This window comes from Caretta caretta, chromosome 1, assembly GCF_965140235.1.
Source record: "Caretta caretta isolate rCarCar2 chromosome 1, rCarCar1.hap1, whole genome shotgun sequence".
In the NCBI taxonomy this organism is placed as follows: domain Eukaryota; kingdom Metazoa; phylum Chordata; order Testudines; family Cheloniidae; genus Caretta; species Caretta caretta.
Window position 1 is genome coordinate 144252032 of NC_134206.1, and position 128084 is coordinate 144380115.

The 128084-nt window shown below is 42.4% G+C and overlaps 1 protein-coding gene across 1 annotated transcript; it reads left to right on the forward strand.

Moving 5' to 3' along the window:
- Window positions 1-22182: 22182 nt before the first annotated feature.
- Window positions 22183-107731, forward strand: PDK3 (pyruvate dehydrogenase kinase 3). The gene is made up of 11 exons (XM_048863264.2): window positions 22183-22418; window positions 58839-58980; window positions 69212-69283; window positions 77842-78026; window positions 81748-81837; window positions 94090-94167; window positions 94763-94839; window positions 96549-96650; window positions 96905-97015; window positions 104431-104544; window positions 106777-107731. The coding sequence occupies exons 1-11, from the start codon at window positions 22313-22315 to the stop codon at window positions 106918-106920; spliced, it is 1221 nt and encodes a 406-aa protein (XP_048719221.2). The 5' UTR covers window positions 22183-22312; the 3' UTR covers window positions 106921-107731.
- Window positions 107732-128084: the final 20353 nt, after the last annotated feature.

Below are 128084 nucleotides of genomic sequence, written 5' to 3' on the forward strand. Positions count from 1 at the left end.
ACCAGTCGGAGAACACTTCAATCTCTCTGGTCACGCAATCACAGACATGAAGGTCGCTATCTTAAAACAAAAAAACTTCAAATCCAGACTCCAGCGAGAAACTGCTGAATTGGAATTCATTTGCAAATTGGATACTATTAATTTAGGCTTAAATAGAGACTGGGAGTGGCTAAGTCATTATGCAAGGTAGCCTGTTTCCTCTTGTTTTTTCCTAACCCCCCCCCCCCCCCAGATGTTCTGGTTTAACTTGGATTTAAACTTGGAGAGTGGTCAGTTTAGATGAGCTATTACTAGCAGGAGAGTGAGTTTGTGTGTGTATGGGGGTGGGGGGGGATGTGAGAAAACCTGGATTTATGCAGGAAATAGCCCGACTTGATTATGTAAAGAGTTGTCACTTTGGATGGGCTAGCACCAGCAGGAGAGTGAATTTGTGTGGGGGGGTGGAGGGTGAGAAAACCTGGATTTGTGCTGGTAATGGCCCACCTGATGATCACTTTAGATAAGCTATTACCAGCAGGACAGTGGGGTGGGAGGAGGTATTGTTTCATATTCTCTGTGTATATATAAAGTCTGCTGCAGTTTCCATGGTATGCACCTGATGAAGTGAGCTGTAGCTCACGAAAGCTCATGCTCAAATAAATTGGTTAGTCTCTAAGGTGCCACAAGTACTCCTTTTCTTTTTGTTCTAATACTGTGACTTTTTGTACTAAAGATCATGGGCTATTCATCGTCCTCCCTGCACTTGGAAGGGGTGGCCTCTAGGACGCTGAAACATGTGGCCATGGGTCTGTAAGCTCTGGAATCTTTCCTTGTAATAATGTACAAACTTAGAAAAAGAAAGAAAAAGCTACAGCTTTGCTTTTAAATTCCACTTTGAGCTTGCAAGGTTGGCAGTTAGCAAAAAAAACCTTGAAAACTGAGACTTTGTTCTGGAGACAATAATCATGGACCTCCTCTATACTTATTTTTTTTTCAAAAGGGACTGTACCTTTTTCCTAAGGTCAAACTTACGAAGATGAATGTCAGCTTCAATTTGGCAGGTGCGTATTGCTGAGTGAGCTACTTTGCTGACATCGCACAAGAGAGGGCCTGCTGAGGGGAAAAGAGTTGTTTAGGTGCAAATTTAAGGAAAAATCTTGGCACAAGCAGCTGTTAGTAGTTGCATATAATGTGCACATAAAGACTAGGGTCTTCAGAAAGATTTGAGCTACTGATTCTAATACGTCAAACAGCTCTCAGTGGAGATGAAGGCAGCCTTCGGTCACTTGGGATGAAGCTCCTGGGAGTCTTTACAGTGAATGTAACTCTATGACAGACAGCATTTCTTTTATCTCTCCTTTACAATTTTGATTCCCCCCCCCACTTCCATTGTTCCTCTGGATTGGCCATAACAATCTGACCAAATGGGCTAATGCGTTTATAATAGCTGCTTACAATTGCTCCATGGTGTGTGTATTGTTTGCTTTTCTTCTTTGTATTTTATTAGCAGTTTATTAGAAATAGAAAAAGCCATTTAACAAAAGCAGCTACTATATGTGGGTAAGTGCTTCCTGCAACAAAAAGAAAAGAATTGGCAGCAAATCTGCTTTTGTGGCACTGATGTGTCTGACCCCTGAGTATAAGACTTGGGCCCCTTCTTTGTCGGAAGTACAGATTATGGTACTCCGCTAGAGCTGGAAGTGGGAGCCCTGTAAATACACCATCTCTCCATGCAGGCTGCTTTGATCTGTTAACCATTGCCATTATTTTTCAAAATAAAGAAGCGTTTGAATATGGCTTTGAGATTTTTCAGTGTTAATCCTCTCCTTTATTTGGGATAAATCTACTGAGCTCCATTTTTCCTATGAAAAAAACTGTTTCAAGCTTCATATCAGCTGCATGTTCCATGAACAGAGCACAGTGATTAAAGAACTCTTACTTTGTGCTACCAGTTGGGAAAATGGCAGGAGATGCATTTAAATTATACTGTCTAAAGGTTGTAAAGTTCTTCTATTTCATGGTAATGCTAATATTTGCCTATCTATTGATTAATTTGTTGATGCTATAGCAGCTCTGTTCTTAAAGGGAGATGCAAGTCACTCAACTAAATGAGTGTTTACAGTTAAGAGAGTGCAATACAAGGTTATTTTTGTTTGTAATTGAGTCGGATGCTTGCCTTCAATATTGCCCCATTGGGCTGGAAAACTGCTCTAACCAGTATGGAGGAATCCTAAATTGCATGGACTCAGCATTCCGCCCCTCTCTCTTGCAGCCCGCTCTGTCGGAGGCATGTTATATTGCAGCCAGCTAGGGGAGGCATGCCAGAATGCTGCTGCACTCTGGCTAATCTCCAATTGGGGGAATGGCTCCTTGAGAGCAGTTAGTAGCCACTGTAATTTAGAACGGACCTAAAACTGCTCTAAATTGTGCTAGGGCTTGAATTAGGTCCCAGCTGACTTTAGGATTGGGGGAAGCGGAAAGATAGTGTCACGGTTACAGGGTGAGTTGTGCTTTAGGCCCCCTTTGCAGCCCCTTGCAAGTATGCACCCCCAGTGCCAGACTGTGCTACCTTCACGCTTCCCTGGGTGGAACCAAGAGATCCTACCATCCTCAGACTGGATCTCTGGGCAGCAGCCCCATTTACCAACCATGTTCACACACCTGCAACTATATTCGGCAGCTGCAAGAAATTTCCCTCTGGGAGCTTGTGACCAGCAGTTAATTAAAGTGTTGCAAAACAACTTCTTCAAAACAAACATTGTTTATTCACCCAAATATACATAGCAATCAGAGAACAGGGATATAACCTCTATGCCTTGCCCTTACCTAAAAGCTTATAATTTTCCTCCAAGCTCTGGTAAGCCTAGCTGCTCCAGACCCATCCTGCAGGGCCTGTGTCTCAGTCCATTGGCTGTTCATGAACTGCTTCCAGACAACTGAACTCTCCTCCCTCTCTAGAGAGACTTGCTAACTGTTTAGGATTCTAGAATTTCCTATGTTAGTTTGCTCCAGTGTTCCTACTTGCTGTTAGGCTCTCAATATGTCTACTCTGCGTGGCTGCCTCCTATTCTGTGCAGTAGCTTATTTTGGGAGCTGTAGCTTAACTGGCAAAAATGGGACCTGTAATTTACCACTTATGCTCCGCCAATGGTAGCTGCTGCAGAGTAGACAGAACTCAGGCAATTTAGCAACATATTTTCACTGGACTCTTAATCCTCTTTTGCTACAGCTTCTACTAATGAAGCTGTACGGATGTTTCCATTTTTGCCAGTATAGACAAGACCTGGGACTACTTATATGCTCTTTCCTATCCAAAATGCACACTGAACACTACCTCAGAAGTTAACACTTTACTGCTCTATCTTAATTTTTAATGATATTTTCTGTAGGGGAAATTATATGGTACAAATCTCTCTGCCAATTACTCCATCCACCTTCCTACAACCCATTTTGGCATTTCCTAGACTCCTCCTGCACAGAGCAGGTTCCTCACTTGCTAATACCAAACAACGTTTCTTCATTTGTGGGCATCATATGGGCCCCTAGCTTCTCTGATTAAATCTATTGGGAAATGTGACTTAATTTGTTTTCTCTCATCTAAGACTAATTTTCTCTCTGTTCTGCAATAAATACTGTAATTTCTGAAGGATAAGGTCAAACATCAGTAAAATTGCAAGATATAAGAGGCGTTCTTGTCAGTGTTGTATATTAAAATAAAAAATGTTTTATGACTTCTCTAGTTACTGAGCCCTTGTTTGAGATAGTTGCATTGGGCTCATGGTTAAGAGACCTGCTATGCTACTCTTCATCTTAGCCTCTTATAACTGTTAGAGTCATCTTAACACTATGGTAATTGCCTTCGAACAATTAAAAACACCAATGTACCAAGGGACGTGGATCTGTTCAGCAGTAGATCACTAACATTAATGCAATCCACATTCAGGTTAAAAGTGATCAAAACTTTCTAATAATAGTGACTGCTCAGCACAGGAATACACCAAACCCCTAGAGCAGTGGTTCTCAAACTGTAGGTCGAGATCCCAGGGCTGGCTTAGACTTGCTGGGGCTTGGGGCTAAACCCCACACCCCTGGGCAGCGGGGCTCAGGTTACAGGCCCCCGGGCTGGAGCTGAAGTCCTTGGGCTTGGGCTTTGACCCCTTCCCTGCCCGGGGCAGTGATGCTCAGGCTTTGGCTCCCGACCCAGGGAGGTGAGACTCTGGCGGACTCAGGCTTCGGTCCCCCCTCCTGGGATCGTGTAGTAATTTGTGTTGTCAAAAAGGGGTCACGGTGCAATGAAGTTTGAAAACTCCTGCCCTAGGGTGCCAGTAGCAAGCCAGGTGTAACATATCTCAGAGGCAACCTTTGTAGATGCTTCAGCAGCTAGACCTTGTAGGCACCAGGTCTGTGAGTCCCAATAATCACAAGGGGAAAGGTTGCAAAGACCCTAGGGTACAGAGGCTTAAACAGTTCCTGTTCAGCATGAACAATAGCACTTCTTGTTTGGGTCCCCGCAACAGTGCAACTGAAAGTTAGGGCTCTCCAGGCTTAGTGCTTGGAGTGCCCTCTACAGCTCAGCCTCTGTTCAAACAAATGGGGGCTTGCAGGTTTCCAGGCTGGGCTCAGTTAGTATCTCTCACTGGGCCTCTTCTGCACTGACTATGTGCTCAGCTGCTGTTGCTCCCCAAAAAGTCCCACACGGACCTGCGACCAGTTGTATCATCCAGCAAACTCTGCCTGTTCCTCATGTGGATCTGCATATGGTTCCTGGGGATTCTACTCTGCATGCAGCTTCTCTCCAGTTCCTGGCTTGCATGCAGCTGTTGCTTTTCCAAGAGAACTGTTCAGAACCTTCTTACATGGTGAGGGGACCGGGAAGTGCAGTGGGGTCTGGAAAACTTAGTCTCTGCTTTGCCAGGAACAAGGTCTATCCAGTGGGGACAGGGCTGAATTGCTTAGCAGAGCCATTAGAACTTACTGCCAATTGATGGTTATATTACACATAAAAAAACGATAAAAGGACATCATTAAGATTCCAAATCAACTGCTCAAAGATTGGGACAGGTCAGAATTCCACTTGCCAATACAAGCTTAATTTGACCCCTTTGATAAAATCTTTAGATACATGATCATTTCATTTTTTCCAGAGGACCCCCTACCTCATTCAGTGCACAGGTTGGAGGGTTCTCTGTTAATGAGCAGCTGTTTCATAATTTGTTTTCTCCTCATATTTCATCATGTGGCCCAATGAATTATTTACTGTACACTATTCTAACCTGGCTCTGAAGACAGAATTATTAATTTCCTCATTTTAGCAGCTGAATGCTTCACAAACATTAAATTAATTTAATTGCACAGACAACCTTAATTCTGGCATTTCCTAACTTCTGAATGCTTGACTTGCAACCCTAATAATGTTATTTTAACACAATAGTGTGTGTGTGTGTGTGTGTAATTTCTTAGATTTTTAAAAAAGCAAACTGAAAAAAAACAGAAATTCCACCATGTAGCATCATATTGACATCGGTGTGGTTCATCAGCAGGGTTAGAACCTTTAAGTCCATCACACAGACCTCTGCCACGTGAGCTAATGGAGTAACTGTCAGCAATAGTGGGTTGTAATTGTCTGTGTGGCCCAGCATTAGAGGGGGAAGCAACACACACTTTGCCGGTGAGTTTCACAGATATTTGCTGATAGCCGAGGAATGCTGAAATTCAGGAATCTTGGGTTCCTTTCCAGGCTCTGGAGGGGAGCGTGCTCTAGTGAGCACAGACATTTTTGCTCCATCCTTGACCCACTATGGTCTCTTTATCACTTCTGGCTCCTTCTCCTTGTCCCAGTCTCCCCATCCCAGTCCTAGTCTCCCTCGCTGAGCTTGCTTCCCAATGTCCTCCCTGACTTCCAGTTTCTCCTCCTCCCCATACCCTGTCTCAGTCTCCTTTCCCAGCTGTTCCAATTCCTCTCTTCTGGTTCATCATCCAATCTGTCTCCCCTTCTTCCCCCACTGGTTCCGAGTCCTAGTTTCTCTCCCCAGGTGCCTCATCCAGTTTCAGTCTCCCCTTCCATCTCCTCCTCAGCTCCTCACCCTTGTCTCCCCACTCTCTGGCTCATTGTTCCATATCTTTTCCTAGCTGATCCCAGTTCTTTCCCTGCACCCCAGCTCCTCATCAGATGTTTCTCCTCCCTGCACCCTCATTCCTGTCCTCACTGGCTCCTAGGCCCAGTCTTCTTGTACAGCCAGTCCTACTTTTCCACTACCCCCCAGCTCCTTAGCTGATCTGAGTTGTCCCAGTGTCCTCCTTTTCCCCCATCAGCCCCTATTCTCCTTGTCCCAGTCGCCTCATCCAGACAGTCCCAATCCCACTTTCTCTCCTCATCCAGTCCCCATATCACAAGACTCCTTGTCACAATCTATTCTTTTCCCGTCACCTTGGTCTGGCTTATGCACTGTCTGCATTCAGATCAGGTGGCTTCCTCTTCCACACTGCCTGATTGTCAGCATGGGGTTTACCCAGAGCAGAGGAGAGGGAGGCTTCCTGCTCAGTACCAGTGACTGGCTCCACCTCAGTCCATAGCAGTTGGGAATAGCCATTACAGGGAAAGTCTGACTTCACCCCTGTAGCCATGGGCTTGAGAGAGCATGCTCAATTGATCTTATGGGGATAGAATATGCACAGTTTAATCATCAATAGGAGGCGTGAGGGGATGCAGCATGCACCGTTTGGTCAGCAGGAACAGCTGAGAGGGGCTCAACATGCTCAGTGAAGACAGAATGTTCAGAGATTTTGGCTGTTAAAATTGAAAGTCTCAGATTATGCACAAATTTTGATTTTTTTTTCCAGAGGCTTACAATTTGGCCAGATTTGGGGGGATTTTCCTGGGGACAGCAAAAGGCACATCTCTGACACAAAGGCCACAATATCAAGTTTGTGTTGCAGGGCATGAGGGAGGGTGTGGTTGTTCAAAGAAAAGGTCTCCAGAATTAAACATGTGCTAAATAACATATTTTTTTCACTAGGCTCATTGTCAGAAAAAGCTGAACTGTTTTGGCTGAAATTGTCCAAAACTGTTCAGCCTGAGGCAGACACCCAGCATGGAAAATTTCAGCCCACATAGTTAATTTGACACAGATATAAGAAACTGAAAACAGGGTCTTCTATTGGGAAGTGTCAGATAACCTTAATAAGAGGTGGTGCTAGCACTCTGCCTATAATAATGGTCTAAGTCTCAGTCCAATTTCCAATAGGTAGGTATCCAAATCACAAAAACACACTATTCACAGAGAAGTGAAGTATTCTAGGTGTAGGGAAAATGGAAAATTTTTGAACCACCTGATTGTAGAACTTTCTAGGTTGGTTGTTAACTATTAATGTGGTGTAGATGAACTTGAACCCTGGCTCCCAATCCACTCAAACAGCGGTGCTGTTCCGAGCAATAACAAATCTGCCAGAGAAATCTACTCCACCCTATAATTAGCTACCAAACAGTACAATGGTTTGCATAGGGGCAGGAATGTCTTGCATATAGGTATATATTATCACTTTATGTCCTGAAGCATAGCATTTAATTACTTTTATTATCATGAGGCAGGTGCAGCTTGCAGATAAATGCGAGGAAATTGCATTTGTGCTGTTTGTGCTGTACTTATTCTTTGGAAGGAGGATCAAGTTCCAGTGTTTGTGATTTTACATGCAGAATAAATCCACTTAAATGTCTCCAATCTAAAAAGCAAACAACCAAGTAAAGGTTTTCTTCCCAGGTGTGGCGTGCTTTGGGCACTGTCTTGCTTACTGCTCACTGGAATATCTAGCAAGATAAGATTTTGTGTGTTGCTCAGTGGGTATGTTCACTTGTCTGATGAATGGCAGGATGTTCCTTGCAGGAGAAAGGCTTTTGGATGTACTGTAGTTATGTTAAAATAATGTAATCTTAAAAAAATTAAATACGTTAAACAGCAGAACATGTATAGAACTTACGTCATGAAAATGTTATTTCTGTAGAAGGGGGAAATGATTTTTAAAAATTTGTTTTGAAATTTGGGATTTTTGTGTGTCTCAGTTGAGGCATTCTTGCCCTTAGTGCTTTTAGGAAACTCTTTTTTTTAGAGACCCATGAGGATTACATGAAAGATAACGTTGGAATAACTGTCTTCTAACCAAATTAGAGACGGACCTCAGCCTTCGAATTCAGATCCAGATTCAAACTCTCCCAAGATCAGGTACTTGAAATATTATCATAATGAGAGTGGTATACATAGCTGGAGGGGCAGGTAGAAAAATATGGGTGAATAGAAATTTCTGAAGGTTTTGATTTGGGGTTCATCTTGAGTTCCATTACAGACATAGGTCTGAGCTGTGACATTTGTGCCCTCATCTGAACTTGCCACTGTTTGTTTGAGTGGATTAGGAGCCAAGATTCTGCACTAGACAAGGAGACAGGTTTGTAGAACTGTTTTAAAATGATGGGCACAAAGCTTCAGTTTGTGAAACGTTACAGAAAACCAAACAAAATCTGTATTAAAATACACTGCGTATTGCACACTTCAGTATGGAGAAATATTCAGGACTTTCAGAATCTGGCAGAAAGCATTACATGCATGCCAAAGTATCACCAGAAGGTACAAGAGTAAATTTGAAGGTCATGATATCACAGAAAGGTTAAAGATAATATTTAACTTGTGTTCCAATGCAGGCAGTTTTTCTGTGATGAATTTGCAAATCAGCAACATAGAATGAACAAGTGAAACTCAGTGGTTTGAGCATTGCCCTGCTAAACTCAGGGTTGTGAGTTCAATCCTTGAGGGGCCATTTAGGGATCTGGGGCAAAAATTGGGGGCTGGTCCTGAGGTCCCTTCCAACTCCGACATTCTATGATTTGGAAATGTAATTCTCTGTGGGAATTTCCTCAAAATAACGGTTTCTGTTACTGTTAGGTTTTCAATTTTATTATACCCATTCTCAATGCTTGTGCTTGTGAACTTTGATATAGGGGTTACAATAATTTCAGAATGGATTTTTGCAGTAAAATAAAAATTCTACAATGAAAGTCGCATCAAGAATAAAGTAATGACCATGTTATTCTTGTTTCATGTCTTAACATGCAATCTGTTGCCCCTCTGACATCCATTTGAAATTAATTACACTGAATCCCACCTGTTAGTGAAAAAGGCTACCAAATGCTCTATGATGATGAAAAATAAACTTTCTTAGAGAGATTATAGCAACAGTGATGTAATATTCTGAATGGTTCATTAAGAATTGAATTAACCAATCCCAGTCAGACAAAATAGTCACTGTAAAAACTTTTGCTTCCTAGACACTGAAGAGCAGAAACTGAAGTATGTACAGTATGGAAGTTTTGGAATACAGGACATGGAATAGAAATAGGACTTGTCTACACTTAAAATGCTACAGCGGCACATTTCAGTGTAGATACTACTTATACCACCGGCACAGGTTCTCTCATCAGTGTAGGTAATTCACCTCCTGAAGAGGAGGTAGCTGGGTTAATGGAAGAATTCTTTCATCGACCTAGTGCTGTTCACATGGGGACTTAGGTTGGCTTAACTGTGCTATTTAGGGGTGTGGATTTTTCACACCCGACTGACATAGTTAAACCGACCAATTTCTAGTATATAGCAGGCCACAAAAGATTATAAAAAATGAGCATGTGTGGCCAAATCTGACTTGTTTTGTGGGACTACTCACATGAGTAAAGACTAGTCACATGTGTGAGGGTCTGGCAGCTAACTTTATCTATTAACTGCACAGTAGCCTATTAAAAATATAAAAACATCATAAATATCTAAAGCACAAAAGCTAGAAATAAAGTGGCCAGATTTTCAAAAGTGGCCATTGAAGTCAATGGGAACAGTAGATCCTCCAAACCTGTTAAAAATCAGGCCTTTGGTGATTCAAATTGGGCACCCAAAACTTCAGGCATCTTTGATCAGTAGCCACTTCTAAACATTTTGGCCCTAGTTGTCTATGAAAAACAGGCAAAGAACAATCTTTACAAACTAAGTGAGCTTAGGTTTCAGAGTAGCAGCCATGTTAGTTTGTATTCGCAAAAAGAAAAGGAGGACTTGTGGCCCTTAGAGACTAACTAATTTATTTGAGCATAAGCTTTCGTGAGTGAGCTGTAGCCACACTCTAAGGTGCCACAAGTCTTCCTTTTCTTTAAGTGAGCTTAGACATCTACAAAGGGTTCTATACTCCCATCAGTGTGTAATGGATGCACTGAACCCCCACTGTGAGGTAAATCCACCTGAATCCTCTCCTCCATAGCTGTGGGAGCCTTTTTTACAGTAAGACTGATGTGGTTCTGCTGCACGGAGAATGAGGGGAGGCGGTTGCACAGTGAGTTGTAGAGAACAGCTCCATGAGAGCTATGCATTGGTACACAAGCAGGTGGGAATGAGTTATGGGAAGTCCAGACCTGGGTGAGGACCAGAAGAATCACTCATACCTAGGGTGACCGGCTGTCCTGATTTTATAGGGACAGTCCTGATATTTGGGCTTTTTCTTATATAGGTACCTATTACCCCATACCCCTTGTCCTGATTTTTCACACTTTCTATGTGGTCACCCTACTCATACCAGAGTTGGATTTTGTGGGCCCTTGAATGCCTTGAAAATGAAAATATAGAGAAGAATGTGATGGGGTTTACACACTCCATACTAATGAGGAAGGTGGCAGAGAGGCTAGACCTGCCCCTCTGACCTTGTTAGTCATGTATGATAGACAGGAGGCCTTTAAAAGGGGGGAGACTGCAGTCAGCTGGAATGGGAGGAGAAGTAGCAGGATTGCTAATCAGGTGACTGCTGATGTGACACCTGGGGCCACAGGAGGACCTCCCAGCCAGAAGACCTTCACCCCGAACCTATGTGGAGTGCAGCAAACTCCCAGGGAGAGACTTAAGAAGGCCTGCAAGAGGTAAGGGCCAATGTAAGAAGTAAGGAACTAGGGGCTGTGTAGGAGCCTCCCAGTGCAAGTAACTGCATGTGGTCAGCTTCTCCCACCATCTGGGAGACAAACCTCAGGGGACCTCAGAGATACAAAGAATCTCAGCTTTTATTTTTTAAAAGTACATTTCAGGCCCTCTTTCTTCCCAAGATAGCCATGGGCTCCCTGCATCCAGATCACTTTCCTCATCTGAGCTGTGTAACGAGAGGGCAGGAGAGCATCAGTTCCTGACGCTCACTTCACAGCACAGCCCAGGTGGGGAAAGTGACATGGATGCATGGAGCGCTTGGTGTCGCTCCTTGCTCCCCACTCACAGACCCCTGGTGGGGGGCACAGAAGAACATGGGGGTGGGGGGGAAGCAGTATCTGTGAGTTCCTGCTCATGACCCCACATTCCTCTGCTGGAAGGAAGCACCTTCTGTGAGTTTGTGGAGCTCCTCCGCCTGCTGGCAGTGCACAACTCTGTGCTGCCGCATGGCACCCCACCAACCATGGTGCCCTGAGTGGTTGCCCAGATGGGCCACCCCAAAGCCTAGTCCTGCCTTTGGAGGCTGGAAAACCAATAGCAATAGCTCTGTTGATTTTTGAGAAGAGCCCCAGTCATTTCACAGTGCTGCCTGGACTACTGTAAATGACACTAATCCTAACAACCCCCTCTCCCCGCAGCTGCCTCTTGCCTTCCTTTCCCCCCTCTAACTGGAGGGGTGTTAACAGGCCACTTCACCATGAATTATCCCTTGAAATATGTATTAAATACTTATGCTAAGCACTTGTATTTAGCTGTGACACTAAAATGTTTCCCAGACCTGAAGAAGAGCTCTGTGTAAGCTTGAGAGCTTGTCTGTCTCAGCAATAGAAATTGGTCTAATAAAAGAAATTACCTCACCCACCTCATGGGACCAAAATGGCTACAACATTAGTATTATTGAAAAGTCATTATCAGACAGCTGTCTGTGACTGAGCCAGGTCCTCTGCTGCATAGCTAGCATGACGGAAGCATGCACAGGCCCTCTGCTGCACTTAGGACGGAAGAACCCAATGCACAGCTACAGACTAGGGACCGAATGGCTAGGCAGCAGTTCTGCGGAAAAGGACCTAGGGGTGACAGTGGACGAGAAGCTGGATATGAGTCAGCAGTGTGCCCTTGTTGCCAAGAAGGCCAATGGCATTTTGGGATGTATAAGTAGGGGCATAGCGAGCAGATCGAGGGACGTGATCGTTCCCCTCTATTCGACATTGGTGAGGCCTCATCTGGAGTACTGTGTCCAGTTTTGGGCCCCACACTTCAAGAAGGATGTGGATAAATTGGAGAGAGTCCAGCGAAGGGCAACAAAAATGATTAGGGGACTGGAACACATGAGTTATGAGGAGAGGCTGAGGGAGCTGGGATTGTTTAGCCTGCAGAAGAGAAGAATGAGGGGGGATTTGATAGCTGCTTTCAACTACCTGAAAGGGGGTTCCAAAGAGGATGGCTCTAGACTGTTCTCAGTGGTAGCAGATGACAGAACGAGGAGTAATGGTCTCAAGTTGCAGTGGGGGAGGTTTAGATTGGATATTAGGAAAAACTTTTTCACTAAGAGGGTGGTGAAACACTGGAACGCGTTACCTAGGGAGGTGGTAGAATCTCCTTCCTTAGAGGTTTTTAAGGTCAGGCTTGACAAAGCCCTGGCTGGGATGATTTAACTGGGAATTGGTCCTGCTTTGAGCAGGGGGTTGGACTAGATGACCTTCTGGGGTCCCTTCCAACCCTGATATTCTATGATTCTATGACCTATGTATAAAAGGAGATTGAGCTCAACAGTGCAAGAGGACTGAGGAGGGGAGTAACTAACACCTTCTGGGGCCTTCTGTCAAATCACATAGGACAAAATTTTCAAACCTGGATATTTAAACGTAGGTACCTAAATCTAAAGCTGCTGATGAGTCAAAGCTTCCAATGACTTCAGTCTGAACTGAGTGCTCAGCACCTCTAAAAATAAGGTCACTTTTGTTTAGATGCTTAAATATAGTCAGGTGCTTAACTTCATTTACTCAAGTTTGAAAATGTTGGCCTTAACCTCTCTGTGCCCCATTTCCCCCCTTTGTAAAATTGGATAATACCTACCTACATTACAAATGTTAACAATTATCACAACTCCTCTATAAAGTGCTGTGTAGGTTCTAAAACTCACCAGTTCGAAATAATGGGACTATATGGATAAGATAAGCAAGATTTGGCCCTATCTGTCAAGATCCTACATAAAAAGATAGACAAATAATGAGAAAAAGATTAGGCCAAGAAAATAGGCCAAAAATATACTAGAGAAGATGCCTATTTGGTATTAAAAATGCCCAATGAGGTATTGCTGGAGAAAATTAGCTGCCCAATGAGATGAGACTGATCATTAGCATTTTAACTGATGTCATCTATCCCTGCTCAGAGAACTGGACAACACATTGGTTGAAAAGCTAATAGACTATGCACACTTGCATTATGTTGTAATCATGGGGCCTACACATTTACCCTCATTATGAGCTCAATTGTGAGAAACAAGTGAAAGTTCAAAAATGTGTCAATAACCTATAACAATAAATGTTGATAGGAAAAGATGCAAAAGGGCTGCAGAAAGACTGCATTCGTCCAGACAAAAAGGCTGACTGATATAATAAAGGACTGTGTTAAGATCATGCATGGTAAACAAGAGAAGAGTGGCTCCAGTGTAGGCCTGGGACCTAATCACCCCTTTCCCTCGCACCATATTAAACCAGCCTCGGGTGAAATTCAGGGAGTTCACCACTAAAATTGAAGAAAAGAATGCTCTGCTGCTGCGGCTGATAAAGCATGCCCGCAGCAGGAATGTCCCTAACAAGAGTTATTACTGCCATGCTGTGACGAAGTGGGACTGTTCTTAATGTTTCCTCTGAATAGTGTGGGGGTGCCTCAGTTTCCCCTAGGCAGTTCTTAAGTATCTAGGGGGTGGGGTAAGCATGTATGATCATTGCAGAGCCCTAGAGGGCAGGTGTGTGCAGGGGTCTGGACACAGAGAATGGCCGACACCCTGTTTCCTGGCAACTGATGGCCTGGGCCCTTCCCCCCTGCAAGGTGAGAGCTAAAGGGTTGGAGAACAAAGGAATCAGGTGACCACCTGGCCCGGGAAAGGAACAAAGCCCAGAGGAGGAGGGGCTGGAGGGGGTTTTCAGTTTGGGGCTGGCTGGGACATGGAGTGAAGTGCAGACGTGGTTGTCTGGCTCACTGCCCCCCAAAATGGACCCAGCTGAGGGGTCCCGTTCTCTGCACCTGCAAGCTCTGTTTTAGACCATGTTCCTGTCGTCTAATAAACCTTCTGTTTTACTGGCTGGCTGAGAGTCACGTCTGACTGCGAAGTTGGGGTGCAGGACCCTCTGGCTTCCCCAGGAGCCCCGCCTGAGCGGACTCGCTGGGGGAAGCACACGGAGAGGCAGAGGATGCTGAATGCTCCGAGGTCAGACCCAGGAAGGTGGAAGCCGGGTGAGCTGTGTGTCCTGAAGACAGGCTGCTCACAGAAAGGCGACTACCCCAGAGTCCTGACTGACTTCATGGGGAGCAGTTCCAGCATCGCCCAGGGACTCCGTGACAACTGGTGGCAGCGGTGGGATGTACTGCACCCCGTGGATGGCGCTTCCTGCAGTAAGTGACTGGGGAGCAGTACCACGAAGGGGGATTGCCGAGGACCAGGCCTGCTGAAGGCTCAGAAAGGAGCGGTTTCGGGGGGCGGTTAACCCCTGGGAGTGTGTGACCAGCGAGAAGGACTGTGCAGTAATGGGATCCTCCTGGGGACTGCAGTGAGCAGTCTTAGGGGCGGAGGAGTCTGCAGCTCGACCCTGGCAAAGAGGTGGTGACCTCGAGAAGGGCTGGCACACTAGGGGTTCTCCCTGGAAACCGTGGGGAGCTGAGAACACACGGGCCTGTGAGTCCACAACAACTTGGGAGGAGCGGAGTGATGGCCTGTCACCTTCTCCTTAAGAAGGACATTGTAACCCTGTGCAAAAAGAGAGGGTTGAGCGTTGGAAAGTTCACCAAAGCAGAGTTAATCGTGCAGCTGGAGGAGGATGACTGCTCTAAGGAACAGATTCCTGACCCCAACTGGGGCTATAGCAGGATCTGGGAGCAGCTGGAGTAGTAGCCAGGCATCGCCAAGACTCCTGTCCCCGACCAGACGAGGGTCTTCACGATCGGGTTCCCCATCGGGGGATCGAGACGGACGGGATTGGAGCTGAGTCTGAGAGAGCAAGAGGACCGTGGGAGACAGCGAGAGCCCGAGAAAGAGCTGCAGAAGCAGCAGCAGCATGAACTGGCGGTGGTGGGGCGGAGAGGCCTAGGGGACCTCCCCGGGGTGAGTGGGGATAGATCCCGGGGGGCCAGTTCCGCAGGGAACCTCGAGACTAAATTGCTGCCCCTGGTTAAGGAGGGGGGGGGGTGTGGATGCCCACCTCACTGCCTTTGAGCAGGCTGACGATTTGAACCAAGGGGACCCTGCGGAAAAGCCCCGGTGTCTAGCTCCCTTGCTGGGTCCCAAGGCCATAGACTCCGTCAGCCAGATGGTTGGGGATGTGGACAGGCTCCCACTCCTGACCCCAACCTATATGTCTGTGTGGAGTTTCCTGGGGCCAGGCCCCTCGGACCTCCAGTGGGAGCAGAAGGTGATGGTCAATGGGGAGACATTCTTGGGGTGGCCAAAGGGCATGGGCTGCATAAACCTTCCCACATGCGGCCTGCGAGTGCTATCGACCACCCCTGACCTAAGGGAGGGTGTGAAACTGGAAGGGCCTGGTGTAACTCCTACCAAGGAATGGGAGAGATGCTGGGGCATCCATGGGAACGTTGGTGGCTTCGAACTTCCCCAGGTCACCGGCTAAAGTGACCCTGCTCAGTTCGATCTCGAAGGGGGGAGAGATGTGACGAAGTGGGACTGTTCTTAATGTTTCCTCTGAATAGTGTGGGGGTGCCTCAGTTTCCCCTAGGCAGTTCTTAAGTATCTAGGGGGTGGGGTAAGCATGTATGATCATTGCAGAGCCCTAGAGGGCAGGTGTGTGCAGGGGTCTGGACACAGAGAATGGCCGACACCCTGTTTCCTGGCAACTGATGGCCTGGGCCCTTCCCCCCTGCAAGGTGAGAGCTAAAGGGTTGGAGAACAAAGGAATCAGGTGACCACCTGGCCCGGGAAAGGAACAAAGCCCAGAGGAGGAGGGGCTGGAGGGGGTTTTCAGTTTGGGGCTGGCTGGGACATGGAGTGAAGTGCAGACGTGGTTGTCTGGCTCACTGCCCCCCAAAATGGACCCAGCTGAGGGGTCCCGTTCTCTGCACCTGCAAGCTCTGTTTTAGACCATGTTCCTGTCGTCTAATAAACCTTCTGTTTTACTGGCTGGCTGAGAGTCACGTCTGACTGCGAAGTTGGGGTGCAGGACCCTCTGGCTTCCCCAGGAGCCCCGCCTGAGCGGACTCGCTGGGGGAAGCACACGGAGAGGCAGAGGATGCTGAATGCTCCGAGGTCAGACCCAGGAAGGTGGAAGCCGGGTGAGCTGTGTGTCCTGAAGACAGGCTGCTCACAGAAAGGCGACTACCCCAGAGTCCTGACTGACTTCATGGGGAGCAGTTCCAGCATCGCCCAGGGACTCCGTGACACATGCACAGGTGCTGACTTTCAGCTTTCTCCAGGAGTGCTCCGCCCCCAAGGCCTCGCCCCCCCGTGCCTTCCCCCAAGACCCCACCCTTGCTCCGTCCCTTCCTGCCTCTGCTCTGCCCCCTCTCCTGAGGCTCAAGCCCTTCCCTGCCCCTGCTCCTTGCCCCCCCTCCTTACCCCCCCCCCCGAACAGCTGATCGGTGGTGGGTGGGAGGCCCCGGGGGAGGGGAAGGGGCTGATCGGCAGGTGGCTGGTGGGTGCTGAGCACCACTATTGTTGTTGTAAAGGATTGTAAAGTAAAGACACCCAGGTGCTGGGAAATTTTAGGGAGGATACAGAGAGACTCGGCAAATGGTAAGATAGGCTCTGACCATCAGCAACAACAGAGAAGGTCACAAATAAGTGACAATTTGGGCATGAAAGATAAATTGTAAAAAAACTTGGGCAGGAAGGAGGACACATAGGTACCAGTGTGATTGGTTAAATTTTTTTTGTTCCTTAAGGGGGTGGGATAATGTGATAGGTTTAGTATATTTGAAGGAGGTAATTAGTTTTGCCTATTTAATATAAATGAAAAGTAATGCTCTTTGGGAATTGACTCCAGACTGCAGTACAACAACAAGTTGCAAGACATCATACCCTACACAACCATGACGTGTAAGGGCATCGGGAACCCCCAGAGGAGTGAATCCTGACTGGCCATCTGATGAAATTTGTCTGTATATTGGGAGCGGTGAGCATAAGAGATCTGCTTGGCATCTGTATACTGTGTGTGTTGCTAATAAATAGATGTTTAGAGCACAGCTGTGTAAGGCTCTTTCATTGGGAAGAGGTCCCGCAGGCGTGTAGAGCCCTGAGCCCCGTGAGTAAGGGCAGGTACTTAAATTGACCAGGTTGCTCCCTGAGCCCTGGGAGTAAGGGTAGGTGCCTTATGCCCCTAGCCCTTGGAAGGGAAAGGGTGGGGGGTGTATAAATTGACTGAGTCACGCCTTGAGCCATTGGTCGGGAATAGGTAGGGTGCCCCCAATTATGTGGGTAATACCAGAAATCAAAGGACCAAAATTGGTATGATGGAAATTAGACTTAATTGGTGGACAAATTAATGTGGGGATGAGCTATTCCAGCCATCGCTCCCTTTTGTGGTCCTTAAAAAAAAAAAAAAAAGATTTTGGGAGGAAAAGGAAGCTGTCTGACAACTGCTGGCTGGGAGATGAGTGGACAAAAAGAACATAAGAGCTGCCAGACTGTTTTCCACCTATGTATTGGTCGGAGTTCCGTTGAGGCCTAGGGGCTTTGGCATGAGCTGGCACCTGATCTGCTAGCATCACACGAATATACTCTCTTTTGAACACACTGTATCTACATATCAATTTACTTGCTGGAGAGAATAGGATATCTTATTTCTATGAATAGTTTAAATGACCATTCAGTCCAGCCACTATATTCTGGAGGTGCCTTAGATAAAAACAAATTATGGAGCAGGGTGGGAGAAAGAAATCAGACCATGTTGCTGGGGATGAGGAACAGATGAAAAGGGTAATAGACCAGAGGTCATAAACAAGGCTATTCAAACATTCCAAAGTACTTGGAAGCTGTGTAATTATTTATAGTATTTATTGAGCACCTGTCAACATGTGTGGCCCTGCCTAAGCATAGAGGAAGATATGGTCCCTTGATTAAGGATCTTTTCATCTTGGAAATTAGTTCTACTTTCATGAATTCTTGGACAAATATTTGTGCCAATAAATTTGTCAGAGCTAAAGGCACACATTTCTAGGTTAAACGTAAACTATAAAACCTAGTAGAGCCAAGGAAGATACAGCAAGAATTTATAGAATAAATAATAATGAATATTTAGTTTAAAAAAACCCCAACAGATTGATATTTGTATTGTTGTAATCCTTCCTGAAGGAGGCAGCATGGTTTGGAGGACAGAGCATATAACTGCATCAAACTGCCTTAGTTCTAATCACATCTATGACACTGAATCATTGTGCGGCCCATGACAACTTACAAATTCTCTGAGTGGATTCTGCTATGGGGTGGACAATTCATTATCTCATACCATATATAGCCATTTACACATGTACAAAGGGGATGTAAAAACTACCAAATTAGAACAGTACCATTTTATAACTACTATGACTACATACGATGAAAGACTGGAGAGAATGAGGCTCTGTTTCCAGTGAATAAAATGGGGTGATACTATTTCCCTTATTATGAGCATTAATGAATGATGCTTTGAAGATATAAAATATGTATTGGTGTAAGTAATAAAGTATTAAGAAACACTGGAAGAAAATTATATCAACACCTTGACCTCTCAACACACAATGTTAACTTTTCTTTCTGTTCTAAATATATAAATAACATATACTAAATGCAGGTGTGATTTTCTCCGAGGGTAAGACAACTGAGGGTCATATTATAAAATAAAGGAATAAAGCTTATGGCGCTGTCTGTTCTAATTTCTTGGCTTTCCTTGAGGGGTCAGTTTTCTGAAGAATTCATGCAGAAAGATAGAACTATCTGTGATATTTATGTTAGTGAGACACAGTCAGCCTAAAGAACACATTTAATCACTTGGACTTGGAAAAATAATACATTCTATGACTTCCAGAGTGAGATCCAGAACTGCTAGTTTAGTATTGCTGAATCTTCAGAAAATGGTTGCAGAATTCTGACTTAAATCACTGCAGAATTCTGGACCCTGATTTAGGAAGGCCTCCCTGCTCAGAAAAACACATGCATTTGTGTTTAAGGATGATTGAAGTCAATAGGATTAAGTATATACTTTGGTGCTTTCCTGAATTGGATAAAGATTTGCCTTTGAAATTCTTAAAATGAAGCAAAAAGCAAACACGTTCTTGGACTATACATGGACTTGTATTTTCCATGTGAGGTAGACAGAGAAGGTAACATTTTAGAAATTTGAATACCCACTAGCATACAATGAATCTGTTTTTGAGCAGTGGCAAAATTGTAATTACCTCATCTGGAGCAGTATCAAGTCCCCATTCTCTGCAAAACTGTTTATCTGGTATACCCAGAGGTGCAATATGACCTTGATCCTGCAAACATGCACATGCTTACTGTTAATCACATGGGTGTTTACAGGATTGGAGTCCAAGTTCAGTGCACAAGACATACCTGGTCTGAGTAGAAGCCTGTCCCTATCTTACATCTGTTATTATGACATCTCCCCATCACTAACTATATGGATTGCAGTTTAAGATGCTTGGTGACACCTATCCATTTTCCTTGCCTTTTTGTTCTCCTGCCAGTCCCACAGTCTAAGTCTCTCTCAATATTGCTTTCAGACATGAAAAGTGGAAAATATAGTATATTCAGTATTTTCCACTACATGCATCCAATGAAGTGAGCTGTAGCTCACGAAAGCTTATGCTCAAATAAATTTGTTAGTCTCTAAGGTGCCACAAGTACTTCTTTTCTTTTTGCGGATACAGACTAACACGGCTGCTACTCTGAAACTAGCTATGGAGCAGCCCTCTCCCTGCATATCAATAAATTATGCTTTATTGTGAAGGACCAGATTGCACCATAAATTCCAGATACAGGTTCCAACATTTCGTTTAATAAGTGAGTACTATATACTGGTGTGTCCAACCTCTTCTCTCTATATAGCATCAGCTGGCCCAAATCCTCTCTCTCTCTCTCTCTTTTGCACTACATCAGGCTGTTCCCTTTCCTCCTCATAACATTGCCTCGAGCTTTTTGCTCGCTAACTTCTCGCCCTAAAGTTAATGCTTACTTTGATACTAAATTTAGCCCCTAATTGCCCTGTCCATTCTAATACACCCACCTACATTAATAATTTCCCACCCCCACAAAAGAGCACTGCTCCTTCTTGCCCAACTCATTACTACCCACTGAGATAAAATGCCCCCCAACGGTGTAACAACTAATTCATCAACTCCCACCATTATCTATGCAGTTGCTGTTAATAGTGTCACTCTAGGCTAGGTCACCTGCCAGTATTCAGAAGTCTTTTTGCTATGTATGGCGAATAAAGACAGTAACAGTTGTCACCTTTCTACACTTGATAATCCTAACCTTTTATGCATATGGAGAGATTGCCTTACCATGGACAAATGTGAGAGCTGCCTGTGTGCTCCTCACTGTTCCTCAGATTAGAAGATTTTGCTGTATTATATTCTCTGAGATGGATATTACTGTATGTGTTAGTGTCCCCACCTGTGTGGAGACTGGCAGTATTACTGGGTGAGTTAGGCTGTGACTTCATTAGGGAAAAGGGTATTTAAGCCATATTTACATCCTAATGAAGCAGTTATAGTTTTAATCTATCTACGCTAGTCTAGGGGCGTATGCCTGGGGAGGGGGGATGTGAAGGTTTTCCTTGACCAGCTAATATGGGTTGAAACTACAATTTGCCTTATCTACATTAAAATTCGAACATGAGTTACCTTAACATGTGTTAAAAATACACCATTACTCCCAGATCACAAGACCTTACAGTCTCTGGCTTTTTCACTGCAAAAGAGGTTAGTTTTACATTGAGATACCTAACTCCAGAAACAAGATCAATGGAGATAAATCATAAGTAGTTTTTACCTGGATGTAGCTAGTTGAGGTGAACCTACACCGCCACCAGGCTACCTTAGATAAAACTATCAATGCTTTGTCTCCACTGGGATTTTACACCATTCAACATCTTTATGTAAAAATACACTTTTTTTTTTTCGGCAGTGAACATGTTACCTATTTCCCTGTGTGGGGGCGAAGGGTGTGCTACAGGCTGTTCTCCTGTGTGATGGAGGGAGGGAGAGAAGAGAGTTTTCCTGGGTGTCTTTTCATTCAGTGGTTCCCCTGCTGTGGACGTGAGAGTGGTTGCTGGGCCTGTGACAGTGTTTTCTCTTCTGTGGGGGCAGCAAGGAAGGGGGCATGTGACAGTCTCTCCCTCTGTGTAAGGAGGAACATGCAGGTAGTTGCTCTGCATGTGTGTGACAGTCTCTCCCTGTGCCAGGAGGGACATGGAAGATGTTGCTGTTTGTGTGTGTGTGTGTGTGACAGTCTCTCCCCCTGTGCCAGGAGCGACATGGAGGATGTTGCTCTGTGTGTGTATGTGTGTGTGTGTGACAGTCTCTCCCCCCTATGCCAGGAAGGACATGGAGGATGTTGCTGTTTGTGTGTGTGACAGTCTCTCCCCGTGCCAGGAGGGACATGGAGGATGTTGCTCTGTGTGTGTGTGTGTGTGTGTGACAGTCTCTCCCCCCTGTGCCAGGAAAGAGATGGATGTTGCTGTGTGTGTGTGTGTGTGTGTGTGTGAGACAGTCTCTCCCCCTGCGACAGGAGGGACATGGAGGATGTTGCTCTGTGTGTGTGAGAGAGAGACAGTCTCTCCCCCGTCTGTCTCGCTGTCACACCCCTCTCCTGCCAACCTCACTCCCCCAGACCCGAACCCCCGCCAGCCCGGGCCCGCGGCCAGGGCCAGTTGGCGCACGCGCCCAGCAGCGGGTGGGGCTGCGTGCGAGCGGCTGCCGGGGTGCGCGCGCGTCAGGTGCTGGCGTCGGGCGGGGAGCTCTCTCCCTCCCGCCCGCCCGCCCTCTCAGCCGCCGGCCCCCGTTGGCTGCCGGTGACAGGCGGAGCCGGCCTCGCGGCTGCCCGGCATGACGGGGGGCGGCTGCGCCCCGGCCCCCGCTCACTAGCCCGGCCGAGCCGCGCAGGCGGGCCCGGGGAGCGGCGCGCCATGCGGCTGTGCGGGGCGCTGCTGAAGAGCCCCATCCCCAAGCAGATCGAGCACTACTCGCGCTTCTCCCCCTCGCCGCTCTCCATCAAGCAGTTCCTGGACTTCGGTGAGTGGCGCCCCGCGGGGGTGTCAGCCCCAGCTGCCCTCGCAGCGGGACCCCCCCGGGCCGCTCGGTCTCTCTGGGGGGGGGGGGGGGAATGCGCAGCCGCCCGGTTGGGGGGCGGGGTGGCACCGGCACCGCCTGGCTGGTAGGGTGGGGGCGGCTGAGCGGGGTGATGCGTGTCGGGCACGTGCCTCGCCACGGGGCGGTGATGGGCCCAGCCCCGCTGTGGGTGCGGGGGCCCGTCTGCCTCTAGCCTCCGCTGGGCAGGGTGCGCCGCCCGCCCAGGTTGGAGGCGCCCGCGCCGCCGCCGCCGCGCACGGCTGAGCCGTCGCCTCCTTGCTACGCGGGCTCCTGCGTCCCCCGTGGCAACGGCCGCTCTCCTGCGCCTCCTCCGCCTGGAAAACTTCTCCTGGGTTGTTCCGGGTGCTCCCCGGAGCCGGCCCCGACAGCTGCACGCCCCGGCTTGGCCTCCGAGCGGCGCCTCTGCGGGTGTGGCCGGAGCTAGGAGTCGCCGGAGTACTCGGCGGAGGAGGGTTGCAGAGGCCTGGCGGAGGGTTCCTGTTGTTACTGCAGCTGAGGAACCTTGAGAGCTGGAGGGGGTCAGGGGGACAGAGAAACTGGCTGCGGGGAGATGTCCTACATGAGACAGGGAAGAGATGGGGGCTACTTTTTCTGTGACTGTATGGGCTGTCTTCACTGCAGTGCTCTCTCGAGTTACCTGCACTCCAGTTCGCTCCTCGGGAGTTAGCCTAGCTCAAGTGAGAGCAATCACACAGCAAGCTGTACAGAGTGACTGTATTATCTGCACGGAGTGCTGCATCCTCATTGCATTACTGACTCAAGCATCAGCACTTGAGTGTTTTTTAATCCATGCTCCCTGAGTGGCCAGCTAGCTTGGGTTTAAAGCACCACTTAAATTGGGCTGGAGATTTGTGTGTGTGAACAAGAATTGGGTGAGGGTCACACTTGAGTTGTGTCTCATGCTAACGCTGCGGTGAGGACAAGCCTTATGTCTGTGCAGGTGGTTGGTAGCAAATATCCTCTTCTCTTCAATTCCTTGAGACCTGTGAGTGGAGTTGTGCCTTTGACTCTAACTCAGTGTGTAGGGTAATGGGCTTTCGTTCCTCTTGGTACTGCTTTAAAAAGATCTCTGCTTAACTTAAAGATGATCTGCAAAGAATTTTTTAAAATTGGGCTTGTGCTCTCAAACTTCTTCATTTTGTACAATAAAGATCATTTGAAAGGATTTTTCTCTGTTTGCTGTTTGTATTAGATATATCAGGAATGTTGAGTTAGTTCTTCCTTGCTTTTGATGATGGACTTCTGGGGCCTTCAGTATGTTCGTTGAAGGTATTTGAATCCTTAGCAAAGGCTTCCTTTTTCCAAACAATTTATTCATGATTGAAGTTATGTACAAAAAGACAGTTTTAAATAGTCTCATTTAAAATTTCTTCGCCTCTTAGACAACTTTCACTCCCTTGGCTCTTCTGATGTTCCCCAAGTAATTATAGTCTTTCAGGCATTTTCTAGGCTTGATTTCCAATATAAAAAAAAATAAGGGGAGGATGAGGAAAAATGTTTCGGTCCCTTATACACAGTAAAGAAGTAAAATAAAGCACAAAACATATTTTTTTGTTGCTGTTTATCTTTAAAATATCCCCTCTATTAGCAGTTGAAATTTCCTGTGACAGAAATATTAATTATTTGAAGGGAAACTGTCAGGTATCCATAATAACCCCAGAATTAGGTCTGTGTAAATGGGGTTGGGAACAGAATGAAACAACCTAAAATCAATAATGTTTTGTTGGGACTTAAATATTTCGATATTGTGCATTTGCAACCCAAACAATGAGGTATAGTTCCAATACAATGGTTCTTCAGCTACTACTTTTAGATCTTTCCCTGATTCCCCTCTGCGGACAACCCAGAAAGTCACACAGGCTAACAATGAAAACTGACTGGTCAGTCTGAGTGCAAAATATCTTTTATTGGACTAGCTTCTGTTGGTGAGAGAAAAAAGCTTTCGGGCTTATGCAGAGCTCTTCTTCAGGTCTGGAAAACTAACTCAGGCTATGTCTACACTACAGATTACTTTGGCATAACATATGTCGCTCGGAGCAGAGTTTGAATAATCCACACCCCTGACCGACGTAAATCATACTGACCCAAGCGCCAGTGTGGACAGCACTATGTCGGCGGGAGAACTTCTCCCGCCGACATAGCTAGTGCCTCTCTTGGAGGGAGGATTTATTAAGCTGAAGGGAGCAGGGCTTTGGAGCTGTGCTCCGGCTCCTCTCCAGCTCCAGGCAAAAACCTGCTGCTCCGTGGGCTCCGCTCCAAAGTCCTGGAAGGGAGAGCTCTTTCCTGTCAGCTTAGGCCATGTCTACAGTAGCGATTTTACAGCAACACAGCTATACTGATGCAGATGTGCTGCTGTAAGATCGCTTGTGTAGCTGCTCTATGCCAACGGGAGAGTCTTCCTGTCGAGCGGTAGCTATATAGGCAGGAGAGCATCTCCTGTCAACATAGTGCTGTCCACACTGGCGCTTCTGTAGGTGTAACTTATGTTGCTCAGAGAGGTGTTTTTTCACACCCCTGAGTGACATAAGTTATACTGACAAAAGGGCTAATGTAGATATAGCCTTAGAGCAGGGGTGGCCAACCTGGAGCTCTGGAGCCACATGGGGCTCTTCAGAGGTTAATATGCAGCTCCTTGCATAGGTGCCAACTCTGGGACTGGAGCTACAGGCGCCAACTTTCCAATGTGCTACAGGGTGCTCACTGCTCAACCTCTGGCTCTGCCTCAGGCCCCAGCCACACTCCACTCCTTCCTCCAATGCCTCCGTCCCTTCCCTTGAGTCTGCCGTGCCCTTGCTCCTCCTCCCTCCCCTGTGCCTCCTGCACGCCACAGAACAGCTGATGGCAGCGGACGGGAGGTGCAGGGATGGAGGGTCAGGTGCTGATCGGCAGTGCTGATGGCGGATGAGAAACACTGGGGGCAGGGAGGCAGCTGACGGGGGGGCTGCTGTACTGTGGCTCTTTGGCAATGCACATTGTTAAATTCTGGCTCCTTCTCAGATGCAGGTTGACCAGCCTGTGGCTCCGGAGCCACATGCAACACTTCAGAGGTTAATATGCGGCTCCTTGTATAGGCACCAACTCCGGGACTGGAGCTACAGGCACCAACTTTCCAGTGTGCCAGGGGGTGCTCACTGCTCAACCCTGGCACTGCCACAGGCCCCGCCCACACTCCATCCCTTCCCACCTCCTCCCCTAAGCCTGCCGTGCCATCCACCCTCCTCTCCAGAGCCTCCTGCACACCACGAAACAGCTGATTGGGAGGTGCAGAGAGGGAGGGAGAGGCACTGACCGGTAGGGCTGCCGGTAGGCGCTGGGAGCGGTGGTGGGGAGCTAATGGGGGGGCTGCTGACTTATTACTGTGGCTCTTTGGCAATGTACATTGGTAAATTCTGTTCCTTCTCAGGCTCAGGTTGGCCACCCCTGCCTCAGAGCGTCTTCACCAGAAGTGCTACAGCGGTGCAGCTGCTGTTGTGTAGACATAGGGCTTGGCTACATTTTCAAGTTAGGGCGCATTAAATCGGCCCCGGGTGTCCTGACTCCTGACGTGTCCACAGTGGCAAGGCACTTACAGCGCCTGGACTCTGCAGCTGAAGCGCTCCTGGTAATCCACCTCCACTAGAAGCATAAAGCTTGCTGCGCCCCAGCTGAAACGGCTGGGAGTCAGTGTGGACAACGTGTTGCATTACTGCGCTGTTTGGCCTCCGGAAACATCCCATAATGCCCTGAAGTCAAGTGGCCACTCTTGTCATTGTTTTGAAGGGCATGGCTACACTAGAAACTTCAAAGCGCTTTTGTGGGAACGCTCCCACGGCTGAGTGAGAGCTCTCCCAGCGCTCCTGGTAATCCACCTCCATGAGGGGATTAGCTCCGAGTGCTGGGAGCCTGGCTACACTAGCGCTTTAAAGCGCTCAGACTTGCTGCACTCAGGGGGGTTATTTTTCACCTCCCTGAGCCAATAAGTTAGAGTGCTATAAAATGTAAATGTAGGCAAGCCCGAACTTGGCTGCAGGTATTCGGATATCCCCTTTCAAAGCTCTGTTTCTGACCGCTGGCATGCGTATCTGCTCCAGGACAAAGCAAACCATTACTGTGGAATGCTGCTGCTGTGTGCGTGTGTGTGTGTGAGGCGGGGGTCTGTCGCTTTCTGAACTTACAGGACAGCATGCTGACACACTTTCTGCCCCCCAAAACACACAGTCTCTCCCCCCACATACACACAACCCCCCCCATTTGAAAAGCACACTGCAGCCACTTGCACACTGGGATAGCTACCACAATGCACTGCTCTCTGTGGCATTGCAAGAGCTGCTAATGTGGCCACGCCAGTGCGCTTGCAGCTGACGGTGTAAACACACAGCAGTGTTTTCTCTGCTGCGGACTCTGAAGGCTGGTTTAACTCCCAGCGCTCTACATCTGCAAGTGTAGCCAAGCCCATAGTCTGGGTGTTGTTGCTAAATACAAAGTGACCTGAAGAAGAGCTCTGTGTAAGATTGGAAAGCTTGTCTTTCTTACCAACTGTAGTTGGTCCTTTAAAAGATATTACCTCACTCACCTTGTCTCTCAAATACAAGGTGAAACAGATTGTTTAGTATAAATAGTTCACCTTGAAATGTGTGGTAAGTGGCCCATTAACACCTGTCTAGTCATAGGGAAGAAAGGGTGAGGGAGCAGTTGTGGGGGAGGTTGTGAGCGGGTTACAGATTGTAGTAAACCATAAATCCACTGGTTAGTCTCTAAGGTGCTACTAGTACTCGTTTTCTTTTTGTTTCTATTCAGTCCATGATTTTTAGTATCTAGCAAAGTTATAAATTTAAGCTCCCAGGCTTGTCTTTTGAAAGTGTTGTGCAGATTTCCTTTGAGGATGAAGACTTGTAGGTCAGATGCAGTGATTGCTATGTGAAAAGTGTTTACCCACCACTGATGTGGTGTTTTTATCTTTTATCATTTTCCTGTGAGAGTTCATTTGTACCTCACCCACCTTGTCTCTCTAAGGTCTTGTCTACACTGCCACTTTACAGCATTGCAACTTTCTCGCTCAGAACCCACCCCCCCACCCCCCCCCCCTGGCAAGTTTCAGCACTGTAAAGTGGCAGTGTAGATAGTGCTACAGTGCTGGGAGTGACTCCACTCATGGGGGTGGTTTTTTTTTATAGCATTGGGAGAGCTTTCTTCCAGTGCTGGTGCTGCGACTACGCAACCACAGAGCTTTAACATTGCCAGTTAAGAGATACCCTAATATCCTGGGACCAACACAGCTACAACAACACTGCATGCAAAAATATAGACTTTGAAAGTACTACCCTTTCTAATGTATAACATAACTTTTTGGTTAAAATAACAGTTTTTAACCTGAAGCTGTCCTTTGTCCCTTCGTGAATTTCACAAGAGTTAAATGTATTCTCACCAGTGTTTTTTTTTAAAATGTTCTTCTTTGAGTGCTTGTCTTTGCCTGGGTCTACTCTATAAACTTGTGTTGGCATAACTGTGTTGCTCAGGGGTGTACACTCCTCTGAGCAATGCAGTTATATCGACCTAACTCCCAGTGTAAACAGCTATATCAGTGGGAAGGCTTCTCTTGTTGACATAGCTACTGCCTCTCCAGGAGGTGGAGTACCTACGATGAAGTTTAAGGATAGAAGTTCTTGTCAGTGTAGGTAGCATCCTCACTAAGTGCCACTGCAGTTCTGTAAGTGCAGACAAGTTCACTGTTGTGTTCCACTTCTGGTGTGCATGAACCGAGTGTGCTGGCGATCACAACACTTTAGCCAGCACTATCCACCTGTGCTCTTCATGCCCTTGTGGGGACCCCTCAATTGAGAGTATAAAGGGGGCTGAGCGACCAACCAACCCTCAGTTCCTCCTTGTCTCCTGTGGAGCCAGGTAACTGTCACTTGCACTTGTGCTCCTTTTTACTCTTTTAGTAACTTTTATTGTAAATAGTTAATAGTGTGATGTGCAGCTATTAGTATTCAAGGTTATACAGTGTTCTCTCAGCCTTCAGTGATTAAGTTTTTTAGAGGATTTATTAGGGCATTCCTTCTAGCATTGGAAATCTAGCATTGGAAGCCCTCACTTGGATGGGTCCTCCATTTAATCCTTTAGCTTCATGTTTGTTAATTCTCTAGTCTATGAAGACTGCTTTCCTTGTGACAATCACTTCAGTACACAGAATGGATGAATTACAAACCCTTGTGACTGGCACAGTTTTCTACAGAGACAACCTTATACTCAAACTATACCCTAAATTCCTCCCAAAAGTAGTTTTGGGCTTTCATTTAAATCAATCTATGCACTTAGATGTTTTTTCTTAAACAACATTCATCCAAAGAGGTGCCCCTTTTTTCCTACTTCACGCCTTAACTTTTTTTTTTTTTTGAATGGCTCGCATAGTAACTTCCCAAATTTTAAATACAATCATGGCTATTGTAGAGCTCAGTCAAGAAAAATAGATTGAGTTGTCAGAAACCCATAATTTAAGTGTTTTGGAGCTATTAGGCTAGCAATAGAACTGGGTTGGCCAGTTACCCTAATTTTTCCTTCATTAGGGCTATAGTTCAGCATTAACACATTTGTGAGATGGATTCTGCAGTAATAAGGTTAAATTTAAATGTAGCTTAAAAAGTAGGGATGAGACTTCCCCTCCTTTTTAAAATTACAATGTATAAAAATTCAAATATCAAATAGTCACTACTTGCATTGGGGGGGTGGGAAGGAACTCATCCAAATAATTAATGTCCTATGACTAAAGGCTATGGCTACACTACAGCTTGTTGACATAAATTATATCACTCAGGGGTATGAATTAGCCAACCTCTTAAGCGACATAACTTATGGCAACTTAAGTGCTGGCGTGGACTGTGCTATGTTGGTGGGAGAGCTTCTTCCGCCAACATAGCTACCACCGCTCGCGGGGGCTGGAGTAATTAAGCTGATGGGGGAGCTCTCTCCTGTTGGCTTAGAGTGGTTACACTAGAGAGCTTACAGTGCCCCAGCTGCAGCGATGCAACTGCGCCACTGTAAGCTCTCTAGTGAAGCCATAGCCTTAATTATTTGATTTTGAAGTTAGCAATGTGTGCAGTGTTGTGGTTCTGGGAACAAGACATCCATGAATCAGAACCTATGTTTGTAATGTGCAGAAGAACTAGCAACGAATGGGAAGGCAGACTGTAGATTTGTAGCAGTCCGTTAAGATATAACGCCTTGGGGGTTGGATTTTCAGACTTCTTCAAATGTCTTAATAGATGAGATTTCCATGTCTTAACATGAGAGGATTTTATGGACCTTCTTCCCTTTCCGTTTCTGTGGCAATTACAGCAATTGCTGTCACAGAAAAGTAATATTCATAGATTCAAGGCCAGAAGTGATCATTGTGATCATCTAGTGTGACCTCCTATATAACACAAGCCACAGAACCTCCCCAAAACAATACAGAGAACATCTTCTAGAAAAACATGCATTCTTTATTTAAAAATGGTCAGTTATAGATAAGGCTACATTTTAGTCATGGGTATTTTTAGTAAAAGTCGGTCATGGCCCTGTGACCTGTCCATGACTTTTACTAAAAATACTTGTGACTGAATCTTACCTGCTGGGAGACGAGCGCTCCTGAAGACTGCTGCTCCTGGCGGGGGGCAGCACAGGGCCCCGCACCTCTGCTGGGGGACTGGCCCGGGCCCTGCAGCCACTCTGGGCGGGGGGCCGGCCCAGGACACTGCTGCTGGTCCTGGACCACTGGTCCAGGGCAGCGCCGGGGACCAGCTGCCTGGGGCTGCCAGAGCAGTGGCCAGTGCGGCTGGTTCTGGGGCTTCCTCACTGCTGGTATGGCCCTGGGGTCAGCCGCACCTTCTGCAGAAAAATTCACGGAGGTCATGGAAAGTCACGGAAGCTGTGACATCCGTGAATGATTTGCAGCCTTAGTTATAGAGAATCCAACATGACCCTTGGTAAACTGTTCCAGTGGTTAATTACTCTCACTTACAAATGTATGCCTTATTTCCAGTTTGAATTTGTTTAGCTTCAATTTCCAGCCATTGGATCATGTTATACCTTTGTCTGTTAGACTGAAGAGCCCATTATTAAATATGTGTTCCCCATTTAGGTACTTTCAGAGTATAAAAACCCCTTCACCTTCTCTTCGGTACATTCAATAGACTGAGCCCCCTGAGTCTGTCACTACAAGGCAGGTTTTCTAATCCTCTAATCGTTTTTGGGTCTCCTCTCTGAACCCTGTCCAATTTTTCAACATCTTTCTTGATTTGTGGAACCAGAACTGGACACAGTGTTCCAGCAGAAATGCCAAGTATAGAGGTACAGTACCCTCTCTACTCCTACTTGAGATTCCTGTATTTGTACATCCAAGGATTGCATTAGCCCTTTTGGCCACAGCATTACGCTGGGAGCTCATGTTCAGCTGCTTATCCACTACAACCCTCAAACCTTTTTAGAATCACTGCTTCCAAGTATAGAGTCCCTATACTGTAAGTATAGCCTATGTTCTTTGTTCTTAGATGTATACATTTACATTGTCATATTAAAACGTGAGTTGCTTGCTTGTGCCTAGCTTACAAAACGGTCCAGATTGCTCTATATCAATACCTCTTCTTTTCATTGTTTATCACGCCTCCTAATTTTTGTGTCATCTGCAGACTTTATCAGTGATGATTCTAGGTCACTGATAAAAATGCTAAATAAAGTAGGACAAAGAATTAATCCTTGTGGGACCCTTCTAGAAACACACCCGTTCCGTGATGATTCTTATTTACAGTTAATTTTTGAGATCTATCAATTAGCCCGTTCTTAATCCATTTAGTGTGTGCCATGTTAACTTGTTCTAGTTTTTTAATCAAAATGTCATGGTGTACGAAGTCAAATGCCTTACAGAAGTTTAAGTATATTACATCAACATTATTGCCTTTATCAACCAAATTTATAATCTCATAAAAAAGATAGTTTGGCAGGATCTACTTTCCATAAAACCATGTTGATAGGCATTCATTATATTGTTAATCAAGTCCTGTATCAGGCGTTTCATTATCTTGCCTGAGATTGATGTTGGACTGACAGGTCTGTAATTACCTGGGTCATCCCATTTACCTTTTTTAAAAATTGTCGTAACATAGCTTTCTTCCAGTGTTTTGGAACTTCTCCAGTGTGCCAAGACTTACTGAAAATCATCATGAATGGTTCAGCAAGCTCCTTAGCCAGCTCTTTTAGAACTCTTGGGTGTACGTTATCTGGACCTGCTTATTTAAAAATGTCTAATTTTGATAGCTGATGTTTAACAACCTCCTGAGATACCAGTGGAATGGGATTGTTATCATGAGATGACTACATTATCTACTTTTTTCCAAAATACAGAACATAAATGTTTGTTGAATACTTTTGCCTTTTCTGCATTACTATTGATAATTCTTCCATTTCCCTCTAGTAGTGGACCAATACCACTGTTAAGATTCTTTTTTGTATCTAATATACATTAAAAAACTCCTTCATATTGTCCTTAACTCTGCTGGCCATAGTTGTTCCCTTTTGTCCCTTTGCTTCCCTTATCAATTTTCCACATTTCCTAGCTTCTGACTTATCTTTATTACTGTCAGCTTCCTCTCTTTTCCATTTATTAATTTTTTTTGTTTGTTTTATAGCTGCCTTTGCTTCCCCTCTAAACCAGATCGGTTTTTTGACCTTCTTCCCCAATTGTGGCTTTTTGGGTATCTAATAAAGTATTCTTAAACATTCCTAATTATCTTTCACATTTCTCTAACTAAATTCTTCCTCCCAGCTGAAAGGTCATCTTTGTTTTCAACTATGTGAAATTGGCCCTTTGAAAGCACCAAGTATGTTGGAAATAATTTTCCTAATAAGTTTTTAAGGTATATCATGACTCAGTTTCCACACAAGCATTCCTTTATTAGTCCAAAGGCCACTTGTTGCTTACATCCAAAATGTAAATCTAAGCATATACATGCCTATATTCCATATCCTTGCAACATTACAGTTATAAGCACTGGCCAAAATATTTACAACAGGATCAGGTGTGGGAGGTACCTTTCCATTGTGGTGTGACTCAAGGAGGAGGGGGGGCAGTTAAGGAATGTTCTGACAAAAAAAATGTAAGAAACCTTGAGTTTTTCCTTCACTGTAACAAACAACTGATATCATTGCTGGTAATTGAACCTTAGCTAAGGCCAGATGAAGTCGTGTTCTTTACCCTGATCAAGACAAGATTAATGACTGGGCCTCTTTCTTCAAGGCTTTCTTATCTCATTTTACCATATTTTTTCCTAACTAGAGAGCTAAGCATTTCTTTATAATAACCTAAACAAACCAAATATTTACTGCACCAGTTACCTAATAAACCATATTTCCTGTAGTTCTGTGACCTCATCCCTAACTTAAATAATATAATACTGGTATTTCAAGAGTCACTACAAGTTTAACACAAACAATCCCCCCCAAAAGAAGGAAATCATAAGAAAGGTCACATGCTTTTGGCCTGTTACTCATGCTAATATCTAAACCTCCCCATCCAGGGCTTAATTTGTCTCTGCGCTTGCCGGGGCTGAGTAAATCTGTGAAAAGTGATATTTGTATGTTTGTTAATATCACTTTTTACAGCAGATTTAGTAGGTAGCTGGGAGGCTGTGAAAAGTGATATTAACATACAGGTATCAGGTTTCATAGCAGCAGACTTAACAGCTAGTAAGTCTTTTATAAAAAGCGACCAAAGAAGCAAAAGAAACAACAAAAAATACAAGAACGTGCAAAACACCTTATTTGTGTTTCTATTCTGTTTAGGTCCAGTAAAGAATAGAGACCACTGTACATTATTTTTATTGAGTGTGCAAAAAAAAATAAACCCTACGTAAGTAAATTACAATGATTCGGACATGTGTATGTTCATATTTATTTGTTTTTCCTAAAATTAAGTATGCCCTTGACCTGTCCATGACTTTTACTAAAAATACCTGTGACTAAAATACAGCCTTACCCATGACTAATGAAGTATTCTGTGATGGGGCACTCTTTCTGAGTGGAATAGAATAGCCATAAGAAAGCAGAATGGAACTTGGACTGAAGCTGAGACTTGCTCTATATGATTTTAAGAACCAAAGATGGGAGCTCTGGGAGTAGGAAGGATTGGGTCTTACTCCCAACATCTGCTTCCTCCCATCCTCTGCTTGTGTTGTGGAGCATCTCTAGCAGAAATCGCATGACCAATCTGACTTCCTTCACAATGAATTTATTCTCTCTTTCTCCACTTTTGCCATCTTCCTAGGTAACCAATTCTGCTTTTCCAACTTATTGAATCCCATGTCCACAAGCCCAACTGCCTTTTTGCCCACTTTAACTCACTCCTCAACCCCCTACCCTCTTCCTTTATCTCTGCACAGAGTCTCTTGCCAGTTTCTTCCAAGAGTAAATTGACAAAATACAACATGATCCCTCTTCCCTTTCCCTCTTACAATTTTTCTCCACCTCTCATCACAAACACAGAAGTTTGTCATCTGCTACTCCTGGTGTAATCCCTCCTTGTGCCCCACTGACCCCATCCCATTTCCTGATCTCCCCTTTCCCCATTCTCATCCCCTTGCTTACTCTTTTCCTTAATTTGTCAGTCTCCTCTGGCTCCTCTCTACAAAATACAAGAATGCTTAATTCTCTCCCATTTTTAAAAAAAACACCCTTAAACCCACTTCCCTCCCAGTAACCAACCTATCCACCTTATCATTCTTATCTTTAAGATCATGAATGCTCTGTTTACAATCACTGTTTGGAATTCCTCTACTCCAGTTCTATTCTAGTGTGTGTCTAATCTGACTCCCACCCCTTCTGCTTCACTGAAATCACTTTAGCCAAAGTCTCTGTCTTCTAACCCAGTGCTTCTCAAGCTATCTGATGTGGGGGACCGGCAATTTTTTTTCCCAATGTGTGCACAGACTGGCAGCCTATGGCTCGCGAACCGGCACCGGTCCGCAGACGACCACTTTGAGTAGCACTGTTCTAACCAAATCTCAGAATCTGTACTCCATCCTCATTGTCCTTGACCTGTTAACTACTGTTGATGCAGTCAGCCATGTTTTCTTAATAAAATTTCATCCTCCCATGGCTTCCATGACTCTTTCCTCTCCTGGTTGTTCTGCCTCTCTGATGACTTCTTTAACAAGTCCTTCAGAGGATCATCTTCATCCCCCTCTCCAACTTTCTCTTAAGTTTCCTCAGATCTCTGTCTTGGTCACCTTCTCTCTTCCCTCTAAACCTTATCTCTGACTAATCTCACCTGTCAACATAAATTCTGTGACAAAGACACAGATCTACCTCTGTACTCCTGTCTTCTTTCCTGTACAGACCAAACTCTGACATCTCCACATGGATGTCTAGCCATCAATTCAAGCTCAGCATGGCTAAAATGGAACTCGTAGTCCTCCCCTCCAACCCCCCCACCTCCTTTTTCGGTCATTGTGGACACCATCACCATCCTACCTGTCGTTCATGCCCATAACCTGGAGATCATTTTCAACTTGGACCCCTCTCTAGGACCTCCTATCCAGGCTATGTCTAAATCTTGCATATTCTTTCTGCATAATATCTTTGAGATACAGCCTTTCCTATCCATCTACACTGCCAAACTCTAATCTAAGTTCTCATTGTCTTGTGTCTCGATTACTTCTGTTTGCCTTTGACAAATGCAATCATGCTGTGCTCATGTGCATTTAGCTGCTGCAAAGATCATTTTCCTAGCACATCACTTTCACCATGTCATCCCTGTCTCTGCATCCCTCTGCTATCTCTCCCTTTATTCCATCAAACATAAGCTACTTGACTTCACTTTTAAGGCCATTCACAATTTATCCCCACCTTACTTTTCTCTCATGTGCTATTGAAAGGTCAGCTCTTGCGTCTTAGCCCTGGATGCCAGCCTCCATCTCCCACTTCTTAAATTTTCAAACAAGTATTTTTGTGCTTTCTCCCATACTGCACTTCATGCTTGAGAGAAGCTCCCCCTAAACATCTGCAAATCTAATGTATTCTCTTTCTTCATATCCCTCCTTAACTCTCCTTTTCCGTGATGCCTACAAAAAACTTGATAACAGTTAGGCTGCTGATATGCTGAGACCTCTACCTATCATGCTGACCAGTATTACCTTATTGTTTCCTTGTATTCCCCTGTCTATCTGTATCCATCTATTGTCTCATCTTATACTTAGGTTGTAATCTCTCTTGGGCTGAGACCATCCTTTTGGTCTATATTCGTACAGTGCCTAGCTCATTGGGGTACAGGTCTCTGACTGGAACTCCTAGGCACTATGGCAATACAAATAATTAATAATGATAATGTATTAATCCCCAACTCCTAGATAGGAAGTGTGTTCTTAATTCACACTGATATCTTGTCTATAATCAAACTGTAACTCTTTCACTGAACTTGGTTTAAAAGGTAGCTTTTTGCTTGGTGGCTGGATAATATATAAGTGCAGAGGAAATAAATATTTATGCACACAAACAGCTAGCATTGCTTGTTGCATTTTTTAATGATCCTTGGCATATGTGGCACTGGAAGGTAAATAAAAAGGCAAGCCTCTTTGCCCTGAAGACTGGATATTCTAATCCTATTATAGGGCCTGACTTTTCTCTTTACCGTCCCACCTTCTTTATCCATTTATGAAGTAGTTGTCATTTGGGGAGATTCATACATTCTTTTATTGGATACAATATGATCTCCAATTTTTTGTGTGAACCAAGACTCTTGAAACCTGGTATTTTTTCCTTTGTGATGTAGTCTGCAATAAAGACACTAAATTTTAAACTAATTTAATTGTGATCAAAATAAAGTGTTGTATTTTGAATGCCTACAGTCTCTAGAGGAAGTAGTGATGTATGAGCAGGGTTCAAAAACCTGCCAAGGCAACTGAGTTAATTTGGGATGAAGAAAAGGAGTACTTGTGGCACCTTAGAGACTAACCAATTTATCTGAGCTCAAATAAATTGGTTAGTCTCTAAGGTGCCGCAAGTACTCCTTTTCTTTTTGCGAATACAGACTAACACGGCTGTTACTCTGAAATTTGGGATGAGGAGCTGTTGCATTTCTCAGGGTAAGGGGAGAGCTGGCAATCAGTGCAACTGGAACTGGTGCTGAGAGCGACCAGAGCCACTTCTCTTTTTATTGGAAGAGATAGGACACTGGGGATCAGAACCAGGTGCAGTAGAATAGCTATGTGGTAGAGAGTCCCTTAATGTTTTGGAGCTTGCGGCAGCAACCTTCACACGCCTCCTTCCTCTTCTCCCTGCCTCAAAGCAGGGTGGGAAGAGGAGTGAGGTTGGAGGGAGGGGTGTGTGGTGTAAGGGAAGAGATGTGGCAGTGTAAATTAAATACATACGGCTTTTGGGGACCACTGCATTGAGTGGGTGGAATAGGTACCATTCACCCAGGCTCGTAAGTCATCCTCAAGCTAATATCTGTTAGGAAAAAATTTCAAATTATGTATCAGAGAGAACAACTCCAATTGCGTTCTCCCTCCAATAGCACAGTGGGTTAAGACCACCTGTAGACTACACGTCAGCAGCAGCTGTCTATAGACTATACATTAAAGGCTGCCTAGCAATGTTCCCTCTAATTTTTCCATCCATGTGTGGAATGAATTCTGTTACGTGCAGCACCAATACTGAGGTAATGTGTGGATGTGCGGCACCAGTACAAACAAACAAAACCTAGATTTAATATATATTTTTTAAAAGTTCTTAGGTATGGAAGAAGAGGAGAATATTAAAACAAGGGATAATTAACAAGGTACACTACTTAAGATGTTTAATATGAAATCAAATAAAAAGAAAATTAACACTGCCCTTAGAGTACATGTATTTTATCTTCCTTTCTAACTACTCAAGCTAGTAAACACACCAAAATGTGCCATACTGAAAACAGCTATATAAATAAAAAAGACATGGCCATTAAGTGAAAGCATAAAAAATATGCACCAGAGGCCCAATTTAATAACCTACTATCACAGACCACTACATCTTCAGGGAAAGCTGCTCTAAAAAAGCATAAAAGCATCTGCCGAAACACTAGCATGCTACAGATTTTTGCAGTCCACAAAACTATCCCTCTTGCACGCATATTATCTGCACACATAGCTCAGCTTTAAAATGCTAAACAAATGAGTCAACTAGAAATAGTTATGCTCTATTTGCAAATATTAATACAATATTTTCTGATACTGGAAAGGAGAGTAAAACTCATTCACTCAGGCTTATACTTTTTCTGTGGGATGTCAACTCTTAATTTAATACTTCACACACACACAACAGTATAAATAAATAATAAAGCAACACAGAGAGCAAACAAAACCATAAATAAAGAAATGACAACACTGAAAATATGAAGGGAAGTAAAACATCAGGTGGTTGGTTATGGATATTTTAAATTAGTGTTTAGAACCAAAGCTGTGCAAATGCAACAGAGCCCTGTAGAAACAGCTAAAGTTTTCCTGGTTTCACATGGTGTGTCACCAACTTGAAAACTCAGAGTAGGCTTATTAAGTTTTTACAAGCCCCTTAAGAAAATGGAGCACCTTAACACATGGCTTCGGAGTTTGCAGACAGATCCCTGCTTCAAAGAGCTTGCAAATAAGGTCTTCATCCTACAAAGAACCTAACACCAAACCTAGTGCTTGCTACTTATGAGTTAATGGGAGTACTCTGAAGAGCTAGAACTATACTAGATAGCAAAGATCTGGCCTTAATGATTTCCAGTACCTCTCCCCAAACAAATTCTAAAACTTAATGGAAATCACTTGTCTGGAATCCAAGTGCTTTCCATTAAGTTTTAGAAATTGTTTGGGGAGAGGCATTTCTCCTGGCCGCTGCAGCCCCTGAGCTGAGGCTGGAACATGACAGATTAGAACAGTGATTCCCAACCTTTATGTGAGAATAGCACATTCCTATTCCCACAAGACTGTGGCAGGCACCAGACACCTTGCCGCCGAAATGCCGCTGAGAAGCGGCAGCAGAACAAAGTGTTGCCGCCAAAATGCTGCCGAGAAACGGCAACGCTTCTTGGCAGCATTTCGGCTGGCGGTTTTCCATCGGGCGCGCTCAGTGGTGGCATTTCGGAAGCGCGGTGTCCTGTGGGCGCACACAACTGACCCGGTGGGTGCCATTGCGCCCATGGGCACCACGTTGGGGACCCCTGGGTTAGAAAATAGAAGAGTGATACTGCAAATCAAACTTTAAATCTGTATTACATGTTCCCAGACAAAGCTAAATCCAAACATTTTAAGCATTCATTTTAGAACTAGATTAATTAACCTATGTACCGCTTAAGCAATTATGAAATGCCATTCAATGCAAAAGCTAGGTATAAATAAGACATTGTCACTTTTGTGATTATAAAAAAGTTACTAAATGTGATTTGTAATGACAGTTTTGGGGAGGAGAAGAGATTGTTTGTTTGTTTTTTTTAAGGGAATCCAAATAAATAATCCACAGTTACTGGAGTTATTCTCCAGCCAGAAGTCTCTCCCCTCCCAGCCTCCACAGTGCAGCTGGAGCTGGGAGATCTGAGAGTGGGACTCAGTCTCTGGCAGCCCCCACAGCCCAGCTGGGGCTGAAACAGACCAAGTTGGACTCCTGTGCCTGCTTACTTTGTCCCAAACTTAGTCCCCACCTGACCCCCATCCGCTATTTCCTCCACCACTTCACCTTCCACGCCCTCTCCAAGGTCCAGGAGGCACTAATTAGTGGAGCCACAGCCACTCCTGAACGGCTGCACTATTTAGGTCCATGGCACTTTTGTTTCCTTGTGCACAGTCACCCAGACACGCACTTTATAGGGAATGTAGCTGCCTAGTAAGTCCACTTTCTTCCTTCTCCCAGTTAGGAATATTATGTAGTACTTTTCTTCTGCCCATCATGGTGATTAAGACTCCTTGTTGTAGAATGTTGTTCCACTGGAAAAAGTCCTTTAACTTGTTGTCTTGAACATCTTTACAATAAAGAAGGAAAAATGTGGGTAATACAAGTATGACTTTCCCAGGTTGATGAGGTTGACCTGTGCATGATTGACTCCCAAAACATCTGCAAAATTGATATATGTATTTTGTCATGACAAATTTGTCTAGTAGAAAAAATGTAGAAGTGGAAACACTAGAACCTAAAAAACCCTCTTGCATTATTGTCTGTGCATTGTTTTGTATAGATGTGGTTGTCTTGATGCTCTCATGTGAAGGGCTAATTTAGTGGTTTATCAAACTTTTTCGTTTTGTTAGCCATTTTATGAGAAATGAACAAGCTCCCATCATAACATTTCAGTCCCCAACTACTTGTTTTCCTAAACGTTTCACTCTTTAGACAGCCAGGGAAGAATTCTGCAGACCACAATTATATTCATTCTGGATACCACTATTGTCTCTTTAATTGTGGTGAGATTTTTCCATTGCCAAATACAGGTTAAGTTGGTTATAACTTTCTCAGGTTACCTTTTGAACTGAAACTGCTCATATATTCCCTGAAACTGGAAGAGATTTTGTGTGTATGTGCGCCAAGAAGTTTAAAATATCCATTTGGCCACTGAATTATCTTAATAGGAATAAAAATAATTTCCCAGCTGTTTTTATTAATTATCTTTCGTACTTTAACAACTAAGCTTGGTTTCAAACTTTGCATGGGTATATATTCCTGAACTAAGGTCATATTCTTTGATTTGAAGAAATTTTGCTCTGAAGTAGTTAAGGATGTTTTAAAAACACATGAAGACATGTTGTTTTGAATGTTTGCAGGTGTGCAGACTGTTCTAAGGGTTGCAAGTGTGTTTTTTTTTTTTTTTTTTCACTCCTTCCCCTCAACTTCTTTATTCTCAACTAATTCCGGATAAAGGCATAAGCCCCATAAGCCTGTGCCCAGAGATTGAGTTCCTGGAGTCACTTGATAGCTCAAAATCTGAGCTTACATTTTTTTTCTAAAAAGTGTCTGCTCTCATGGGATCATGGATATGCATGAAGGGTTGTCAGGAAGGATCCTCACCACCCCTGACTCCAGGTTCTAGGAGGAGGTGGTGGTTGGACGTCTCACATAGTGAATACCAGTGAAAATGAGGTAGGATCAGAAGAGGCTAAAATAGGGAAAGAACAAGTTAAAAATTACGTAGACAAATTAGATGTCTTCAAGTCAGCAGGGGCTGATGAAATGCATCCTAGAATACTCAAGGAGCTGACTGAGGAGATACCTAAGCCATTAGTGATTCTTTGAAAAGTCATGGAAGACGGGAGAGATTCCAGAAGACTAGAAAAGGGCAAATATAGTGCCCATCTATAAAAGGGGAAATAAGGACAAGCCAGGGAATTACAGACCAGTCAGCTTAACTTCTGTACCCGGAAAGATAATGGAGCAAATAATTAAGCAATCTATTGGCAAACATCTAGAAGATAAGTTGATAAGTAACAGTCAGCATGGATTTGTCAAGAACTATTTGTGTTAAACCAGCCTGATAGCTTTCTTTGACAGGGTAACAAGCCTTGTGTTAGGGGGGAAGCGGTAGACGTGGTATATCTTAACTTTAGTAAAGCTTTTGATACTATCTTGGATGACCTTCTGATAAACAAACTAGGGAAATGCAGCCTAGATGGAGCTACTATAAGATGGGTGCAAAACTGGTTGGAAAACCATTCACTGGGAGTAGTTATTAGTGGTTCATAGTCATGCTGGAAGGATCTAACGAGTGGGGTCTCGCAGGGATCAGTTCTGGGTCCGGTTCTGTTCAGTATCTTCATTAATGATTTAGATAATGGCATAGAGAGTACACTTATAAAGTTTGCAGACGTTACCAAGCTGGGAGGGGTTGTAAGTGCTTTGGAGGATAGGCTTAAAACTCAAAATGATCTGGACAAACTGGAGAAATGGTCTGAAATAAATAGGATGAAATTCAATAAGGGCAAATGCAAAGTACTCTATTTAGGACGGAACAATCAGTTGCACACACACAAAATGGGCAATGACTACCTAGGAATGAGTACTGTGGAAAGGGATCTGGAGGTCATAGTGGATCACAATCTAAATATGAGGCAACAGTGTAATGCTGTTGCAAAAAAAACCCCCATCATTCTGGGATGTATTAGCAGGAGTGTTGTAAGCAAGACACAAGAAGTAATTCTTCCGCTCTACTCTGCTCTGATTAGGCCTCAACTGGAGTATTGTGTCCTGTTCTGGGCGCCACATTTCAGGAAGGACATGAACAAATTGAAGAGAGTCCAGAGAAGAGCGACAAAAATGATTAAAGGTGTAGAAGACATGACCTATGAGGGAAGATTGAAAAAATAGGGTTTGTTTAGTCTGGAAAAGAGAAGACTGAAGGGGGACATAACAGTTTTCAAGTACGTAAAAGATTGTTACAAGGAGGAGGGAGAAGAATTGTTTTTCTTAACCTCTGAGGATAGGACAAGAAGCAATGGGCTTAAATTGCAGCAAGGGAGGTTTAGGTTGGACATAAGGAAAAAATTTCTAACTGTCAGGGTGATTAAATACTGGAATAAATTGCCTAGGGAGGTTGTGGAATTTCCATCATTGGAGATATTTAAGAGCAGGATAGACAACACCTGGTAGGAATGGTCTAGATCGGAGTCGGAAACCTTTCAGAAGTGATGTGCCAAGTCTTCATTTATTGACTCTAATTTAAGGTTTCACGCGCCAGTAATACATTTTAATGTTTTTAGAAGGTCTCTGTCTATAAGTCTATAATTTGTAACTGAACTATTGTTGTATGTAAAGTAAATAAAGTTTTAAAAATATTTAAGAAACTTCATTTAAAATTAAATTAAAATGCAGATCTTATTAGTTTAGTGTGATCCTTGCCCTTGCTTTTCCTTGCTGAGTTATCCAGTGTCTGGCACGTATATGGATACTTTAAGCTGCACACAGGCTTCTGAGTGATCAGGTAACTTCTGGCTCCGAGAGGGACAGAGGACAGATTTAATGTGTGAAAATACCTGGTGGCCGGGACTTGGGGCTGGCAGTGGGCTGAGCGGGACTGGCAGATGGAACCCTGACTGGCAGGGGGCCGGTGGCTGGTACCCTAGGCCGGCAGCGGAGCCTCCAGGACCTGTGGCCAAGACCCGGGGCCGGCGGCCGGGACCCTGGCTGGCAGGGGGCCGGCGGCCGGGACCCTGGCTGGCAGGGGGCCGGCGGCCGGGACCCTGGCTGGCAGGGGGCCGGCGGCCGGGACCCTGGCTGGCAGGGGGCCGGCGGCCGGGACCCTGGCTGGCAGGGGGCCGGCGGCCGGGACCCTGGCTGGCAGGGGGCCGGCGGCCGGGACCCTGGCTGGCAGGGGGCCGGCGGCCGGGACCCTGGCTGGCAGGGGGCCGGCGGCCGGGACCCTGGCTGGCAGGGGGCCGGCGGCCGGGACGCGTGCCATAGGTTGCTGACCCCTGGTCTAGATAATACTTAGTCCTGCCATGAGTGCAGGGAATTGGTCTAGATCAGTTGTTCTCAAATCTGGTCCGCCACTTGTTCAGGGAAAGCCCCTGGTGGGCTTGGCCAGTTTGTTTACTTGCCGCGTCCGCAGGTTCAGCTGATTGCGGCTCCCACTGGCTGCAGTTCGCCACTCCAGGCCAATGGGGGCTGCAGGAAGTGGCGCGGGCCGAGGGATGTGCTGGCCGCCCTTTGAGCGCTTTTGACTGGCTTTGAGAACCACTGGTCTAGATGACCTCTCAAGGTCCCTTCCAGCGCTGTGGTTCTATGACTCTTTGTTCATTTGAGTGGGAACAGTGTTGTCCAATCTCCAAGGGAGTCCCAGTCTGCTCAAAGAGGAATGTTGCTGGTCTCCCTACCAGCTCAGCAAACTGCTCTGGTTTTGATAGTCCCTGCCAGTGTCACCTAGAAGAGGTTCAGGGCCATGCTGCTGGGGTGGGATCATGTGGAACATGGTTAGGATTTTATATTGCCTTAATCTATCCTTGTTCTGAACAAACATGGAAGCCTGTTCCAAGGTCTGAACTAAAAAAGCTTGTCCACAAAGAATTTTTCTGGATAAAGTACTATTTGGTCTTATTGTTCTTTCTTTCAAATGGAATTAAATAAAAGTTTGTTGCTTCACGAAGAGCACTTGGGCATAATCCGAGAAGATGAATGTATGTAATTCGGACATCAGCACATTCCGTTTATCTGGAGCTCCAACAAACACTTGAATTTTGTTATGGCGCCATAGATTTGCTCAGGAAATAAAACTTTTGGAGGGTAAAATGTTTCTGTAAACATTGTAGGTAGAGGTATCTTGACCACTTGAGAAAACTGAGTAATTAGCTAGTGAAGTGCTAAGTAGATCTGCCATTTGGAAGTAAATTACCAAGGTTCCAGTGAAACTGGGTATACACCCAAGTTCTCAGGTTTCTAATTCTTGTTGTGTTTTCTAACTTTTTTCTGAAAGTGTTTTTAAAATAATTTTTAATTACTATTGTAAATGTCATTTTAGCTAGAAGTGAGCAGGCTGAAGTCAGTTCTACGACATAGACCCATTTCACACAGATGCCAGTGTACCTTTTTACACCGGAACTGAATTTGGCACAGATTGTTTATAGCCATTACATTTTGTAGCTAGCTAGTATTAATCTTTGTTTTACTTTCAGTTGTGCCTGATGCACCTAATAAAGTGTATAATCTTATATAAAAATCCAGACTCTTTGTTATAGTATCTTTCAGTGCCTGAGGCTGAGGCCTATTAAACTGGCTGCAGTAGTTCTAGCTTTCCTTTTTGGCTGCATGGTTTTAAGAGTCACTGTTCTTTAGGAGATTGCTTTCTTTTTAGCAGATTTTCTTCAGGTGGTTTTTTCCAATAGTTTTTCTACAGGAAATGCATTGTGTTTTTTGTTGCCAAGTGTGATGAAGAGAATCCAAAACATAGCCAAAACAAATGGCCCTGCTTATCATGTGCATGTATAAAATCTAGGACCCCCCCCCCATGCCTGTTTCAAATCCCCTCTGTAAATGTGTTTATCAAGCTGCTCAGTAGGAATTTTGATTGGGACACTATAAGTACTTAGAATGAGGGGACGTTTTAAGAACAGAAGTGCTGAATTCACAACACTGTTATCTCACCGCTCTACATTCTCTACAGGAGCTGCAACCGTCATACAATGCATTTACTAATTCCTCAGTAGGGATCTCTGCACGTGTTTTATTTTCAGACTCTTAATTAAACATGCAGGGATCTGTAAAAACACGTTTAATACATTGCATTTCCGATGTACGATCCTGAAGCCTTTTTTTCTGAAGCAGATTCTTGAATATCTTAGCAGCTTGACTACATCTGAAATGGTATTTTAAAATCTTTATAAAACTGACACTTCCGGACTAAAAAACTGCTGAAAGAATGTTCTCCCTCCCAACAATATTTATTTATTTATTTATTTTTAGTGGACTCTTAATTTTTGTCTGGTATACATAAAATCTGGCCTTTTATTAAGAGTTTTGAGGATAACTCACTAGTAGTATTCACTTGCATACCAACTAGTTGCGCTCCTACAAAATAACAGGTTTCAGAGTAACAGCCGTGTTAGTCTGTATTCGCAAAAAGAAAAGGAGTACTTGTGGCACCTTAGAGACTAACCAATTTATTTGAGCTACAGCTCACTTCATCGGATGCATGCCGTGGAAACTGCAGCAGACTTTATTTATACACAGAGAATATGAAAAAATACCTCCTCCCACCCCACTGTCCTGCTGGTAATAGCTTATCTAAAGTGATCATCAGGTGGGCCATTTCCAGCACAAATCATGTGAGAAATCCTGGATTTGTGCTGGAAATGGCCCACCTTAATTATGCACATTGTAGGGAGAATGGTCACTTTGGATGAGCTATTACCAGCAGGATAGTGAGTTTGTGTGTGTGGTTTTTGGGAGGGGGGTGAGGGGGTGAGAGAACCTGGATTTGTGCAGGAAATGGCCCAACTTTATTATCATGCACATTGTGTAAAGAGTTGTCACTTTGGATGGGCTAGCACCAGCAGGAGAGTGAATTTGTGTGGGGGGGTGGAGGGTGAGAAAACCTGGATTTGTGCTGGAAATGGCCCACCTGATGATCACTTTAGATAAGCTATTACCAGCAGGACAGTGGGGTGGGAGGAGGTATTTTTTCATATTCTCTGTGTATAAATAAAGTCTGCTGCAGTTTCCACGGTATGCATCCGATGAAGTGAGCTGTAGCTCACGAAAGCTCATGCTCAAATAAATTGGTTAGTCTCTAAGGTGCCACAAGTACTCCTTTTCTTCCTACAAAATAGACATAGATGAAAAAGGTGAAAGCTAAAAATAATATAAAAAAAAGTAGTTGAATTGTCTAACTGAATAATGTCTTGGCCTCTGACAACGTCAGAAGTCTTAGGACTTTTCATACTGAGCTATAGCTGGTGAAGTGAGGCACAGACGCTGGGTGGGGAGCAAATGTGGTTTTATACCACTTATCTGACCCTCAGATTTTGGGCAGCTGAATGGGCCAAAATGTGCCCAGTGTAAGTTAAAGTAGCCATGGGGGTTCCGTGTTTTTAAAGAGTGAGTAACTTTAAAAGAAAAGTCTTGAACCAACAATTTTAGATGTTACAGTTCCATTGTGCTTAATCAATAAACATGTGACTAAAACATGGGAGGTTCTCCGTACTTAACTATTCGTCACCAAAAAAAACCCACCACCGGGATGAAAGAGAGTTATCACCATGCAGAACCAGAATCAGTCAGTCAGTATGAGAAAGATGTATGCTTCCTTAGCAGACCGAATTCCTCTGATGAGGAGATTGATTAATAGAAATACATTATTCAATACATTGGAGTCTGTTTGTTGTTCTGTGGAAAAAGCACTTTACTTGTGCTTGTTAAGTTAGAAATATGTATATATGTACATATAACATAACTCAGCTTTTGACTATAAATTCTGTACAAAAGTTCTTTCTCATTAAGGAACATATTAAATAATAATTCAAAGAAGGTACATCCATCACTTAGAGAAAGTAAAATCTGATTAAGAGTTTGAGGATAACTCACTTGTATTCACTTGAATATAAACTAGTTAAGCTTCTACAAAAATAAACATAGATGAAAAGGTGACAGCTAAAAATAATTTAAAAAATACAGACAAGAACAAAAAATGAAAGGGGAAGAGTTTAATTTATAAATCTTAAAAAAAATCTAAAAATGAAAATACCAAACAAGAAATGTGAGGCTAGGATTAATAACCTATAGCTGAGGCAATGGTGGATTTAATACCAAAGTAAGAATTTGATACAGATCACGGTATTACCTTTTAAATTTATTTTGTTAAAAAGCACTAACAATCCATGTACCAGCTGTCATAACTCCCTACTTGAATATTTGTGTACTCTTTCCCCTCCCTTAGTATCAGATTCATCACTTATCTGTGCACAAGCATGAGGCTGTGTGGATCCCATAGCTTTTGGGATCCTAAATCTGAGGCTTTTTTCCTTTTAGGTCCCATTTCTTCAAACAGTTAAGCTCTTTACTCATCTGAGTTAGAGCTGAATGGGAAACAGTTCTTCTGTGCTGCACAACTTTCAGATTTCAAAAATCTTTCCCATTCTGCACTGAGAGGTTGAGGGGAGGGATAGAGAGAGATCTACCCATCCAGTAGCCTTGTGATAAGAATACTCACCTGGGATGTGGGAAGCCCAGGTTCAAGTCTGTGCTTTGCCATTCTTCCACAGCCCAGGTATGTGCCCTAATCACCAGGCTATAGAGTAATTCTCTCTTTTGCCCAATGAATGACCGCTATCTCTGATAGCCAGTAACCTGGTAGTTTGAGTATTTATCTGGGATGAGGTAGAATTGCAGAGCTGGAACTTGAACGTGGGCCTGATGGCTATTCTAAAGACAATTTCACATCAGAATTTCCTTCCTGGACCTCAGAAACTTTTTCTGTAAAATGTTTGTGTTGATGAATTTGTATTGTCCAATGCAAAAACCGGTTTGAAAAATTCCCAACCAGCTACTTACATTGTGGGAACTACTCAAGTGAATAAAGTTACTCACTAATATATTTTTAGGATGCAATCTTTCTTTTATCCCTAATAGTGACTTTCAGATTCTGTTGTTTTTCTTCAAACACAGTTCTACTTATCACACTTCAGCAGAATTTGATATCTTGTAATTTAGCATCTTCTAGGCAGGAATTCATGACTCCTCAAAGCTATATATGCTTTTTAATTTCATATAATTTAACAAGACAACATAAATATGTATTTGTGATATATTACTTCAAGTATGAAAACAGCAGGCTGTTGAGTAGTAATTTTATAACAAGAGCTATGTTTATGGTAAAGTGGTTTACCTTTCTATACCATTGTAATTTGTTCCTCCTTGAAATCTACCAAGTCTTCAACTCTTCTACACAATTCAATTAAAAAATGTTAAACACATTTTGGGAAAATATGAAATATGATCACTGTTCGTCTTCATGTTTAAAATCTCCCCTCCCAATGCCTGGCTTTTTCTTTGTTGGACATCCTTTTCCTCTGCTATTTATTCCTTTCATGCGAAGTCTTAAAAGCATGGTGGTATGTCTTTATTATATTTTATAACTCTATATGATAGTGTAGTGCCTTAGAAGAGGCTGCTTTATAAATTTAGGATCAGATTCCAATCTCAACCACACCAATGTAATTTCAAAGTTACTCTGTTGGTGCTAATAGAGTTAATCCATATTTATACCAGAATACTAAATACTGGTACTAAAATCTGACCTGAAGTATGTGAATTGGCTAAACTGTAGTGATAAAAATAAAACCATGACAACACTTAATACTTGTAGGAGACAGGAGATGAGATACTTTTTTAAAGAAAAAATGGATCAGTATAACAAAAAGTTTGAAGAACACTACAATAAGTTCCGAAATTTCATTTTCAAAGGTTGGTTTTAGTTTGAACATGTTAAAAAGGTTGTGAAATTTAATAAATGATGGTTCCTGGGGAGCATCTTGGTCAATCTTGATTGTGAAAAGTGTTTTATATCTGTATTAAGAAGTAATTCCCTAAAATAATGACAGGTTTCAGAGTAGCAGCTGTGTTAGTCTGTATCCGCAAAAAAACCAGGAGTACTTGTGGCACCTTAGAGACTAAGGGTATGTCTACACTACGGAATAAGGTCGAATTTATAGAAGTCGGTTTTTTAGAAATCGGTTTTATATATTCGAGTGTGTGTGTCCCCACAGAAAATGCTCTAAGTGCATTAAGTGCATTAACTCGGCGGAGCGCTTCCACAGTACCGAGGCTAGAGTCGACTTCCAGAGCGTTGCACTGAGGGTAGCTATCCCACAGTTCCCGCAGTCTCCGCTGCCCATTGGAATTCTGGGTTGAGATCCCAATGCCTGATGGGGCTAAAACATTGTCGCGGGTGGTTCTCGGTACATATCGTCAGGCCCCCGTTCCCTCCCTCCCTCTGTGAAAGCAAGGGCAGACAATCGTTTCGCGCCTTTTTTCCTGAGTTACCTGTGCAGACGCCATACCATGGCAAGCATGGAGCCCGCTCAGGTAACCGTCACCCTATGTCTCCTGGGTGCTGGCAGACGCGGTACGGCATTGCTACACAGTAGCAGCAACCCCTTGCCTTGTGGTAGCAGATGGTACAGTATGACTAGTAGCCGTCATTGTCATGTCCGAGGTGCTCCTGGTCGCCTCTGTGAGGTCGATCAGGAGCGCCTGGGCAGACATGGGCGCAGGGACTAAATTTGGAGTGACTTGACCAGGTCATTCTCTTTAGTCCTGCAGTCAGTCCTATTGAACCGTCTTATGGTGAGCGGGCAGGCGATACGGACTGCTAGCAGTCGTACTGTACCATCTTCTGCCGAGCAGCCATGAGATGTGGATGGCATGAAGTCCTTCTGCACCGTCTGCTGCCAGCCAAAGATGTAAAAGATAGATGGAGTGGATCAAAACAAGAAATAGACCAGATTTGTTCTGTACTCATTTGCTTCCCCCCCTCCCCCATCTAGGGGACTCATTCTTCTAGGTCACACTGCAGTCACTCACAGAGAAGGTGCAGCGAGGTAAATCTAGCCATGTATCAATCAGAGGCCAGGCTAACCTTCTTGTTCCAATAAGAACGATAACGTAGGTGCACCATTTCTTATTGGAACCCTCCGTGAACTCCTGCCTGAAATACTCCTTGATGTAAAGACACCCCCTTTGTTGATTTTAGCTCCCTGAAGCCAACCCTGTAAGCCGTGTCGTCAGTCGCCCCTCCCTCCGTCAGAGCAACGGCAGACAATCGTTCCGCGCCTTTTTTCTGTGCGGACGCCATACCAAGGCAAGCATGGAGGCCGCTCAGCTCACTTTGGCAATTAGGAGCACATTAAACACCACACGCATTATCCAGCAGTATATGCAGCACCAGAACCTGGCAAAGCGATACCGGGCGAGGAGGCGACGTCAGCGCGGTCACGTGAGTGATCAGGACATGGACACAGATTTCTCTGAAAGCATGGGCCCTGCCAATGCATGCATCATGGTGCTAATGGGGCAGGTTCATGCTGTGGAACGCCGATTCTGGGCTCGGGAAACAAGCACAGACTGGTGGGACCGCATAGTGTTGCAGGTCTGGGACGATTCCCAGTGGCTGCGAAACTTTCGCATGCGTAAGGGCACTTTCATGGAACTTTGTGACTTGCTTTCCCCTGCCCTGAAGCGCATGAATACCAAGATGAGAGCAGCCCTCACAGTTGAGAAGCGAGTGGCGATAGCCCTGTGGAAGCTTGCAACGCCAGACAGCTACCGGTCAGTTGGGAATCAATTTGGAGTGGGCAAATCTACTGTTGGGGCTGCTGTGATGCAAGTAGCCCACGCAATCAAAGATCTGCTGATATCAAGGGTAGTGACCCTGGGAAATGTGCAGGTCATAGTGGATGGCTTTGCTGCAATGGGATTCCCTAACTGTGGTGGGGCCAAAGACGGAACCCATATCCCTATCTTGGCACCGGAGCACCAAGCCGGCTAGTACATAAACCGCAAGGGGTACTTTTCGATAGTGCTGCAAGCTCTGGTGGATCACAAGGGACGTTTCACCAACATCAACGTGGGATGGCCGGGAAAGGTACATGATGCTCGCATCTTCAGGAGCTCTGGTCTGTTTCAAAAGCTGCAGGAAGGGACTTTATTCCCAGACCAGAAAATAACTGTTGGGGATGTTGAAATGCCTATATGTATCCTTGGGGACCCAGCCTACCCCTTAATGCCATGGCTCATGAAGCCGTACACAGGCAGCCTGGACAGTAGTCAAGAGCTGTTCAACTACAGGCTGAGCAAGTGCAGAATGGTGGTAGAATGTGCATTTGGACGTTTAAAGGCGCGCTGGCGCAGTTTACTGACTCGCTTAGACCTCAGCGAAACCAATATTCCCACTGTTATTACTGCTTGCTGTGTGCTCCACAATATCTGTGAGAGTAAGGGGGAGACGTTTATGGCGGGGTGGGAGGTTGAGGCAAATCGCCTGGCTGCTGGTTATGCGCAGCCAGACACCAGGGCGGTTAGAAGAGCACAGGAGGGCGCGGTACGCATCAGAGAAGCTTTGAAAACCAGTTTCATGACTGGCCAGGCTACGGTGTGAAAGTTCTGTTTGTTTCTCCTTGATGAAGCCCTCCGCCCCTTGGTTCACTCTACTTCCCTGTAAGCTAACCACTCTCCCCTCCTCCCTTCAATCACCGCTTGCAGAGGCAATAAAGTCATTGTTGCTTCACATTCATGCATTCTTTATTCATTCATCACACAAATAGGGGGATGACTACCAAGGTAGCCGAGGAGGGGTGGTGGAGGAGGGAAGGAAAATGCCACACAGCACTTTAAGCACAGCACTTTAAAAGTTTACAACTTTAAAATTTATTGAATGACAGCCTTCTTTTTTTTGGGCAATCCTCTGTGGTGGAGTGGCTGGTTGGCCGGAGGCCCCCCCACCGCGTTCTTGGGCGTCTGGGTGTGGAGGCTATGGAACTTGGGGAGGAGGGCGGTTGGTTACAGAGGGGCTGCAGTGGCAGTCTGTGCTCCAGCTGCCTTTGCTGCAGCTCAACCATACACTGGAGCATACTGGTTTGGTCCTCCAGCAGCCTCAGCATTGAATCCTGCCTCCTCTCATCACGCTGCCACCACATTTGAGCTTCAGCCCTGTCTTCAGCCCGCCACCTCTCCTCCCGGTCATTTTGTGCTTTCCTGCACTCTGACATTATTTGCCTCCACGCATTCGTCTGTGCTCTGTCAGTGTGGGAGGACAGCATGAGCTCGGAGAACATTTCATCGCGAGTGCGTTTTTTTTTTTCTTTCTAAGCTTCACTAGCCTCTGGGAAGGAGAAGATCCTGTGATCATTTGAACACATGCAGCTGGTGGAGAAAAAAAAAGGGACAGCGGTATTTAAAAAGACACAGTTTATAAAACAGTGGCTACACTCTTTCAGGGTAAACCTTGCTGTTAACATTACATACATAGCACATGTGCTTTCGTTACAAGGTCGCATTTTGCCTCCTCCCACCGCGTGACTACCCCCTCAACCTTCCCCCCTCTCTGTGGCTAACAGCGGGGAACATTTCTGTTTAGCCACAGGCAAACAGCCCAGCAGGAATGGGCTCCTCTGAGTGTCCCCTGAAGAAAAGCACTCTATTTCAACTAGGTGACCATGAATTAGATCTCACTCTCCTGAGGATAACACAGAGAGATAAAGAACGGATGTTGTTTGAATGCCAGCAAACATACACTGCAATGCTTTGTTCTACAAAGATTCCCGAGTACGTGTTACTGGCCTGGAGTGGTAAAGTGTCCTACCATGAAGGACGCAATAAGGCTGCCCTCCCCAGAAACCTTTTGCAAAGGCTTTAGGACTACATCTAGGAGAACCGCAAATGCCAGGGCAAAGTAATCCTTTCACATGCTTGCTTTTAAACCATGTATAGTATTTTAAAAGGTACACTCACCAGAGGTCCCTTCTCCGCCTGCTGGGTCCAGGAGGCAGCCTTGGGTGGGTTCGGGGGGTACTGGCTCCAGGTCTAGGGTGAGAAACAGTTCCTGGCTGTCGGGAAAACCGGTTTCTCCACTTGCTTGCTGTGAGCTATCTACAACCTCCTCCTCCTCATCATCTTCTTCATCCCCAAAACCTGCTTCCGTATTGCCTCCATCTCCATTGAAGGAGTCAAACAACACGGCTGGGGTAGTGGTGGCTGAACCCCCTAAAATGGCATGCAGCTCATCATAGAAGCGGCATGTTTGGGGCTCTGACCCAGAGCGGCTGTTTGCCTCTCTGGTTTTCTGGTAGGCTTGCCTCAGCTCCTTCAGTTTCACGCGGCACTGCTTCGGGTCCCTGTTATGGCCTCTGTCCTTCATGCCCTGGGAGATTTTGACAAAGGTTTTGGCATTTCGAAAACTGGAACGGAGTTCTGATAGCACGGATTCCTCTCCCCAAACAGCGATCAGATCCCGTACCTCCCGTTCGGTCCATGCTGGAGCTCTTTTGCGATTCTGGGACTCCATCATGGTCACCTGTGCTGATGAGCTCTGCATGGTCACCTGCAGCTTGCCACGCTGGCCAAAGAGGAAATGAGATTCAAAAGTTCGCGGTTCTTTTCCTGTCTACCTGGCCAGTGCATCTGAGTTGAGAGTGCTGTCCAGAGCGGTCAGAATGGAGCACTCTGGGATAGCTCCCGGAGGCCAATACCATCGAATTGTGTCCACAGTACCCCAAATTCGAGCCGGCAACGTCGATTTAAGCGCTAATCCACTTGTCAGGGGTGGAGTAAGGAAATCGATTTTAAGAGCCCTTTAAGTCGAAATAAAGGGCTTCATTGTGTGGACGGGTGCAGGTTTACATCGATTTAACGCTGCTAAATTCGACCTAAAGTCCTAGTGTAGACCAGGGCTAACAGATTTATTAGAGCATAAGCTTTCGTGGGCTACAGCCCACTTCATCGGATACATAGAATGGAACATATAGTAAGAAGATTATATCCATACAGAGAAGGTGGAAGTTGCCATACAAAGTGTGAGAGGCTAATTAGTTAAGATGAGCTATTATCAGCAGGAGAAAAAAACTTCAGTAGTGATAATTAAGATGGTTATGAATAAAATAATGGACCATATCCTACCCTCTGCTTCACAGAGTTTAAGGGGATTTCAGTCTGGAAAAACATCCACAATTAGTGCTGCTCAGATGAGCAATAATCCCTCTTTTCTCTTTCCCTACCTCCCCATTCCTTTTTGAGGATGGCTTTTGATGCATGGCAGCCCAACTGCTGAGACTGTAGCTGGGAGTCAAGGAAACTCTGCAGAGGTCCTGGGACTACATGAAAATTGTTCTGTCCCCTTAGGGTGGCCAGAAATCTATGGGTTGGGGGCCAAATCTGCCACTTCATTGACAAATAAAACTCCTGTCCCTTACCTGAGTTTCCTTCCCATTTTCTTCAGGAATTTTTTCAAGTAGCTACACAGAGAAAACCAATACCAGGTTGTTACATGGGGGGCCAAAATGCTAAGATTTTTTTAATCTAATAAGTTACATGACAAAATAGGATTCCTATTGTATATCATCAGTAAGGATACGATTTAATCATGGGTATGCTGCTGCTCTGGGGGAGGGTCACTCCCATGGATGCTGCTTCTCTGTGGGGGTGGGGCGCTCTGGGGCCCCGGGGCTGCTGCCACTCTGGGTGCGGGGTGTGCTCCGGGCGCCCCCCCTGCTGCTGGGGAGGGAGGAGTGGCAGCACCGACTGCTGCTGCTCCAGGTGGGAGGTTGGTTCGGGATGCTACTGTTGCTCCGCCGCAATGCCCGGGACCAGTTACTGCGGGGCAACGGCCAAGCAGCAGCAGGTGCGGCTGGCCCCGAAGTCAGCTGCACCGGCTGCTGAAGAAGTCACACAGGCCCCAGAAAGTCACGGAATCCGTGACTTCCATGACTGACACGCAGCCTTAATCATCAGTGTATCTTATTGAAAGCAACGATACAGTTTCATAATTAGTTACTTTGGTGGCTAAGAGTTGCTGACTAATACAACATTTACAGAATTTACTTATGTGTAACTGAAGGGACAGATCCTGCAAAAACATATGTGAGTAAAATAATTGAGAATTTGCAGGATTAAATCAATAATTACTGATGCCAATAGAGCATAACAGTCCATTGACTGACATGCCTTAAATGAGCACACAAAAAAAGCCTCAAATGCTTGTTTTAAAGCCCAATTGGGGGCTGACTTGCCAGTGTACCCATCAGTGAACAGATGTTGAATGCTGTGCTGTTCAACTGATTATAATGGGACTGCCTTAAAGTGTGACCTTGATTGTGCCAGTTGCAATGTGCTTGAGGGGTTTTCAAATTGCAAACCTTAGTTATTATATGCATAGCAATGCTTTTAACCCTTTTTGGGCTGCCTGAACATATCTTAATCAGTACCTTGTATTTTTGGTTCATTTTGCAGGCAGGTGTGTTGGTCGTAGTCACAAAAGACACTTTCAATTTCTCTTTTGCTTATAGTGGAATACTTATAGCCCATGACAAGTAAAACACAGGTGTCTGAGCCTACCCAGTCTGTTTGCATATTGCCATAGATTTTTATACTCCTGGGGAAAGGTGGGAAATCTGAAAATAGGCATAGTCACTGACCTAATCACTCAGTTAAGCTCTGCAGTGAAGGATAGTGTCTGTAAGCATCACCATTGCTTTCAAATACCTGTGTATATATTTTGACACAGATGTCTCCAATGAATGCTTCTGTTTATTCACACAATGGGAATCCAGTAAAGTGATACATTTTAAGATTAAAGTGGAAACTCAAATGAAATTTCAGTTTTCTTAGGCCAAGTTTATACTAGAAAGTTTACAGTGGCACAGCTGTACCGATGCAGCTGGGCTGCTGTAAGATCGCTCGTGTAGCCGCTCTATGCTGACAGAACTCTCCTGTCGCATAATAAAACTGCCTCCATGACTGGCGGTAGCTCTGTCGGTGGGAGAAGCTCTCCCGCTGACATAGCATTGTCCACACTGGCGTTTCTGTTGGTCTGACTTATGTCACGCAGGGATGTATGTTTTTTCACATCCCTGAGCGACATAAATTATACCAACAAAAGTGGTAGAGTAGTCATGGCCTGAGAGCAGCAGTGGGCAGTCTGCGGCCCGGGACAGCTGGAAAGAACATGTTAGCTCACTCCCCCTTCTGCCCTCTTCACAAGTTAACAGGCTGTGTTGACTATGCCTTCTCTTTGGATATTCTTGGAAAAGCCCTTTGAGAACCAGGTTGCGATATACTGGTATGGCAGTCTGGCTGTTCACAACTTCCATTGTATGTAAGTATAGGGAGAAGGATGCACCGAGTGCTGCCATTCAGAAATAATTTGCTCATAGGTTTCTCCAGCTATGGCACAAAGCTTTTGTAGCCCAATAACTACAGAGTTAACTTTTTTGGTGGACCAGGGCCTAATTTTATTTTGCTTTCCCTATTTAGTACTGCTATTAGAATGCAAAAGGCAGTTTTTATAGCAATGTTAACTAAACTTTGACTTTGGAAGCACAGAATATAAATAGTTTCCAAAGCAAAGTCTTGAAGTATGACAGTTTTAAAAATTCACCTTAGAAATGAAACGAAATTGAAAGGAATATTTTGATCATGAAACATTTTTAAGCTATGGAGCTAAACCAGGAAACTTAGTTCCACAGATTCACTGCTGTGAAATTAGTTTTCCTTCTGCATCTTTTACCCTGGGTATTGCAAATATTAACAGTCAAAAAGTTGCTGTCTTTACAGTAATATTGTAACTGAGTTTGCCAGAAGTTTTCAATATTTCTGCTAATACTAAACACAATTGACTTTATAGGAATGTAAAGGTTTAATAATTTAACTGGACAAAGGCAGACTTAGGCTCATAAAGTACAGTTTAAAAAGTGCTTATAGTTGAAAAAGTGATTATAAAAATGGCATTGTATGGTTCTACTCAATTAAATTTGCTTGATGATATTACAATTTAAGTTTTTTTTTTTTCCTAACCACCACTCTGGAAACATCATGTGTATGTGAATTTACAAGATGTGGGTTGGTAAAAAGGAGTCCAGTTCTGCTTTTATGACTGCAACTGAAATTGAGCTTCACTTGTGTAGCTGAGGGCAGAAGTGGGCCTCATGTTTGTGTTGATTATATCTGTGTTTGTTTTAGGTCTTTGAAATGTTTAATTGAACTCTGATTATGGGCAAGATTTTTATGTATAATGGCAACCAAAGCTTTCCAGCTTGCATAAAATATGAAAAGTGTAAAAGTAAAGCTAGCATATAAATTGGTTAGGTTACTGGAACCACTGGTTATCTATAAAACTTATATTTTATGTTAGAAAAAATATAGGAGAGGATATGCAGGTAGATCAAGGTATTAGTTGAGAATAAAAAACAGACTTGTTTAAAGAGGTTCTGTTACGTACTGACAAATCGTTAAGCAGTAGAACTAGCCTAGTGGATCTGCCAATTCATCAGTGTGAGACTTGGCAAAGGAAACTTAAGGAATATATATATATATATACACATACACAAAAACTATGTTATACAACTCAACTTTGATAAATAAGAACGGCCATACTGGGTCAGACCAAAGATCCATCCAGCTCAGTATCCTGTCTTCCAACAGTGGCCAATGCCAGGTGCCCCAGAGGGAATGAATAAAACAGGTAATCATCAAGTGATCCATTCCCTGTCGCTCATTCCCAGCTTCTGGCAAACAGAGTCTAGGGACACCATCTCTGCCCATCCTGGCAAATAGCCATTGATGGACCTATCCTCCATGAATTTATATAGTTCTTTTTTGAACCCTGTTATAGTCGTGGATTTCACAACATCCTCTGGGAAAGAGTTCCACAGGTTGACTGTGTTGTGTGAAGAAATATTTCCTTTTGTTTGTTTTTAAACCTGCTGCTTATTAATTTCATTTGGTGACCCCCTAGTTCTTGTGTTATGAGAAGGAGTAATAGCACTTCCTTATTTACTTTCTCCACACCAGTCATGATTTTATACACCTCAGTCATATCCCCCCTTAATCATCTCTGTACCAAGCTGAAAAGTCCAAGTCTTATTGATCTCTCTTCATATGGAAGCCGTTCCATATCCCTAATCATTTTTGGTTCCCTTTTCTGAACTTTTTCCAGTTCCAATATATCTTTTTTGAGATGGGGTGACCACATCTGCACACAGTATTCAAGTTGTGGGCGTACCATGGATTTATATAGAGGCAATATGATATTTTCTGTCTTATCTATCCTTTTTTTAATGATTCCCAGCAGTCTGTTAGCTTTTTTGACTGCCGCTGCACATCGAGTGGATGTTTTCAGAGAACTATCCACAATGACTCCAGGATCTCTTTCTTGAGTGGTAACAGCTAATTTAGACCCCATCATTTTATATGTATAGATGATTATGTTTTCCAATGTGCATTTCTTTGCGTTTATCAACATTGAATTTTGTCTGCCGTTTTGTTGCCCAGTAACCCAGTTTTGAGAGATCCTTTTGTAGCTGTCTGCCTGGGACTTAACTATCTCGAGTAGTTTTGTGTACAGATTTCAGAGTAGCAGCTGTGTTAGTCTGTATTCGCAAAAAGAAAAGGAGTACTTATGGCACCTTAGGGACTAACCAGTTTATCGGAGCATAAGCTTTCGTGAGCTACAGCTCGCTTCATTGGATGCATAAAGTGGAAAGTACAGTGAGGAGATTTTATACATACACACAGATCTGTCGTAGTACTTAGAAGAGTAGGTAGGCATTTTATCCTGTATAGGCTAGTTTATTTAATGCTTATTTAAAGGGAATCTAAGTAATCCTTGTATCAAATGATTCTACAATAATAGTAGCTTTTCTAGAGCAGAAGTGCTAGCATTGTAGTAAAGAGCATTGAAGAAGTACAATTATTATGGAATTGCTTCTACAACAAAAGCAATAGAAAAAAGCCTCCTTGTATTGGAGAAAATTACTGTAAATTGTTTTTCTTTTACAATAAGTTTTTTTCAATCACGTGAGTGTGGCTGGGATAGAGGTTTTGAGCACTAGAGACAAATTGTGATTGGGTAAAGCTTGGAAGAATGATTCGGGGCGGGACCTTCTCAGACAGGTGGAACCTGAAGATATGAGGGAAAGAGGGCTTTGGAAGGGGTACTGACAGATGGACATGGGAAAGGAGCTAAAGAGGTAAAGATAAATGTGGTGTCCTGAAAAAGGGAACTGGAGGGATCAAAGGGGGACGAGACTTAAGGGTACTTTAATTGATCTTTGTTTTCAAAGATAAACATTTATTTCATTCTAGAGTTGCAAATTCTAAACCATAGTCTATTGCAATAGAATTCTTTATTTTTTCTAACAGGACGTGATAATGCATGTGAGAAAACATCATATATGTTCCTACGGAAAGAACTTCCTGTGCGGCTAGCTAATACCATGAGAGAAGTCAATTTGCTGCCTGATAACTTGCTAAACAGGCCTTCAGTTGGGCTAGTTCAGAGTTGGTAAGTATGGAGAGTGGATTAAGAAATCAGTATATTTCTGCTACTGTAAATGTATTTAAAAGTTGTACTTGTGAAAATGGATCTTATTATCCAGTTGTGTAATTTGAATAATTTATTTTTATAACATTTTCCCCCTGTTGAACTAGTATACCTATACAAATGAGGCCTCATTTCTGCTGTTTGATACTAAACAAATAGTCTAATACAATTTTCAGAGATAGAATGGGGACTTATAAATTGGTTTTTTGAGTCGGAGCCCAGAAATTCTGTGCACGAGTGATTTCAGTGGAAGAGTTTAGAGTGCTAAATCAGTAGCTGTTACAAGGCCTGCTTCATTTTTAAAGGAAAGATTAAACATCAACCTAATTTAATTGTAGCTGTCATGGATTCTTGCATCAGAAGAAATAAGGCCCTGCATATATTTTAAATGTTTGCTCTTTCTCCAGCTATCCCCTCATCACAAAAATTGAAAACTGACTTAAGCTTTTCCTGGTCTCATAGCTTGTGTTTTTAAAGGTTTAAAATGGCAGCTTTGATTCAGTTGGTACCGTGGAACTGCAAAACTCTGTAGTTTGTCCAGTTGGCTGAGACAAACTATTCGTCTTATCTTCTCAGCTGATTTGTATTAGTGTTAATACCAAATTCTGGCATCTACTCAATACCATTTATCTCTGCTTTACTTGTAAGTTGAGCAAAGGTCTGTAAACTTCTTCCTTGGCTACATTCATTGGGCTCTGAACAAGTTCTGCCACAAGGCACAGCTCTTCATGCTGTTCATGTCTGAGAAGAATTAATCCACAAAAATTTATGTAAAAATATCTTTGCATACTCTGCAGAGTTTTGCGAGTGAATTTGACCACAATTTTTGTATTCATAAGTTGCATTTTACCTTGATGGGAATTCAGTAACGTTAGTCTTTTCAGGTGGTAAAGTAATAGGTTAATTATTTAATGTTCGGTCGTATCTCAAACTTCAGACCTAAAAAAAATCCTAGATTAGTGTTAGAATTTGTGCAATATTTGGTTTAAAATTGTCTTATTCATGTAAAAACATCATGCAATGCCAGCTGTTTTCTTACAGATCATTTCAAACTTCATTACCTACAAATCAGTAAGTCTATATGCCAAATACACCTCTACCCCGATATAACGCAGTCTTCGGGAGACAAAAAATCTCACCGCGTTATAGGTTCCCTGACTGCTCTGACCCCATCCGCACACCCCGCCCCGTGACAGGTACTCACTGGCATCGGCGGGAAGCGGAGCAATGCAGCCCCAACCCACTCCACTCCGCCACCTCCCAGCCATGGCTCTCCGCTTCCAGCCGATGCTGAGTGCGGGGAGGTTGGGGAAAGGACGCCTCCCACACTCATCTGTGGTGGGAATTGGAGTGATGCGGCCCCAGACCGTTCCGCTTTTCTTGCCTCGGCCCCAGCTGTGTTTCTGGGGGGAGGGTTGGGGAAAGGTCCCGCACTCACCTGCGGCGGCAAACGGAGTCCTGCGGCTGGGAGCTGGCGGAGTGGAGCAGGCTGGGGCCGGGCTGCTCCGCTTCTGCTGCTGCCAGTGCGTGCAGGGGGGATCCCTTCCCCTAAGCCCCCTCCCCTGAGCAACACAGCTGGGGCTGGGGTGAGGGAAGCGGAGCGGGCTGTTCCCGGCCCCCAGGTAATTCCCCAGGCCGCTCTGGAACTGCGGGACCCCCCAAAATGCCACCCCAGAGCTCCTGCCTCCCAGACCCTGGGGATGGGGGAGCCCCTGACCTCTGCCGAGACCCTCTGCCCCTTATCCAGCCCTTTGGTCCTGGCCCGGCCTGGCACCTTTGACACGCTGCTCAGAGCAGCGTGTCGAAGCTTTATCACATTGTATGCAAACCCATGTTATATCGGGGTAGTGGTATACATGAAATTTGAAAGTGAATTAATGTGTGAAAAATACAGTAGAGCTATGGAAGTTAGGAATATTCGCATTCCGAGTTAAGATCTTGCTTTAAACTGAGCTATCCTTGCCTCTCTATATTGTAATACGCAAATGTGTATAGTTAGTTTTTCTTTGAGTGCTTGTTCATGTCGATTCCATTCTAGGTTTGTGCATGCCCATGTGCACAGTCACCGGAGATTTTTGCCTTAGCGGTACCCGTAGGATTGGCTGTAGTGCCTTCTTGAATGCCACGCTCATGTGCTGGTATATTAGGCACTGCTTAACCCTACATCCTCTCAGTTCCTTCTTAGGAGCGTTAGCGGTTCTTACAATCCATTATTCTGTCACCCTTTGTTGTTCGTTGTTAACTTAAAGGTCTAACTAAGTCTAAATGTTAGTTGTTTAGGAGTTAGAGTCTAGAGTTTAGGAGTTAGGAGTTGGGACTTCGCCTCGGAGCTGGGCATGCCCTGTTCTCCAGGCTTTGAGCCATGTTCATTGTGCAGCCGGCCAATTGCCATTAGTGACCCCCCACAAGAGCAGTTTAAAGTGTTTGGGGGAGTCCCACAGAAAGGATAAGTGCAGGATCTGCAAAAACTTTCATCCTTGAACTCAGAAGGAGCGGGATATCTGCCTGAGGACTCTCCTGTGGAATCTGTGCTTTGTCCCTCTTGATTGGACTCCACGCCTGGCATCCTGGATTGGTGCGCAGCTCAATACTGGCACCGGAACCCTCCTGGCACCATTCTCCCTCCCCGGTGCCTAAGAAGCAGTTGAAGTTGATGGGCCTCCAGCAGTGCAGGAAAAGGGGACTTCGGGCAAAAGACCTGTCAGGCCACATGGCCACCCCAGAGCTGCTTGTGGGTACTGCTGCGGTCGGACCCCCTAGTCCAGCCAGAGACCCGCCTCCTGCTCCTGGGAGCAACAACGGGTCCCGGCCCCTAGTATGGTCATCTGTGCCTGAAGTCGGCCCCGTGGGAAAAGAGCAAGCAGGCTGACCAGCACAACAGAGGCCAAGCCAGGTGACGGACCCAGCCAAGGCCCTGGCATCTATGGGCAAGCCAGTTATGGGACCACCCCCTAAAGCAGCAGAGCGTCCCTGATCCCCAGACCACAGGTGTCAGTCCACGTTGCTCTGGCCTTGGATCCCAGCACTGTAGCCTCAGTCCCCATCTGTGTAGGAGCCGGAGGGGGGACATGCCTCTGCTTCTGGGAGCTGATTGCGGTAAGCGTTGCCCAGAGCCTGCACCCCGACCTCCTTCTGTGTCCCGATCCCTTGCCCCAGCCCTGATCCCCCTCCTGCCCTCCGAACCCCTCAGTCCCAGCCTGGAGCACCCTCCTGCACCTCCAACTCCTCATCCTCAGCCCCACCGCAAAGCACACACCCCCAGCTGGAGCTCTTACCCCCTCCCACACCCCAACCCTGTGCCCCAGCCTGGAGCCCCCTCCCACACCCTGAACTCCTAATTTCTGGCCCATTCCAGAGCCCGCCCCCCCCCGTTGGAGCCCTCCCCCCCTCCTGCATCTGAACCCCAATTTTATGAGCATTCGTGGCCCACCATACAATTTCCATATCCAGATGTGGCACTTGGGCAAAAAAGTTTGCCCACCTCTGGCCTAGGCAGTCTCCCAGCATCAATCCCCCTGCATGCGGGATCGTTCCCAGTCATGGCAACAATCTCTGGCTCCCTGGTACCGCTCCTTGGACAGGCACCGATCTTCACTCTCTCCTTACCGGTCACCGACTAGGTTCAATCAGCAGATGCAGGCATCTATGGCTCCACCCTGGTCACCGGAAGGGCAAAGTTAACACGGGAAGGGTCCAAGCCTCAAGGGGAGTTCAGCCCCTCACCTATAAAAGGCAAATCACCACTGACCCGTGAGACCAGCGTGGCTCCTGTGGCAGTGGTGTGGAGGCAGGGGCAATGGCCTGTCCAGTGGCAGTACTGGAACCCGTGGGGTGTACCTCTTGTACCGGTTCCGTACTCCCATTGTTCCTCCCAGGCTGCATCAGACAACCTGCCCCCGGCACAGCCGGCACCCGAGAAGGAGCAACACATCTCAAAGAACAACAGTTACAAAAAAGTAGGTAACCATCTTTTATTGTCAGCATATTAGTGGCTCACCAATGTCTTCAAGATGATGCAGATGTCCGATTGCTAAACTCACAGATGGAGTTTTTTCTGATAGTTCAGGAAATGACATTTGAAGTCCATGATTAGAGGAATATATTATGTTTATTGTTGTAATGGGTTCCTTTTTGGAAGATTAAATTCTTTATCTTCTGTGATTTCCATGTGTGAAATAATAGATCAGAAAGAGAGCTGTTTTTTGAGAAAATAGAAATACATGTGGTTTTGGACCTGTAACAGATAAGATTTTTATTGTGAGAAATTGCAACAAATATTTTCAGCTTTGTATTTCCATATCCAAGTGTTGACTCTAAACAGTTGTTAAAAGGTATTGATGTTTGTATTTCCTCAAATGATGTTTATGTTTCTCTCTCAAATATTTTGTTTTGAACATCAAATGTTTTTGAAAAAGAAAAATATTTACCTGTATTAGGACCAAATTTACTAACTCATTAATATTGTCAGAAGTATAAATCTTTTTTTTTTTTTTGGGGGGGGGGGGGCTGAAATTCAAGAGTCTTAACAGGTTACCTTAAAAATTTATTGACGAAGAATCTTAAACAAAATTTATTATACCTGAAATTAGTCACCTTCTTAATGTTTTTTCATATTTTAAATATTGTCTTGTACTTTCAGATTGTCATAAATCCATCAACCTGTGAATTTTTCACAAGTGTAACCATGCCTTTGTGGGACACAACTGAGAATACCAAATTCAGGACAAACTGCTTAGAAATGTGGCAGATATACCCCAGAACTGGAGGTTATTCTCCCTTGAGAAATACCAAACCAGCTACAAAAGTAAACTTCCGTTTGACCACACTGGCTAACAGGAAGCCATAAAAGCAGTTTCTTTAGATATCCAAGTCCTTATATCACCACCAAAAACACTAGATTTGAAGATGAGTGGATCTTTACAACCAATTTCGTCAAATAACAGGTTCTTCTTATCCCAGAGGAACAGCCACACACTCAGGTCAATATACAACTCGGATCTTACCCAAAAATCACACTGTTTCCGATCCTTTAGTATCTAAAATCTAAAGTTTTATTTATAAAAAGAAAAGAATGAAAGGCAAGAGTTCAAATTGGTTAAAGGAATCAAATACATACAATAAACGCAAAGTTCTCGGTTCAGGCTTGTAGCAGTGATGGAATCAACTGCTGGCTTAACTCAAGTCTCTGGCTGCTTCCAAATCATTGGAAGGTCCTCAGTCCATTGGTTAGAATGCTCCCATTAGTCCATTGTCCAGAGATTTGAGCAGGAAAGAGGTAAAATGGAGCGATTTCCAGGGCCTTTTATATCTTCTGCCATGTGGAGGGAAACCCATTGTTTCAAACAAAGCCCTCAGCACAGCTAGTGGAAAGTTTACAGATGACAAAATGGGAGTTTGGAGTCAGGTGGACAAGTCACCTGTGGATGCGTGATTTCATGTAGGACTTGTCTACACTGCCACTTTACAGCGCTGCAACTTTCTCGCTCAGGGGTGTGGGAACACCTCCCCCCCCCCCCGCCCGAGCACTGCAAGTTTCAGCACTGTAAAGTGGCAGTGTAGACAGTGCAACCAGTGCTGGGAGCTACTCCCCTTGTGGTGGTGGTGTGTTTTTTTTTTTTTTTTACAGTGTTAGGAGAGCTCTCTCCCAGTGCTGGTGTAGTGACTAAACAGCTGCTTTTACATTGCTAGTGAAGGCATACCCTAGTCATTGCAGGAAGCCATTATCATAGAATATCAGGGTTGGAAGGGACCTCAGGAGGTCATCTAGTCCAACCCCCTGCTCAAAGCAGGACCAATCCCCAACTAAATTATCCCACCCAGGGCTTTGTCAAGCCTGACCTTAAAAACTTCCAAGGAAGGAGATTCCACCACCTCCCTAGGTAACGCATTCCAGTGTTTCACCACCCTCCTAGTGAAAAAGTTTTTCCTAATATCCAACCTAAACCTCCCCCACTGCAACTTGAGACCATTACTCCTCGTTCTGTCATCTGCTACCACTGAGCTGATTACCTATACTCCAGACAGTACGTTTGCAGGACAGTCCATTCAGTGTAGATGGGCATGGTCCATGGTCCAATGTCGGTTAAGTGTTTCTTAATGAGCCACTTAATTTGAATCGTTCATAATGTGCTGGCTAAACATCTTCTTGGTGTTTCCCAGAAGCAAACATATTAGAAATACAGGTATAGAGCAAATACTCATAACATTAAATACAAAAATGATGCATACAAATAGCATAATCATACTCAGCAAATCTTAACCTTTCCATAGACATCTTACATACCACATTTCGTACAAGATTTGTTGCATATGTATAACAGTGGTTGCAATAATGATCTGTATGGTCATGTTTTAATCAGATAATTTCACAAGAAGTACGAGACTTTTGTGTATACTGAATTAATATAAATGGGAAATATCACATTTCATTTGCTTTTAAAAGTAAGGCATTCCCAAAGGGCAAGAATGCATGGATTTTGCTGGCTGCCGATAGGAGAATTGCATCTAAAATTACAGCGGTGGCGGTTGCAGCTTCAAGCATGCTTGTCAACGTCTTTAACGATTTGGTATTTTTAAGCAACATTGTTTCTTCAAGTGAATGCATGTGTCTGTTCCACCATAGGTGTGTGTGTGTGTGTGTCATGCATCAGTGCTGGAAAGTTTTCCCTAGTGGTACCCATGGGGCAGCCACGCCTGCGTCCTGGCTTCCCTCATGCTTTAAGCTAAGGGTATAAAGCAGGGGTGGCCAAACTGCAGCTTTTTTACTGTTAAAGTGTAGCTCATGGAGCCCCCCTCAAACCCACTGCCTCTAGTCTCCGCCTACTAGACTGAGGGTGTGGAGAGCTCAGGGTTTCTGCCCTGTGGTGGAGCTAGGGGCTTCTGCTAGAGACAACTGGTGCCTGCTGGGGAGGACACAATTTAAAGGTTCACCCTCCCCTAACAGCTTGAGTTATGCCCCTCAGGTACACCCCCAGTCTTACCGTCAGTGACCCCTCCCTGCAGCTTCCAGATGTTAACTCCATGTGGAGAGCCAGTGGCAAACAGCTGGGAGCTGCAGGGAGGAGCCACTGCTTTAGCTCCATAGGGAGAGGTAGCAACAAAAGCTGCAGCTTTCCCTGCAGCTCCCAGTTGTTTGCCGCTGCCTCTCCCCTTGGCCGGAGCTCCCAGCTTGCCAGCCCCAGCAGCTGCCATGCAGGGAGGAGGGGGCCCATCAAACCCTGGCAAAACTCTCGGAGGGCACGTGACCTTATGCATCTCTCGGTTTAAAAGATACCACTATGGTTTGGAAATCACTCACACATCAAATACCTGAGATTCTTCGTGTGAGGATGAGATGCTACCAGGTGAGTCTTTCCTTTCAGCTGGTCCACAGCACATGAGTCTTCAAGTGCTTTGTGGTGGTTGCTGCTCACTTCATACACCCAGGAATATTTGCCTAAATATCAGGACGACTGACTCCGAAGGGTCAACTCTTAACAGGATTCTCCTCAGATCCTATACATTTGCATATTCTTCCAGTCTTGGAGACTATAAGTCAAGTGGGAGAAAGTCCTCGCTTCAACCTGTGCAAAGGATCACCTTCATCAGAGCTGTCCTGGACTCCACTTGGGCCAGAGACTTTCTTCCAGAAGAGAGAGTTTTTTTTTGAAAATTCAAGACTCCTTGGCAAATCTTGGAACAACTGTACAATATTTCCTAAGACTGCTGGGCCTGATAGTCTCCTCATGACCTGCATCACACCCTTTGCTCATCTGAATATAAGATCTTTGCATCACTCTGTGGTGCATTAATGCACACCAGCGGAAACAGTCTTCAAAGGAGACTTGAGTGCTCCAACAGCTTCATTGGTAGGAGAGCTCTTCTATTCCTTACCATCATAGGTTTCAGAGTAACAGCCGTGTTAGTCTGTATTTGCAAAAAGAAAAGGAGTACTTGTGGCACCTTAGAGACTAACCAATTTATTTGAGCATAAGCTTTTGTGAGCTACAGCTCACTTCATCGGATGCATACTGTGGAAAGTACAGAAGACCTTTTTATACACACAAACCATGAAAAAATGGGTGATTATCACTACAAAAGGTTTTCTCTCCCCCCACCCCACTCTCCTGCTGGTAATACACATTGTAAGGAGAGTGATCACTTTACATAAGCTATTACCAGCAGGAGAGTGGGGTGGGGGGAGAGAAAACTTTTTGTAGTGATAGACACCCATTTTTTCATGGTTTGTGTGTATAAAAACGTCTTCTGTACTTTCCACAGTATGCATCCGATGAAGTGAGCTGTAGCTCACGAAAGCTTATGCTCAAATAAATTGGTTAGTCTCTAAGGTGCCACAAGTACTCCTTTTTCTTTTTACCATCACAGTTGCCACTGATACCTGCAATCTGGACTCTGATGCATATTCCCAAGACCTCCTGTTTCAGGTGCTTTAGCCAGTGACTTCAACCATTTTAATGGTTTGACTTTCTTTAAAACTTGGCAGCCAACATGTACTGCTTAATATTATTATTTTGTATTTAATTATATTATTTTTAGGGATTATTATAAATTTGCCTTAACATAGGTTGTCAATTTCAAATTGAATTTTGAATAGGTTTATTTTTTAAAAATGAACCTGTATTTAATTTAAATTGGTTATTTAAATAAGATTTTTTTTTAACTTAAAAGTGTGGATTTTTGTTTTTTGGTTTTTTAAACGATTTTTTTTTCATGCATGCTGATTCTGACTGTCCTTTTTTTGCTCTTCTTGGAAATGTCCCACTTTGTAGCAGTCTTTGCAGGGAATTCTTTTTGTGTACTGCATATGTTTTTGTTTCAGACAAAATTATAGTCCTAAGGTAAAAGTTTCAAAAGTGATTTAGGTTCCTATTAGAGAGACAAGATGGGCGGGGCAATACCTTTTATTGGACCAACTTCTGTTGATGAGAGAGACAAGCTTTTGAGTTACGCAGAGCTCTTCTTCAGGTCTGATAAACCTACTCAGGGTGTCACAGCTAAATACAAGTTGTAACAGATAGTTTAACATAAGTAGTTAACACTCTGTAGGATACTATTCAGTTTGAAGTAACCCGTTAAGATGGCTGCAGTCATAGGAGAAAAAATGGATGTTAGTGGGTTACAAATTGTTGTAACAAGCCATAAATCCAGTGTCTTTATTAAAACCCTGATTTTTAGTGTCTAGCAAAATTACGAATTTAAGCTTTTGAGCTTGTCTGTTGAAGGTGTTGTGTAGGTTTCCTTTGAGGACGAGGACTGAGAGGTCAGATATGGAGTTGTCATTTTGTGAAAAGTGTTTGCCCACAGGTGATATGGTGTCTTTTATTATTTTACTCTGTGAATTCATTCAAAAGTGTAGTGTTTGGTTTCACCCACACAATTATTGGGGTGTGTAGTGCACTGGATGAGGTACATAACTTATTGTGATAGGCATGTGTATGACCCATGGATCTTGAAAAGTGTGTTGGAGGGTATTGACCATTGTATATGTCTGCAAGTTTTTCATCAGTTATGGCAGGGTCTGGTGCTGCGTTGAGTTGGTGGGTCCTAGTCTGTGGGGAACTTGCTTCTGATAATGAGGTTGGTGAGATTGCAGGGCGGGGTGTCTGTTTGAAGACCAGAAGAGGGGGTTTGGGAAAGATTTCTTTCATGATGTGTTCCCCAACAGGTATGGGTTGTAAATGTTAAATGATACTGTGTATGGTTTCCAGTGTGGAGTGGTAGATAACAGCCAGGTGTATGCGGTCAGAGGGTTTTTTCCTGTTTTGAAGGAGTTTCTCTTGGAGTATTTGAGTGGCCTGTTCCATGACATCATCTGCTTCTCTGGGGGAGAGTTCTTGTTTGGTGAAAGGCAGTTTTAAGTGTGTTAAGGTGTGTATCCTGGACTTTCTCCATTGAGTATATTCTGTGGTTTCTGAGTGCCTGGCTGCAGGTAACAGGTTTCTTGATGTATTTTGGCTGGTTACTTGATCTGTGTAGGTAAATGTGATGAGCCATGGCTTTCTTGTATACAGTGGTCAGTAGGGATCCATTGCTGAAGCTGATCATGGTGTCCAGGAAGTTGATATTGGTGCAGAAGAGTTCTAGAGAGAGTTTAATGGATGCGTGGTGATCATTGAAGTGGGATTCTATGTCACTTCGGTGTCTTTGAACGTTTTATCCCTAGTTCTTAATGTCACATCTCTTTATATTTCAGGTACATGCAAAGTTTCCTTGAGCTTTTAGAATATGAAAATAAAAGCCCTGAGGATCCTCATATTCTGGATAAGTAAGTAATGATTTATTTTAGAAGTAAAACCACCAGGAAAAAGATCTGTTAAAAGCCAGGATTTCTGTTTATTGTAACAGCATAGAAATAATCAAATTTGTAATGTAGAATTCAGGTAGTTAAGACTGTGTTTGTAATAACTAAAACATAAAATCTAAGTTTGTTTGAACAGCTTACGCTGTATCCTGCTAGTTCCTAACTTGCAATACTGTATAATGTGTTAAATTCAAGGTATGTAAAATAAAAAAGTACATATAAATAAAGGTATACTAAAGGTACCAAACACTTTTAATACAAAAAAAAACCCTACTTAGGTACTCTGTTTTCCTTGAGCTCAGGTAGTCTATTATAGTATTTTAATGTATTATGTTAATGTATTAATATTTCAAACAGGTCTATAACTTGGAACAGAACATTTACCATACAATAAAAATTACTTTGGGTGAAATCCTGTACTATTGGAATCAATGGGAGTTTTGCCATTGATTACAGTAGGTACAGGATTTAACCCTTCATTGCTATCTATCAGAGCTGAATTCAGACTAATGACTTTAAGGTGAAAAGTTTCATGGGCCAAATTCATATCAGAGGAAAGCAAGCCACAACTTCCACTGAAGATTAGTCTTATTCTGATTTTCTTACAGTAACAAACACTCTACCTCAGCATGGAAAGTTCTTTCTTGCTTATATATCATTACCATTAAAGTAAAGGTTCTGTAGATTCTGTGTTTTTATTTACTTTAGATGTTTATTAAACTGCAATTTAGAGAGTCCATCCAATACTGTAGGCACCCCTGACACTCTTAAAAATATACTAATAAACAGGCAGACCCATCAGTTACCCCAAATCGTATCAAATAACCCACCAACAGCATAACAAGAAATAATTAACAGAATCCAACACCACTGCTATTCAGCCCTGTCCTACATTCATATCTTCATAGTCAAGGGAGAAAAGGTGAGGACTCTGAAGGCTAATGGATTTGGACTATTACAGAGCTGAGGAGGAAACAAGTTCCAAAAGTTCTCCATTACATCTGCATAACCATATGATTCTTTTGCGTTTACACAGGTATGACTGAACACAGAATTTGGCCCTTCATTTGAAACGTGGTAGACAATTTTGTTGATGATGCATGAGAGAGAATAAAACTCTGCTGATGTTCCATCAGTTGTATTGGTTCTGCAGTGCTAACCGTATTGAAGTAATAAATTCTTTTAGTCATTAAAGTAAACGGATTAGACTTGGGGCTGATCTGTTGAGAAATATGTCATGTTTATTTTTTTCCTGTGCAGACCAGAACTGCACTTTAAACTGACATTTTTAATAGCTATATTCTCTTCCAGAAAGGTAAATAAGATATGTCCTCATGTTTCATTCTTGGTTTTTAAGTGATTCTCAAACTTCATCACAAATTTCTCATTCAACTTGTATACTAATTCCATTTAAAGTAAGTCCCTCTGCCTGTCTCTCATTCTAAATCCTTCAAGTGGAAGACTTTCTCCATAAGCTGGATATCAAAAATGCCATCCACTTTTATGTGGCAAGATGAAAGTTTTTGCTTAACTCTTTTCTGCTGTTTATGAGGGTAGGCCAAAAAGGGTTAACATATCCAATCAGTAGTAATCTAAATGGATAGTCACTTGAATTGAGTCTTATTCAAAAATTGCCGTTACAGAAGGTTGCTACGCTTACTCTGCTAAAGCTGTGGTGACACTCTTGTGTTGATACAAAAGCCAGATCAGAAGTTAGATCTGATACATATTTTGGTAAAACTGCTCCTTCAGTCTGTTTACAAATTATGGAGCTCTTCAGCCTTGCTCCAAAGGGGTTAATGCTAAGTAATCTCGGGGGGGGGGAAGAATCAGTGAAAGATTTTTTTTTCATGAAAAATACAAGGTTATTTGCCAATAGAGTTCTCCAAATGTATTTACTACTAAGACTTACTACGCATCTTGTTACATCATCTCAGCTTGTCTTCATGTAGCTACTGTTTCTGGATAGGCAGTTACCAAATGAAGGGGTAAAGAACTCGTCGTCTTCTCACTGATGCTGCCTTTGTGCGCATCTGCCAACGCACATGAAGTTGACTAGGTTCAACCAGCTTTCTAAGAATTCCTGCTCTGTGGAACTCGGTGTTACTCACTGTGGTTTTGGAGAAGTAGTACGCAGTATTTTGAAACTTGGTTACAAGTGACTAAGTCAGAATATTAATAAATTTCTTCATTCTGGTGTCATGTGAGCTTTGTTTGAAATGGTGCTTGTCTACAGCCTAAAGTGAAAAGATCAGGGGCCAACTTGACAGACATGGAGCATAGCAAGATTAAGGAAAAGTGGTAAACTCATAAATACACATAAATATATTCAGGTTGTTAGCCTTTTAAAAAAATGTTTAGGTCTATCTTAATTCATAGAAAGGAATATCTTCAAGAGCGAAGTAAAGCATCTTTGAAGATAGGAGGAGGAGCAGTTGCATGTTAGGGTACATCTTCACTACCCGCCAGATTGGTGGGTAGTGATCGATCTGTCAGGGATCGATTTATCTTGTCTCGTCTAGACGTGATAAATCGATCCCTGAATCGATGCCTGTACTCCACTTTGGCAGGAGGAGTAAGCGAAGTCGATGGGGAGCTGCCATGGTCGACTCGCCGCTGTGAGGACGGCAAGGTAAGTCGAACTAAGATACTTTGATTTCAGCTACGCGAATAGTGTAGCTGAAGTTGCATATCTGAGTTCGACCTCCCCACGCAGTGTAGCCCAGGCCTTAGAAATAACTAAGGATTCCTTTATAATATATGTTGTCCTCTGTAGCACTGAAGGATTCTGGTTTCTAGGCAGGCATGCTTTCTGATATGAAACATAAAGAAATTCAAGTTTGTTTCCTTGTGGCACTATCTCTCTATTTGCAGAAGAGAAAATAGGAGTTTGTTCCTGTACTTCTTTGCAACCAAAAAAATGATTTTGGTATTCACAGCTAGGAAGAAGAGGACTGAAACCTCTCTTTTCTTGGCATTTAACTCTGAGATTTCAGTAGTTACAGATCACACATAATCAGAAAGGCCTAATCTATTTAAAAGAATCTCTGAAGCCTTAAGCATTAAAGTAGTTTTGAAGAGGGGATGCTTGTTCAATCAGCAAGGTAGGTGAGTATGTAAGAACAGCCCTTCTTTATTTTAAAAGTCTTTAGATTTGGGATTAGGTAGTATCTATTAAGACTTCCACATTACTGCTTATTTTGCAAAGTAAGATGTCACTTTGAAAGACTAGATGAGCCATTTGTGGAGGCACTTAAGAATTGCTGATTAGATAGGAGATGGTGAATAAGTTATTTTACAAGAGGAGCGTTCCTTCACAATCAGCCATGTAGGGTGAAGGGGAAAGCATCTTTAGGGAAAATAGATACATTATTACTCATTAGGAGAGGTACATGTGACATTACCCAGGGTACAATCTGGACTGTAGAACAGCTGTGTCCACTCAATTCTCCAGCCTGGGGTGCCTTTTACACTGTTCACTGTGAGAACAACCACTCTTGCTCAGATCACACGCAGCCTTCAGCATGTGAATTACTCTCAGATATTACTGTATGAGTATTAGCGAGCCACCAATGAATTACACTGCAGGGCAACACCAGCAAACTCCCAGTCCCAGACTTTCCCCGAACATATGCATCTTGTAGTGCCAAGCTCTCTCCTTCTGGACAGTACAAGCTCATATAAAGTCCATCATTTCATTAATAAAAAATTATATTCACAAATCCTGTTATGTGGAATGGAGTTTCCCAAACACTTCAAAGCAAACACACTGGTTTAGATAAAGCAAGTTTATCAACTACAGAAAGAAAGATTTTAAGTGATTACAAGTAATGAGGCATACAAGTCAGAATTGGTTATAAAAAAAAAAAAGGGTAAAATGCAATTAATATCTAATTTAACAAGCTAAATGAATTCCAAGCAAAGATTTCTCTCACCGCATGCTTCAGCAGTCTTACTGGCTGGATTCCTTTCAGCCACAACCCCTCCCCCAGTTCAGTGTTAATTTCCTTGTTGTTCGGGGCGTGTTGGTGCTGTGGGCAAAGAGAAAGGGAGGAATATTTTGAGGCTTCTGTTCTCCTTTCTTATAGTTCTCTTTTTCTTTGAAAATTATCTCCAACTGAGGTTCAGAAGACAAAAAGTCTGCGGTGATGGGAACCTCCAACAGTTTCTTTGTCAAGATGTAAATTTCTTGCTAACTCCCTTTTTTCTGCCAAAGAATAGTCACCAGGTGATAGTCCATTTGATCTTGTTGACACCTGGCTGAGGTGTTGGTTTGCCTTTTGTTTCTGAGGAACTGGTTTGTGGCTGTTTTTGCAGACTTGGAATATGTCTCAGTAGTATCATATAGTAGAATCGTATACCTTTACATACAACGTTGCCCACACGCATTGGACTAGGACAGTAATTGGCAAATTGAGTTTTCAAATGGCATCTTTTGGGAAAATATACGCAAGGCATACTTCGTACAAAATGTACCAGAGTCTTGTAAAAGGGGTGAACATAGGAATACAAACTGTCACAGTACATTTTACTTCTCAACAGTGCTATAGGCCTGAAGAACATATGAAAGTGGGAAATAGATACCAGTTTTAAGAAACTGATAAAATGTTTTTTTTTCTCTTTTTTAACTTTGAGGAGTGGTGTGAGATAAAGTAAAGAGGGACAGACTAGAGGCATCACTCTCCACTCTAATTGAGTAATTGGGTTTATCACAGGACTGTTTAAAACTTCTGAATACCCTATAAAAAAATCCAGGTATGTGGTGACAATTCCTTTGTTTACAAATAAGCAATTAAAGCCCTTTTTGAGTACTTGCAACTTTAATCTGAGAGGTTATATATTGACTTTTAGGGCTTATCTACACTACAGAGTTTTGTCTCCAAAAGTCCGTTTTTGTCGACAAAACAGTGGAGATGTACACACTACAATATTCCTTCTGCCGACAAAACTCTCCTGCTTTGCTGACAAAATAAAACTACCTTGACAAGAGGTGTAGAGCTTTTTGTGGCTATGTTACGTCGACAAAGTGTCAGTGTAGACACTGCGCTTGGTTATGTCGCTGTATATGGCTTCCAGGAGGTGCCCCACAATGTCCATTCTGAACACTCTGGTCAGCAGTTAGACCTCTACTACCCTGCACCCAGGTACACTGTTCCCCCTTTAAAGGCCCAGGAATTTTTGAAATTCCACTTCCTGCTTGCTTGGGGTGGACAGTTCATATTGCATCTTCCCAGCTAACCGTGGTGGCTCCACACAGCAAATGCTTTCCTGCTTGGAGCGCATCTGAGTTGTTAAATATGCTGGCACTGTGGGGAGAGGAGGAGGTGCAGTCCTAGCTTCACTCCAGCTGTAGGAGCTTCGATACTTAAAGTCAGATTTCTCGTGGCATGTTGGAGAAGAGCTATGAACAGGACACATCAGCGCTGTGCAAAGATAAAAGATCTGAGGCAGGTGTACCAGGAGGCAAGAGAGTCATGTGGTCACTCCGGTGCTGCGCTGAAGACTTGCTGCTTCTATAAGGAGCTGGATGCCATCCTCGGCAGTGACCCCACCTCCACGACCAAGAGCCCCATGGATACTTCGGCAGGGTTGGAGACAGCAGGCTCGACCCTGAGGATGAAGTTGTGGGCGAAGAGGTTGAGTTGGAGGACGCGATGGGACAGGCGATAGGGTCATCCGGTAACATGGCAAGCCAGGACCTCTTCTCGACCCATGAGAGTTTGAGCCAATCCCAGCACTCTGTCTCTGGTGTGCATGATGCACACATGGGGAGCTCTGATAAGTGATCTTCTTGAGTTGATGCTGCATATGACGTGGAGTTGTCCTTTTCTTTGTTATATTCTAGAAGTGGGTGAAGGGATAGATATGTATGAGACTAGCTGTGTTTGCGTGTGCTTCACGTTCCCCTTTGGAGCAATGGAACAGTGTTAATGTGCACAGAGATTTCTGTATTTTGACATCTTCTGTATTTTCCACAGTATGCATCCAATGAAGTGAGCTGTAGCTCACGAAAGCTTATGCTCAAACAAATTGGTTAGTCTCTAAGGTGCCACAAGTACTCCTTTTCTTTTTGCGAATACAGACTAACACGGCTGTTACTCTGAAACCAGCGATTTCATGGGAATCCTCCAGAGAGATCTCTAGGAAACTTTCCTTGAGGTACTCACCAATCCTCTGCCGAAGGTTCCTTGGCAGAGCTGCTTTGTTTCTTCCCCCATTGTAGGAAACTTTCCTGTAATCCCTTGTGCAGGGACTGAAGTGCCACACAAGCGAACAGCATAAGGACCTGATCTGAAACCCCACGCATGCATGAGATGCACTCTTGCATCCATGCTCACCCTAGGGAATGAGATATTGGCTGTGGAAAATGGTGGCAGAATTTACAATTTTGTACTTAGTCGCCTTAGTATCTGGCTGCTCAAAATCAGCTACCAGGTGATCTGCCTCCATACACCACCCCAGGGGAAACTTTTCACCCTTAACCTTACAAATATTACAGAGAGCACAGCAGGCTGCTATGGCCATGGGAATATTTTCCTCATTTAGGTCTAACCTGCCATAAAAGCAGTGCCAGCGTGCTTTTAATTCGCCAGACGCACTTTCTGCTGTCATTCTGCACCTGCGTAGCTTATTGTTGAAGCATTCCTTGGTGCTGTCTAGGTTTCTGTTGTTAGGCTTCATGAGCCAGGGGAGTAATGGGCACTCTGGGTCCATCATTATGGGCATTTCAACATCCCCCATTGGAATCTTCTGGTCTGGAAAGAAAGTTCCTGCTTGCCGCTTTCTGTACAGGCCAGTGTTCCTGAAGATGTATGCACCTCACATTGATGTCAGTGAAGCGCCCATGGTGATCCACAAGCACCTACAGTACCATAGAGAAGTACCCCTTTCTATTGATGACAGCAGTGCAGGCTCCATCCTTTCAGACTGAGATGGCAGGTGCACAGTAAACAGGGGCCATTGAAAAATGCCGCGGAACACAGTCAGAAGCCTATGGAATGATGGGATGGAAAAAACTGCATCATGGAACATTGCACCTATGATGCATTGCAATCCACTCCGCCATCTCACAATTCCTAGATGGGAAGTAGCACAGTGGGATAGCTACCCACAGTGCATTGCTCTCACCGTCGATGCTAGAGCGCCAACCGTGGATGTGCTTTGCCAACAGAAGGGGCGTTATGTGAACGTGCACAAGCAAAGTGATTATATTGTTTTTTGATCATCAGCATAACTTGCATTGACAAAACTCTGTAGTGTAAACGAGGCCTTAGGAGAAGTAAATACTAGTGACTAATCAGTCTTCCGTGCTCTATAACTTCATACAATCTAATGTATTATTATTTCCTTCCAGAGGTGGTGCTTAGGTTCTAATTTAATTAATTATTCACTCAATTTGTCAAATACTGTTCTTCTGTGCTCATTATAAACCCATTGAGAATTTGCTTCAGAGTTAGCATATAAAAAGACTCCTTAGTTTTGCAGACACAGTTACAACTTAATAAAAGAGTCACCATCTTTGCTTTCTTTTGAAAAGTATATTGCATTTGTTTCTATTTGATCCTGAAGGAAGGAATAAAGCATTATTGTCAATGTAGTATATGATTGTCATTAATGTCAATGAGAAAAGTGGCAGAGATGAAGGTTGCTAACTCTTAGTGTTTTGAGATTAATAAGATATTCAAGTCATCCTTTTTTAAAACATGAATGGTTCTTTTCAGTATTTTGTACCTCAAAAGAATTGTATGTAAAAGGAAGGGGTAATTCTTTAAATATCACAAGCTGTGGTCTGCTTTGACAAGAAAGTAACATTTTTAATCTGTTCTATAATATATGCCTACTGTTGTCTTGCATCATTGCCATTAAAAAATAAATGAAAGTAAGCTCCTAAAACTTCTTGATCTCAAAGGGCAAGATACTACAGGAAAAAGGAGAAAGCGCCATTGTGTGTTTTTTTTGCCCTCTAGAGGCATAAAAAGAAACTGAACAGAATTGTGTCTGTGCACATGCTGATACTGCTCATTACTTAAACATAACCATCCTCATAAATTCCTTCCATCTGGTACCTACTCTAAAAACAAACTGTAGGGACACCTTTCTGGTAATTCTGATAAACGGCCAACTGGTCTCTTCTGAGACAGCTCCCCACCAATCCACTGCCTCCTGCAGAATTTGTAAACCAAGCAGAATAAATGACATATGTTGTGCTGGATTCACAGAGAAGAAAGGTCTGGAGAAAACACAATTTTAAATAAATTGTTATGGGACATAACTAGAGTTATCAAGAAGCCTTGAATGTTTACACTAGTTTAAACATACGGTTGCACCATAATATATTTCCCTTTAGCATGACATGTGGTAGGTAGTAATGTAGTTGGAGTTTGTTTCTCTGATAAACTTTTGGAGACTCTGGGAGATAAACAATAAAAGACTCTTATATGCAAGTGAATATTTGAAAACTGCAGTGTGAGATGCAGAGATTCCTGTTACTCTAACATTCTGTTTCTAATTTTGTGTTTCAGCTTTTTAGAAGTTTTAATCAAAGTAAGGAACAGACACAATGATGTGGTTCCTACCATGGCGCAAGGGGTGATTGAGTACAAGGAAAAGTATGGCTTTGATCCGTTTGTTAGCAGTAACATCCAGTATTTTCTAGATAGGTTCTACACCAATCGCATCTCTTTCCGCATGCTTATTAACCAGCACAGTAAGTAATTGCTTTGTTTTTCAACTTGAAGGAATAATTGGTTTTTGCTTATAAATCTAAATTGACAGCATTGATTTGGCATTCCTCGCACCAATGACTAATTTTAATATTCCGAGGTGAAGATGGTAGATGATGTATTGTGACAATTCGTTATTTAAGTAGTGCAGTTTTTTTTGAGGTGTCTAGAAGTTAATCTGAACCACTAAGCAGAATAACAGCCTTGTATTCCAAAGTGATAGGCTTGCAGTGAAGCTCCACTGTTCTATTTTGTCAACATGACTGTAAAATTTTTTTCACCCGGTTAGCAGATACAGTGTGCAAGGTGATGTATATGGTATTTTTAGGTACTAGTAAAATAACTACCGTATATACTCATTCATAAGCCAAATATTTTTGGTAAACAAGTGACGCATCAAAGAGCGGGGGTTGGCTTATTAACGGGTCTACGCCAAAATTTGATGATTTTAAACTCTATGAAATAATTGAATTGAATATCTAATACATTGTCATTTTGTTTACATGGAGCATCTGCAGGCACAGAGCCCCTCAGCTCCCTGTGGCCGTGGTTCGCTGTTCTCGCAGCTCCCATTGGTTGGGAAGTCTCGCAGCTCCCATTGGCTGAGAACGGCAAACCGTGGCCACAGGGAACTGAGGGGCTCCATACCTGCAGACGCTCAAAGTAAACAAAACATCCCGACCCGCTAGCGGCTTATCCTGACAGGCCAGGAGCCAAAGTTTGCCGACCCATTTATTGATGTCAATACTGCAGCCTTTTAAAGTTGCAAAGGCTTTCTTTAGTAGACTAGATTGGCTTGAAAGGAATACTAAAAGAGCAGTGCTGCAAATCTGCATGACATTTGACTCATTCATTTCACAAAATGCTATGCCTTACAAGCCAATCAGAAAAATACAATGAACGATAGTACTATAGCACTGTGTCAGTCCGCTACTGTGTAATTTGATTTCTTCATGCATTTCTACCAATGGACCTCATAAGTCTCGAGCCAATATGAAAATATAACGTGCAGAATCAATGGAATCTCTAATAAAATTGAAATTGCCTGTTATCCCCACAGACGTGCCAATCTACAGGGCTGCTTTGAAATAAACAAAGAATAATAATTTGATAGTAATAAAGCAGGTGACATTCCTATATAAAGTCCTACAGAATCTATAACTACAATAATAATAATCTATTTTCATACTAGTATTTAAAATGAACAATGGTGAAATCAAAAGAAAAAGGTCTGCTTATCACGCAGCGTTCAAACTTAAAGTTGTTGAATATGCAGAAGCAAACAATAATTGCGCTGCTGCTCATGAATTCTGTATCAATGAGAAGCAAGGAAGAGAATGGCGAAAAAATAAAACACTAAAAGACATGCCAAGAAGCAAGAAAAAATGTCCAACGAGGTGCACTTCATTTCCTGAGTTGGAGAGAGAGATCTCAGTAATTGGGTTGTTGAATGTTGACTGTATGGGTACATTGTCACTAGAACTGGAATTTGTCTGCGTGCTCTGCAAATGTCAAAAGACGACAAATACAAGTCAATAAAGCCATCAGTATTTGTCGCATCAGCCGGTTGGTGTACTCGCTTCATGAACCGTCATAGTCTCTGTTTTTGTCAGCGAACAAAGATAGCGCAAAAGCGGCCGAGAGATCTGGAAGAAAAAAATCGAATCTTTCCAAAGGCTTACTATAAAATATCGAAAGGAATATGCATTTGAACTGTCAGAAATAGCAAATATGGACGAAATGCTAATGACATTCGATCTCCCGAGCAACAGAACGGTAACCAGTTTTGGTGAAAAAACAGTTTTAATTAAAACCACTAGCCATGAAAAAATCCATGTTACGGTGGTTTTATCTTGTTTGGCAAATGGATCAAAGCTCCCTCCTGTTGTTGTTTTTTTTTTTTTTTTTTTTTTAAAGAAAAACCTTGCCTACAGACATGAAATTTCCTGCTGGTGTCATCATATGTGCACACGAAAAGGGATGGATGGATGAAAGTGGGACTATTGAATGGCTGGAAAAAGTGTGGAATAAGAGACCAGGCGCACTTTTCAAGAAACCTGCTGTGCTCATTTGGGACATGTTCAGGGCACGCAAGATGGATGAGGTGAAAAATGTGGCCAAAAATATGAAAACTAATTTGGCTGTAATACCTGGAGGCTTAACTTCAGTTCTACAACCTCTTGATGTCTGCCTGAACAAACCCTTTAAAGACGGGCTATGCAAAATGTGGTCTGAATGGATGTGCTCAGGCATGGCGAATTGGCAAAAGGCGGGAATCTTATGAAGCCCGCAATCAATCTGGTCGCCCAGTGGATCAAGGACGCGTGGGTGTCCATTCCCTCGGAAATGATAGAAAAATCATTTAGGAAATGCTGTATCAGCAATGCACTCGATCAGTCAAACGACACTGCCGACATCTACGATGATCATGCAGGTGCAGCTGTGAGTGAAGCAGAGTTTAATGAACTGTTTGGTGAATCAGAGACTGATTCAGGCTTTGAAGGATTTTAAGACTTTTTAAAGTCTCATGTTGTTCTAAGTTACTTGTTTTAAATATCCATTTATTGATTTTAAATATTAACTGTAATTTTTAAGGTGAATACATATTTGTTCAGTTATTATAACAGGTTTTTCGTTAGATTACATTAAAATCATTCTAGCAAAACTTTTGAGTGTTTCTTGTGATGCCAGCTTTTAAAATACAGCAGGGGTTGGCAAACTTTGGCTCCCAGCCTGTCAGGGTAAGCCGCTGGTGGGTCGGGATGTTTTGTTTACTTGGAGCTTCCTCAGGCACAGAGCCCTTCAGCTCCCAGTGGCTGTGGTTTGCCGTTCCCAGCCAATGGGAGCTGCAGGAAGTGGCTTATGAAAGGATCGTACAGTTTTTGCTGTTTTTACCTATCCATCTTGCAGGGTCGGCTTATAAACGAATGGCTAATGAACGAGTATATATGGTACATCTAGTCTAAACATACCAGTTGCACCCGTTTAACTAACTGTGATGTTAACCGGTTTAGTTAGCTGGTGCAATGTTGAATCTGGACACTCATACCAATTTAAACCTGGCTTATATCATTAGTTTGTACAAAGTTGCAGCAGTTTAACTAAACCAGTTTAATATTACACCTTTAATTAAACTGGTGGAATTTCTTTGTGTAGACAAACTCTAGTGATTCAGCCTTGATTAGTTTAGGGCAAATGGTTCTCTTAAGTGTTGAAAGAGAGATGGCTAGGACAAGTTTTGAAAACAGAGGCTTCATGTAATTTCGCCTTGACCCCTACAGAATTCTGTTTAATTTATTGTTCGTATGGGTGCTAAGTATTAGAAACCTTTTATACCTCATCGAACTTACAGTTCCTACCTACTCAGATAATTATATGAATGGAACATTTTATAATTCAGTTGAATATGTACTGACTTTAGTCTATCCTGAGAACTATGAGATTTTTTTTCTTTCTTCTGGATAGACATAAATGGACTCCAATGCATTTACTTCTCATATCATATCAGATATTGCAAGCTATAATTACTAAACAAAGTGTTTTTTCTAGAGAGGTCAATAGTCTTGATCAGGGACTAATGTTATGGAGGAGTATCTTTTTGAAGTGTGACACTGAATCTTGTCAACATATTGTCTGATTTAACTTTTCTATGTTGTTTTAAATGTAATAGCCATTCACTTAACTGTCAACTTTTTTTCCTCTTAGCACTTCTTTTTGGTGGAGACACTAATCCTGCTCATCCCAAGCATATTGGAAGTATTGATCCTACCTGTAATGTGGCTGAGGTAGTAAAAGGTAAGGAGATACATTTAATATTTGTATTATGTTTCAAACCCCAATTTACAGTTCCACATACATAACCAGTTAAGGTGTCCAAGGCAGAAGTTGTATTTCCATTTAATTAAAATTTTAAAAAACGCTAAAAAACTATACACATTTAATTGCTTATAGCAAGGCCATAAAAATATCAAAATTTTTAATAATATTAACAATATCTAGCTCTTACAGTACTTTTCATCTGTAGATCTCAATGTACTTTACAAGGAAGGTGGGTACAGTTATCTCCTTTTTACATATCAGGAAACCCAAGACAGGGGTGAAGTAAAGGCTTGTCCAAGGACACCCAGCAAGCGAGGGGCAGAACTGGAACTGGAATGCATGTCTCTGTGTCTTAGGCTGCTGCTTTATCTACTAGATCACACTTTCTAGTGGCCTCAAAATCCAAAAATCTGAAACTAGTGGAATGTTAACAGAGTTACAAAAAATGGAATTATAACTTTATCTTCTACTCAAGGACAGATCAAAATCTTTTATCCTTTACTTATGTTTGATGTGGTGGTTAAATTATTTTCCAAAAAGTATTTAAGAATACATATTCTACTTGACATCCTTTCTAAAGGAAATCAGGGATATACATAGTCATCTGTTCTTGTGCGATTATTCAAGTAAGGCTCTACGATAAAGAAACAAACACCATAAGAAAGTGAGGTTATAATTACTCCCAGGGGAATTCTGTCCCACTCTGTGTGTGCATAATTAATGAGCCATGCATAATTTTAATTTTTTTGTGCAGAAAAAAGCTTCTGCTGGAAAGTTGCTGCATTTGCACTTTTTGCCCACCAGAGGGCGCTATGGTGCTAGAACAGAGCAGCCTCCCCCCTGCCAGCCCCATCAGAAAATAACTACTGTGGAAAGTTGCTGCGGTTCCGCCTTTTGCCACCAGAGGGCACTGTGGTGATAGAACAAAGCAGCAGCTCCCAGCCAGCTAGAGACGAGAGAGCCTACCTTCTTCACAGCACTTGTCAGGCCAGGTCAGGAGACAGGGGCTATGGGGAGACAGACAGTGTGGGGCTGCTGGGGAGTCAGACAGGGGCTCATAAGGGCTAGTGTGGGAGGACAGACTGGGGCAGGGGCTGAATGGGAGTGGAGGCGTAGGGCCACAAAGGGGAGTGAGGTATAGGGCCAGATATGGAGAGGGAGGTGACTGAGTGGGGGCACAGACACACATAGGAATGGGAGTGGCTGAGTGGGGGCATAGAGACACGTGGAGACAGGGGGAGGAGGTACAGGGCCACCTGAGGCAGGGGAGGCGATGTAGAGCCACATCAGGATGGGGAGAATGGATGTCTGAGTGGGAGTGGAGGGACACGTGGACAGGGAGTTCAAGGACACATGTGGGACAGGGGCAGATGTGCCTGACTGAATGGGAGAGGCTAGAGGTCAGCCAGGGTCTGCATGGGGGAAGCTCCTTAACAATTTCTCCCTGCCCCCCCGCAAAAAAACTGTTCTATGCTTTTCCCACCCATACCCAACAACACTCCAAGTTCAGACCCAGGCTCCTTCCCAGCAATTACTTCCATCTCCCTCAAGCCCTCTGTTACCCCTGACTCCCCACAAGCCTTTGCACTGCTTCTGAGGGGTGTGAGAAATATATTTCTGTATTGTACTTTAAATGAATTATTACTCAGAGTTCTGTATTAATAATCCTGAATCTTTTTTGTTGTCTGTAACAATACAGACATACTTGCTGACAGGTATTTTGAAATAAATGATAAATTAATTGAAACTGGTGTGATTATATTGTGGTGTTTTGAAAAATAAAATACACCTCTACCCCTATATATTGATACCTGATATAACACGAATTTGGATATAACGCGGTAAAGCAGTGCTCCGGGAGGATGGGGCTGCGCGCTCCGGGGGATCAAAGCAAGTTTGATATAACGCGGTAAGATTTTTTGGCTCCTGAGTACAGCGTTATATCGGGGTAGAGGTGTATTCAGAATTTTGCAGAATTTGAAAATGTGTGCATAATTTTTAATTTTTTGTTGCAGAATTCCCCCAGGAATAATATAATACAGCAATAATCTTCAGATATTTAGAAACTCTTGGCTTTTGTCTTTGGGCGCCAAGCACATAGGGAAGTTTTGATGTAACTGTACACCTTGTCACACAGTGTTGCTCCCATGGAGTGTGTGTGTGTACGTACATCACACACAAATGTTCCATACGCACATGAATAAATGCACATGCATATATGTGTTTCATACACATACGTATGAGCATATGCACATACAAACATTGGGTACCTATTAGTGTCCTTCTGTGTATGGAATGTGTGTATCTGAATTCTCAGTTGATATATTCTCAATGTGAAGACATAGTGGCCAACTATGCCAGGATGGTAATCTAGTGGAAGAATATTGGGATGCCATATGAGAACTGGTGTTGGGCATCAAATCTTGGTCTTTAGTTCTTGGGTCGACAAGGGCTATGAACACAGTGGAAGCAGAAACTATTTTAAACCCATGAGAGGAGGTATCTCTTCCTGTTGATCTCATTTCACCCATATTAACTCAAGGAGCAAAACTGATTGCCTCTAAGGGAGTGTGACCACAATGCTTTAAAAGAGGGGAGAAAAATGAAGAAAATAGTTGGAGGGAATCCTTAGTGCTAGGAGAGGGTATTCAGATCCTTATGAAGGTAGGAGAGACACCACGTGAGAAACTAGTGGAACACAAAGCACCTTTTTTAAAACTACGGAATCTACTTATGATATGTGTATGATAATCAAGGTGGGCCATTTCCAGCACAAATCCAGGTTTTCTCCCTCCCCTCCTCCGCTTCCCCCCCCTCCCCCTGCTCCACAAACCCACTCTCCTGTTGGTAATAGCTTATCTAAAGTGTCAGGGAGAAAACCTGGATTTGTGCTGGAAATGGCCCACCTTGATTATCATACACATTGTAAGGAGAGTGATCACTTTAGATAAGCTATTACCAGCAGGAGAGTAGGGTGGGAGGAGAGAAGACCTTTTGTAGTGATAAACACCCATTTTTTCATGGTTTGTGTGTATAAAAACATCTTCTGTATTTTCCACACTATGCATCCGATGAAGTGAGCTGTAGCTCACGAAAGCTTATGCTCAAAATAAATTGGTTAGTCTCTAAGGTGCCACAAGTACTCCTTTTCTTCCTACAGAACAAGTTTGTTCAAGCCTCTAATACAGCAAAATTACAAAGCATTTTTTAATATTTAAGTAGCAACTGCGTGTGTGAGTGTGTGTGTGTGTATATATATACACTAATTGCATAGCACTGATTGCTTGAATACAGTTCCACTTGCAACGTGATACTTTATTTCACCCTTTGTTATACATTTGTGTATCAGTTGATGTGTCTGTAATGTTTTACCTGCAGTCTTGCTGCTTTATAAGCATTTGAAAATTAATATTAACCTTATCCCAGTTTTGCTTTTGGAGTAAGTGACTATCCCAAAGTGACCTCATGTTTTACTGAGCTTTTTTAAAAGCAGTTTTTGAATGTTGAAACCATGTGAAATTTAGCGTATGAATTATAAGTAACTATAAATTACAGAGCTCGAGAATAAATTTTAAGAGTTGGTTATTTTGATATCATCAAAGAATTCTAACCTGATAGATTCAGCTTTTCTCTTTCTTTTTTATGAAGTCATTGCAGTTGGAAATTCTTCATAAATTAATATTTTCCAGTTTACATAGTAATTGGCGAAACAGTTTATTTTTATAGGTTAACAATGGCTGCCTTATAAGAAGTGCTGTTTTGTCCAGTGTGTTTTCAAGATAGCTGTTGTCTGCATTGTGTTGCAATTTTTTGTCAGCAGATGGAGATATGGCATAGATTGCCAAAGCAGGAAATATAACCAAAATGGATTCTTGATGTTCCTTTGATTTTGTCTTTCTGTTCTAATCCATAGTAATTATTGATATCATATTGAGATGAGTCTTGAAATTTAAGCTACTGTATTACAACATTTAAATCTAACAAGTACTGATCACTTGGGCCTGGGCTATATAATCCTTAGTCACTTCAATAGTTTTGTTATAGTGAGACAGTAGCACCACGAGTTAAAGATGAGACTAGAGGTGATGAATAATTTTTTTTTTAATTTAGTGGCTGAACTGAAAAATCAGAAGGGGAAAAAAAAAACAGTTTCAAACTAAAACTTTAATTTGTTCGTTTTTTCTTGATAAAACAAAAAACTGAATTTTTTTATTCAGGTAAAATGAAATATTATTTTGAATGTCAGTTTGAAATGATGTTTTGAAACAAAATGTTGATATGAAATGAAATTTTTGAAATTTTCATTTTGGGTTTTTTTCCCAGCTAAAACTATTTGCTGAATTTGACCCAAATTCTCAGTTTCAATACCCCCCAAAATGCATTTTCTTGGGAAATTTACTATTTGCCAAATAAAGTCACACACCTCTAGTTGAGACTAGCTTACTGATTTTTCTAAGTGTTCTAAAATCCGCATGTTTATTTGCTGAAAGTTGCTGTGTCTTGAGGAGGTCTGGGGGCAGGGTTGGTAGTCAAAATTTGATGTCATTTGAACAAGGGACACCCCAAATAGTCCACCAAACCAAAAAAGTGACATGCTGTAGCCAGTGAACCTGAGAAGTACCCATGTACAGTGAGTTTGAGCTCTGCCCTAAGTAGATTTCAAAGAATGTATATTTTGTGCAAAGAGTAATAGGAGTTTTGGACTGGAAGGGACCTCAAGAGGTCTTCTAGTCCAGTCCCCTTCATCCAAGGCAGCACTAAGTAATAACTAGACCATTCCTGACAGGTGTTTGTCTAATCTGTTCTTAAAAACCTTCAGTGATGGAGATTCCACAGACTCCCTAGGCAATTTATTCCAGTGCTTAGCTGCCCTGACAGTTAGGAAGTTTTTCCTAATATCCAACCTAAACCTCCCTTGCTGCAGTTTAAGTTAATTGCTTCTTGTCCTATCCTCTGAGGTTAATTAGAATATTTTTTCTCCCTCCTTCTTGTAACAATCTTATATGTACTTGAAAACTGTTATCATGTCCCATCCTGCCCCACTGCACCCCCCCAGTCTTCTCTTCTCCGACTAAACAAACCAAGTTTTTTTTTCCAATCTTCTCTCATAGCTCATGTTTTCTAGACATTTGATCATTAGTTGCTTTCAGCCTGTACTCTGCATGGTCGTCTTCTGGAAGTTGTCCCCTGAGAATACAGTTTCTGATTTAAGAGCTGTGTTGTGAAATCCACATGCTTAATCAGATTTACGTTAGAAGTATTGCCAAGGAAAATTGAATTACCTAATTAAATAGAGGGAAGATGAAAGACTCTAGTAAGCAGTAGCATTTGGTCAGTGTAATCATGATGCATGCTTCTCATCCCATTCCTGACCAATGGGACTGTGTGTGTGTGTGTGTGTGTGTGTGTGTGTGTGTTTTTTTTTTTTTTAAAGGGGGTGGCAAGTAGCTGTGACTCTCAGCTGTGTCAGTGTGATCAAAGGAATGGCTGAGGCTCAAGATATGCACCCAGGATAGAGAGCCTGTTTTAAGGACTGGTGCAAAGTTGACATTGTAACACAGCACTGGGATGCTGCCATTAATCAAAATAATAACTTATATTTATCATGAAAAATAAACACAGAAAACACATTTCAAGTTTCTAAAATAATTTATTTAAGCTACACAAACCAAGGGTCCACACCTATCAGTTTCACCCTTCTAAGTGAGTTCTTGAAGTGCTTTTCCATATGTGTTCCACTCTTGGTGCCCACGTTCCCCATGCTCTTGAGATTAGAATCTTTTGGCCAGCAGTGTCTGTTGGCCCAGGCCTGTACCGTAAGTGCCCTCTAGCCTCCCTCCTGAGAGCATAAAATGGCAGAGTGGGGCCAACTGTCTTTGAGTTCCTTCTTATTGCCCATGGGTGAGACACAGCCTTGCAAGCAATATGTTTTATTTTTGCATACTTGCATAGTTAATTTTTAAAATTGTATAGATCACTTTTAGAATAGTCATAGTATAGTTTTGTTTAAGTGTGTGTTGTTAGGGTTTTTTTCAGGTAATGCTTTGAAACACTTTTTTCTGTTATCTGGGACCGGGGCTTCAATCTTCGTGGCTGAACAAAAATCTCCAAGCAGTTTTAAGTATTGCTAAGTATTGTAAGCAAGACAAGACAGCTATACCACTTAATTGTGGCCACTTAAAATGTTTATTTTTATATTCAGTGAGCGGCACATCATGAGCACTTGTTCTGTTGGTTGTTCATTTTCATAATAAATTCAGAAAACAAGAAAAGCTCACTGAAACTCTTTTCCTCTTGGATAAATCTGAGACCAGCCTCTGATCTGGTAAACCAGATCCACCCAAATCTGAGCAGTCTTCCTCCAAGAGTTCCTTGATAAGCATTGGCTCTGCTATCAGTTCCTGGGATCCTGCCTCTTTGATACATGCTGCAGCAATTTCTGCTTTCCAAGTCATTGTCCCACATCGGTACCAAGTTGTATTAGAAGCTTGGCACAGAGTGCACATATGGTGTTTATAAGGGATTACAAAGAAATTACAGGGACTCCTGCTCCACCATTAGAGAAGTATTTCTTTTCCTTATCAGCCTCAGACCAGAGTATGGAGGCTTCTTCTTATGACTCCTGAATCTACTATACTTCAGTCAGAGAATTTAGGGTATATGTGTATCAACATAACCATAGGGATTATAGGGAGAGATGTTCTATCTGGTACTCTCCAATCCCCTTTTCGGCTCCATACACAGTTTGCCTATGGACCGCACCCCTGCCTTTACTGGGCTCCCGGGGTCTCTCCAGATGTTAGAAAGCCTTCCTCCATCCACTCCAGAGACAAATTGCCCTCCCATATAGAGTCTACAATCATCGACACCATCACATCCAGATAACTACAAAACTTTTCAGGATCTCCTCAGAAGAATGGCTGAAACATTAGAGATGCGGGTACAGGTTGTACACGAAAAATCGCATGTCTAGACATCCTGCTTACTTCATTATTGGAAAGAATGGCAATGCCAGTTAATGATGGTCTGTTAGAACATGCACACATTTTGTGACATACATCACCCACCATACCGCCAATGTCTAAGAAAGCTGATAGGTAGTAATAAGTTCCCTCTTCGAGATCTGAATATTTTTATACTCACCCAACACCTGGATCACTTGTAGTCACTGCTGCCCAGCAGCGTATGAACCAGCAAAGCTTCAAGTTCATGCTTCCAAATGCTTCCAGTTCCTATCATAGACAGTGGACCTCATCTGGTGTTGATGGCTGTGGGAATTAACCATGTCCACCACGATGGAATTGTGTGGAGGGTGGAAGAAGTCTCCCACGCTGGGCCATAATATTTATTGTCTGCCCACTTGCAAGTAGGTGCCAACAATGCTGAGGTCTGCCAAATGATTCTTGCCAGGTCTAGAATGGCCTCATTAATAGTAGGGGAATCTTTGAGGAAGAGGATGAGTGGATTATGTCAAGGAGGTGATGGTGGGTGTCCTTGACTTCCTCTGGTGATATTTGGAGAGTGTCCGTCACTCTCTTCGCCATGTCCTGGAAGAGGCAAAAGTCATCTGCCAGAGATGGCAGGAGAGGCAGGCAGCCTTATCCAGGGATTAGGAGGATATGGTCCTTGGGGTCACTTCTTCCTCTACAGTGCTCTCGTGATCTTCCATTATTTTTTCCAGAGGTTCTGAAGCTCTGGAAGCCACGGCTGAAGAGGTGCGCCTTGAGGATTGGACTGGAAGCTCAAGAGGCACGGTGGCAATATACAGCCCAAGATTGCCAGTATTACTACTGTTGATATTGGGCACTGTAAAGATCCTGGGATGAGTACTGTGATGCCACCTCCTCAGGTTTGCAATCGGAGCCCGCACTAGAGAGCGGAGGAATGTGAGGGGGCAGTCAGGAAGATTGCCGTGCCAGGTGAAGACTCTGTCTGAAGGTCTTGGCACCGAGGAGACTGCAGAACATCTGATACACGGAGGTCCCTAGAGGGTTAGAATTCCATCAGTACCAACCAATTTGATTCCATTGACGGTACCGGGATGGATGGAGATCTTGACCATACTGGTCGCTCTGGTGCCTAATGAGGTGTTGATGACAGTATCAATGTAGGATCATGTACCAGCAACGTCTTTTTAGAGGAGTGCTGACTCATGTCCTTTGGTGCCATTGACTCAGTGCCTGTGCCCATTGGGACCATGGGCTTGTCAATGGTGCCTGCCACTGAGGACTTCCATGAGCCATGGGTACTGGTCTGAGAAGGTACCATCTGCATCGAGTGTACCAAAAAGCATTTGCGGCTATCTCAGGGTTTCTTGTAGGGGACTTCCCACTCTCTCTTTTTCAGTTATTTGTGAGAGGAGTCAGTGGCTTGTTTCTTCCCCTCAGGCCTCAACATCTAAAGGCTCTGGGCTGAAGACTCACATCTGCCAGGTAACTCATGGCGCGGGTCCGGAGAGCTGGCTCCATGAAGATAATCTTCTATCTGAGCAATTTGTCCTTATGAGACCAGGGCCTGAGTTGTTGGCAGAGACCACGCTTTTGTTGAATGTGGTCTTTCCCAAAGCAGTGAATGCACTGGCAGTGCTTGTCTGTGACCGGGATCTCTTCTTTGCAAGAGAGAGGCACTTCTTGAAGCCCGGTGACCTGGGCACATCCCACTGGGGGAAGGGTTCCCTACAAGGAAAAAGGAGGGGGGGGAAATGTTTTTATTTTTTATTTTTAGGGAGAAAAGATAAGAAAACGGGAAAAATTAGAACTACAACTAAGAACTAGGAGACTAACTATAGAGATGCAAATTGAAAGCAGTGGTCCTCACGGACTGTGAATACCTCTGTTTCTAGCCAGGGGAACTGAGAAGGAACTGAGAGGGGTTAGCCTACGTGTGCTGACTAGCCTTGTGGTAGGGCACGAGGGGAGACAGCACGTGGGACCTTAATGTTGTTACGAATTAAGGTTCCTCCTGGGACCTTAATGTTGTTACGAATTACACCTGGTAGGACACGCACACCAATGCTGCGAATTACACCTGGTAGGACACGCACCCAATGCTGCGAATTATACCTGATAGGTCACGCACAGTTCGAATCTAGGCTGAGGCACAGAAACAAAGTCCACAACTGCAGAGTTCCCAAAAGACACTAAGTTTATTACGCTTGAGCGTGGTGCCCCCCTGCTAGCCAGGGGGGGACCCTGAATACAGATTATACAAAGGTTATATACTTTTTAGCAAAGCATGTTGCCCTCATGCATCAGAAACCTTAGCCAATAAACAAACCCTTGTCTTATCTACCACCTATCCCTGCTTGGTGCATTCCTCGTGCTATACCAGTATGTTAATTACACAGCATGGTCCTAAAGCCATGCATCAGTAACTTTTATTATCAGAATGGGAGGCCTCACATCAAGGCCAAGAGACAGGGAGTTAGAGACTAACAAAAACCAGATACTGGGAGTCAAGGCAGGCTGGAGACAAGGAGGAGGATTTTCACAGGGATTCAGTATCTAAGAATCACTCCTCCTGGTGTATGATGTGCTGGCATTTAAACAATGGTGGGCCCCAAACCAAAATGAAGTCACGTGTGCTAACTTTTCCTTAACAATGTGGTTTTAGCTGGGTTGATTTTGGGGGAGAGACTGGGGAGAGAGGGGTTGGCTTTTGAATTCTTAGTGTGATTACATCAGCTCAAAGGAGAATTATAAGCATTCATGGCAGCCCTATTGGAAACTCTTTTTCACAAGGACAAAGTTTCTCTTAGACCTCCAGAACTGTTCGCTTACATGTTTTTCTTTCACTCTAGTGACAGTAAAGTGAAGCTCCACTCTCTGAATGTGTTAAGAGCACTTTTTCTAGATTGTTTATTGCCTTTGCAGAAAGGATTACAGGTCAGGCTGTGTCATCCAAAAAATATCTAAGTGGATATCAGAGTTTATTAAAATGCTACCAGGTAGATAGATTAAAGTCTACTAGTCAAGTTAAAGCTCACTCCACAAGGGCTCATGCCGCTTCTTTCAGAAGTGTCCTGATTTCTGAAATTCATGGAGAAGCCACCTGGAGTTCTGTGCATGCATTCCATAAACACTATTCCCCTGTAAAGACACATAGAGTCAGCTGTCCATTTTGGCAGAGCTGTATTACAATCTCTATTTAAATAGGCTCTGAGCATTCACTTCTTAGCATCAGGTTACTTCTCGAAAGTCACCAAGAGTGGAAAGTGTGTGTGTGTCTGTGTGTGTAGACAACCACTCAAAGAAGAAAAAAAGATGTCTTGCATAACTGGTTCTTTTTGAGTTGTGTTGTCCATATGTATTCTGTGACCCGCCCTCCTTCCCTTCTGGTACAGAGTCCTTTAACACCTGGATTCTGTTTTGGCAAAGGAAGTGAAAGGCAGTTGGCCCTGCTCTGTTCTTTTATGCCCTTGGGAGCGGGGGCAAGGACACACAGGATGTAGGGATGGGCCAATGCAGGCTGCTGGCCAAAAGATTCCCATGTACACTGAGAGGACTACATATGGACACCACATCTGTAAGTAAGATAAATAACCATTTTTTTTCCCTATGACAAAGGGATTTGAAGAAAATGTAAGCCATTAAAAAAAATTCGGTCACTTAGCCCTTCTTAAAATAGTCAGAACAAACCTCAAATGATATAAACTACTAATATCAAGCAATGTACAAACTACAATAAATATTTTAAAATGATATTCTAATGTAAAAGATAATTTTTGTAGGATTTTTTTTTTTAACCCCTGTTAAAAAGGAAATCTTGGTGCAGCCCTACCTATGGTGGCGGTATTGGACTATCATAATATTGCTGTGCCATATTAAAGCCAAAGGTATATACTACTGGTTGTGAATTTGGAGTCATTTGGGGAAAGGGTTCCTCAGATAAGCCCTGCCTCAACTCCCCCAATAAGGAGTTCACTTTATTATTCAAACGGCTCTAAAACCCACTTGCATAGTTATATTGCCCTGAAAATTGGTATTCCACAACAGAAGCTGGGGTAGATTTTGGGGAAGAGAGGGAGGAGAACACTCATTGAGATGAAATCATCAATTACCCCCTCTGAGTTATTGTATCAGACTGTATTCATCTTCATGGGTGTTCTCCTTCATCTGAGAACATCCCATTGAGATGAATAAGCATCTTTACACCTTTGCAATCCTCCTGTTTGTAGAGTTTTGTGCATAGGCCCCCTCACTCTAAACTAGCCCCCCAAATTGGAGTACAAAGTTTGGGGCTTCGTTCCACTCTGTTTTGCTGACTGCAGGTGATATGTATCCTCCTCGCTGCCCCCCTCTTCCTTTCTCCAAGTCCTTCCAATCCTACTGGGGGCATGAAGGGGCCAGGAGGAGAACAGAACTGGTAGTTGAGTGGCAGTGAGGTGTTCCCAGGAAGGCTTTGTACTCCCCCACCACAGGTGTCCTGCAACCATGACCCCCGCACTATCACCACTTACTCAAAAAAAAACGGGGAAGTTCATGGGCTAAAAACTTTGTAAATTCAGATTTAAGGTTGGCCTATGGTGCCTTGTACCCTTCCAGAATGTCAAGGTGCACCTGTGCTTAAATCTCTTAAATACAGGGTTATGGTACACACCAATCCCACCTTGCAATCTTGATTGTGCCCTCTTTGGGCTCCAGCGTCCCCAAACGTATGTTATAACATTCTTTCCTTCCAGAGGATTTGAAGCATTCTGGCAACACAGCACATGGATACAGTAGGAGAAACTGTCAGACTGTATCTTTTCTAAATAAAAAAACAATTGAAGGCAGGCTTAGTGAACGGCAGCTGGCCTATACTCAACTACTTTTACCTACTCAGTTTAAACCATTCCAGAGTTGCTAGATCTTGTAACCCACCCCTTGGCCCTTGTCCTAAGGATGCCTTTTTCCCTGTTGTGTGCTGTTAAGTATGCTCTCATACTACTATAAATTTCCAAGGCAAGATGACTGTTGTGTGCCTCTACTTGCACAACCCTTATAACTCAGTACTTCGGATAGTAAATCCTTTTTTAAGATAATGTGCCCTTTCTTGGGGGATGGGAACATAGATACACAGTAAAAATAACAGTGAAAATGCACACTGATTTCAGACTTGTAAGCCAGTGCCTAAAAAGTCAGATATCTGCTTGCAACCATGTTATTTTGAGATGCTGAATGAACATTGCTAGCCTTTTTGCATAAATGAAGAATTCATGATAAAGTATGCTCTTTTATTCTTTCACAGATGCTTATGAAACAGCTAAGATGTTGTGTGAGCAGTACTATCTGGTTGCACCAGAGTTGGAAGTTGAAGAGTTCAATGGTAATAGGAAGTTCGTTTTATTTTAAGTGCTCCAGGAAATACAGGGGAGGGGGGTATAGAAGTTTAATAGAACAAGTATACTTGCTAGCTGTTGTTTAGTCAATAGATAAGATTTTAAATTGAGTTACTGCAGGATTCAAATATCATATACAAAGAGGTCTCTTTCCTTGCCCTCCTAATTGCTCTCCCTTCTAGGGCAGCAAAGAAGTTGATTAGTTAAATAAAGTGATTCCAGTGGGAGGAGCACCCTAACATAGAGGAGCATTTGTTTAATACTTGATGCTGAGGGGAAAGTGCTGCATGATGAATCAGATATCATTTCCAGCAGCTGCCTTTGCTTTCCTTCAAGTTATCTTGTGTAGGTAATTACCAGGCCTGATTCTACTTATCTTCTGATATGACTGCATTCTGTGTTTAATTGTAAAGTATGTTTTCAAGTTCCACTATTACACATTTGGAAAGTGAGAGAGAACATAGTTATACAGTTGTCTTTATTTGTTACAAATTCAGCTTACTGCAGTAGATGGAGTGAACTGTGATACCACAAGGGGAATATGTTGAAATTTTTTTTTAGCTAAGTTTTATTTATTTCTAGCTAAATCTCCAAGCAAGTCTATTCAAGTAGTCTACGTACCCTCACATCTGTTTCATATGCTATTTGAGTTGTTCAAGGTAGGTAAGATTTATTAATGCTCTGATTGTAATTGTATGTTGTAGTTAAGGTTCTTCTCAGTCATAATGTTTGCAAAAGTAATTCTTCCTCGTGTTCTCATACTTTTTGTTTCTGAAAGTTTGGAGTGATGTGATGAAAGTTAGCCCTTGTGCCCTTCCCTAGCGCACGTACTTCAAACACTCATTGACACTCCAGTGATGACTGTACTCCTTTCTGTATCTGGTTGACTCAAAACAGCTTGTGGTAAAATTTCTAACACTACCCTTAATGGTACAGTACAAGACCTTATTATTTTGCTCAGGATTTTTGCCTTATTGGATGGTTTAAAGGCTGGGATATTTGGGTGGATGCTAGTGCCCCTCTTGAAGGATGTCAGTTTTCTTTTTGAATGGTGTAACTTTAAAAAAAAATTGTTTACTAATGTTCAGAATAACTGACAAGTTAAACTGTAAAGCAAAGAGAATAGGAGAGACATTACAGTGCAAAAATTGTATGTTTTGTGAAATAATGTGCAAGTTCCCAGAAAGGCATAATTTGACACATTTTAGAAATTAAAGAAAACAAATACATTCAGTAGAAAGCAATGTGGAGTTTTTCCAAAGAATATATTTTTCTTTTTGTGTTCTCCATTAATGTGCATGTACTCGACTGCTATCTTTCCCCTGTCCTGTCATGAGCTATATGATATGTGACTTACTCTAGGACAGAGTTGGTGCGACTTTGTGGAGTGATGCTGTAGATGTGTTTATAAAACTCTAAAATGATATCATTCGTGCACTAATATAAAAGTCAAACACACAGTAGTAGCTGTAAAAATGGTGTTCAATTTCTGATGTACTGTGAGTGCAAATTGCATTGATTAAATGTCTGCAACATAACAGTTTTGATGTGGGTCAGGAACATCAAGGCTTTACTATACTTCTATTGCACTTTGTCATTTTCAAAGTATAGTGATTTATTTACTCTGTATGACTAATACAAGTGTTAATTTCTGTACTGTGGAAGTGGGCAGTGTTGGTATGTATGAATAATTTAATGTAGAAATACATTTCTTTACAGTAGAACCTCCGAGTTACAAACATCTTGGAAATGGGGGTTGTTTGTAACTCTGAAATGTTGGTAACTGAACAAAACGTTATGATTATTCTTTCAAAAGTTTACAACTGAACATTGAGTTAATACAGCTTTGAAATGCATATGCATACTATGCATAAGCAAAATGCTGCTTTCCTTTTATCTTTTTAGTAGTGTACATTTAACACAGTATTGTACTATATTTGCTTCTTCTTTTGTTGTTTTTGTTTTGTCTCTGTTGCTGCCTGAATGTGTACTTCCAATTCCAAATGAGGTTTGTGATTGACTGGTCAGTTTGTAACTCTGGTGTTCCTAACTCTGAGGTTCTACTGTATTGTTTTGTGCTTTTATGGTGAGGTATCCAATAGAAATATTAAGTTACTTTTACAGTAAAGTATTACAATATAAAAATGTAATAAATTGACAGTTGACCTCCTGTCAAGTATATCTTGAGTTCACTCAGGTATATCCTCTTCTGTATCCATGTATGCAAATTTAGGGCAGTTTTATTCACAAGTTTTTCAGAATAACACAGTGAAAATGTATCCGATTTGTACATTGTTACTAAAAGTATTTATGGTAAAGTTGAGGTGAAGAATATATCAGAATCTAAAACATATGGTTTTAACTTTAGAACTCAATGAGAGCTACCGTGGAATTACATGAAGGTAGGAAAGAAGGCTATCCATCAATTAAAACATTAGTCACTTTGGGGAAAGAAGATCTATCCATAAAGGTAAACTAATAATATTTTTACACTGCTGAACTGACTTTCAAAGAAATGCTCACATTAGTAATGTTTTTGATAAATTTATCTTTAATTTTACAAGGACTAAATTATGTACTCTGTATAGGTTCTGGCACTCATTCCATTTGCATTAATGTTTATACAAGTGATTCAAATAATGCTTTGTTTGTGTTTGATGCTTGAAGTTTCTGTTTCCGAGCAGATATTGAGTGTTCAAGTAAAACCTTGACTTTTTTCTGTAGATAAGTGATCAAGGAGGTGGTGTCCCTCTGAGAAAAATAGATCGACTGTTTAACTACATGTACTCAACAGCACCTAGGCCTAGTTTGGAGCCAACAAGAGCTGCACCTTTGGTAAGCATCTGTGGGTCAGGGTAAAATATTTTTTCAGAACGTAAGTGCAGTTACACTCCTCTAATCTCTCTTCTAGAGTAATCTTTTTTCCTACATTAAAACTTCTTGAAGTTTTTCTATCACAGAAACTGGATATCATCAGGAAATCTGCGTAGGCAAAACTTATCAGGAGAAAATGCTGCTGATTCTTCACTATTATTAATTTTTAGCAACTTAACTTTGGAGTAGGAAATTACTTTTCTTTGAGTGTTTTGAACACCATATGCTTGTAAATAACTGTCTATATACAGTGCAGCATTTTAAAACAGATGAATGTAAAAGATGTTTAGTATCTAAATTAACTAGAATATAGTGTTCTGCATATACACCAAATAGTAGCCAATTAGCTGAGCCACTTTTTTCAGTATTATAGCACTTACAGAGCACTGCCCGTAAGTAGGAAGTGAGTTTGTATCAGATTTTTAAAAAATGACTTTTATACAGGTTTGTCTTTGTCCTGTAACAATAAAATTAAATCAAAATTTGTTTAATGTGTGGTGTCACCAACTAACTCATTTTAGACTTTGCTCTTTAGTAGTGGCATCTGTCATTCTATTCCTCTTCAGTAATATCTTCTGTGCCAGATTTACAAAAATGTTCAGCACCCGGTAGCTCCCAGTAAGAACAATGGGAGCTGCTGGATGCTGAATACATTTCAGATTTGGCCCTTCTGTTATGTATGATTCCTTCTTACAGGATTTATACATTTTGTATGTATTGGATCACTGAAAAGTTGGTCTAACTAGTGTACCACTTGGCTGGCATTATTTAATAAGAGGGTTGGTTAATGACCTACAGTTCACTTGCCTTTAATCATAGATACCCCTCTTCTCATCTTGTTCGTTCTGTACAGTTTCTTATGCAGTTTTTAGCCTTGAGTATGTAAAGTAAAAAATGGTATTTTGGGCACTTTCCTCTTCATGTTTTAAATACTCTCCTGCCAAACGTGTTCTTGTGTGGTATTTGGTGGTGGTGGTGAACTGCATTAGTTTTCTTTGCTGTTTGTAAGCAAATAAGAAGATATGATGCCTTCCCCCAGAGAGTTTACAATCTAGTTCATACACGTAATGTGTTTGGCATGGAACAATCTCATTGGTACAGAGAAAATTACTGTTTTCCTTCAGGTTATTTGAGTGGCTCTACCTCAACCATCTGCTTCTCTTTTTGGGTATCTCATTGTTTGATCCAGCCTCAGATGCTCCTGCAGTGCAAATGAACCCCAATCTACATCTCTGTTGACTTGCACTGTCATCTTTCTATAGCCTATCTTTCTAAGTATTGCTTCTTTTGACTCTTTCAAATTCTAGATTAATACCAAATGCTTCAAAAACAGAAGTGCTCTTTTTCTACAAAATCCACTTGGATAGTCAGCAACATGGAATGGTCTCTTTAATTCAAACCTGAAGTTTGTTCCCAGTATCAGGAATTGTTTAGTCCTCCTTGACTACAGTCGCTCTTCTTACTGCACCACTTTTGTCTAGAAATCTGATTTTTACCACCCTCAGAAAATTGCCAGAACTCATCCATACCATGAATCTGATAAAATATCTTATTCGTTCCTTAATCACATTTTGTCATCACTATTTTAATTTCTCCTTTTATGGTTTTCCTAAACTCCTGCTCTTTTAAACTTTGTAAGATCTAGACTATTTTGAGCAAATTATTTCCTGTATCCTTTTCAGTCGCTTCTTTTCCATCTGTGAATCCAGTTAAAAACTGCCTTCCTATCTTTCCTAATTCTGTATACAATCATTCCATTTAATATCTTATCTCTGATCCACTTAATCCATACCTTCTCACTTGGGACCCAATCCTGCAACCCCTGACAAGCATACTTATTCTTAAGCATGTGCATCAGTGCTTACAGGATTGGGGCTTTTGCTTATCCAGTTTTGTCATCTTCTATTTCCCCTGAGATTTTACAAAGTTCAGGGCGTAGGGAAGGTGTTACTATTATACTTGTGCTGCCAATCTGTGTGGGAACTCCTTTCCTCTAAATCACTTTCTCACTAGGAATTCTACTGTAAAATCTATGTCTGCCTGTAGTTGATACTATATTCCACTTTCATATTTTCCCATACCTATTTTTCCCATGAACGGAACCTTATATTGTCTCCTAATCTACAAGCCAGTTGCAATTCTATAGCAGGGGTGGCCAAACTCACTGACCATCTGAGCAGCATAGGATGATCTTCAGAAGTTTGAGAGCCAGGCGTTCTGGCCAGGGGGCTGAAGCACCAGCCGGGCTCCAACCCTGAGCTCCCCCCACACAGGGCAGAAGCCCCTAGGCCCAGCAGGCACCTCCCATGGGGCTGAACCCCCAAGGCCCACCACCCTGTGCAGAGCCTCGAGCCCCCACCCCCAGTCTGATAGGCAGAGAATGGGGATGTGGTTGGCTCCACGAGCCGCACTTAACTGTAAAAGAGCTGCATGTGGCTTACGAGCCGCAATTTGGCCACATCTGTTCTATAGCATTTATACTTCAGTTTTCTTCTACTCTACTCCCTCTTCAGGTGGCATTTCCCTCTTCTGCCTGTATGAGCAGTTGTTTTCAGTCGGTAAAGCATTCTCTTTCTCTCGCCCCCTCAATCTTCCAAAAAGGAAAGAAAAGTGATCCTGGCAATTATTGTCCTGGAAGTCTGACTTCTTCCCTCTAGGGTAGTGGACCAAATATTGAGAGAGAGAGAGGTCACTGAGCTTTATCACTACATGGCCCATGGGGAGAGGATTTCCAAAGCAAGGCTCACCATCCTGTTTCATCCAATGCAGGAGTCGAGAGAGATAAGACCTACTGCTGATTCTATTGTTGAGGGAGATGATATGGTCAACTGCTCAGGTTTTTTTGGCCACAAAATCAGATAGTTCAGGATAATGTAGGAAAGAATTTCCTGTTTAAATTGAATCATTCAGCCCATCTAAACCACAGGAAGATATTTTTCCATCAATGAATATCAGAGACCATAAAACGTAACTCAGTAAAGACCCATCACTCCTGTATAGGAAGGAAGGTCTATACTTCAAATGATTGTATGATACTCTTATTTTACTTCATATAATACATATCAGAACTTGTCATATATTGTAAAATGATTACTTATATTTTTCTGTTTTAACTTTCTCTCCCATTTTTTTAACTGAGCCCATATACAATGTATGAAACGTTACATTTGATTTTGGTTTTAGTTCTTTGATGAATATTCCTTCTTTTTCAATAATTTCTGCTACGAAATTAGGTCAGTGGAGAAACCTTGTTACCATGGCAGCCAGTCCTGTCAGTAGGCATCAGCAAACTAAACAATTGCTTAGGGCCCCAAGCAGCTCACGCCCCACCAGCCCCCATTAATTATTAGTATGTGTTGTGTGGGGGAGGCACCAAAAATATTCCTGCTTAGGGCCCCCACTGGGCTAGCACCGGTGCTCCCAGCATTCTGATCCTGACAAGGTCTTGGGATTGCCCATACTATGTATTTATAATTGATAAACAACAATTGAGTTCATTGACACTTATATTTAATGACAGTTAAATCTTTAAGAGACCGGTTTAAGTCACACATTTAAAATCTAAGTTAACTATTTATAGTGGGGAAAATGTGCTTTAATTTAGATCTAATAGATAATGCTAGCAGAGCATGTTTAATACAGTGTGGAATACATTTCCCATGTATCTGGTGCACAGTCTAATATGTGATGAAAGATTGGTGTTAGAAAGCTTGTTTTCCCAAAGACCAGAGTGTTGCCCCCATTGCCTGTATTCTGTGACCTAGAGCAAGGACAGCCCTGACACAGCAGTTAATGTGTGTTAGTTGGTGTACTTTTACTTGAGAGAACAGGGTTATGTTAAAACAAGATCCCTGGACTCTGAACCTTGTGGCCTTCAAGGTGTCCACCAAAACAGTGCATGAAAAATAGGAAGTCTGCTTTCCGAAGGGCGAGCTGGAGAATATGGGGAGGGGAAGGTAAAATTTAGGAATGAATTGGTGTGGGATGGCATGGACAAAAGTAAGGAACGGGAAACAAGAAAGACTGGGTGATAATGGAACTCCATGGTGGAGTCTGGGGACAGGTAGTGTGTGTTCTGGGGGTGCCCAAAATTTGGGGGCAGTGAGTTCTGTTTAGTCTTGATCCACTCTTGAGGATGAATCGTGTCAACTGTTAGCTCTCCCAATTCACATGCTTTTTAACTTTAGTAAAATAACTAGTGTCCTATGTCCAGCAAAGACTTGAGTGTAGTTTTTTAAAAACATTTCTTTGGAAATTGATTATTTTGCTATCCTAGAAAAAATTCTTCCATTGTTAACGATTCACAAGAAATAAATATGCTCTTAAAATGAGATGTCTCCAAGCAATGCATGTGCCTGTATGTCCTGTGTTAATGGGAGTCTTTGAGAAGTGAGTTTATGGCATGCTGTTTTTTAATTTAAAAGAAAGAGCAAGTAAACAAACAGCTATTTTCATAGTGGAAGCACAGATACTAATAACTATATAACAAGCAGCATAACAAATATTTCCAGGAATTATCTTCCCCATTTTTCTCCTCCATTTCGCTCCAACTTACTGTTTTCGCCATCAACTTAAAAGTTGAGCAATGCTGTAATCAATCCAAGTCTCTGCATTTAGATTCTGTAAAAATCAGGCAACTTCCCTGGAAGAGAGTGTGTGTGTGTGTGTGTGGTATGCATGTCTATAAAGATAGACATGATAAAGCTGCACAATATGAGAGAACATGGGAGCTCTGGTATAAAGGTTTTATCAATCTGAGTTTGGAATAGCTGTAAGAAAAGGAGTACTTGTGGCACTTTAGAGACTAACAAATTTATTTGAGCATAAGCTTTTGTGAGCTACAGCTCACTTCATCGGATGTATTACTCATGAGTGTTGAAGCCATGCACTCATTGTGTAGGTCATCCCGAACTCATGCTGGAAAAACCTTTATAACATAGCATCCCATTATGTATTTTAAAATTCAGGCCCGATCCTTAGCTGATGTAAATCCAGTGTTGCTGTTTCCTTGAGGACCTTACATGATATTTACCTTACGTGATATCTACCTTCTTTTCTGGGAGGCAGATTTTGGGTCTGAACTGATTGAAAGTTTCAGCTTTCAAGGTGGTGGCCATAGCAATAAGTATTGTGCCCCCAGTGGATACATACTTGTATAGAGACTCATTGCAATTTGATGCTATGCTGCTTTTCCATACAGTTTAAAGTGTATCACTCAAGGGGAAGACAGTATGATGTACTTTACTTTTATAATTTAGGTCTTAAATGAAGGAGATGGAGAAATCAGAGCAAAATTATAATAATGCAGTTTGTACGCAATGTGATGCTTGTACCATTGTTGATTTTCTGAAAAAGGTCAGGGCTGAGGTTCTTTTGCAGAGCTATGTGAGGAAGTTAGCACAGCAACTCACGTCTATAATGCCTGGCTCAAGCCAGGGTTATTAATACTAACCTCATTAGTAACTTTTCTCTAAAGTCTGTCAAGATGACACATTAACAGCCTTATTATGCAATGTGTTACTGGGTATTGGTGGTACTCGAATTCCCATACAGGGTTTCTTACAACAGCTCTGTTCATCATTACTGCCCCCCAAACAGTGGGTGGGCTTGCTAGGGAGCCACAGAGGTGAGTGATTCCTCTAGTCAGTTAGTTAGCCAAGAAGCTAGAGCAGCCATTTGCTTGTTCATGTTTGTGGGATGTGATTCTTCACAAGGACTAGATTACATAAATGACTGAATGTTAAATGAGCATTTTGGTCCTTTTCCTGTGCTTCTGGTTTGCCTTTCTTGTTGTTTTGCTGTAGTTCAGACTTTTTTGGCAGCTTTTTGTTGTTCATTGCTTTGTAAGAGCATAGTTTTCAAGCACTTTGTTTATTGCAGCCTATCTTTCTTGCTTTGGAAAGTCCTTGCCAATATAAGGGGATTCAAACAAATAACAAGTATGATAATTCTCTACCTCAGCTGGGCTGACGTTGTGGGGGGCTGAAACAGGATGTGCGCCACTCCTGCCTCCTTGCATCACAGAAACCTGCTTAGACTCCCTTAATTGTTTATCTAACTGTGCCATTCATTTACGTTCTCTCCACCAACCCTTTACAGTCTCTTTCAGCAGTGCTGTTTGCAGTGTACCCTGTGCTTTTGGCCCTTCACTTGGACCTGAGAGGGACTGAGGTTTTTTTTTCTCTGAGATCTCCATGAAACTGGACTCAGCTAGCTCTGATCCTCTCTCCCCCTCTCTGCTTTCCTGTGCCCTTCTTATCAGTTTTGAGCTGATGGACCAATTAGCTCTTCAGCTCATCCATCCCCCCACCCCCCACTCCTGATTGGGGTAATTTAAGTTAATTATCTAATCAGCCTTTTCTGAGCTAACTAAACAGTGTCAGAGTGATCAGAGTGCAAGCTTACCTGGTAACTCTCTGCACTCTGTCACAGGGGCTGAAAGCTAGGATCTGCAGGTAAAATCTTCTTCCACTATCTTCAGTGAGAGAGAAGACTGCCAGTATGATAATCCTCATTTCCATAGGCTAGGGTCATGAAAGGGGAAGACTTGTGTCCTATGTAATTGGGGATACAGGTCTTAGTGCATAACTACTTCAAGCCTATGAATGAGTCTTTGCCTATGCAAGTAGAGTGTGGCTTCTAATGAGGCCTTAATGTTCAACAGAAGGGCTACTATGCTGCAGCATGATCTTTTTGATGATAGGTAACCATAGCAAGGACTATCTGCCTATTACTATTTTGTATATTATTAATAAAGTTGCAGTCATTACTTTCCCTACACCTCCCTTCTGTCCTCCATTGCAGCATGTTGCAACGTGCCGTCAACATTACAGATCTACATTATAGATCAGCTGAAGTATGCAGGGCTGTGTCTTGCTTTTTCCACATTCTGTTCCAAGATAATAAACTGCCATCAGATGCTCAGTATCACCAACGATGAATGGAATATTGCAGCACAAGCTATCTCATGAGAGAGCTGTACAGAACATCATCCTCTTTTGTTTGGTAGGGACTGCTTACTGTTTGTGCTGCTAAATTAACTGTATTCTTGGGGAAAGTAACAAAATGCACAAGCTAGTCTCCTAAAGCCTCTAATCAGATTTGGTCCTTATTTTTGTATGTTGCCAAAATGTATTACGGATGTTGGTGATTTTTCTATTTAATATTTAAGCAAGTAAATCTTGTATAGGCAGAAGGAAGGCTGCAATGTTATATAGGCTGAGGAACAAAAGAAAGTCTGAAGGGCAAATTGATGCAAATAGGGTAATTAGTTTTCTTTAACTAATTTCTTTAACTTTAACATCTTGTTTTGATAAATAATATACAGTGTATTGATTTTTAACCTCCTCACCACAAATTTTTATTTTGTTCCGTAGGCTGGATTTGGGTATGGTTTGCCAATCTCTCGTCTTTATGCTAGATACTTTCAAGGAGATCTCAAACTCTATTCGATGGAAGGCGTGGGTACTGATGCTGTAATTTATTTGAAGGTAACAACTTGATTCCATCATAAGATAGTAAAGCGCTCAGTATAATTAATTCTCGTCAGGCAGAACAGTCAACTGTTCCTGCTTTCACACTTAAATTTGTTTCCAGTATATATACCAGTGTGTTTTAACTTGTATTATTGTACTTTATTTAAATCAGACATGCAGAATCCTAAAAACTGAAGTTATAAATGTGGCATTTTTGACCACCACCTTTGATATTGAATTAGCTTGTTTCCAGTATTTTTTTTAATCCCTTAATGTTGGGTCTTTGTTCCATATTTTGATTTTGATCCATATTAAAGCGATGAGATACCCAAGACCCTGGTGTGATAACAGGCAACTTTTCTTAGTACTTTTGTTCTTTTGGTTTCTGACACTTGTGAATTAAATTGGGAGAGCAGGAGCAAAGTGTACATGGGAGTGTAGAATAATGATACCGGTTAAAGTGTTCCATATCTATTCTTTTTTTTTCTTCTCCTCCTCCCAGTCTTTACTTTTACTTCTCCCATCTTTGGGGATCACCCCTTTAGTACGAACCTTGCCCCTAGCCAATGAAGGTTAGATAGTTTATTGTTTGGAATTTACCAAGGATTGATTCTCCATCACTGGCAAGTTTTAAATCGGGATTGGCTGTTTTTCTAAAAGATACGCTGTAGGAGTTATTGTGGGGAAATTTTACTGCCTGTGTTATACAGGAGGTCATAGAATCATAGAATATCAGGGTTGGAAGGGACTTCAGGAGGTCATCTAGTCCAACCCCCTGCTCAAAGCAGGACCAATCCCCAACTAAATCATCCCAGCCAGGGCTGGGTCAGACTAGATCATCACAAAATAGAGAAACCCTCACAGAGAACGTTCTGCCAGCGGCTCCTTCTCTTTTATATTAAGGGAGTTCCATCTCCAGTGTGTCTGCTGAGCTCAATTGTAGCAGTATATCATGGGGGGAGAAGCATTACTCAGGGAACCAGGTCACAGACAAATCAGGGCATTTAAAGCCAACTGCTTGAATCCAACCCAGTGCATGTCACATAGTGCTAGTCCGTGCAGCTGCCCTAAGTAGGCATTTCATAATTCTCCACTGGCTTCATCTTCTGAATGTTACCAAAGTGTAACGTCACTTGGAGTGCATTACAATAATCTAATCTTGATTTGACAAAGGTATGGACAAGTGTGGCAGGGTCCTCACTGGAGAGAGAAGATGAATGTTTGGTGGGCTTACTCACCAGCCCAGGAAAATGTAATAATAGAAAAAACTGCTACCCATACATCCAGGAGCAGCCCAGGCTCTGACAGAAACCCCAAGTTGTGCACTGGTGTTACAACTGGCAGTTGCGATCCCTCTTTGAATTCTACCACCTCTTCCACCTGCTTCCCCACAACCGACCAACACTATCTCAGTCTTGTCTGGATTGCGTCAAGCCAGCTGGCTTTAGTTCTAGATTCAAATTAATCATGTTATATCTAGGGCAGTGGTTCTCAGCAAGTGGTACATGTATCCCTGGGGGTACACAGAGGTCTTCCAGGGGGTACATCAACTCACCTAGATATTTGCCTAGTTTTACAACAGGCAACATAAAAAGCACTAGTGAAGTAAGTACAAACTAAAATTTCATACAGACAATGACTTGTTTATACTGCTCTATATACTATACACTGAAATGTTAGTACAATATTTATATTCCAAATGATTTATTTTATAATTATATGGTAAAAATGAGAAAGTAAGCAGTAATAATGTGTTATGACATTTTTGTATTTTTATGTCAGATTTTGTAAGCTAGTAGTTTTTAAGTGAGGTGAAACTTGGGGGTACGCAAGACAAATCAGACTCCTGCAAGGGGTACAGTAGTCTGGAAAGGCTGAGAGACACTGATCTAGGGGAGTGGGCCTACCAAAATAGTTTAAAAAAAAACCGCATAAACGGCCCCCTAAAATTTTTTTCTTTTAACTGCTTTCTTTTTATTCTCTTTATAGCCATCTTGGAGACGGGGAGAGTTTCAAAATGGATTTTTTTTTATGGATTTTTATTGCAATATGGTCAACCCATTTTGAACTGGGTCACCATAAGCATGGTCAAAGAGGTTTCTAAAATATCATGTGTGGGGGACATGTAAATAGTTGAAGCTTTCATTGAATGCAGAAGTTAGTGTTCACAAAGAGTCTGTTATCATGTTTACCACCTTATTGTACATATCTCAGCAACAGTCTCTTACCATTGCTTTCATTTTATAGGCTCTTTCAAGTGAATCGTTTGAAAGACTTCCAGTTTTTAATAAGTCAGCATGGCGACACTACAAGACTACACCTGAAGCTGATGACTGGAGCAATCCTAGCAGTGAACCCAGGGATGCGTCTAAATACAAAGCTAATCGATAATTTACCATCTTTGTCTCTCCAGAAGATGACTTCTGATTTCAGTTTAAAGTCTCTGCTTTGTTCCAAAATCCACTGAACCATATTAGCCAATTACTTCCATACAAAGTGCTATAAGGGCACTGAAATTGCAAAAAACGAAGTGATGTATGAGACTTAAGAAAAGCACTAAGCATTTTTGGTGTAGGTAGTGTTATAACAACTTTACCAAAATATGCTTGGTTAGTTTGGTTTGATATTGACAAATGGGATTGCACTGTGATTGCACTTAAGTACACAACTGTACAGTGAAAGGGTATTACTTCTTAAAGGCCAGTTTTTATGCAGAAATAAAAATCAGCAAAATCTATAGAATCCCTTTAATAGTCAATAGCATCTTATACAGCAATATGATGTAACAGACAAGTTCAAACATAGCTGAATGTGTGGTTAGAAAATCCACTCTTTGCAGCAGTTTTAGATTGCACAGTCAGTGTCGTCGGTTACATAAAATCCTTTTGGGCTCTTCAGATCTTATAGCTAGTGACGATAAAGATGCATAGTTCTTAGAAGGTTTCTGTAGTTTTAAACTGATGCTTTCCCCACATTCCCAAATCCATTTGTCAAGTGCATCCAAAAATATATATTCTTATAAGGCATTGCGAGTTTCACCTCTTAATATGCACCTTAATGTTTTACTGAATTTGCACAAAATGCCAAATGATAAATCACATTAATTATTTTAAGAAAAGATTATAAGGGGTCAACGCTTCTCTCCATTCTTGCAAGTAACTCCCATTGGTACAGAGGTGAAAGAATAAATTTTATACGTGATGTTCTTTGCCTCTCAGATACTTTTTTGCTTTGTTTTTGGGAAAGCATACCATGAAACCAGTCAGGTAAATGAATTTGCCTTAAGAATGTTGGTCACCTGGAACCTGATTAGTTGTAAAACGGTAAATAATTTGCAACGTCATTTATCTATGTAGCAAAGGACAATAGTCTGGTAATTTGAATTTGTACTATATATAGAGTTGTTTCACACTGGCTTTTGGAAAGCATTACTGGTCTAAATATTATTAAACTGGGAGCGTAATAGAAACAATGAAGGATAATTAAAATGGCTGATAAGAAGTTGATGACTTCTTCCAAGGAGAGAGAGAGATTTATTAAACAGCATTCTCTAAAATTGGTTGAGAGTTACTTATGAATGTCAAGAAGCTGTACTGTACCAAGTTTCCACCAAATATTGCGGGTCCATAGAGTGTACTGTAGAGGTTTGGCGTTCTGGTAATATCCTAACTACAAGAGTAAAGGTAGAATGGGTTGTAATGACAGCTGTGCTTGAAGATGCACCCTCAGTATCTCTGTGGTGTTTTGATATTTTTTGAAAGATATTGCAAGATTTTAACTAGACAAAACTTGTTTACTAAAACTCCGCAAAATATCCCTTTGTCCTCCTGAATATTTATTTTGTAAGAATTAGTCTGTTAGATAAATAAGGAAAAGGTGAGAACTTCCTGGATATTTTTTTTTTAAAAATTAGTTTGAGTTAGAGGAATGATGTTACTCTGCACGTGCGTGGCACACTTCATCCAAGGATCTCAAAGCACCTTGTAAGCAATTCAGTCTCTCAGCGCCCTATTTTTTGATGGACAAACTGGGAAAAGACGAAGCCCTAATCCTGCAAACACGTCCACGTAGTTGCATGGAAGTTAACCACCTGTAAAATTGTGTGCAGGATTAAGGGCCTATGTTAAACAATAATTCCCTATGGTTGCAGACACCACTGCAGAGAGAAGAAGCTGCCATTCACGTGGCACAGCCAAGTGGTCCATCTGTCACTGTGGAAAACTCAATATAGTCACTGAAGAATACTTTAAATGGCTAGAGCCTTAATTTTAAAGGACACATTCGACCAGAAATCTAGTCAGTTTGAAAAAAAAAATCTGTTCCTGCCATTTTTTGTACCTTTGCAATCTTCCTTTTTAAGTTGCATCTTTGTTGCTGTTTGAAAGATTCCCCCCAGAAACAGATGAACACTAGTCATATAGGGAGACTGTGAAACTGATTATACAAGAAGTGGCAAAATGTAAAATTTGCTTGAAAATATAATTGACTATGAACTTCAAAGAACAGGATAAATGTATGAAGAGTGTAAAATTTTTGCAGTTCTTTGGAAAAAGTCATGTTACGACACAGTGAGTGATTTTTAGGTCTAGACTGCTTCTTTTGGGGGAAATCTTGGCTGACTGGTTTATAAATGAAAATGAATAGAATAGTCCATGCCCAGGAATGTTAAGCAGAAATTCCCTTTTGTGTAGCAGAAGTACATTAAGAAAATGAATGCAGAAGCCCATGAGTCAGAAGTGAAGATATGAAGGGCCAGTATTATTATAATGGCAGGGTCACTACTTTAACTAAAACAATTTGTTTGGTATTCAAGGCTAATCTGGCTACTGAAGAGGATGAGTGCTTTGGTCCTCCTTAAGCAAAGAAAGTCTCTGTCACTTGCAGATTGGCCACCAGATGCTCCTTCCTGCTCTAGGGAAGAGGAGTTGGTGCCATATACATTTTCTTCACATCCTATTAGATACTTGAAAACTCATGTCCTCTGAAATGGCTGCAATTGGCAATTTATTCTTTGAATCCTGATCGTGTTCTGATAGTTCAGAGAAGGGAGATAAGAGCATATTCTACTCTCTTCTCTTTTCACCAGGCACTCCTACTTCCTCTGTTTTCCTGTCATTCTCTAGTCACTCTTGCTGAGTGCAGGCAGATCCCACTCCCAGTGGTTAATCTCTCTCTCCCTACTCCTGAGGGAATTCTGCGCCAAAAAATTAAATATTTTGCACACATTTTAAAATTCTGCATATTTTATTTGTCAAAATACCACAGTACAATCACACAGTTTTCAGATATTTGCTGACAAGTATTTTTAAATAAATTACCAAAATAATTGAAAATGGTGTGATTATATTGTTATTGTGTTTGTATTATTTTGACAAAATATGCAGAACTTTGCAGAATTTTAATTTTTTTTTTTTTTTTGGTGCAGAATTTCTTCAGGAGTACCAGGGTGCAGTCTGGGTGTGGGCAGCTCAGTAGAGGGTCTGGGTGTAGGGGGGAATCTGGATGCACAGGGGCTTGGTGCGAGGTTCTGGGTGCAGGGAGAATAGGACTCTGCAAGGGGGCACAAGGTGAAGGTGATTAGGGCTGAGTGGGACTTGATGAGGTATGGGGGTCAGGGTGCAGCTGGTTGGAGCTCAGTGGGGTGAGGGTCCGGGTATGGGTGGCTCCTGATACAAGGGGGAGGATCAGCCGTATGGGGTTTGGGGACTCTGTGGGAGGGTTCTGGGTGCATTGGATTCCTGATTACAAAGGTGGGGGAGGGGTCACCATACAGGGAGCTGCTCCCCATGTCCGCTCAATCCCTGTGAATCTGGACCCCCTCCCCGGCTGAACCTCACCTCCCCGCACTTGGAACCCGCCCCCTTGAGCCTAACTGCCCCCCCCCCCCGCCCCCCACACACAGACCCATGGTGCAGAGCTTTATGTAGCCAGGGGAAGTTTCTGGGGCTTGATCTGACCCAGCCCCAGCTGCTCAGCGCAGGAAAGCGGGAGGGTCTCTGTCCTTCTTCTCCGCCCCCCATGCCCAGCTGGGACTAATGTCCCTGGGTGGCCAGGGCATCCCCAGATCCCCTCCCCCCCAGTAATTTACCTCTTCCCCTGGCTGCCTGAACAGATGTGTCTGAGCTGCCGGGAGGGGTGAGTGAGCACTTCTGAAGCTTCTCTTTGTTTCCCCACAGAAACAATTTTCTGCAAGGAAGCAAAGGAATTCTTGTAGCTCATTTTTCTGCTGCACTCCAGTTATGCAGAATTCCCCCAGGAGTACCTCTCCCATTCTGCCTCACCTAAGCTACCAGCCTACCTACCTACACGGAGCTCACTTCTGCCCCAGGTTTGACCTCCCTAAACTCAAGTAATCCCCCTCTGCAGCATGTTGGCCTGAGGGAGTGGAGAGGAATTGTCAGCAGGGGGAAGTTTGATAGGGAAGAGAGTTTTCCAGAAAGACAAAATTGACTTACATACTGAAAAATTAAGATTGATATTTGTTAAAGTGTTGATCCTAGCTAGTGTATCTACAGATTCTGCTCGTATTCATTGGTGTCTAATCCTGTTTTGAATCTTATGAGGCCATTTGCCTCAATATCCTGTGGCACTGAATTCAAAAGTAAAATTTTATGTAGTGTAAAATGTATTTCTTTTTATCCATTTCAGATTTATAGCTCTCTAACTTTATTGTATCCCCTTGTCTTGAGTTACACAGTGCAGTAGATTAGAACAGATGTCTTCAGTGCTGTCATTAACAAAGACAGAGAGATTGAGCTACACATACCGTCTCTTAGATCCTTCTTGGGAATTTACAACTGACTCTTATACCCTGATTGGATTGGAGTTGTTTAACTTTTTTCTTTCTGGTGTGTATCTTCTGGCATGTCTATCTTGAAGTTAATCTGCTAACTTGTAGCTCAAATACCTAATGTTGATAGATACTTATTGAAGTTCCTTTTAAAAGAAAAGCCATAAAACCTTGTGCTCCTTGATTCAGCTAAATTTCTCAATCTAAGGAGTCTCTCAGGGTCAGTACTTGGAGATGAAACTTTCAAGGAATAGCTAAATGCTCAAGTAAGTATTGTCTGGGAATTTAGTAAATGGTGCTGTCTTTATCTGAGTATTTTTCCCCAGTGACCCAGCATAGTACCAAAGGAATCTTACGCTGCTGCAGTTTGTGTTATCTTTTGGATAATATTTCAAATGGAGGTCCTGTCGTCTTATGCTTTTGTAGTTCCCTTCACACTTTTTGAAGGAGTATGGAAGTCCTCTCATGGATCAGTAACTGGTTAAAAGATAGGATACAAAGGGTAGGAATAAATGGTTAGTTTTCACACTGGAATGGTCAGTAGCTGGGCACCCCAAAGATCTGTAGTGGGACCTGTGCTGCTTAACATACTCAGATGATCTTGGAAAAAGGGGTAAACACTGAGGTGGCAACATTTGCAGATGAGACACAAATACACAAGATAGTTGAGTCCAGAGCTGACAGTGAAGAGTTACAAACGGATCTCACAAAACTGGGTGACTGGGCAACAAAATGGCAGATGAAATTGAATGTTGATAAATTCAAAGATGATCCCAACTACACATACAAAATGATGGGGTCTAAATTAGCTGTTACCACCCAAGAAAAAGATTGTGCGGTCACTGTGGATAGTTCTCTGAGAACATTTGCTCAGTATGCAGCACAGTCAAAAAAGCTGACAATATTAGGAACCATTAGGAAAGGGATAGATAATAAGACAAAAAATATGATGCCATTATATAAATCCATTGTACGCCAACAGCTTGAATACTGCAGTTCTGGTCACCCCATCTCAAAACAGATATATTAGAATTGGAAAAGTACATAGAAGGGCAACACAGATGACTAAGGGTTTAGAACAGATTCCACATGAGGAAAAATTAAAAAGACTGGGACTGTTCAGCTTAGAAAAGAGACAAGTGAGGAGGGATATGATAAAGATCTATGAAATCATGAATGGTATGGAGAGAGTGCCTAAGGAGGTAGTATTTACCCCTTCACAGAACACAAGAACCAGACGTCACCCAATGAAATTAATAATCAGCTGGTTTAAAACAAACATAAGGAAGTACTTCTTCTCACAAAACGCAGTCATCCTGTGGAACTCCTTGCCAGGGGCATTTGTGAAGGCCAAAAATATAACTGAATCCAAAAAAGAATTGGATGAGTTCCTGGAGGATAGGTCTATCAATTCCAAGATGGTCAGGGATGCAGGCCTATGCGCTGGTGTTCCTAAACCTCTGAGTGCCAGAAACTGGGGCTGAACAACAGGGTGCATTACTCGATGAATTGCCCTGTTCACTCCCTCTGAAGCATGTCATGCAGGTCACTGTTAGAAGACAGGATACTGGGCTAGATGGACCATTGGTCTGATCTGATATGGCCGTTCTTGTTTTTATGATGTACATCTTGGTGTTCTTGCCAATTTTTTCCTCCAGTTATAAATCCTTCCTATATCTCCAGTTGGATATATATATTTTTAATGGCCTTAAGTGTTGTTCAGAGTTCATGTTCACTATGAAACAGTTGTTGCTCACAACCTAAAGCTGACAGCATTTCAGTGGGGTGGGGTGAGATCTCACAAGCCAGACAAAGCATTTGGGTGAAATCTTGGCCACGTTGAAGTCAGTGGCAAAACTCCCATTGATTTCACCCTTAATGTTTTTATAAAGTGTTTTTAGATGCTTACATCTAATGTGCTATAAATTGCAAATTGAGCTTGATGGATTTAAATAATTTTGTATAAAAAAACCCTAAATTTTAGGGTCAAGTATCTCTTGACAATATCCATGCCAAGTTGGCTATTGTTAATCATTTAATTAGTATGCATGTTCCTTGGTTGTAGCAAAGATTCTGTGGTTTTGTAACAGCTCGTCATCTCCTCTTTCTGGATATTCACTTACTTACGAATGAAAATATTCTAATGTGTTTCAGTGATAAAAGAATCTTCTGCAGGCAGTTTACACTGAAGATGATTTATTTCAGTATTTAATAGGAAGAGGAGTTTATTAACAGGTTATTAAACACAACTATTAAGTTTCAGAGTGGTAGCCGTGTTAGTCTGTATCAGCAAAACAACAAGGAGTACTTGTGGCACTTTAAAGATTAACAAATTTATTTGGGCATAAACTTTCGTGGGCTAAACACATTTCAGGTTTTGCTAGAATTATTTTAATGTAATCTAATGAAAAACCTGTTGTAAAATAATAATAACTGAACAAATATGTATTCACCTTAAAAATTAGTCAATATTTAAAATCAGTAAATGGATATTTAAAACAAGTAACTTAGAACAATATGAGACTTTAAAAAGTCTTAAAATCCTTCAGAGTCTGAATCAGTGTCTGATTCACCAAACAGTTCATTAAACTCTGCTTCAGTCACAACTGCACCTGCATTGTCATTGTAGATGTTGACAGTGTCGTCTTCAGTCTCTGATTCCTTCTCATCATCAGCCTCTGTTGTGTCATCATCAAATATGGCATCTTCTGACCCATCGAGTGCATTGCTGATAAAGCATTTCCTAAACGATTTTTCCTGTCATTTCCGAGGGAATGGACACCCACGCATCCTTGATCCATTGGGCGACCAGATTGATTTCAGGCTTCATAAGATTCCTGCCTTTTGTCAACTTCCCCATGCCTGAGCACATCCATTCAGACCACATTTTGCGTAGCCTGTCTTTAAAGGGTTTGTTCAGGCAGACATCAAGAGGTTGTAGAACTGAAGTTAGGCCTCCAGGTATTACAGCCAAATTAGTTTTCATATTTTTGGCCACATTTTTCACCTCATCAGTCTTGTGTGCCCTAACCATGTCCATGTTTCTTGAAAAGTGCTCCTGGTCTCTTATTCCACACTTTTTCCAGCCATTCAATAGTCCCACTTTCATCCATCCATCCCTTTTCGTGTGCACGTACCATGACACCAGCAGGAAATTTCATGTTTGTAGGCAAGGTTATTCTTTTAAAAAAAACAACAACAACAGGAGGGAGCTTTGATCCATTTGCCAAACAAGATAAAACCACCGTAACATGGATTTTTTCATGGCCAGTGGCTTTAATTAAAACTTTTTTGTCGCCAACACTGGTTACCATTCTGTTGCTCTGGAGATCAATGTCATTGGTGTTTTGTCCATATTTGCTGTTTGTGACCGTTCAAATGCATATTCCTTTCGATATTTTATAATAAACCTTTGGAAAGATTCGATTTTTTTCTTCCAGATCTCTCGGCAGCTTTTGCGCTATCTTTGTTCGCTGACAGAAACAGAGACTATGACGGTTCATGAAGCGAGTACACCAACTGGCTGATGCGACAAATACTGATGGCTTTATTGACTTGTATTTGTCGTCTTTCGACATTTGCAGAGCACGCAGACAAATTCCAGTTCTAGTGACAATGTACCCATATTGTCGACATTCAGCAACCCAATTATTGAGATGTCTCTTTCCAACTCAGGAAATGAAGTGCACCTCGTTGGACATTTTTTCTTGCTTCTTGGCATGTCTTTTAGTGTTTTATTTTTTTGCCATTCTCTACCTTGCTTCTCATTGATACAGAATTCATGAGCAGCAGCGCAATTATTGTTTGCTTCTGCATATTCAACAACTTTAAGTTCGAACGCTGCGTGATAAACAGACCTTTTTCTTTTGATTTCACCATTGTTCATTTTAAATACTAGTATGAAAATAGATTATTATTATTATTGTAGTTATAGATTTTGTAGGACTTTATATAGGAATATCACCTGCTTTATCGCTGTCAAATGATTGTTCTTTATTTCAAAGCAGCCCTGTAGATTGGCATGTCTGTGGGGATAACAGGCAATTTCAATTTTATTAGAGATTCCATTGATTCTGCACGTTATATTTTCATATTGGCTCGAGACTTATGAGGTCCATTGGTAGAAATGCATGAAGAGATCAAATTACACAGTAGCGGACTGACACAGTGCTATAGTACTATCGTTCATTGTATTTTTCTGATTGGCTTGTAAGGCATAGCATTTTGTGAAATGCATGAGTCAAATGTCATGTAGATCTGCAGCACTGCTCTTTTAGTATTCCTTTCAAGCCAATCTAGTCTACTAAAGAAAGCCTTTGCAACTTTAAAAGGCTGCAGTATTGACATCAATAAATGGGTCGGCAAACTTTGGCTCCCAGCCTGTCAGGGTAAGCCGTTGGTGGGTCGGTACATTTTGTTTACCTGGAGTGTCTGCAGGCATGGGCTGAGGGGCTCCATGCCTGCAGACGCTCCAGGTAAACAAAACGACAGTGTATCAGATATTCAATTCAATGATTCCATAGAGTTTAAAATCATCAAATTTTGGTGTAGACCCATTTATAAGCCCACCCCTGCTCTTTGATGCGTCGCTTGTTTACCAAAAATATTCAGCTTATGAACGAGCATATATGGTATATTTCCTGAATCAAATTTAGTTGCTGTTCCCTCAGCATATTCAAAAGAGAGTGAATGTCCCGGGTTTCTTGGCTAGGAATTGGGAAATTATTGCCTAGAATGTGATAGTACTAACAGGTGCTCCCAACACTCCCTATCCTCACCTCAGTGTCAGTGGATTCAACTGCAGTGGTTGTTTTAGCTTAAAGGGTCCTGTGGTAAATTTAAATAAAGTAAGTTGCTACTTACCAGTCAGTTGGTCAATGTGACAGTTTGTAAATATGAAGTGCTCTTTTGAAATGTCCAGAGACCACAGCAAAACTCTGATGTTGGGTTCCGGAAAAAGCTGTCCTATTAGAGGTACACGTACACAATAGCATGTATATAGAAAAAGCATTAGCAAGGTTTATATTGAAGAGTATGAAGAATTATGGAGCTTCAGTACTTGTACGTGTAATACTCTATCTAAACTTGATGTCCAGCATTTTTTGGTGCAAGGATTACTGTAGGTTGTTTGACTTTTATCTCACTATCTGTTTGTTAAATGATTTTGAGTGCCCAACTGGAGGCAACTTGAAGGAGTCTGTAAGCTGGTGGGCCATTTCGCTAGCAAGGTTACGGAAATAAATCGCCAAACCTTTTAAGGCCTTTTCCACACAATCTTCTCAAAACAAAACAAAAAGCCAAATCAGCTGAGAAATACTGGGCAAATAATCTCCAGAGGCTTTCCCTGCCTCAGCCAGCCAGCAGGGGAGAGGACACACTCTTCCCTCTATTTCCCCTTTTTACCCAGCTTCCCCTTCCTTTTATATTCCACCCTGAGAAGCCATGTGCTCAGTGGGGCCTGTTAACTCTCTTAAAGACTGCAGATCCAGCCTGATTCCCAAGAGCTGCATGCCAACTCTATAAAAATCAGGCTTCTTTCATGGTGGCTCAGATCACTAGTTGCGAAAATCCTGACCATTTTTGTTTGATATTTATTACCAGAAGCCCAGTGAGAATGAGGGTCCCACTGATGGGCATTGTGCAAATGCGTATGAAGACCTTTGCCCCTGAAAAGCTTGAAATTTAAGTAATTAATTCCTTGCTGTGCAATTTAATTTTTCTGATACGTCTTTAAAACTCATCCAAACTTTCTGCTAAAGTCTCTGGAAACTTGTTGGTAGACAGGACATAGCCCTTCGATCAGGGAAAGATTGATCTCACCATTCATATAAGCAAAAGATAAGTGACTCCTAAGTGAAGCAAAAAGGGGAAGGATGCCATTCTAATATCTTTCTATAGTCTTCACTCCTGTACATCACAGTCTGGTTCAAGCTGTATAAAAAAATTGAGATCTGGGATTTACTGGGATCTGGCATGCCAGTTGCTGACTGAAGGAAGGCAAAAGGCAACTGGTGGATATTGCCGTTGCTTAAAACCCTGGGTGTCCTGGGCAAACTGTGGTGTCTTATGGGTCCTGTGAGCATGTTGGACAGACCAGCTGTCATTTTGCATTTGAGAAGAATCCATACAGCCACTTCTGACACTTGATTAGGTTTTGCTCAAGGATTTTTTTTAGCCTAAGCAATAATTAAGCCATTAAAGCTTCAAAAGCAGCTTTGGGGATTTGCTAACATACTGTGACACTTGCAGGTGGGGCAGTAGAACTTACTTTTCTAGGTGTTGTGTGCATCACCAATGTATCCGAGCACCTTCAAGGCTTTTTCAAATTCAAGGCTCTACAAAAAGTACAGATCCTGCAGCCATTTTAAAGAGATGATAGCACTATGTTTCACGTGGTCGTAGTGACGCACCTATCTGTTAATATTAGTGTTCTCTCTCAGTTGAATGGATACCGTGCCAGCAGTCAGTGTAGGCTACTTCCCATGTATTTCATTGAGATATAGTGATTCCTTGGCAGTTTAAGTTCCTGCACTTGAGCTGTCCAGAAGCTCGTGTTTGCCTTGTGAAATCCTGGGCTTCATGACCTATAAACTGTAGAAGCTCTGCTGAAAGTTCTGCAGCTGAAAAGGACAAGTATCTGCACTCTTTTGTATCTAAATTGAGCCTGTAGCTAGCAAAATGCTTAGAATTCTAGTGCATCCTCTTCTCTGGTAAGTGTGATGGCAATGAGTGATTTGAGTCTGCAAACTGGTTCTATTACACGTGCATCTTATTTTTAAATTTTATGCATTTTTAAAATAAAATGCTTAATGTAGCAGTTGAGGAATGACTGACTTTGGATTTTTGATACTGTCATAGCAAAGAATTAAACAATGAAATGGGACTGAATTTGCAAAGCGCTCCCCCCCCCCCCCCGTGCTATAAATGCTTTTCAGAGACATTCTAATCCAGTTTAATTAGATATAGCTAGACTCTTGTCGGATACTGTAATTCAGAATAATTTTCAGCTATAGATAGTAATATTTTCTACTGGAATTTTTATTAAGCACTCCAGTTCAGTAATAATAAGGATGACAAAATCAACCGCAGGAAGGTTAATTATTATGAGTATATAGTGGATTATTTTTCATACCTAAATTATTTTAATTTTGAAGACTGAATTTGCATGGAAAAGCATTATTTGTTGTCTTGGAATATGTTACTTACTTGAGAAAAATAGACTTGCAAAATATTTAAAATTCCAATGTGCAGTATTTATATGTACGTCTGGATAGTTTGTCTTGTCGCCACATTTTTCCATAATTAAATGCTATTTCTTTTTTTCTGAGTTGTAATGTTTGTTTTTGTGCATACATCTTTGTGGCTTTACATGTTCTTAGATAACACTGGACATTTGAATTGTCAAAATAACAGCAGGCACTTTTCATCTTGAAATCCTCAAACCTCTTTGTAAAGTTAGGTAAGCACGATATAATTTTCCTCATTGTATAGAAGGAAAAATGGGAGCACAGAGGAGTTTGTTACTTAACACTTTGGGGCAGATAAAGGGATTGAAACCCAGGTTCCCTGATTCCCAGTCTCTTTCTCTAACCGCTCAACTAAATTACAAGAATAAACATATTGCTAGGTCTGAGGTCACTTTCTTTTTCCTGAAGAAATATTTTTATTACCTGTAAGGAATCTGCATTGCATTTCCTCACTGCTTGCCCTTTGGCATCTCAGAGGTAGGAAGCGGTTAATAACAGCATTGAAATAGCAAAATCTGTCAGTATGTACTATATAATGTCTGACAGTAGCTGTCTTTTAGAATAGAGAGCTACTAGTTACAGCAGCAATATAATTAAGATGTGTAGCTCCAGGACACAGGATCACATCAAAGACCGAATTAATGATGCTAGTACTCATCTCCCATTACACTATGCATACATTTTTATTTTGCAAACTTATTTTATGCAATTCAATCTGGTTATTCAGTATGTGGATTTTTTTCTGCAGTGTAGCCAGAAGTCTTAAATAGTAATCAGTTTTAAAATATTTTGTACAAGGTTTTTTTTGTTTGAAGAATTTTTCTAATAGAAAAATTAAACGTGTAAGCTGTTTGAGTCAAATTTGTCTTTATTCATAGTGTCTCTTGCCATTGGGGCTGTTCGTTTTTGTAGGGGTTGTACTGATTTCTCAAACCATAGTATAAAATGAAATTAATTAGTAAATTTAATCTATTACACATTCTCATCAAAAGCATCAGCTGGGCCAGTGACTCATTCCAAGCAATTCATTAGAAGACTGTTCCCTATCCACATTTGAGACAACCTGCTCTTGGATCTCTCATTCAAATGTATTACTTTTTATGTGTCTCCTGTTCTGAGGACAGTACGTACCTCATTTGCTTCTTCTGCAATGAAAGTTAACAAGGCAAAGCACTTAAATTGGTAGCTGCCAACACTTCATTTTACTTTGCTCTTAGTCTAAGTGATTGGAAATTGTTTATGATTGGGAAAAAATACAGTCAAATGAACATTTAATCAAGTTAAATTGGCATTGCTCTTTATGATTAAACAAGTAAATTATGTTTTCATATAGACAATCCCATCCTTATTGTAACTTTCAATCCCACTCTTTTAACATTGATCAAGTGTTGCTACTTTTTGTATTACACTGGACTACTTCTTTCAGTGGATAGAAAAGAAGTACTTGTGGCACCTTAGAGACTAACAAATTTATTTAAGCATAAGCTTTCGTGAGCTACAGCTCACTTCATCGGATGCATGCAGTGGGGAGATTTTATTTACACAGAGAACATGAAACAATGGGTGTTACCATACACACTGTAGCAAGAGTGATCAGGTAAGGTGAGCTATTACCAGCAGGAGAGAAAAAAACCATTTGTAGTGATAATCAAGATGGGCCATTTCCAGCAGTTGACAAGAACGTGTGAGGAACAGTTTGTGTGTGTGTGTGTGGGGGGGGGGGGGGGGATAAACATGGGGAAATAGTTTTACTTTGTGTAATGACACATCCACTCCCAGTCTTTATTCAAGCCTAAGTTAATGGTGTCCAGTTTTCAAATTAATTCCAATTCAGCAGTCTCTCATTGGAGTCTGTTTTTGAAGGGTTTTTTTTGTGGAAGAATTGCCACTTTTAGGCTGTAATCGAGTGACCAGAGAGATTGAAGTGTTCTCCGACTGGTTTTTGAATGTTATAACTCTTGACGTCTGATTTGTGTCCATTCTTTTACGTAGAGACTGTCCAGTTTGGCCACACACAAAGATGGACTACAAGCCGTCAGGAACAGTATCCCCGATAATGTCACAGCAAACCTGGTGGCTGAACTTTGTGACTTTGTCCTCACCCATACTATTTCACGTTTGGGGACAATGTATACCTTCAAATCAGCGGCACTGCTATGGGTACTCGCATGGCCCCACAGCATGCCAACATTTTTATGGCCGACTTAGAACAACGCTTCCTCAGCTCTCATCCCCTAATGCCCCAGTTCTACTTGTGCTACATTGATGACATCTTCATCATCTGGACGCATGGAAAAGAAGCCCTTGAGGAATTCCACCATGATTTCAACAATTTCCATCCCACCATCAACCTCGGCCTGGACCAGTCCAAACAAGAGATCCACTTCCTGGACACTACGGTGCTAATAAGCAATGGTTACATAAACACCACCCTATACCGGAAACCTACTGACCTCTATACTTACCTACATGCCTCCATCTTTCATCCAGACCACACCACACGATCCATTGTCTACAGCCAAGCTCTACGATACAACCGCATTTGCTCCAACCCCTCAGACAGAGACAAACACCTACAAGATCTCTATCAAGCATTCTTACAACTACAATACCCACCTGCTGAAGTGAAGAAACAGATTGACAGAGCCAAAAGAGTACCCAGAAGTTACCTACTGCAAGACAGGCCCAACAAAGAAAATAACGGAACATCCCTAGCCATCACGTTCAGACCCCAACTAAAACCTCTCCAACGCGTCATCAAGGATCTACAACCTATCCTGAAGGACGACCCATCACTCTCACAAATCTTGGGAGACAGGCCAGTTCTTGCTTACAGACAGCCCCCGAACCTGAAGCAAATACTCACCAGTAACCACACACCACACAACAAAAACACTAACCCAGGAATCTATTCTTGCAACAAAGCCTGTTGCCAACTCTGTCCACATATCTATTTAGGGGACACCATCATAGGGCCGAATTACATCAGCCACACTATCAGAGGCTCGTTCACCTGCACATCTACCAATGTGATATATGCCATCATGTGCCAGCAATGCCCCTCTGCCATGTTCATTGGCCAAACCAGACAGTTTCTAAGTAAAAGAATAAATGGACACAAATCAGACATCAAGAATTATTCAAAAACCAGTCAGAGAACACTTCAATCTCTCTGGTCACTCGATTAAGACCTAAAAGTGGCAATTCTTCCACAAAAAGATTCAAAAACAGACTCCAACAAGAGACTGCTGAATTGGAATTAATTTGCAAACTGGACACCATTACATTAGGCTTGACTAAAGACTTGGAGTGGATGTATCATTACACAAAGTAAAACTATTTCCCCATGTTTATTTCCCGCCCTACTTTTCCTCACACGTTTTTGTCAACTGCTGGAAATGGCCCACCTTGATTATCATTACAAAAGGGTTTTTTTCCTCTCCTGCTGGTAATAGCTCACCTTACCTGATCACTCTTGCTACAGTGTGTATGGTAACACCCATTTTTAATGTTCTCTGTGTATATAAATCTCCACACTGTATTTTCCACTGCATGCATCCGATGAAGTGAGCTGTAGCTCATGAAAGCTTATGCTCAAATAAGTTTGTTAGTCTCTAAGGTGCCACAAGTATGCCTTTTCTTTTTGCGGATACAGACTAACACGGCTGCTACTCTGGAACCTTTCAGTGGGTAGGCTCACTAGTATTTTTTGTGTCTTTAAAAAGTGACACAGGTTTCTCCATGTATGTGAAGTGTGTCGGCACTTAAAATGCGAAACCCATTTAAGCATGCTGCACATTGTGTTATGATATAGACTTCTCACTGGTATTCTTTCTATGTAAAGTTTTTTATTTTTCCTGTTTTGTTTCACCTTGATCTTATGTTTGTTTTATGTTAATAGGCCCACTGTTCTGTAGAAGCACATTTAATACATGACTTTGGTCCATGAATGATTCTTTTATATATCTAAGCTTAAGACAACTGTGTCATTATATAAGAGTGAGTCATTTTGTTGCAAATAAACTATTTAACCTTGTATTCAGTTAGAGGAACCTATTTTATTCTTTTCTCTCTTCATTTTATGTTCTTATACCATTCTTTATGCTACATGAGTGGTAGTTTCTGTACTTCTGGATGTTGGTGAACTAAAGGTTTAGTTTTTGCAGCAGGAGACGGGTGACCTTCATTTATCTTTAAAAGAGGCTGGCATCAACAACTCTTAATCTTCTGTAAGATGGTGCCCAATATTGTGCTAAGTACATCACTTTTTGAGAACTACTGTATATACTGCATCATGTGTCTAAGCCGGAAAGGTTTATTCTGTATTGTAGCACACTAGTTTAACTGTTATTGCACAAACATGATATCATGCACTCGGGATCTTCAAATGTGTTTCAATAAGAGTCTGAATCTGCTGATAGATTTAAAAGCATTAGATTTTAATATTGCACGGTATGCTTTATTATACAAGTGGTGTTATTTGCTCAAAGTTCTTGTTGTACAGTACACAAACTAAACATCTTCATTTTAATGGGGCATGAAAATAACTTTGCCAGTCATAAATTATACCTAAGCAATGTTTGTGGCACTGGACAATGTTACAAGTCTCCTGCTTTGAGATAAAATACCCAAGTACTGAAACAAAAGATGATCCTGTTGCATTGTCATGGAGCGCCATTATTTCAAGTGACTAATACACACGGAGTCACTTTGTCTGGTGGTGCAGTAATGATAGTACTGGGCCATCATTGATTGGCTGCATTCTAATTAAAGAATAAACTTGTTTTGTGCACCGACTTTTGAGGTCATTTTATCCATGTGACTTTAACAGTGAATTGATTTCTGATTTCTCTCTAATTGGGGGACCTAGGGTTTCAAAATAGAATTCCAGGCAGCCGGCCATTGGAGTAGCTGGCACCAATTTTACTGACGATTGGTATAACTAGATACAAATACTGCACCTGATCCAGCAATCTTTTCTCATATGAGTGGTCTCACTGAAACCTCTGGGGCTATTTCATGAGGGAGAGAAATTACAAAACTTGGCCTCTTATTTGAATCACTCTTTGACTTAAAATGAGTTTGTCTCTGATGAAAACTAATGTTAATTCTTAAGCAGGAAAAGTCTTCTGTCACTTTTTACTTATGTACACAGACAGTATGAATATTAAAAAGATCCTCCTTGTTTTCTGTATTTGGAATAGATTAAGTTGAAACAGGCACATCTCTGCTAGGAACAGAATGTGTTCTTCTAATTCACTGTGCAGCTTGGTGATTGTGTATATGTGGAATTTTCCCCTCTGCATTTTACCCTCTTCATATGCTTAAAAACATGAGGATCATTATTTTGAGGTAATAGACTATTTGATTTTTTTATCTGCTTTCTTGAGCTGCTGAAGGGTTAGTTTAAAGCTAGGTTTTTTATGAACCAAAAGATTGCATCTTATAACATACATTCTTGGTGTGTGCCATTAACCATGGGCACCTCTAAAGGAAAACAAAGTGTTTCTGGATCTGATCTCTTCTCCAAACAGAGACTTAGGTTTCATCCCCATCTTCTTGCCCCCTTCCCCTCCCAATGCTGGAAGCTGTTCATGCTTGTTCATGGGGTTCTGGGACTTGATGGCCCCTTCCATGGTCTCTTCCTCCATCTATTCAAATGGAACAGCAGCTCAGTATCCCTGATTTATCCATTGCAGTCCATTTGTAAGTCTTATTTTGGGGCAAGGGCAAGCAACATTTTTCCTTACTTTCTTTTACCTTAAAATTTCCAGGACTCTGCCAACCTGCTACTTCTCTGAATTTGTTCCTCTGTCCACTTTCATAACAGAGGAGGCCAAGAAGCACTCTATCTGTGTGGAGGCCCTCTCAGTAGCCACAGAAAGGGCACTCTGCCACAACTACTCCCAGCCCATGAACTCTTGTTTTGCAGTGAGATGGGACTGAGGACCTACACCAGCTGGGATATGAGACTTTTTCACAAGGGCAGGTCAGTCTTTGTGAGCACCTGGGATTTACCACACAACTGCAGCCTCACCGATGAAGGAATCTTTGGGGGAAAGTCTGTAACATCTTTGCCAGTTCAGTCCCCTGGGAAAGCTCCATCATCCTCTTCCACATAGTTATCTGGGTGATAATCACTTGGCAAGGAGTCTGACATACTTCCTGATTCCCTTTCTTCTCAGGATGGTAATCTGAGCTCTTAAAGGGATCTACTCTAACTTTGTCTCTAATAATATATTGCAATATGTTAAGCACAGGGGCTCAAACCCACACCAAAAGGATCCCTAAAGAGACCAGTTTTTCTTACAAACTACAAATGCAAAGTTAAAGCCACAAAGGCCAGAAAACACAACAAAAAAGTCCAAATACCCAAATCTGATCAACTCACATGAGCTCCAGCTCCTTCCTCAAAGAAATCATAGATTTTTAAGACACAAGGGGACTACTACAATCTAGTCTTATCTCCTGGATAACATAGGCCATAGAATATTACTAAATATTCCTACATCTAGCCCAGTAACTTGTGGCTGAACTAGGGAATATTTTAAACTGATCAAAGATTCCCAGTGGAGAATTGCCCCTACGTAGGATAGAAATCACCTGGTGTAGAGTTGGTAGAGGTGACATTAAGATTGTTGCTTCCCTGCTAAATTTGTTTTATCTCTTTCTCCTGCATTTGCAGTCTCAGGCTCTCTAGCAGGTGGAATTGGCTCCCTCCCTAGTTTACTGGCTAACACCTGTGAAAATTACAAAGCGCTTTGTCTTCACTAGGATTTTCCCTGTGTTAGTTACCATGCGGTACCTAAGAAATTACCCTTTTTCTTACTGTGGATGCACCTGAAGAGACCTGATAGTCAAGTTTTGGCTTCCTGTGATGTCCTCTTCCCATTTCTCCAAATATTGCTAAAGTCATCCTGGAAAGAGTCAGGACCTGATCATTTTAGCATACAGAATAAATAAAAATATTTTAAAACAAACAGGCCACCATTCTATATCACAAAGGAGCAGTAAGGGGAGTACAATGGTATTATGGATTGAAGGTCAGTTTTCCTTCCAGGCTTAGGCCTTATGTTTGCTAGGCAAAAGGTGTGAGCTTATGGTGTGTGACCTAACACTTGGTAAAACCTTTATGTGGACATGGCAGTTGAATTAGTTGGTCGAGCTGAACGCTAAGGGAGAGCCTGCCAATATTTGAGAAAACTTATAGCTGCCTTGTCTACACTAGGATTTTACTATGTGTTAATTGCCACATGTTAGCTAACATGGTACAATAACACCTTCTTTGCTGTTGGGGAAGCCCTGGTGGGGTTGACAATGGAGAGACTGACCTAACCCTTGCAAATATATTAACTTTGACTGGAAGATACCACAGTCTGTGGCAGACCCATGACACAAAACTGCAATTTTGAATTGAAACTGTAGAGTTCATTCACCAGAGTTAGTCTTGGTTGGGAGGACTCTCCTCCAAAGTGCTTCTTGCCATCAAATAATTGTATTTTACAAAAAACTTTAAAATCTTTATGTAATGTATGTGTTGGATTAGGATTTTATTTGAGCACAAATTCTATATTTTAAATTCTTACATATTGCAACAGGATGCTTGTAGAATAGCTACTATGTTTTTTTTTTAAGTAAAATAGGAGGAAAACAAAGGAAACACAAAACATTTACTTGCAGTATATTATTCAGCCACTAGATGTCTCTATGCTTTGAGTTCCAGACCCGGTGTGGTCTCTGGTTGACAGCAAAGAAAAAGCTTGGAACTTGTGCTGTCTGTCATTGCACCTGTTTTCTGTAAGGGGATGTTTCTTCACTGTAGTTAACTTGGGTGATCAGCCCCTGGGTGTTAGCCATGCACTGCAAAGTGCTACCGAAGTTACTGTGTCCTCGCTGGTACTGCTCTGTGGTGTGTGTATCCCATGGTTCTTTGTGCTGCAGAAAGCTTACCTGCTATGATTCTTTCCAGGGAATTGTGGGATAACCTCTGTCCTCCTGAACACACCTGGGAAATTGTCAGAAGGGATGAGAAGACTTAGCACTCATGTGGTTTAACCTGTGTCCTCTCAGCAGAGAGTGCAGGTTACCAGCCCAAGTGAAAGTCTGGTGCATATAGCCACAAAGAAGCCAGTGAAATCACCATCAAGCTCTGGTGAGAATGTTGTGTGTGGATTGTGGCCAGGTTGGGCTAACACCTGCGTCAAAGCTCTGATTAACTCTGCAGTGAGGACATACCCTAAAAGTCTCTTCAGTTTAAGAATGACAGCTGAAAGGAGATAGTAATTTTGTTCTGCATATTTACGTATAGAGGAATCTCTGTCCTGCCTTTGGCTTAGTTGTGAGGCAGCAGCCATTTTGTGTTTCAGTTCACATGCAGGATGTTAGTGAGTCATTATGCATCTGCTCTCCTCTCATAAGGAGGCTTTATTTCCTTTTCTTTGATCTGAAGTAAGGCCATTTGGGCAGAAAATAACCCTTATCGTGGTTTTGGAAAAAGAAAGGATTATTCAGAAAAATAAATAATTTCAGGATAAAATCATAAACATTCTGAAAGTATCCTTTTGTAGTCTTGAGGGGACTTTTGTTAGCAGCTCACTGGCAAATCTCTTCCACATTGAATTCTGTTTTCATCACTCTCAGAGATCTCAGGAATATGTAATAGACTCATTTGAGCCCTTTTCTTAATTGGAGATTGTGTGATACATAGGACTCACTTCTCTTAATAGTAGTCATCACTGGCCTTAATGAATGAGCCTATAGCTGAGTCAAACCCTATCTGTCTCCTGAGATATAATGCCAGGCTGTGTATTTATTGGGCAGAGGGGAAAGCAAGTAGCATCCATTGGTCCATGCATGAGCCCTTGTATCATCTCATGGTTTCAACTGAGGCAGTAAAGGGCGGGGTGGACCAAATGTGCCCTCAGTTTCTTTTCACTGTCACATCGTCTGAGTTGGAGCTTCTGCTGTTGTCTTGTACCTTGTAACACACTTTCCAACTTTTTCTGAGAAAACTTTTATTCTTGTGTATAGTTAGCATGTTTATTGTTTTTGTAGTACTTTTTAGCCTTAGTAGTAGTTTTCAAGGACTTTGCGGTGCTGCTTTGGCAGTTTCCCACCTCTTCTCCCCCTCCGGCCCCCATACCCAAGCCTGGGTACTGGATTATGCCAAAGATGCTGGGGTTCAAGATCTGCACTTCCTGCTCTTGCTCGTTTTCAATCAGCGATGAGCACCAACGCTGCCTATACTGCTTGGGGGAAGCCCACGTTGCATCCAGACGCAGTATCTGCCACTCCTTCCCTGACCGTACCCAGGAAGGCTGGAGACTGCATCTCAAGAAGCACATCATGGAGGTTGCCATGAGGCCACAGTTGGGTCCAAGCCAGGGAACCCTCCCTGTACATTGGCCTGAGCACTTGAGGAGTGCACCTCCTACCGTGGAGTCTGGTTCTGCTGGTACCAGCACTATGGACCCTGTGCCAGGGCCAAGCCTTGAGGCAAGGAAGCATGCACATAAGCG

Coding starts and splice junctions, on each gene's coding strand:
- PDK3 (XM_048863264.2), top strand. CDS start 22,313: ATGCGGCTGTGCGGGGCGCTGCTGAAGAGCCCCATCCCCAAGCAGATC. Junction 69,284..77,841: donor GATCCTCATATTCTGGATAA/GTAAGTAATGAT, acceptor TTTGTGTTTCAG/CTTTTTAGAAGTTTTAATCA. Junction 104,545..106,776: donor ATGCTGTAATTTATTTGAAG/GTAACAACTTGA, acceptor TTCATTTTATAG/GCTCTTTCAAGTGAATCGTT.